The sequence below is a fragment of the Biomphalaria glabrata genome, chromosome 4, assembly GCF_947242115.1.
Source record: "Biomphalaria glabrata chromosome 4, xgBioGlab47.1, whole genome shotgun sequence".
In the NCBI taxonomy this organism is placed as follows: Eukaryota; Metazoa; Mollusca; class Gastropoda; family Planorbidae; genus Biomphalaria; species Biomphalaria glabrata.
In genome coordinates, this window is record NC_074714.1 from 19871666 (window position 1) to 19995652 (window position 123987).

General features: G+C 36.7%; 3 protein-coding genes, 2 long non-coding RNA genes and 1 pseudogene across 17 annotated transcripts in view; 3 read left to right on the forward strand and 3 right to left on the reverse strand.

Moving 5' to 3' along the window:
- The window catches only part of LOC106054094 (S-adenosylmethionine sensor upstream of mTORC1-like), a 94098-nt gene extending 70930 nt beyond the window's left edge, over window positions 1-23168 (forward strand). For 7 of the 10 annotated variants that reach the window (XM_056026780.1, XM_056026781.1, XM_056026784.1 and 4 more), the window contains one exon: window positions 20874-23168. The gene's annotated coding sequence lies outside the window, so the exon portion shown is untranslated. Of the gene's footprint in view, window positions 1-4996; window positions 5175-20873 lie in introns of all 10 variants that reach the window. The other 3 variants (XR_008777517.1, XR_008777518.1, XM_056026782.1) reach the window with 3 other exon arrangements.
- On the reverse strand, window positions 12069-12825 carry LOC106066256 (craniofacial development protein 2-like; annotated as a pseudogene).
- An 11496-nt stretch (window positions 23169-34664) lies between the features above and the next one.
- Window positions 34665-44360, reverse strand: LOC129925632 (uncharacterized). The gene is made up of 2 exons (XM_056025300.1): window positions 44215-44360; window positions 34665-38291 (listed from the first exon to the last, which is right to left on the reverse strand). Exon 2 carries the CDS (start codon window positions 38284-38286, stop codon window positions 37072-37074), a length of 1215 nt encoding a protein of 404 aa, XP_055881275.1. The 5' UTR covers window positions 38287-38291; window positions 44215-44360; the 3' UTR covers window positions 34665-37071.
- A 562-nt stretch (window positions 44361-44922) lies between these two features.
- On the forward strand, window positions 44923-54778 carry LOC129925862 (uncharacterized). Its single transcript, XR_008777597.1, has 4 exons — window positions 44923-45056; window positions 53518-53694; window positions 54238-54280; window positions 54640-54778. It is a non-coding gene; the product is annotated as an uncharacterized LOC129925862 (long non-coding RNA).
- Window positions 49053-112717, reverse strand: LOC106053706 (cadherin-like and PC-esterase domain-containing protein 1). 4 transcript variants are annotated; one of them, XM_056027095.1, is made up of 24 exons: window positions 112202-112717; window positions 102766-102916; window positions 84454-84723; window positions 68641-68782; window positions 64323-64423; window positions 62476-62557; window positions 61147-61300; window positions 60053-60221; window positions 59753-59907; window positions 59121-59196; window positions 58583-58744; window positions 57835-57939; window positions 57311-57477; window positions 57168-57205; window positions 57026-57058; window positions 56744-56933; window positions 56232-56415; window positions 55326-55449; window positions 54582-54721; window positions 54036-54256; window positions 53527-53619; window positions 53225-53312; window positions 52958-53104; window positions 49053-52606 (listed from the first exon to the last, which is right to left on the reverse strand). In XM_056027095.1, the coding sequence occupies exons 2-24, from the start codon at window positions 102904-102906 to the stop codon at window positions 52466-52468; spliced, it is 3123 nt and encodes a 1040-aa protein (XP_055883070.1). In that variant the 5' UTR covers window positions 102907-102916; window positions 112202-112717; the 3' UTR covers window positions 49053-52465. The 4 variants fall into 4 exon arrangements, with proteins under 4 accessions (XP_055883070.1, XP_055883071.1, XP_055883072.1 ...); XM_056027096.1 differs by lacking the exon at window positions 112202-112717 and adding an exon at window positions 110046-110143; XM_056027097.1 differs by lacking the exons at window positions 84454-84723; window positions 102766-102916; window positions 112202-112717 and having other exon boundaries at window positions 68682-68782.
- LOC106075178 (uncharacterized) lies at window positions 81467-87981 on the forward strand. Its single transcript, XR_001219072.2, has 3 exons — window positions 81467-81602; window positions 86063-86177; window positions 87846-87981. It is a non-coding gene; the product is annotated as an uncharacterized LOC106075178 (long non-coding RNA).
- Window positions 112718-123987: the final 11270 nt, after the last annotated feature.

Here is a 123987-nt window from a genome sequence, read left to right on the forward strand (position 1 = left end):
ATATTCTTAGCTGCTAGCCCGTGGGTCGTCTTCTGGCTCTGTCTTAGGACGTCTGCTCGGGATATTCTCTATGCTGTAGGCAAGCTGGCTCTAGGGTGAGGCCGCTGCCTGTTTAGCAGTAGAGAGGGTTGGTGCTGCAGACTAAGTTTGTAGTAGGAACGATCTCTCAGCTGTGGTCTCTAGTTCGTAGAGAGCCGTGCTAACTCACACCAGTTTATCTTCTGCAGCGAAGGTTGCTCTAATCAGTCGGCATTAGGCAATAGCTATTGGGCAGTGAACAGTTTGGGCCAGGTACTGGGCAGATGATACTGGGCAATATTTTAAGTCCAAGGACAGTAGGCAATGCCTTCTTGCTAACAGGTATGTAATTGGGGGGGGGGGTCTGGGGTGGTCGGCTTAGGTTACAGCTTTAAGTGGAGATCTGGTAGTTATAGCAACAGCAAGCAGGTACAGCAATCGTGTGTAGAAACTAGGCCGTTTGTCCCTAATGAAACCTCACAAAATAAACTTCCTAACAGAGGAGACTATGAATTCTAGCCGGCCTAACTTAGAATGCTTTGGTCTCTCTCTATATTTAGATTGGACTTTTCGTTTAACGGGTGGGGAAGAAAGCTAGATGATTTTCTCACATGTATCTATGTACTGGACATGTCAGGCGTCATGTCCGACTTATGGCCTATACCGTGAGAGTAGTAGTAGTAGCAAATATGTATCTGTCCAGCCCGAGTGCAACGCTATTCTTAGAGCGGTGCGTATCCTGTGTGTGTGTGTGTGGGGGGTGAAATTATTAAGCAGCTGTAGGTAGCCCGGGTGCATAGTCTTTTGTCTTGTTGGTCACCCGTCCAGGGCCAATAATTAAAACTTAGCCCTAGTGAGGGTAGTTTATGTTTTAAATCGCGCTACGTCTCGCGAGAAGGGGGAGATAAATCCTTAAAGAAATTAGTTATGGGTGGACAAGAAAATAATTTTAAGGTTAAAAATAAAAGTTTCTCACGGTTAGCTGGGAAAAACTCAAATGAACTTTTGCATGCAAGTTTCGTATCGTCTCAGTAACATGTCTTCAACACTTTCTTATTTATTTAATATCAACTGCCTATATGTCACAGTCTCGGTTGACATTGCCTGTTATATCTTCACCTCGGGTTAAGAGGGTGGAACGACGTGAAACTCCTAATTAGAGATGGGAATCGAACCCAACTTTTTAAGTTCCGGTTCGGTTCAATGACGAGTATAGTTCGGGTTCGGTTCGGTTCAGTCAGGTCTAAAGTTCGGGTTCGGCTCGGTTCGATGTTATGAAATTATGTAATAGTCAAATTAAGTTATAAGGTTTAATGCAATTTATTAGTTAAAACACTTTCATTTGAATTTGTACATAAAACAAATACTTTGCAACATATTAGCTATTGCCACTTCAAACTACAAATTGCTATCGTCCTTGATTGACCAGATTGGATTGAAATTTGTAATAAAATTACATTGGGCCATTGTCAAGGTTTGTGTTAAAGCCTTAGCTCGTTTGCCCGGGCTCCTGACATTCAACAGGCACCTTCGTGCTTACAATAAATAATTGACTCACCGTTAATAATGTAGCTGTTTAATGACATGAATATAAGTAATAATGACAACTGATGGAGTAATGACATTAAATCTAAATTATTCGAATATTGTGGTTATAATAATTAAACAATAGTTCTGCATTTTGCTATCACACAACGTCACACGTTCAACACTGGCCCACAGCCGATAATAAACTCCAATGTAAATCTTGATAATCCCAAAACTAACTCCCTGTAGAGACATAAGAAAAGACAAATTGAAAGTTCTAGTTCCAAAACACTAAGGCAGCGAAACATCTGCGAAATGCAGTAATGCCTTAAATACTCGCCCTAAACAGGGGAACACAAAAGAATTTCAAACACACGTTACAACAGCATAATAGCAAAACCACTCCATAAACTTACAAGTAAGGCAACAAAAAGAAAGTGCGTTTAAAAATAGTGCACTTAATACACATTGGTGCTAGAATGCCATAATCTACGCACCGACAGCCATGAAATAATAAGACTGGCTCAGCAATATGTACTGGAAGTGACATGCTACCACTGTTACTTCAAAAAACTTCCAGATTTCTATCATGATGAAATTAACACTTGGTGGTATCTTTTTTGGACATTGGTTTGTGTTACGCTTGCATGGAGTTATTTTGTGAAGCCTTGGGAATCAAGTCAATGGATTTCATTACCAGCAGAACATTTAATGCTCAAAGTTTATTGAAAAGAAATATTTGAAAGCTGTTAGGATAGTAGAATAATTGTAAGCTGCAAAAAGTTGGAGGATATTGTTCATATTGGACATTTTATGAGCGGCTGATCTACTTATTCATACTTATTCAGGTCTGTCGAAGGATAAAAAAAATAAGACGCTTTTTTAAAAGTAAATGTCTTTATTTATGAATTTTTAAAAAAATGTGTAGCACTCATTTATATCTACAGGCTACATCTAACAAATTTAGCTTTTTTAATTATTCCACTGAAAAATAAAAGTTAAAAAAATAATACTTGATATTTAAATATTTTTTAAAATCAGATGATAGTTTCTTATTTTATTAGTTTTTACATGTAAGCAAAGGGCTTATGTTTTTAATTATATACTTAATTGACACATTTAACAGTTGTAACAAATAAATATTTTGTATTTAATTTTTCTTTTTGCGTTTTCTCGATTGTGTGAATATGCCGGTGTGCTAATGTATGTAATAAGATGACTCTAAAACTACCCAATCAGAATAGGTTCAAACTTTTACCACATCTTCAGGACATATTGATCTCAAATCTCAGAGAAGGAATGTCTTTAAATTTGAAATTAAAAGATATAGGGGAAGACAGGAAAATATTAATAATAATTATTTGTATTTAATTAAAAAAAAAAATAACAAAAAAAAATTCATTTATTACTTAATTTCAATTTCCTTCTTCCACATTATAAAGTAAGCTATCAAGAACATATTTACCAAGTTTGATTGAATTCCAGCAAGTATATCTAGTTTTGACGAAAAAATATTTTAAAACCTTTAACATACTATTTTCGATACTATTTTTAGCATCAAAAGCAAAAAAAAAAATATTTTTTTACACTAATTTGACATTGCATATTACATTTCAATAGTAGATCTATTAAAAATTTAAAAAATGTGAATTAAACAAACTGTAAAGAATTTTGAATTTTGACTGTCGCCCCTTAAACAATCAGGGTTGCATGTTGTACTTGAGAAATGTCAGCATTTGTAATGTTTCTGGGTTAAGCCTGGCCCTTCGATCACTCATGGTCACTCCACAAATTGAAAAAAAAACTCTCTCACTGGCAGTACTTGTAACAGGAATAGCCAACAACTTTTTAGCGATCGATGCCATCGTTGGAAGCTTATGTTCATAATCATTCTCTTTCCAAAAGTCCAATGTGTTGCAGTCAGTCACGGGCAGTGCCAAGTATTTTTCTAGTTCATGTCTCGTGTCATTACTATCAGCATTAGCTAATGGAGTCACTGCTGTCTTAAAGTCTGCCAGTAAATCAAACGATTCAGGGTCAACTTTACTCTTTTTGGTAAGAGGCCGTTGATCCGAATGGCCTCATTCTCCCAAACTGTCTATATATGCACGTCTGAGTGCTTTGATTCCACCTGGTGTGTTGAAGACTTAAACTTGTCGACCATTGTACGCATCGCCGAATAAACAATTTCACGATCTTCTGCATTCACAAAAGTCAAGTATTTATAGGAAGGCACAATAATAGTTGAAAGTTGGTGCAGTGGGTGAATAATATACTTTTCATCCAAGCTGGACAGAAAAGCTGCCTTCAAATCATGCATATTGTCACTGTCTGAACCATTGCTCTTACAGACTGACCGAAGATGAAATAGCATCAGGGGATGTTGGCACATTGTCATGAGACAGTTGCACAGTAGCCTTGTGAAATGGATGCAAAAATTCAACGACGTCACTTAACAATTTTTCATTTACATTGTTTAGTTGCTCAAGTTTGTCAAACTGCCTTGCATCAGCAAGAATGGACTTGACATGATTTAACTGACATGACAACGATTGCAGAAGAAAAAACTGACCATTCCAACGAGTAGGAACATCCTGTTTAAGAGTGTGTTCTAGTTCTTGATTTTTTCCACTGTGCTTAAAGTAGCCCATCAATTGTTTTGATGTTTTAATCATATCGTGAACTACATCAGCACCAGGTGATTTCAGAGCCTTTTCAACACCTAAGTTCAGATTATGACCTGCACAACTAATTCTAACATTGCTACGATAAGCGGACTTCATATTGCTTCCACTATCAGTAACAAATACAAAGTTGTCTTCCTTTAAAGCCTCAGGAAAAATGTTTTTAAGAATTTCAGTTGTCTTTGCTTTTACTGCTACGCCAGTCTTGGACTCAGTAAACTCAAATAATCCAATACATTTGTTTGTAAGACAATAATTATTGTCAATGTAATGGACTGTAAAAGCCTAAAAAGAATGTTTTTGAATAGCATCGGTCCAGTGATCAGTTGTGATAGCGACATGTGCAACCAAAGAAAGTTCGTTTTTTTAGCTTTTGGACATATTCGTTATAAAATCTTGGCAAGAGGGACTTGGACAGCGTTGTTCGATCACATATGATATCGTCCAATGACACCGATCCATACTTTGACCCAATGTCAATCATTGCTTGAGCAAAGTGACAAAAGCCATCACCATGCAGACATGAGAAGGGTTGGATGTCCTTAGCAATCATGTACATAGCTGCACGATGTGCTTTTTCACGAACATGTTTTGGAGCCTGTAAATTATAAATAGTAAATGGTTTGTAGGCTACATAATACAAAATGTTTTAATTTTCGGCTTCTACTACAAACAAATGTGTATCGTTATTAAAATAAGTAAGTTAAAAAGTTATTAGAACTAAACATATGCTAACTAGTTATATTTACTAACCTCTGACTTTTTAGGTAAGACGCTTGTCATTTTGAATTGTCCAGGGTCTACATTGATCACTTTGGTGTGTGATGCATTATGTCTTTGCAGAGTTGTAGTATGACCAATTGGTACTGACAACCATATTTCCCATTGCTTACACACAGCAAACTCTTTGATAATCTTTTGAAAGACATTACACAACATAATCATGTAAGTTAAATAGAATACATTTATTTGTCGATCAAAATGTTATTACTGTCTATTGACTCTATTTTGTATATATATGACATTGTTTGCAATTTACATTGCTAGTGAGACGTCTTTGATAAATGATTAATTAATTATTTATAAAATTAAATTTTGTGAGCAATCAACCTACCTCATTCCCAATTTTAACACAACGGAAGCGTGTCCAACATTCACTCTTTGTCCATGTGGCAGGTACTAACCGAGCTGCTCCGTCTTTGATCAATTCCTCCAAATCCTTTTTGACCCATAACTTATCCAATTTACATTTACTCATTTCTTAATGGAGATATAATTGAAGATGCGCCAGGTTTTCGCTCAAGTCGCCAAGGGGCTTAATTCCGGGAGGCTAATATTGATGTGTTTTATTTCAGAACGCACTTTTCATCCTAATAAAAAAAAGTCGAGGGACATATTAAATCTAATAATAAAGAGGCAGCCCTGGCCAATAGTAGGCCTATTATGCGAGGGACATTCTAGGTAGGCCACACAAATTGCGCACGTACTTCTGTAATGATCTTTTTAAAAAGTATTCTTCGTGTTAAGACGTCTCTGTCGCGGACGTTGTTTTTATTTTATCACAAAAGTCGTCACTATAATAAATTGCAATAAACGGAAGAAATTCGACTATTCTGAGACAAAAAAATCCAGAAGAATCACACTAGCGGAGATTTTTTAAAATATTTTATTCAAAACGTTTTGACCCATACGCGCCTCGCAAAAAGCAGTCTATATTTATATTTATTAAGGTCCTATTAGAAGATACAATAGAATCTCCTACTTAATATATTTTAGATTTTAAACATGTAATTTTACTAGATCTAATATTCAGATAAGTTACACTGAAAATAAAACATTTTTTTCGACTCCCCTCACCTTGTTAGTTGGTCGTTGATTTGTCGCTTACAAACAGCTAGTACAATTGAACCAATAAATGTTTATATTTTTATTTAATGAACTTTAAAAGAAATTTCTTATGTGAACAACTCAATATAGCCTAACTGTTATTACAATATTCATTTATTTAACTTCAGATAGAGATGTAATATTTATGAAATTTACTGATATTTAAACGAATTCTAGCTCACCACAAAACAACGTCTTTACTCTTTCATGTCTCAAGATTGTCTGCGTTTCACATTTGCATTACGCTAATTACATCATCCTCAATGCATAAACACCGATCAATTTCTAACCGCTTCTTACCGCCGCCAGGAAACAACACACACACACTCTATCTATAAAACAGATTCCGTTTTAACTGATTTTATTACGAAAAGAAGATATTTAAAATTTATTATAAACTAGAACACAAATGAACTTATTGTAGATTTATATCTACACTCTATAATCGGCCAAAAATATTTTACTCTCAACTAAAATCCATTTCAAATTAAAGTGACAATATTTTAAAATTGACTTTCTAATTACTAGATCTACTTACAGGGCGGGCTAAAATAAATATTGCAAATAACCCGCGAAAATTCAAGACCAGGGCAGAGTCGGCACATATGGAAAAACCCATGGGAAACTCTCGCGCGATTTTTTTTTTTCTTTTTAAAGTTTTAAACTACCCCCCTCTCATCCCAAGTTTACAAAGGATAATCATAATGGAATAATTAGAATCTAAATAAAATAATTAAGTATTGTATTATTATTAAACCAAAAAATATAAAAAGGAGATGTACAAATTGCAAAATTAGTTCGTTTAAGATAAGGAGGGTTCGTTCGGTTCGGTTCGTACCGAACAGCTTCAAAGTGCGGGTTCGGTTCGGTCATAAGTGAGGTTCGAGTTCGGTTCGTTTCCCATCACTACTCCTAATGTAGAAACAGGAAGTAAGGATGACTAAATTGACTTTAAGTCAGTCAGTAATATCTTTTGGTCCGGTGCGGACAGTAGTGACTTAGAGAGTCGAGTAGTAACTTTGAGTTAGGTAGTATCTTTTGGGCAATCGAAGCCAGTGGTCACTTGAGACTACATATATCGGGTATTTCTAGTAGTTGATTTTCTGAGAGCTGGATATGTATTATTGAAGTATTTGTTACCCTCTGTGATGCGGACATTACTTGAAGTCTATTCTGGAGAATTGAACGTGTTGAATATATTTGATACCGCTGTTATGCGGATGTGATTATGTTTCGTATTGGATTATGTAACTGCCAAGGAGTGCAGTATTATTATTGTCCTCAAATAAACTTTATATTTTGCCTGCTAAAGTGGATTTAAGTCAATTTGTAATATCTATGTTTGTCACGTGTCAAGTGTGACTCCAGGAAGCACGAACCCAGCATTCTACGGCATTCGCGACACATTAATAGTGACCAGTCGTATGTGTAATATTAAAAAAAAAACACATCAACAAACGTAACGTTTACATTCTTCAACATTACACCATTTAACCTTTTACACTATACACCTCTGTTGAAACACTCTCCGTTATTCTGTCTTTTATTATCATGTCCTTTACATCTTCTACTGTTTGTTTCACATCCGCCATCTTCATCCAGTTGTCCTACGCTCTCCTTAAATCAGCCAAATAGCCTCTAAAGTCATTTTCCTTTGGCTTAACCTGATGAAATTTCTTTCGGCATGTTTTCCCATTTATATCCGCTGTCTCATCAGTACAATTTTCACCTCTTCATAATTCTCATTCTTGAATAAATAGTCTTGCAACATAAAATTTTTCAATTTAGTAGTTAATTTGTATGATAGCAAAAAAGCCTAACTTTTCTTGTTTATACAACGTCTTGTTGCCACCGCTTTAAACAAAGTTAAAAATCCGATTAAATCCTCGTCATCTGTCATACCTTGAAAGCATTTGTTTCAACTTATTGATAATATTCTTTTGCTAGTCTTGTGCTTACCCTTCCCCATCTTTCTCAGACTTGACACCTTTCTGCAATTCTTTCTCGACAATTTTCTCCTTGCGCTTTGCTAATTCTACTTCTTCTTGCCTTAGTTTCTACGGCTTCTCTTTGTTTTCACCGTTCATGTTACTCCTTCCTGCCTTCTCCTCCGCTCTCTGCTTCTTCTTAAGCCTTTCAACTCTTGCCTTTCACCAACTGATTTTCTGTCTCTAAGAAGCCTCCAACTCAACTAATGGTCAGTCTTCTACACACAAGACAGGTATGCTCAGGCTCAACAAAACAGGCTCAGGCAGTTAGGCAACGCAAAACAACTTCTTCTGGTACTGGTACGGTTCTCAAAGGTCCTCTCGTCAGGTCTTAATATTCCGGTTCCTATCTTCGATGATGACTTGATGCTGACTTCTGGCTTCAAGGCTGCTTCTAGTAGACGTAATACTGGTGCTGTCTCGAGAGAGAACAAAAACTAAGTCCAACTCTCTCAAATCAAGTTGAAAAATAACGTATAACACGCCAATCACGCAGTGTAGCAGTAGGTTATACTACACTCGTGTATTGTTGGTCAGGAAACACTGGAAAAATATGTTCAGGAACACTGAAACTAGGAACAAAGTTCAATGTGACCCCAACGGTCAACCGGCTACAATGTAGATCTAAAGTCAAGAGGTACAACGAACTTAAAACTGCCGACTTGGTATCATGAGATATCGAGGTACAACTGTGACGGACTGCCCTTCTACTCACTGCAAGATGATGTAAGCAGGAACGATTTAGACAAGAACGTCTAGAACAATTGGATTACACACTAATGAAGTTCACTGGATAAATATGTCTAAGTCCAGAATCACGATTTAGCTGCAGTCTAAAACGTAATCCGCACTCCGACTAGATCCAGCGAAAAAAAGAAATAACGTCTAGATAATAATCCAACAGTCTTTCAGCCAAAAATGATAAAAGGCCTACTCTGACCCACTCTTAATCTTAGCCTCGTTGTCGGGTCGCCAATATGTTGGATGTGGTGTTTTGTTGAAACTGTAGATCTATATATTTTGTGTACTTTCTTGACGTCTTACTAACTGGAGTTCGATTCAAACCACACAACATATTGTTATAAACCTGGTGGTATAATGGGGGTAGTGGTGTGAGTGTAGTCAGCCGACGCAAATCGCCCCAGACCAGCGCAAATCGCCCCAGGCGAGCGGTCAACCGTGACGAGTTACGACGGTCAGCCGAGACGAGTGTCAACATGACGGTTCGGGAAGGATCGGCGTCGTGAACAGAGCTCAGGAGCGTCACGACGGATGTAGTCATGTGACGAAGCTAGAAACGTCGAGCGATGTTCCGTCCGGATCTAGAAGGCCATTAGGGACCCTATATAAGAGCGGAGGTGTCGCAGTCAAGACGGTTCACGACAGGGGCTTAGAACACGGTCGACTACAGCACAGTTCAACGGTGTGGTTCTGTACGGAGCATTACGACGGTTCAGTGCGGAGTACTGTCAAGAACAGTTGAGACGACTGGCGTCTTTATCTTGGTCTGCGATCGAGTCCGACACAACGAGCCTAGTGTTTGAAGTCAGTCCTGAACTGTTGAACCCAGTGCAAGCCCGCAGACGGAGAGGCCAGTGCAAGAGTTGATACGGCGGAACGGTGTTATCGGAGAGATATTTGTACAGTGTACGTGTTGCCAATTGTACAGTATTGGCTGTTATTTATTCAACTATTAAAGTGTTACGTTACTTTGGAGCCCTGAGTTGTCAAGTTCTTTAAGTTGGTGGTGTATGGTGCAGTTTGCAGAGAGCCTGGATAGTAAGATTCGTAACAATATATTAAAGTCTATGAATAACTTGATAAGACTTTATAAACTTGAGAAATATTATTTAATACACAATAATAGGGCACAGTCCTAATGTCACAGTTCTAAAACAAAACTAACATCTTGCTTGCTAAAGAGTGATTATTTTAACTTTCACTGTCATCTTCCCATAATCTTATTTTGTTAAATTTCCATCATGCCCTAGTTCCGTCTAAAATAGTCTATTTATAGTCTCGTCTTTTTTCCGATCACCATTCTAAACCTTGGCTGGCTTGGCCACGTTCGTAGAATACCAGTAGGTCGACTTCCACAGGACATCCTGTATGGCGATCTAATAGAAGGCAGGAGAGCCGCTGGTCGCCCACTTTTACGTTATACGGACGTATGCAAATGCGACGTGAAGCTCTTCAAAATCGACACTGGCTACTGGGAAGAGGTTTCACTGGACAGATCTACATGGAGAGAGAGCATAAAGGAAGGGTCACAGATTGCAGATGTCATACACAACAGAAGCAGAAAGAAGGGTGAAAATGCAACGGCGCCTGGTGATTATATATGCCCAACCTGCGATCGCAGCTGTGTATCAAGGATTGGCCTCTCTAGTCACACAAGAAGTTGCAAAGGGAAAAGATCTTTCGAGACGTAAAATGCCACAGACAGATTCTAAACCTATAACAACTTACTTTCAAATGCTTATTTACAATTTACTGTGTCAATATATTAATGTATTAAGTAAATAATACAATCATAGTTTATTTACAAAATTATCCAATTTTATTCCAATGTCATTCTAGACAACAAGTCAGCTACAATATTCACAGATCCACTAATAGCCTTCATTTCAAATTTATATTCCTGTAATGCTAAAAACTACATACGGGCACGACATGGCCTAAATTGTGCCAAAATCTAAGAATAAAACCCATCTATATGCACGACTGTTCTTAATACTCTTTTGCTGTATAAACTGAATAGGTTTATCATCTGTCAATAATATAAATTTCCTTCCTATTAAGTACTTTTCTAACTTAGTAATTACCCATATAATTGCTAGGGCTTCCCTTTCAATAATGCAATACTTTTTCTCTGCTTCAGATAATTTTCTACTTACATATAGTATTGGATGTAAGTTATCATAATGTTGCGTTAGACATCTACCAATGACAAAAAATTTTGTCTTTGTCTGGTAATCTTAGTATTAACTCATGAGTAAAAATGTCTTTAATTCTGTCAATAGCTTTTATGAATTCCTCATTACAGACTACTTTTTGAGGTTTTCCTTTTTTAAGTAAATCATTTAATGGATTCACTATTTCTGCTAAGTTCTTTATGAACTTTCTGTAATAATTTACTATTCCTAATATGCTTTTAATTTGTCTTTTTGTTGTAGGTATTTCAATGTTAAGTACTTTCTTGATGCTTTCTTCAATAGGGCTAATCATGATATTATTTACTTTATGTCCTAAGAAAATTATTTCTTCCAATCCTATTTCCACTTTTTCTGCCTGAATTGTAAATCCACTTTCTTTTATTATTTTGAACACTTCTTTTACATCTACTAAATGTTCTTCCCAGTTATTGTTAAAAATACGGATGTCATCTATATAGCAAATAACATTTTGTTTATTTCCAACTATCATGTTCATCATTCTATTAATTAAATGTAGTTGGTGCATTTATCAAACCAAAACTCATATAGTTCCATTGAAAAGTACCATAGGGTGTTACAAATGCAGTGTACGGTTTTGCATTTTCTGTTAAAGGTATTTGCCAATAAGCTTTAGTTATATCTAATTTAGTAAAATATTTTGCTCCATTTAATGTATGTAGAATATCATCAATATTTGGTATTGGTTTTTCTTTTTGGCTATCACAATTGGTGAAGCATAAGGTGATGTTGATGGTTCAATTATACCTGATTCTAGTAAATTGTGGTCTATTTCCTTTTTTACTTAGTCTTGCATATGTAAAAGTATTCTATAAGGTTTAAGCTGAATAGGTTTTGAGTCTGTTAATAATATTTGTTTTTCCTGGTATACTGGAAAAAAATTCTTTGTTTTCTTGTATTATTTTAGTTATGTATTTATTTTTTTAAAGTTAAATTATTAAGATTAATGCTTGTCTACATTAAATGGGCGGGGTCGTGTGACTCGTTTTGATTGGCGTTTCAGTCGAAGCTTACATTTGCCACTGGTCTGAGCTAATATTCACTCCTCTGCGGGTCTGCACGTCTAATAGAGTTGACCTCCATTGTTTGGAGATGCAAATGTAATCTATCTCGTTGAAGGTTTCTCCATTTGGTGATCGTCATGTTTTTTTGTGTATTTGTTTGTGCTTAAAATATGTGTTTCCAATCGAAAGGCTGTTGGATGCGCAGAGAGAAATCAAGCGCTCGCCATTATCACTGATGTTTTCTGCAGAGCCATATGGTCCCATTATGTATTCAAAGCCAGTTCGGTTGGGATTGATTTTGGCGTTTAAGTCTACCATCAGTAGAATTAGGTCATGAGTAGGTGTTTCATCAAGTGAGGATTGAAGTTGAATATAGAAATTATCTTTGATGGTATCTTCTGCATCCTCTGTAGGGGCACATGCTTGGATGATAGTGATTTTGATTTGCTTTGTTTGGAGTCGAGCTGTAATGATGCGGTCACTGACTGGCTTCCAAGCAATCAGCGCTGAAGCTGCTTTTTTAGACATGATGATTCCTACACCACCAGTGTGTTCCTTATCGTGTCCTGAATATATTATGGTCTTGCTGTCATTGATTATTTGTCCACTTGATGTCCACCGCATCTCGAAGATTCCAAGGATGTCCAGCCGGTAAGAATCAGACTCTTTTAAAAGCTGGGCCAGTTTACCGCATTGATTTTAGGGTTCTTACATTCCATGTGCCTATAAGAGTCGATTTCTTTTGCGTTGAAGGGCTTGCCATGTATCGGGCATTGGACTTCCAGTTCGGTTTGATCCAACACCGTCATTGGGAGTTGGCCGCCTTCGCCGCATGTATAGTTTTCTTTGTGTCAAGTTTGCTGTTTCTGTAGCAATTGTGGTTTTACAGGGTGGGGTCGCTAGCCCCATGTCACGATCATCAATTATGGATGCTAGATGTCACTTTGAAGATTATCTTGATCTATATCACACCATCTTCTATTTCATTTCTGTTAGAAAAGTTCTTCTTATATACATAGCGTGGTCTAGAGTCTTAAGAGTGGCTTCTGTAACGAGGTCTGTCATTATATCTTTGATTTCTTGTAGATTGCTTGCCATGGTATGGATTGCTGGTGTTGAACTGCTTTCTTCTGCATTCATGAACTTGATGACCTTTCATATGACAATGTGAACATTCAATAATCTTGGTGCGGCATTGAGAAGCAAAATGTCCTATGTTGTTGCATCTGTTGCAAATTATTTTGTCATATTTTGTATTCTGTGAATTTCTTTTGTCTTGCGAAAAACAAAGTTTCATCTGCTGCTGGTTTGACTGGCTTGTTTGGATAAGCAGCTTTATATTGTCTGATGATTTTGGTTAACGTTGGAATATCAGAAGGACTTCTTTCAATTATTTAAGATTGGATGTCTTCTGAATGAGCATGCGTGATATTGTCAATGATGATATGTTGTCTGATAGCTTGATAAGTGTTTTCCACTTTAGCAAGAGATATCCATCTGTCGAACCACATGGTCAAGTTGGAAACGAAAATTTGAGGATCGTCATCTTGTTTTGGTCTTGAGCTATAGAATTTCTTTCTGTAGTTATCTGAAGTTGCACCGTACTGGCGTAATAAAGCTTCCTTGATATCATGATAGTCACTGCGCTCGTTGACTGACAACTGCGAACAAATATCAACTGCTTTTCCTGTCAGTAAACTAAGGAGGGAACTTGACCACTGGTCTTCTGGTAAGCCAGACGTTGTAGCTAATTCCTCGAATCTAATAAGGTATGAGACCATGTTATCTGTAGACTCATTGAATAAATGAATCTTTGACACGAGTTTATATCGATCAAAGACGTTGGAACTTGTTTGAGTGGTGTTGGCTTTCTGTTTTGGATCAGTCTTGAGTTTATTTTCTTCATGTTGCATTTTCAATTTTTCAAATTCCATTTGTGCTCTTTCATGTTCTCTTTGTCTTTCAGCTTCTTGTCTTTGTTTTTCTGCTTCTTGTCTTTGTTTTTCTGCTTCTTGTCTTTGTTTTTCTGCTTCTTGTCTTTGTTTTTCTTCAGCTTCGTCGTCTATATCTGCTTGCTCTTTTGCCCAGGCCATTAGTTCATGTGGCAGTAATTACAATATTTTTCTTTGTCAAGTAATTCTGACATTCTTTGTGTTCTACCTCTAGGCTTTGAATCCATTGTATAATTATGTTGTGTTTATAAATATCTGAACTTGAATATATAGATATAGTACTGTTTTGAATATAATAATGCCGTATCTGGCTAGTAATCTTTAACAGTAGGATTATATCTATTACTGGAGTCGTCGTGGGAAGTAGATTTATTCAACCGTATCAGGTTAATGAAATATTGCTGAGCCGTACAAGGCTATGAATTTTTCTTTCTTGAGATTGTAGATCTAGTTGAACTTGTAGTATTAAAGTCGTCGTTTTGTACGATTGACTTGATATGAAATAGTAGAAAAATGTCTACATGATAAATTATAGTGCCAGGTAATTGATACTGGGCTTATCTATAATAATAATGCCAGTTAAATGATACTGGGCTTATCTACTGTGTCAGTTAAATAATACTGGGCTTATGTTATGCCAGCTAAATATTACTGGGCTTATGTATCGTGCCAGTTAAATGATATTGGTCTTATTGCCAATGCCAATACAAAATAATAATATTAGATTCCGAGAGTTATAGTGAAAACTCGATGGTAGATCTATATCTATGATAAGATAAGATATCGATAACCAAACTGACCTTTGAACACAGTAGAAATATTCTCAAGTTGAAAAAATCGAAGTTTTGTAATTGACGAAGTTTTGAAAATTTTCCCTTAGATCTTGAAAAAAAATTTTTTTTTTTTTGATGATCTTTTTTGATGATCTTTTGATGATCTTTATCGAATGCCGGAGGTGCCAGATGTCACGATCATCAATTATGGATGCTAGATGTCACGTTGAAGATTATCTTGATCTATATCACACCATCAATGATCGTGATTGCAGAGGATCTTGGAATCGTCTTTTAATAAGATGATCGTATAGAAGTAGCTAGATCTAGTTTATAATACGATCATCTAAAATTTGCCAGTTGATAAGAGGATCATATAGAAGTTGCCAATCGCTAAGTCGATCTAAGTATGTTACTATATTCAATGAAGAAACTTCTCTTCGTCTAAAACAAATGCTTTAATTCAAAACTTGGAAAAGCTATTCACAAATAATTACAATGGTTAAATGTACTTGATTAGAACAGAATAAATATAATTCTGCTGAATAAATGATCTACACAATAATGTAAAAATATACATCTGAATCCTAACACGTTCCGCACGACACTGACTAAACAAATCTAGAATCTTTCCGTATAGCGTTGTCACGTGTCTAACATCCCCTCGTTGCAATGCCAACCAATAAATGCAGCTCAATGTATAATAATTAATATTTCAAAACCAATCACATTTATTCTGACACATAGCCCTGCCGCGTGATGGAATTTCCCGAGCTAACAAGTTCTGGCTGGTAACCTTGGGCGGCTAAATATAGATACTGTGTACGTGACACCCCACACCAAACCCTCCTCCTTTCTCACCCGGGCTTCGGACCGGCAGATGGAGGAGTTCGAGGCTCTTGCAGATATACTGACCCTTGAAGAAGAGTGGGCCCGGCCAACTTTAAAGAAACCACTATTGAGTGTGCGGAAGAAGTTATTGAAAGAAGGCAAAGTTCATACAAGGAACGATGGATACAAGACAGAACATGGAAATTGATCGATGAGAGGAAAGAGGCCAAAACGTAGACGAGATCAGAAAAATGTCAGTCTTCATCCGCCCCAAAGCTTGCAATGCAGATTTGGAGTCGGAGCATATGATAAATTTTCTCCTATCTGATGCTTTGACGGCCATAAGTGCAAGCAATATTGCATGTAATTCGGCCGTAAAGATGGAGCAGCCATAGGGGAGTCTACGGGAGATTGTTTTGTTCCGAAAGGAGCAGGCACACGCGACCTTTCCATCCATTTTGGATCCGTCTGTGTAAATGGTGCCACAATCTCCGTAGCTTTGGGAGTCAGTTACACAGATCGGGTCTCAAACAATGAAATCCTTTGCTGAACTGGGAGTTGAACACTTAGTGAGGTGAGGCCAATACGAGGAAAGCGCAAACAGGGATGTCCTCGTATTACTTGGCGCCACACCTTCATGGAGGATCTATGACAGTGGACACCAGGTGGGAGGAGGCTTTGAAATTAGAGGCGTTGTCTGAAAGAAGTTTATTGGGGAACCCAAATTCAAGAAATATACCTCTTAGTGAGCTGCATATATCTTCTGCTTTAATATCTTTAAGAGGGAAGGCTTCTTGCCCATCTGGTGGATATGTCTATTATTCCTAAAATGTATTTGTTTCCTTTGTTGCTGGTATTTAGTGGGCCCATTATGTGAATTGCTATCTTGTCCCACAAGTAATGTGATTTGTCTGATCTCTCTAATGGTGCTTTATTGATGGTTTTTTGTTTAGCACATTCTGTGCAACTTTCAATGTAATTTCTAATTTGTGCTCTCATTTTAGGCCAAAAGAATTTTTCAGCTATTTTGTTATAGGTCTTTCTTGCCAAAATGACCTGCTGTGGGATCATCATGGGTCATTTTATGTATCTTTGACTGTAGTACCTCAGGTATTATGATTGGTAATCTAGTATCATTTCCTTTCCTGTTACACCTTATTGCTAAATCATTAATTACTAAATGATGATTGTTCAAGTTTATTTTATTATAACTTTTGATCAATAATTGTTGTATAGTAGGGTCTGTCTTTTGCATGGTGATCAACTCCTCTCTAGTTATTCCTACCTCATCAAATAAGACTGTTGGGAATTCTATTTCTGGGATCATGTTTTTATGGGATCTTGTTTGTACTGCCAGTGCTTCGTTGTTGTTCTAGTACACAAAATGTCTTTTTATTTTCTACCCAATAGCTGACTTCTTTGAAAGTGAAATCTTGGACTCCATGGAGGTTTCCTATAATGAGATCTGGTGCAGGAGTCTCCATTATAATGACTTCTATTTCACCTGTAATCCAGGGAGATTCTACCCACACTTTTGCTGTCTTAGCCTACAAATGGCAAATTTTTCGACATTAGCATAGGTGACTTTTACAGTATCTTTTAGAAATTGCTCTGGTTTTACTAATTTAGCCCTTGTTATTTAAAGGGAGAGTGATCATTAAAGGATTACGGGCACGACATGGCCTAAATTGTGCCGATGTGCCAAAACTCACAAACTCACTAATTTAGCATGTACAATGGATGCTGTCGCAAATTGTCAGCTTACCTTAAATCATGAATTCTAAGCAGCTGAAGATCCAGTCTCTTGTGCTGATCCGTCATCGAAACTTGCTTTTGAAATTTGGTTTAATTTGATTTTGTAAAAAAAACAACAACATTGAAATACAATGGCATTAATTTATTTTAAAGTCCATGTCACCACCACTGTAAGTGTAAACTATGTCCATAAAGTTTCTATTCACAACATCAGCAGTATCGGCAGCACAATCTGGACTCGAGGCTAGTACGGTAAAGTCAAATCAAAGTCCTAGACCTTACAGTGTAGACTTAGACTATCTATCAGACTATGGCGATGTAGCTTGGACTGCAGTTGATTCGGTCTCAAGTAAAGTCCTAAAACTTACGGTGTAGACTTAGACTTAGAGAATATCAGACTCTGGCGGTGTAGCTTGGACTTCAATCGAATAGTATCAAGTCAGTTACACTTTACTGATTCTACTGGCTTTTGTTAAACGGGTTCTGTCACTGCGACTTCAATTGATGTAATATCAAGTCCGTTTAACTTGACATGGTGATTCTACTAAATTCTGGTACAATCGCTCTGCCCCCAGCGACGATTGAGGCTAAAGTTGCACTAAAAAAATCAGCAACAGTTGCACTACGTACGGCAGTTAGTTTGTCGATCAATCAAGGACGAGCCGTCCACTTTGGTTGTCACAAGAAGCGAGCAGCGTGCTGGCGCCTGTTTCATCTGGTAGTTGTCTAGTGCGATTCTGGAGGCCTGACTGTTGACGCTGGAACTGTTTATTGATCTTTTGGTCAACATTCCATAGCCAGGCCCGTAGTGGACTATTGTTGTTCTGCTACGCACACATGAACGGGTGTGGGCACACAGCGGTTTGTGACAATTACTTCTATTATTTCTATTTCTGTTTTGGTAGTTAGTTGAGTTATGGTTTGTTTGATAATTGTAGTTGTCTCTTCTTGACTGTCTGTTGTTGTTATAGCTGTTGTATTGAAAATTATTGTTTCTAAGCTTTCTTCTCTTCCTTGGACTGGCGCTTTGGTTATACCTATAGTATCTATTATTATAGTTACTGTTGTTCTGGTTATAGTTATTATAGTTTGGATAATTTGTATAACTTCTGTATATAAAGTAATTGCTAGTCCTTGGTGCTCTGCATTGGCTTTTGACATGCCCTTTTTTCCCCACAGTTAAAACAAGTTTTTGTGTTAGAAAATTTAAAGTTGTCTTTGTTATTATTGGGGGTGGTTACTGTTGCTACTAACTGATGGAGTTTCAATCATCACACTATAGATCAATGCAACTTCAAAAATAATCTGAAATACACAACATCCATAACATTAAAGACGATTACCCATCACAAATGGAAGTTCTCAATGTTAACATGCATGACTGAATGCATGACGCGTAGGACGTAATCATCTTTTTTGAAGTAACGTCTGTATTATATAAGAAGATAAGATATCCATAGGATGGCTGTCTTTGAAAATATTTAGGTTAGTAATGAGAACAGTTTCTGATTTGATTTTCTTTTGCTTGAAAAAGGTAAACACCTCATCTGTTACGTTGGTTAAGACATTATCAATCAATATCATGTGTAGTATTTGTGTGGTGTCTTTTAAATCACATTTAGCTTGTTCAAACCATTTCAACATGTTGGCTTTCATGTCGAATATTATTCTGTTAAAATCTCCACCCTTATTTAATTTTATGGTTTTAAAAAGTTTACGGTAGTGATCTTCTGATTTGCCAAAATGTTCCAGTAACCTATTTTTTTACAGCTGCATAGTCTTTCTTTTGATCTGCTGTGAGAGTGCTTATGATATTTAGTGGTTCTCCAGATAAGTTAGCTAAACGATGTTTGGCCATGTCTTCATTGTTTAGGGTGTATGTAGATGCATTGTGTTCAAATTGTACTAAGTAATTTTCTAGAGTTTCATCTTTGATATTGAACTTATGAAATTTAGATATGAATGGTTTGCTAGATTGTTGGTTTGTGTTTAATATGTTGGGATTTATTTTGGCTGCCTCTAATCTAGCAAATTCTTGTTTAGTTTCTGATTCTTTAATATCTTTTAAGGGAAGCTCTTTCAGCAGCTCTTTCATCCCTTTCCCTAATTTCTTTATCTCTAATATATACTTTCTCTTTTTCTCTTTCTATTCTATCTCTTCCTTCTTTTTCTTTCTTTTCAGCCTTTTCTAGTTCTTTTTTTAATAAACTCCTTCTAACTCCATTACTTTTACAAGTTCCAAAATCTTTTCATATGAGGACATGTTTATTGTTGATTTATGGACTTATGCACAATGTCTAATTAATCAGAAGAATTTGATTTTAGTGTATAGATATTTAAATGTTTTTATGTTACAGTAAGTATTATTGGTTCAAAACCACACTAGAAAAATGTGTGAGGTATATTACACTATATTTTTACAATATAAGTCAGTAATAAATTCAATGTACTTCCTTAATAGCTATATAATATAATGAATTCCAATGAGGCAAATTCAATCAATTGTATATATCAAGATCAATTACAAATCACTTAGCTCAAATATAACTCAGTGTATCAACAAGTTGAGCTCAAAATATTTCTCAATACTTCAAGAAATTTAGTTATGCATGGCGATAATTATGCCAGAATATAATTTAAAAAAAATTTAAATTAATAAAAAGAAAAAAAAAATATATATATAATGTATAAAAAAGATAAACACAGAAACAATATGTAGAATAACACAGTCTTCTTTTAAATAAATTAATAAATAGAAGAAATGGAACAGGAGAATTACAATTATGTATATACAGAACTTCAGACAAACGACAACATAAATACATAGAAAATGCTCTGACTAATCACAAACAAGACTAAAACAATAAATAATTTCCAATATGATCTAATACCCCCTTACCAACATGGATGACCTCAAGCGCATTTGGTCTTATTGAGGTAAAAGAACAAATAGGATATTCTCTAATAGAACCTGTATGATGATAGAAATAATATATTTCAAATAAAAAACAATCCCACTCCAACCGCCCTTGAAAAAATTAGAACAATGAAAAGGTTCAAATACTTTATCAATCACTGACCATCATCAATAGTCAACTTCATATATTTTATATAATTATTATTTGTACCACAGAAAAATTCACTATCATTCAATATATAACAAATTCAGATATTTACTTCTTAATAATGACTAATGACTTACAGTCTTCTTGTGGTGTAGCCTAGTGTAGTAGACTCAATCCTCTCAAAGCAAATCTCTCATATACAAGTAATCCAAGAGGTACTCCTATAATAGGCATGAAGTGAAGAATAAGCAATTCTATGACAAGCTCAATAATCCAAGGAGAATTACTTAATTCAGTAAAGAATTAACACGGATGATATGGGCACGACGAATTGATATCACAAATTATTATAATTATAATCCAAAAGTACTTGGGCTTCAACAAGATAATCCGATGCTAAATAATTCACAATAGTATATATACTCCATTCTGCAGACGTGTCCTGCCCATCGCAGCTGGGACTGCATCAGGATTGTGTGGATGCTTTGCAGACACGCTCTTCGAAGGACTTCAGTGTCTGGTATTTTGTCTTGCCATTTGACATTCAGTATTTTTCTCAGACATGTCATGTGGAAGTGGTTCTGTTTCTTTGCATGTTTTCTGTACACTGTCCATGTTTCTGAGGCATAGAGCAATGTAGGGAGGATGACGGCTCTATAGACTCCTAGCTTTGTATTTGTGGTGATACCACGTCTGTTCCAGACATTTTTAGGCAGTCTGCCATAGGATGCACTGTCCTTGGCGATACGCAGGTCAATTTCACTATCGATTTTTCCGTTTCTGGAGAGTGTGCTGCCAAGATATGTGCAGAATGGAAGTCCACCGCATCCCTAAACGACTCTTGTATGGCCAACTAAGCGAAGGAAAGCGCTCGCAAGGTGGTCAAAGAAAGCGCTTCAGGAACCCTCAAAGCTTCTCTGAAGGCGTTCAGCATAGACCCAGGCACCTGGGAGACAGAGGCACATGACAGAGCATCATGGCGTCGCGCTGTGAAAACTGGCGCACAGGTTGCAGAGGAAAAGAGAACAACGCTGGCAGAAGAAAAACGCCAGAGAAGAAAAGCAAGGCTAACGACACTAGCTCCAGCTGGAATAACCTGCCCAGTGTGCGGCCGAACATTCCGGGCCCACATAGGTCTCACGAGGAGGCATAAAACCCCAGTGCAAAGCCTTCAGTCTTCCTGGATGACAAAGTGGTCATCATCGAACCACGATGGACGAACTATCTATATATATATATATCTATATATATATATATATATATACATATATACTCCAATGGGGATGACTTGCTCTAAAATCCAATAATAAAATATAATTATTAATTATATTAAACCCTAGGCTCAGCCTGACAGAAACACATGGTACATAAAGTAACTATGTGGATAATGTTTTAAAATAAAATAATGAATTTAATAAATATATTTAATGAGCAATGATAATGAAACAAATGCTGAATAGACTAATAACTAATACTTAATCCAGTTGTTCTAGTAATAATTACATATACAGACTAGGGCTTATTCAAAGAACATATTACTGTAACTTAGCCAACATCGAGCTCAAAGAAACTGAACCAAAGGAGTATATAAAAACACTAGTTTAATAATAGAACAACAGTAGTTTCGATAACAAATATTCAACTAGAGTACTCAGTAATAACAACACTTCTTTCTTGTTTACATCCTAGATCAAATTATCGGTCATCTTCGGCTTTCTCTATCTTTTTGCGTATCTCTGTCCTGTGTCTTATAGTGCACAGTCTCGCACCTAATGACAGTGCGCAATGCACGGTCATAACAATAGTAAATAGTTTTTGCCTGTTTCGATCACGAATTAAAAATAAAGAACTTTTAAGATCACTTACATATCTTTTTCATCTCATAGAATAGATGCTTATGTTTTTGTGTATAACTTCATACATGTAACTTGTTTTTGTAAACAAGATTTATAAAAGATAATTGATTAAAAAAATACACCGATTGAAAATTAAGAACTTCTAAGATTATATTAGTGTTTTTACCTGAAATGCATAAATGTTTTTGTGTCACTGCCATTTTGTCGAGTTCCTTAGCTGCCAATTATTTCGACTAGTTTCAGCACCGTTGAAATCCCAATTTCATCCTTATTTCAGATTGTTGTATATATTGAAGAAAGCATTCACTTCTGGTCTGTTGATAGCTGTGGGTGTATAGTTAAAAACTCATATATTCCAGATTTTTCTGGATTAAAATTTTGAGAATTTAGAAGATTCATGTATAATTGTATTCATGTATGATTCATAACAATTATGGCTTAACACACCACACAAAAAAAAAACAAAAGCGAATAACTCATAAAAAAAAGTGCATGTACTCATTGCTACAAAACTAACTACGACAGTGCTGATGTCATATTTGTCGTCTGTTAATTTAGCCTCGACTTATGCACACATTCTATTTAGAGTCAATGATGTAATTGGTGTTTATTGCTTGGACAATATTGTTTCTTGGCCAGTGAAATGTAGTGTTGAAAAGTTCTTAAGTACATATTATTATTATTATTATTATTATGCATATAATTTGTTAATTTCCTTACGGACAATAAATATTATTATTATTAATTTGTATATGGATTATATCAATGTATGATTTTATTTTTTGTAGTCATTTTGTACACTGACTTGTGGCATTTGAGTGTTTTTGTGATATTGTTTTATAATTAGTAATTAAAAATTAAATATTGAAATCTGTTTTTAAATTTCAATTAGTTTATGTGTGTGTTGAGAGAGAGATTTATAATATAATAAAACAAACAAAATATTGTTTAAAAAATGTGTACAGATGTTACGTGTGCATTTGATATTTAAATAGAGAAATCAAAATCAGAGCAGCAATAATTTAAAAATGAAATATAGGAAAGTCTCGTAGTTTGACAGAATAAAATTGGTTACAAGACATAATAATAAATGAATGTAAAATATGAAGCGCCAAAAGGGAAAGGGATTTACGATAATGGATCTTTTTTAATCAGGTCAGGAAGATGACACCTAGATAAAATAAACATGTGAACTACTCAAAGATAAAGTTCAGAATAGGCCCGCGGTGGACCAAATGTTTGCTTTAACTTCACAAAGATAAGAGTGTAGCGAGTGTCTTACAATATCTCTACTTTAGTAAAATCTGGACAACTACACACAATGGGCGAAAAATTAATTTTGTCAGTCATTGAAGAAGTTTTAAAAACATTTACAGTTGCCTGCATCTAAGGCCATACAAAGCAACAATATAGTTCAAAGGGTATTTGTGAAATGAGTTACGACATTGAAAGCTGCAACAATTTATTTCTCTATAAATGTGGATAGTTTACCATGCTTGGTAATGAAGCATTATTATTAGAATTGGCATGTTTTCTCCTTATTTTGAATTAAGAAATACTTGAAGAACTATTCTTTGCAAAGAACTTTCATCAATTGCTCCTTCACACTGAAGTACGATTGTTGTCGAAAAGATTAAGTTTAACAGTATATTTTTTCTCTTTTTAACACTGTTTCAGAGTTCTTCAATGCTTAAGATCTAATCATAAAACAATATGGAAATCATAGTCTATTGAACTGTCTTGTTTCATAAATTTAATGAGATTAGCTTGCCGCTACATGATGATAACCTACATACTCAAAAGTCCATAATCTCAGCAATTTTAATTAATGACACAAATCATTGGAAGGGGCTAATCACAGACCTATATATTATATCATATATATGTCCGTGGGGCTAATTTTCCCAATTTCCACATTTAAAACAGGAGTCTGTTTCGACTTAGGCCTATACATAGACTTATATGATATACTAGACTGGAAACCGGAAATAAATTCTTATCCGCGACTGATCGATTCACAGACCTATATGTACGTAAACTCTTTTTTAAGCGCTAAGGGAAGTCGCCCCAATAAATCTTTTCTGTCTTAGAAAAGTAATGATCTTTAGTTTTCAAAGTTTAGAAATAATGCAAAATCATTTCTCGGATATTCAGGCAAATATATGAAACAAAGCCATTTCCTTTTTGTTTCCATTGAGATAATGTTTCAAAAATCCTAGATCGAAATAATTCATGTTGATTTTAATCATCTTATGTACATTTAAATAGATTGATTACCTAGATCTTTCTAGATTATGCATCTAAAAATTGCAAAATAATAATTATGAGACGAGAGTACTCTTATTTTTTATGTTCAATATCTAGATCTAGAAAATAAATTATATGTTACATAGGTTAGGGTTGAAAAAAAAAACTTTACTTCTTTTAACTACTTTACAAAACAACGCCTTGATCCAACTTTCTAAAAAAAAGTTTCACATTTTATTTTAGTGTTAAAAAGTCTCCATGTCCAGTATATATAACTCTATGGGCCTATATTAAAAATGTAAATGCTCTCAATTCTGATTTTCAACTAATGTTTGAGGCTATTCTGAATACGGTAATAGTAATAATAATAAGGCTTGTCTTCGAGTTCGAAGATTACTGAGGAATGCAGTATTTCCCCTGGCTGCGCAGCCCCAGCTGTGACCTACATATTTTGCCACATCCAGGACAAGTATAACCATTGTCCACAGGTGGTCGATTTAGATTTTCTTTTCGCCGTCTGCGTCTGTCCTCGGCAGCGGATTTTCTTTTGGTCTCAAATGTGTATCCCGCGGCCTTTGTGAGTGTCATCCAGATGTCTTGTTCTGATGCCGCATGCAACCAGGTGCTCTCTTCTATGTCAGCTAAGGCAAGTTGGCGCCTAAGCTGGTCTTTGAAGTTTCCGTGGGGCCAGTAGCGCTTTTGGACGTCTTTAGGCGAGAGTTTGGCGGAATAAATCGCTCCGCCTGCCTACAAAAACCAATGTCTACCAGGCTGTGGTTCTCTCAGCCCTTCTAAGACATGGGTACTATACAGAAAGCAACTAAGACTACTTGAGCGCTTTCACCAAAGATTCTTGCACTTCATCATGGACATACGGTGGCAAGACCACAGGTATGGACAGTTTAGAGGGACTTTTTATGCTCCGACAGTTACGCTGGGCAGGGCACGTTTCCATCATGAGAGACTAACGTATACCAAAGGCAGTCTTTTTTTTTTTTTTTGGTGAGCTAAAAGGTGGTCGACGATAATTTATTTGATGATGATATACAAGAGATGGATGTAGCAGCACTAAAAGAACTTGGAATAAATATTAATGAAAATCTTAAAGTAGTATTTTAAAAAAGGATATCAGCTCTTCTCGCTTCAAAAAGATTCTACCTATACTTATCAGATATTACGAAATATCATCAGAAAGTTTTGTTTTGTTTTTGTGATTACATATAAAATGCATCATTCAGCACAAGGGAAAAAAATGAACATATTCTCTGTGGGTACATTTATGTATCTTTTTAAAATAAGTTTCATTTCTAGGAGTCTTATAGACTCTTATACTTTCTCTTTAAACGTCCCCCAAAAACACGGTTTTGAAGCCCCCCCCCCCCCCCCAAAAAAAAATTTGGAAAAAAAATGAGTTTTTAAAAATGTAACTTTCTTTATATTTGAGCTATAGGCATAAATTTGGGTATCCTCGGTCTTAGAATCGCGAGTTCTATCCAAATAAAAAAAAAAGCGACCACTTTGAAAACTCGATTTTGGGTCCCTAATATGATGTGTTTCATTTAGTTTGCTTCGTTACACTAATAAATATATAAGACTTAGAATTCAGTGGCAAAAAAAACATTTGAAGTTGATCAATTTTTTAAAATGCATAATTAGATAATCAGGGGTAGGCTTATACCGAGAACTGGAAAAGCAGACAAAAAAGTTTGGGAACCACTGTGATAGAATGACGTTCTCCACAGCATTACAAACAAACAAAAAATGGATGATCATCTCCCTAAGTTGAGCAAAACACGTAAGTACAATGAGTAATCTAGACCTATGACTTAGTTTAATATATAGACCTACGACTTAGTTTAATTAATATCTAGACCTATGGCTTTTTTTAATATCTAGACCTATGGCCCTATCAGGCCCTATGGCTTATTTTAATATCTAGATCTATGGCTTATTTTAATATCTAGACCTATGGCTTATTTTAATATCTAGACCTATGGCTTATTTTAATATCTAGACCCATCCATCCATCCATCCAAACATATATAGGGCCTATATAGCCTATATTTTTTTTCGGGGGGGGGGGGGTTGGGGGGGGGATTTTTTTTCTTCCCCCCCCCCCGAAAAAAAATATAGGCTATATAGGCCCTATATATGTTTGGATGGATGGATGCATGTGTGTGTCTCTATTACATTCTGACCCTTCATTCTTTTGGAAGACGTTTATTGTGCCCTTGAATAGGTTCTTCCTGGAGTTAGTGGAAATATTGTAGACTCCTCGCCCCCTAACCCTAACCCCGCCGCCAAGCACTATTTCTGGTATTGAAAGCAAACTAAATGCATATTCTGAGGTACCTACAGAGCATTATTTTGCTATTAAAAAGTTTTATTTCAAAAACCTAATCTGTTATTCTTACTGACTTAGACCCTCCCGCGCCGTTCGGCGCATTTGCCGTCAAGCTGTTTCCACAAAACTCTGTCACCCGCTTTGAGGACCTCCATGAAAGTGTGGCGCCAAGTTGTACTAGGATGTCATCGCAACTGTTATTATGCGTAATTCATTTTGTCGGAAAACATGTCCCGCAAACCTCACGCGACTAAGAGGTCGACTCCCACTTCGGCATAGGATTTCCTTGATGTAGACCCGATCTCTATAACTGACTCCTAAAATCCGTCTTAGCCATCTTTGTAGAGACACATTTAGTGCTTTTCAATTTCGGCAGATGACTATTTATTGCACTTTATTAATAGAGCCCAGCCACTGGTAGACATGTGTAACTTCTCTTGACTACGATCTTGAAATTAGGTGACTATTTTGCTTTAGATGTTATATCGAAAAGGGAAGTTTTATCGTCAAAATCATCTGTTGGGAGGTTTTAAACTAAAATATATCTGGAGTTGTGTTTTTTTTTAAATTCAAAATCACATTTAGCTACGGTCATAGAATTTAGTGACTGTAGTTTGCTTAGAAATAATATTGAAGAAAGAGGCTTTCAACCTTAAAACGCTCTGTAGGGGGATTTTAAACTCAAACTATCTTGAGGGGTTTTAAACTTTTAAAAAAGCCATCTGGAGGAGAGGGGTTGAAACTCAAAACCCCCCATTGGCTTGGCTACTCTCAAAGAATTTTAGTGTGTAATTTGCTTTTTTTATATTGAAGAGGTATTTTTTTTACATCAAACCCCTCTGAAGGGAAATTTAAACTCAAAACACCCATTAGGCTTGGCTACGCTCATAGCATCTTGATTGCGAAACTGTTGTTTTTTTATTTTGAAGATTTATTTTTTAGCTTCAAACCCCGCTGGCGGGGGGTTAAACTAAAAACCCCTTTGGCTATGCTCATAGTATTTTGAGTGCGTAATTTGCTTTTTTTTTATATTCAAGAGGTATTTTTAGCTTGAAACCCAGCTGAAGAGGGGTTTAAACTCAAAACCCCTTTGGCTACGCTCATACAATTTTGAGTGTGTAATTTGCTTTTTTATATTGAAGAGGGGTTTATCGTAAATTTTGGAGAGGGGTTTAAAATCAAAATCTTCCTTAGATGTGCTCTTTGAATTTGGGGATTGTCGTTTGCATTTTTTTTTGTTTTATAGAAGAAAGAGATTTAAATGCAAAACCCCCTGGTAAGGGGTTTTAAACTCAAAACACCTTGTTAGTGGGTTTCAAACTCAAAACCCTTTGGTAGGGAGCTTGAAGAGGGGTTTATCGTAAATTTTGGAGAGGGGTTTAAAATCAAAATCTTCTTTAGATGTGCTCTTTGAATTTGGGGATTGCCGTTTGCATTTTTTTTTTGTTTTATAGAAGAAAGAGATTTAAATGCAAAACCCCCTGGTAAGGGGTTTTAAACTCAAAACACCTTGTTAGTGGGTTTCAAACTCAAAACCCTTTGGTAGGGAGCTTGAAGAGGGGTTTATCGTAAATTTTGGAGAGGGGTTTAAAATCAAAATCTTCCTTAGATGTGCTCTTGGAATTTGGGGATTGTCGTTTGCATTTTTTTTTTGTTTTATAGAAGAAAGAGATTTAAATGCAAAACCCCCTGGTAGGGGGTTTTAAACTCAAAACCCCTTGTTAGTGGGTTTCAAACTCAAAACCCCCTAGTAGGGGGTTTCAAACTCAAAACCCTTTGGTAGGGAGCTTTGAACTTAAAACCCCCCTGGTAGGGAGTTTTAAACTTAAAATAGTTTTAAACTTAAAACTCCCTGGTAGGGGTTTTCAAACTCAAAACCTCCTGGTATGGGGTTTCAAATTTAAAACCCCTTGGTTTGGGGTTCAAACTCAAAACCCCCTGGTAGGGGGTTTTAATCTCAAAACCCCCTTGGCTGTGCTAGGTGATGATCTGGTATTAAAATTTCACCTAAAATAAACAAAATTAAAGCAAAAAATCAGTCACTAAAGTCCGTCTCCCCCCCCCCCCCCCCGGGGGTGGGATTTCATTTCGGGGGGGGGAGGTTGAACCCCAAACAAACCCCCCCCCGGCTACGCCCATGTACCTATGGCTTATTTTAATATCTAGACCAATGACTTATTTTAATAACTAGGATTAGACCTATGATTTATGTTAACGTTTTGAAGGCCATCCCCACCCCATTCTTTTGACAGGATTGTATTTCATTATTTCTTTTTTAAATTGTGGCTAAAATGCAATGGTCAAAAAAAGTTTCGCAGTTGTTTAGAGACATCCCTTACCGCAAAATAAGTACCAGTAGTCCAGTACCTTTATAAATAAATAGAAGAAAAGTTGACAGCGCCTTCACCACATTTGCTAACATCTCATACTTTATCTACCCAGCAGTGCTAAAAAAATGATGAAATCTAAAGTCAATAATTACCTCCGAAGTGATAGGCAGATCAGCTAAAACTTGTCCCTCAAAATAATGATTTTTAAATACATATTCTTTCTCCCACTTTACATTCTCGTTTAAGTTGAAACTTAGCACAATTTTGTAGTGTCCCTAACAACAAATAAATCATTCAGATATTAACGAATAATTTCATTATATTATATAACTAATTACTTTTGTTATATATAAATCTTACAGTATTGAGATATGTGGCTGTAAATGTGCAGTTCTTTTCTTTTAATAAGCTTTGTTTTTTTTAAATAAGTATTTTAAAAATATTTTTCTTTTTTTTTTTCCTGGCATGTTGGGAAATGACTGGAAACTGTTTCTGCTACTCTACGGGCATAACGTAGTACTTAGGCAAAAATGTATTGCGTCACAATCACTAACTCCATTCAATATCATATCATATCATTGTAAAAAAAAAGTCGTTATCATAAGATGTACACTGAAACATTCAATAGCCAAATAAAATCTTCTCTCACTCGACACAAGGCATACTGTATAGTTTGAATGCATTATCTTTGAATAATGCAAGTGATAAATTTTTCTCAAAGCTTTTATCTACTCACACTTGGCAGTCTGGCAAAAAGTTTATTTCTCCTACACCCAATCTCGGATTCAGATGAAATTGTGCACGATTGTTGCTTTTAACCCCGACATTGAGCAGGATAGGTGCCTGAATTTCTGCCTGGTCGTGCGGTTTGCGAGCGAATAACAAACATTAAAATAAACAACTGGTGGAATAATATTAATTATCATTTCTGGTACATTCTACACTTATTTACTGAATGTTATACACTCATTCACTGTACATTGTACAATTATTCACTGTACATTCTAAAAGCATTTAAGTATGACATTTGATATTTACCAGAATATCAGTAATGAAAGTAATCAATACTCAGGAAAGTGATTGCCAATAACAGGAGACAAAGCTTTGCCCAGCGCATGATTTAACTCTCGGAAATAATATGGATATACAATGAAAGAACTCAACTCACTTAAATTTTCTAAGCGCCCCTTAACTTTAACTCTCGATTTGGGGGCGGTCCATTTTTGTGTTTGTTTGTAGAAATTACAGTTTGTTAACAGAATTATTTACATATCTATTTATGATCCAAACTCCTTATTGGTATTTGAACGGAGTCCATGCCACTTGATAGCATCTTAGATAACTGCCATGAAATGTAGGCCTACACATTACTTTACGCCTCTCATGCTCCACTGACTGAAGATACAGAGCGCTTGTAAATGTAAAGCATTGCCTTTAACCAGGGCCGGTCCTACAGATTGCGGGGCCCTATGCGAAACGGATTGTGCGGGGCCCAGTCTGGGTAGGGATAAGGATAATAAGTGAAAATTAAGATTTTGTATTAAAAAATAAATTCGTCTTTGCATTTTATTCATACTTTACAAAGTACAAAATCAATGTCAAATTACCTTGACGAGCCATCTACAGTAGATTCAGTAGATAGTAGTTTTCCAACAAAAAACATTCAGATCTGCCTTTTAGATTTACTATCGACTAGCAAAATAGGCCTATCACTTTTGTTTGTTTTTTAATAGGTCGAGAAAGATTTAGATCTATTTTTGTATGCCAGTGACTATTAAAGTAAATTAACTATTTGAACTTTTTGTTTTGGTTAAAATTCGCCACATTATTAAACAATGCCGTTTTTTTTTTAATGAGTAGGATTGGTGTTATCCATAATGAATGACACCCTGAAAAGACAATTTTGTCTGTTTTTAAGGAGATTTGCATCAGTTTTCAGAAGATTTTAATAAGTTGAGATTTTCATGACTTTTTCGTATATTTTGCAATTTCAGGAGAATTTCAGGAACCTTTTAATAATAAGTTAAAATGGTTTATTTTAATACTTTACACTTAGAATTTGCGCGGGGCCTATGAAAGTGCGGGGCCCACTGCGGCCGCATAGGTTGCAGTGGTCTAAGACCGGCCCTGCCTTTAACCTAAGCATTGCTAGAAATGTGGATTCATAATTATCTTTCTAGTCGTTCCTGGCCTTAATTATCTTTGATATTGAAAACAATATGATAGCACAACTCTTTCAAATATTATTATATCATCTGAATTTTTTTTGTACTTACCAGGAGAACAAACAAATCTCTTTCCTCACTTAGTCGTGAAGCTCATGAATATATTAGAAACTAGGAATTAGTTCTATAGTAGTATATGAATTTCGGTGAAGACTGCATTTTTAATTTGGGGATTTTTTGGGCGCCCCTGAGTTCACCCAACTCTAATGGGTACCTGACTATAGTTGGAGAAAGTAAAGGCGGTTGGTCGTTGTGTTGGCCACATGACACCCTGCTCGTTAACCGTTGGCCACAGAACAGATGACTTTAACATCATCTGCCCTATAGGTTATAGTGTCTGGAATGGGAACTTTACTTTTACTTTCATATTAAGTAATACAGATCATGTATGTTTCTGTTATCTCTATACAATTGTACACAAATTGGTTAAACGTCAGAATGGTTAAAATAAGAGTAACGCGTCCCCTGGAAATAATATCTAGACACATTTTTGTGAAACTCTGAATTTCTCTAAATGAATATTCATATACAAATGCTAGCCTTCCATATTCATTCACGATCCAGTCTACAGGTGACCTAACTTTATCAAGCTGTTTTTTTTTTTTAAAGGGAAGTGAATCGAAAATCTTGAATGCTGAAATATATATTATATTACTTCCCTTGTAGAGGAAAACAAACTTAAGTGTTGAAACTCTTCGTGTATGCTCTGTAAGCAGTCGCGCGATATTAGATGTACTTATAGCATGGGCGTAGCCAGGGATTTTTTTCGGGGGGGGGGGGGGAAATATATATGTATTTATATGTGTGTGTGTGTACGTAATCTTTATTACATTCTGACCCTTCATTCTTTCGGAAGACGTTTATTGTGCCCTAGAATAGGTTCTTCCATGAGTTAGTGGAAAAAATGTAGATTACCTGCTATTATTAGAAATGGGGTCGCCCAAAATGCATATTCTGAGGTATATACAGTGCATTTTCCTGCTATTAAAAAGTTCTATTTCAAAAACCTAATGTGCTATTCTTACTGACTTAGATCCTCCCGCGCCTTTACGCGCAATTGCCGTCAAGCTGTTTCCATAAAATTGTAGACTCCCCGACATTACTAGCAAGGGGCTCTTTTGGAGCGCTAGGAGCTCCCCCAGCGCGGGGCGAAGCCCCATCGCCAAGCACTATTTCTGGTATTGAAAGCCAACAAAATGCATATTCTGAGCTATCTACACTGCATTTTCCTGCTATTAAAAAGTTTTATTTCAAAAACCTAATTTGCTATTCTTACTGACTTAGACCCTCCCGCGCCGTTCGGCGCATTTGCCGTCAAGCTGTTTCCATAACAATCTGTCACTGGTATCGTCTGAAGCCTCTTCCCACCTGCCATGAGGACCTCCATGAATGAGTGGCGTCAAGTTGTACTAGGATATCATTGCAACTCTTCTTATGCGTAATTCATTTTGTCGGAGAACATGTCCCGCAAACCTCATGCGTCGACTCCCAGTTTTGCATAGGATTTCCTTGATTTAGACCCTATCTCTATAACTGACTCCTAAAATCTGTCTTAGCCATCTTTGTTGAGCAACATTTAGTGTTTTTCAATTTCGGCAGATGATTATTCACTGCACTTTATTAATGGAGCCCCTCCACTGGTAGAAATGTGTAACCTCTCTTGAATACGCTCTTGGAATTAAGTGACTGTACTTTGCTTTAGATGTTATATCGAAAAGTCAAAATCATCTGTTGGGGGTTTTCCACCTCAAAATGCTCTGTAGGGGGATCTTAAACTCAAAACCATCTGGAGGGGTATTAAACTTTTTAAAAAAGCCATCTGTAGAAGAGGGGTTTAAAGTCAAAACCCCCGATTGGATTGGCTACGCTCAAATAATTTTAGTGTGTAATTTGCTTTTTTTTATATTGAAGAGGTATTTTTTAGCCTCAAACCCCCCTGGCGGGGGGTTTAAACTCAAAACCCCTTTTGGCAACGCTCATAGCATTTTGAGTGCGTAATTTGCTTTTATTTATATTAAAGAGGTACTTTTTAGCTTCAAACTCCACTGGAGGGGAGTTTAAACTCAAAACCCCTTTGACTACACTCATAACATTTTGAGTGTATAATTTGCTTTGTTTTTTATTATTAAAGAGGTATCTTTTACCTTCAAACCCCGCTGAAGTGGGATTTAAACTCAAAACTGAGTCAAAACCCATTTACCAAGCTCATAACATTTTGAGTGCGCAATTAGTTTTTTTTTTATGTTGAAGAGGGGGTTTAGCGTAAATTTTAGAGGGGGTTTTAAAATCAAAATCTTCCTTAACTGTGCTCTTGAAATTAGGGGATTTTCGTTTGCATTTTTTTTTGTTTTGTTTTATAGAAGAGGGGGAGTTAACTGCCAAAACCCCAAGTAGGGGGTTTAAAACTCAAAATCCCTGGTAGGGGTTTTTAAACTCGAACCCCTCTGGTAGGGGTTTTAAACTCGAACCCCCTGGTAGGGGTTTTTAAACTCAAAACCCCTTTGGTTGTGCTGGGGCAAGTGATGGTTTAGTATTAAAATCTCACCTAAAGTAAACAAAATCAAAGCAAAAAACCAGTCACTAAATTCCGATCCGGGGGAGGGGGTATTCATTCCAGGGGGAGGGGGTTTGAACCCCAACCCCCCCCCCGGCTACGCCCATGACTTATAGTATAGATCTGCAAAACGTAAATTATAATGTTTAAGAGAATGACATTTTAATATAGAGTGCTCCAACATTAGCCATTGCCAAATATCGTCTATTGTTTTTTTTTTTTTTTTTTTTACGATTTCTTTGAAAGTTTATTTTAAAACTCATAATAAACACAACATCCACATAACAATTCAACATTTGTAATTATACGAAAAATGCGAAAGTACTTTTCTGAAGGCAATGTGACACGAGCAGTTGCTTTAAAACTTACGATGTAACTGGGTCTCTTGAGTTCAATTGGACATAAATCTTATTACTCTCACATCATCGTGCCTGTTGTGAAACAAAGATCAGAACAACTGTAAATCGTGTCTTGCATATAGGAACACAATGTGATGTATTTCTTTAAACCATAGTTTGAACATGTTTTGAAGTAGTATATCAGTTAAAATACTACGAGTGCTTTCCAGACTATTTTTTTAGTCATTGAAAAGACAATCTGGCAACTTTGTAACAACAACAAAAACACAATTCAGATTTAAATAAAACAAACGTATGATACAGTTTGGCTTTGTTTAATGAAAAACAAGTAATAACAAACTTAAGGCTGCTTTAAAACAAAATTTTGACTGCAACTCATCTGGTGAATATCGTGTGTTTGTTAGTCACAGAAGCAGTGGCGTCACTGGGGGGGTGCGGTCCGCAGCGGGTGACACCCATAAAGGGGGTGACAAAAAATTGAATATTGGCAAAAACTAGAAATTAAAAGCCTGAATGAAAAAATTGAATATCGCAAAAACTAGTAGATTAAAAAATAAATAAATCTCAAGACATATACTCAAATATGTCTAGGCATATCTACTGTAATTATCTAGATCTATATATTTTATTTTAGGTCTTATTGTATATATATATATATTATTTTCTTTGGTAAAAATGTCCAAAACATTACGTGATAACAAAGGGGGGACACAAAGGCATTTTTTTTTGTAAAGAACAAACATTGTTTGTATTTGCATTGTAGTGATTTTATATCTTAGTATTAATAAGGCGATAGAGACTTTATTACTAAATTTTAAGACAAATTAAATTATTAATGAATGTGACATCATTTTATCGTCCAAGTAGCAGCAAGATCAATTGAAAAGGTTCTTTAAAAGAAAACATTTTAATGCCTCTTCAACAACGTAATTCTAGAGTCTCTCCCATTTTTTAGGGCAGTACAAACCAATTTCTAACGTACCATCGTAATATTGACGTTTTTTTTTTGCGTGAACAGAACAGTCCCGCTACAGGACGCCTTTCTAAAAAAAGGAGGATTATCTGAAGACAACAAGACCATTAAAAACTCGCATGAACTACTGCAGTTTTTCTCAAGCTGTGATTGGGGGGAGGGGCGACGCCATGACCGATGGGGAGAGGGTGAAGCAATTCAAATTATTTTACAGGGGTATAATTAAAAAGTTGTCTGTTCATTGTAGTTATCAATCAAATTACGAATATTAACCCAGTGAAATGACATTATCAATGTTTAAAAAGTTAAAATACTGAAAGATAAAGACTTCGTAACTTCTACTAATAAAGATCTTTTAAAATGTTTACCAATTTTGTGTGAGAAGTCTGCAAAAATATCGATTAAAAACTTTTTGAAGAAGATATTTCAAAACTTCTCCACTGACGTGATTTTTTTGGATTGGTCAGAATGGTCAAAATTTGATAGTCAGGATGGTCAAAGTTCACTAGTCAGAATGGTAATCTCTCAAGTGTTTAACATCGTTATGTTGACGACCTTCGTGTGACAAAAACTTAAAAAGTTCGTGGCAAGGCTTCTTACTGAACATGAAGATCATCTTAAGACATACGTGCGCTATATGTACATTGAACATCCCCCGTATGTATTGGCCAATGCTGCCTCCTTCTTGAATAGACGTACATTTTTTACGCAACTTTTTTTAAAACTAGTATAGATAGTGTGCACAGATTCCAAGAAAATATTTCTTTATCGGAACGTCCAACGCCGTTATAATTTAACATTGACGTGGGCTCTTCTTACTACGGGAAGAAAAATACGTTGAAGACGACACATGATGAGAACGAAGGAAAAAGATTGAAGAAGATAACGGCGCTTCAACAGACCACCTTGCTGGATGGCTTGGGAACCTGATGGCTCTCTTAGACTATCTCCAAAAAGGACGTTTTGGGTTATACAAAACAATCTAAAATTATGTACATAGCACTATTTCTGAAAAAAAAAAAGGTTTAGTAAAGGGGGGGGGGGGACACTAGCGGTAAACGCCTCGAATGTCTCTCACACTTCAGGTACGGCCCTCTTCTTAATTGAATTTTATTTGACCTCCAAACTTCTTTCTTGTAGAAATTGTACATGACAGACTTTAGGAAAATTAGTTTCTAAAGCTCAGAAATGCTGAAAAATGCTTAGTGCTTCGCTCCGGGCTTCGATATGTGATCTTTAAACGCTCCCCGAGACTAATAGATGACTAAGGTAGCGGCAAACTTACATTTTCCCCTTTAGATGGTAGTAAAAGTTTGAATAACACAGCAAAATGTTTTATCGTTTCCGTCTAAAAGTCTAACAAAGGAAACATGTTTAGGTGATTTTAATAAATATACAATGTAAAATATGTAAAACTATTGAAAAATGTCATAAACAAAAGGATTTTCAAATAGAATAGACTAATTTTACATTTGTGCAAAAAAATCGATGAAAATAGGCAATCAGCTGACTGTATTGGTTTAACAAAATGAATTTCTATTGGGAAAATTGGATAAAGTTGATAGCGGGAGTAGGGGGGGGGGGGGGAATGACACCCTGAGCTAACCGTACCTGTTGACACCGACCCTAGTGACGCCACTGCACAGCAGAATTCCATTCTTTAAACAATCACTCCTAATCTTTCAAGTTGAAAGGATGCTAGTCATTCAGTGGGGAATCATAATTTTGTTGTTGTTGTTTTATTTTTACATTTCATCAGAGATGGAATCTGGTGGTGACTCGGCCTCAATCTCAACATTTACCAAATCTTCAGTGTCATTGTTGGGGTCGTAGCCGTCCCAGAACTGATCCACGAACTTGGAGCCAGACATATCTCTGTTCTCCTCATCGTTGGAGCACACCATGTCGAGATCAAAGGATGGAATCTCAGCTTCAGTCCCTACGTTGCCGTGCAACTCCTCAATACCGTTTGTGTCTGAAATGATGTGCGATTGGCTGGTTTCTGCTAGAGAACCAACACTTTCAAATGCCCTCGGACTTTGTGTGTTAATAACGCTTTGCGCCTTTGCTGCCGGAACTGAATCCTCGTAAAGAATATCTTTCGGTGATTTGATATGATTTGACTCTGAAATTAAATTATGATTTTCTGAATAGCAGATCAACTGAGGCGAAGATCTGGTGCTGTTTTGTGTATTTTCATGAGACTGATCTTTCGCTATTTGAGAATCTTCGTCAGAAGAAATGTGTCTAGAATCTGAGCCTAGCTTCTCTCGAGAACCCGAGGGAGTATTCTGTCTGTTTTCATCTGCTCTGTCTATCTCAATTTCTTGATTGAGGTACGCCCTGATTCCGTTTCGCATTTGACTCTCGTGACTCGAATCCTCTGGAGATATATCAATTGTAGTGCTAGAGTGATTATCACCAGATCTGCATGCACTGCTACACCTGCTTGAGTTACCGCTGCTGTCTACACTGGAAGAAGAATCGGCGGAAATAACGCTGGTCCTGTCTACGACATCGTTATAGGCGGATACTGTACTAGGATTAGTATTCTGGGGTACTTTTGGGTTCAGTGATGTACTGGACGTGATGATCATGGGAACTGGGGAGATCCGATGACGTCGTCTGGGCAAAGTCTTGGAGTAGCGCACCCTGAAAGAGTCTGTTTCCATCTTAGTAGAAGTCGCGCTGTGGGTGCTGCCGTTTATGGTGAACGCTCCCTGTGGCGCTGTGTTTCTCTGAAACTGTTGCCAGTCTGAGTCTGGGAGTCTATCTTTTGGATTGTGGTCGATGTCGTAGTGAATAGTTTTGTCCGAGGATGGGCTGGAGCACTCCGTCCAACGCAGGACCACCGTGGTGTCGTTCCCATGACCACTGACCCTCCAGGAAGTAGGAGGTCTTACTCCCGCTAATGAGTTCAAGCTGGACTCCAGGGCCGGCGGCAAACCGTACACGGGCATCAGAGCTGTAATGGAAAAACAGTACAAAGCATTTAGAGAAAAATACTTGATGAAAACTTTCACAAATCATTAGGCAATTAGATGACCTAAAGGATTAAAGGATTATCCGCAAATAGTTTAAGGCAAACGTTAAGGGAATGGGGTGCGTATAGGGACTGCGCTAACCCCAAACTATGTATGCATATTTTGTGAATAATACCAAAGACCAGGAAATTCTCTTCATGTCCATAGACTGAGGAGTTCTCTTTATGTTCAAGGTCCCACATAACATCCCCCCTAGAGTCATTTTTCCAAGGAGTATTCATGGAGTCTTAATTAGCTTAAAAATAGTTTTATTAATTCATTTTCTGCAAGTCAGTGTACTGTAGAAAAGAGTTTCTCAAATGTGACTATGGATAGTGTTTGCACAGTCTGGACAGAGACATATTCAGTTCGTCCCTACTCACGCGGTAAGCGACAAATATAAACAGGGGCGGTGTCACGTCCCTAGTGACACCTCATTGTTTACAAAATGAGGACATTGTACCTATCTCAAATCAGGTCAGCGCACTCACGCTTCAATGCCAGAAAGACGCCGATTAAAGCTTAGTTCAAGGCTACAGCAGGGAAACATAATTAACAATCAAAAGGAAAATGTAAACGGGTCAAGGATGGGTATTGAATTGTCACTGTTCTTTATCCTAAAGAAAGATATAAAAGGCGGAGTGTTAGCTTGAGACGAGAGAGAGCTAGAAAGTTAGACTTAGAAGTCGCTAGTTTTTAAAGTAAATATTTACTCATTGATCATTTTCACTGAATCCTGTATCTGTTGTATATATCTTTGTACGTACATTTATTGTTTCAAGTTCAAGTTTTAAATAATTAAAACTAAAGAAAACGTATCAGCACTTTGTTACTTCATTACTTGTTAAAGTGTTTGAACTGTAATCAAGGCACCTCCGAACCCACATATGTCACAAGTTTATAGCATCAAGATCTGTCAGTTAAATAAACGTAATAAACACGTGACAGGCGGAATGGCTATATTTGCATTCGGGCAAATGCCCGGTGGGCCGGTACACAAGTGGACCTGTAGGGCCACCGAAAGGGCTGCATGAATGCCAGTAAATTGTTTCAAGATTTATAATATTCTCTTAAAAGGCAACACTTTGAGCTTTATGATTAAACAAGCCTATTACTAATTTAAAGTATTGTAAATATCCTTCATCCGTATATAGGGCTTCTAGTTGACGTCACTAAACAATAAACAAGAAAATTAAGACATTTATTTCTTATAGAGATCGACGTTAGTGTGAATCCATAAAGGGATCAACAACAATGTTCCAAGTCCTATAGAGGACATGTCCAGTCACATACAAAGTTTTTTTTTGTTTGATGGAGTTGGCCCGCTACGATGTCTTTCATAAATCACAACTATTATCTTGAACAGTGTTGAAATGTGTTGATTGGAATCAAAATGCAAAAGAATCTAAAAAGAAGAAGCAGAAAATAAGTAATAATAACTATTGCTGGAATGCTGCGCAAAATAATATTACAAAGAGAGTTTATGTTATCACAAAAACTCAGAGGCGGCCCCCCCATCGAATTCACCAATGGACCAGGAATATTCAAGCCATAGTCTTGTTTTGATCGTTTGAAGTAATAAATTTTTAAAAATCATTTGACGTTATTTTTCACATAAAAGCAAACAGGACTATACATCGTCTTTGATAAGACACTTCGAACACTTCTGGAATAAGTTAAGTAACGTTATCTGATCACCTAAGAACTTTTTTTTTTAATTTCGGGATCTTTGGGCACCTCTGAGTCCACCCAGGTCTAATGGGATACCTTACATTAGTTGGCGGAAAAGCGGTTGGTCGTTGTGCAGACCATATTACACCCTCGTAAACCGTAGGACACAGAAACAGACGACCTTTACATCATCTGCCCTATAGACCACAAGATCTGAAATGGGAACTTTACTTACTTTACTACAGGGTAATTGTGTACTATGCTTTTCGCATCAGATTCACTTCTTAATGTGATTTACTGTTTACATAATAAATAAATCTGCACCCCCTAAGCAGTAAGAAGATAAGCTATATCTTAATAATTTATAGATGTGAATTTTTTTCCAATTGTTTAATATATTTAAATCTGATCTACGTCTGGCCTCTACTTAGTCTAATTTAGATTGGTATCATTCACCAACTTTATGATGACAACATTTACGAATGAACAGGCTTAACGCCACAAGAAACACTAATGCCAAGACGACAAAGTTATTGACTTAAGTTGAAATACAAAGAGGCTTTACTAGAGCATGAGATTATCTGGACAGCATTTGTTTTACTGAACATAAGGATATTAAAAACAAGTGGATATGTTCTGTTGTGTATGTGTGTAGCCAGCTTTAAGATGCAATCAAACTAGGTTTCCAAGTTATTGAGAAAGCAGTAGGCGATCTATAGGACAGATGATGTTAAGGTCATCTATTTTTTTGCCAATGGTTAACAAGCAGGGTGTCATGTGGCCAGCCCAATGAACAACAGCATTTACTTTGTCAACTAAAGTAGGTACCCGTTAAAGTTGGGTGGACCCAGGGGAGCCCTTAAAATCCCGAAATTCAAAATCCTAGTCTTCACTGAGATGCGCACCCAGGACCACAGGTTCGGAAGCCACCGGCCCCCATGACCTTGTGGGATGGACAGTTAATATAATGGAGGATGAAGAGTGGTATTTGTAAATTGAAGTTCAAATGTCTGAGAAAAATGGCAAGGAGTGAAAGTGAATCCTAAACAATATGTTCGTTAATGGGGGATCTTCAGATGTTTTGAATGTGAATGCTAATGTATATGGTAGCAAGAACTTTTCACATTAAGAGATTCCCCATTCCAAGTTTCAAAATCATCTAATAAATTATTCATGTACTAACTACTATTAAAAAATACACAATGCTTTTGGTGACAGGTATGATTGCATGTCCATGATGTGGCATACAATTTGTGGGCCGGATTGTATAGAAATGCCCGGGCCGGTTTTGACACCCAGTCCGCCCCTGAATAAAGACCATAAAACTAACCTGACACCTGACATCTCCGGTATATATATACACGTGAGAAAATCAAGAAGATTCATTACCCACCTGTTCAACAAAAAGTCCCATCTATATATGAAGTGGATCACATTTTAGTATAGGTCAGATGCAATTCATACAGTCTCCTCCGACTGAGTTTAATTCTTGATATTTCATTAGGGAAAAACGGTTAAGTCTAAATACCTTTACTATACTGGTACTTGTTTTATTTGATAGGAACAACCACGTTCCCCGATATTACATTGTTGCTTTGTTATACATGAGCATTTGGTTATTTTATATCGATGTTATATATTCATTTAGTATTATTAATGCCACTTCCTAGTTATCATTTGTAACCGTGGTTACTTGCCCCTTATTATATTTGATTTGTTATGTTTTACCCATTCCTGGATCTTGGTGATTAATGTCAACGATAAACTTTTCATGAATCTACATGCTATCTAAACTCAAAGAGCGCATGTGAAATGTACTATTCAATGTGTCCGTTGTATCCATTGTAATGTAATCATTTATATTATGCCTCACACCCTAGTGAACTTATGGTTCCTTGGACAGATATGGTTTTGATTAATCATATCACAGTAACTTGATCCCAAGTATTCCTACACTTTAGTGTACTACGCTCATTCCCCCATTTTACTATAACTGATTACTTATTGACAGAATCACATTCAATGGATAAATCTTGACTAGTATCATCCTACATTGTAAGATAATACATTTATTGTGGTTGACTCCCTTGTATTTTGTTTATCATTGAGTTATGTATGCTTTGAGATTTCACGCTAATTGTTTTAAATGCCTTATTGGGATCGATACATAACCTGCATCTGAATGATTGCAAGGCATATGAGAATCCCTGCTCAATGCTTTTAGGAGATTCCTATTTCCTAATAGTCTACATATCGCCAGCCTGGTTGCTGCAATTGGTTGCTGTAACTTGTTGCTGGTAACGCTTTATCAACTTAGACCTGCAGTTACCTACATCTGCGAGATCTCCAAGCAACGCTGTGACCGGAACCGACCACACCAGATATTCTCCCCCCCCCCCCCCCCAATTACATACCTGTCAGCAAAAAGCAATTGCCTACTGTCCCTGGCCATAGAATATTGCCCCAGTGTTCACAGAGCCTACTACCCAATATCATCTGTCCAGTATCCGGCCCAAGCTGTCTACTGCCCAATAGCTACTACCCACTGCCAACTGCTTAGAGCAAACTTCGCTACAGAAAATTAACTGCTGTGAGTTAGCACAGCCATCTACGAGCTATAAACCACAGCTGAGACTTGAGAGATCATTCTACGATAACTACTTCCAACATAGGCTGCAGCACCAACCCTTTCTACTGCTAAACAGGCAGCGGCCTAAGTGACCGGCCTTACCCTAGGGTCAGATTGCCTATAGCATAGAGGACATCCCGAGACGACGTTCTAAGAAAGAGCCGGATGATTCATCCTTCTGAGTGCCAGTCCTATGACCACCAGAAGAAGATTCAGCGGGCTAGCAGCTAAGGAAATAAGTAAACAAGACTTAGGAACACTCTCTCATTCACTCATTAATTAGCAATCTATGATGAGAAATTATTTTATACATTAATGCATCTATTTTGTTTCTCGATTACATTTTTGTTTTCTTTCATCAGTTATTTTGTGTAAATGTATATTCATTAAATTATTTTAATTTATAAATTTAATATACTGGTCTGTTCTTACTGTTAGTTGCGGTATGTCTGTTAAAATATCTTGTATATGTGAGCGGGATAAATAAATCAAATTTCCCCTAGACTTGAGCCAACAAGCCAACAATAATCATTCAAACATCTCGTCACCCCCTCCCTCCCCTCTTTAACCATTTTAACAATGTAATGAAAAGAAACGTAAGGGCTTAGAATTATAACATTTCCATTTTTTTCTTATCAGATATATTGACAATATGTTTCCAATTGAAATGTACGAGATCTAGCCCGGCACCAAACGTCACGAGCTTCACTTCTGTCTTATAGCAAAAGTCCATGTCTAAAAAGGTTGTCTTAAATTACATACAAAGAAAGCTTGCCAATACGCTGGTCAAATTAATTTTTTTTATGTAGATATATATCTTTGGAAAAAAAAATCTAATTGGTCATACAGTGAAAACTCTGGTTTGAACGTTATAATGTTTCAAAATAGAATCATCTATTCAAAAAGGGGGGGGGAGAGTTATTGCTCAAATTTTGTTGTATTCATTCAATAAAGAGTTGAATAAATGAATAGACATACAGGAACACTTTGAGAAGCGTCTTAGGTAGAAATCATGAGCTGGACTGTTAACAGAAGAGATCGATTGTGCACCAATGAAGCATGACAAGAAATAATTCCTAGAATAAGATGATATAGGCCGCCATCAATTTGCTAAAGGAGAGATTTACTTTAAAAAAAAAAACAACTTTTTTTGGTTTCTAGTTTGGATTTTGGTCATTACGCAAGCCACCGAAAGACTTACATAGATCTAGATCTATTGTCTGCATTTTCCAAACGAATTTCTCTTCCTTATTTCAGCCCCCCCCCCCATGTCCTTAACCGAACTAAATAAGGAAACAGAAAGTGGTTTGTTTTTGACGTTCTCCACCATATGGTCATCTCATTTAGTTCTATGTCTAGTCAAGGCAGATCAGCTATAGTGACTTCAAATTGTAGAATCTATTTTTAATTAGAGAAATAAAAAAGAATGAAAAATAGGGGGGGGGGGTGAGCCTACCAAAAAAAAAAAAAAAGTAAAGACGAAGACATATAACAGAAGACAGACGTGTCTCAATCAAACGATTTAATCTATTCTCCCAAAAGTCTATGTTCTCACTTGCACTCACCTGATGTGTTGCTTCAAACTAAATCAGAACACATCCAGATGTTCACGACGACATTGACATCTTGAACTGGATCCAGACTCACACAACACACATCTTCGTACTATCTATACTTGGGTGATACACACACACACACACACGCGCGTAATTATGCCTTACACACATAAAGCGGCACACACACACTAACTGTACATTAGGCCTTACGATCAATAGCATTGTGTTTATTTTTTAAATTTCATTCAACAATATTATTTTTTATAAACATGTGAAATCATCTCTAAAAACAGAAATGTTTAAATGTTCAAGCACAATATAGACATAGATCTATTTGTAAACAAAATAAGAATTAAAAATTTCTGAGGCTTAGGTAGATCTTTTTTTTTTTTTTTTTTGGCCATTCTGTATTTTTTTGTTCATTCCCTTGAAACTGTATTATAATAATTGTTAAGCCAATAAAAGCCACGTGACTTATAGATCACTGAACACAAGAGATTTACCACTCCTTTCCCTCTATATGTTTTTATCAGATCTTCACCGCACAAAGCCCGCATAATTTCGTGTGCCAGGTAAGAGGAGACTGATGCGTCTTTGTGGAACCGAGAAGACATCGATAAGTGTTTACAAAGACATCCTGGCAGATAGATAGCGGTAGCAGACGCGATGGTGACATTGATTTGGGAACGATGTGTTGTGGAGGGGGGGCGTTAAAAATGTCAACATCAAAAAGGGCGAAAGGAGATGGTGGTGTGTGTGTGTGTGACTAAAAATAAACAATAATTTATAGCCATTTCTAACCTAAATATTTTCATAACATGTCGAGTCGGTCAAACTTTGTGGATATATTGGTAAGATTTTTAAAAAATAAAGATGTTCTCTTTTTTTACAAAAAAAATTCTATGTATAGACCGAAGGTAAGCTTATGCTTGCAATGCAATTTTAATTATATGTACAAAATAGGCCTACAATATAGGCTACCATTTGGATGACGCGAGGTGGTTAGAAAAAAATTGATGTAGCAGTGACAATCGTGAACTTTTACAAAAATCGTGCTGCGTACCGGCTTTTTGAGACAGAGAAGCGGCCTATAGGACAGGTATAAACTTTCAGATGGATCGCAGAGAAAGATGATCTATCTTGTGAAACGTTTTGGGAAGCCAGCCATTATTTAAATTATTGTGTGTGTAGGCCTACAGTGTGTGTGTGTGTGTAGGCCTACAGTGTGTGTGTGTGTAGACCTACATTGTGTGTGTAGGCCTACATTGTGTGTGTGTGTATAGGCCTACATTGTATGTGTAGGCCTACAGTGTGTGTGTGTGTGTTTGTGGGCCTACATTATGTGTGAATTGTATGTACATCGTTATGCATTGTAATAACGTCTAAGCTGTTGAAAGCAATAGTGGTCCCCCAAAAATTGAGCCTGTTCCATTTAGGTTCCATGATTGACACATGTCAGGGCCGGCCTTAGCAGTGTGCGGGGCTCTGGATGAGAGTCATGTGTGGGGCCCTTAGTCGTAAGGGTAGACTATATATACCGTACCACATTTCGATAAAGGGCCAAGCCGTCTCTACCAATAACAATACAGTATGTCCGCATATAAGCTGTGGGCCTTATTTTTGCTACAAAACATAGAACATGACGTAGGTACTGTAGGCCTACTATTGGCCGCTTAAGTACATTGTATACTGTATTGTAATTGTTATCCATTAACAAAAGCAAATAAAAAGGAAAACACTCAAGCACTACTAATATTATGTCTCGTCTCTCCCTATGTAAGTTAAAGCCAATGAGACGTTCTGTAAGTTAAAGCCAATGAGACGTTCTGTAAGTTAAAGCCAATGAGACGTTCTGTAAGCTAAAGCCAATGAGACGTTCTGTAAGTTAAAGAAAATGAGACGTTCTGTAAGCTAAAGCCAATGAGACGTTCTGTAAGTTAAAGCCAATGAGACGTTCTGTAAGTTAAAGCCAATGAGACGTTCTGTAAGTTAAAGAAAATGAGACGTTCTGTAAGTTAAAGCCAATGAGACGTTCTGTAAGCTAAAGCCAATGAGACGTTCTGTAAGCTAAAGCCAATGAAACGTTCTGTAAGCTAAAGCCAATGAGACGTTCTGTAAGCTAAAGCCAATGAGACGTTCTGTAAGTTAAAGCCAATGAGACGTTCTGTAAGCTAAAGCCAATGAGACGTTCTGTAAGCTAAAGCCAATGAAACGTTCTGTAAGCTAAAGCCAATGAGACGTTCTGTAAGCTAAAGCCAATGAGACGTTCTGTAAGTTAAAGCCAATGAGACGTTCTGTAAGCTAAAGCCAATGAGACGTTCTGTAAGCTAAAGCCAATGAGACGTTCTGTAAGTTAAAGAAAATGAGACGTTCTGTAAGTTAAAGCCAATGAGACGTTCTGTAAGTTAAAGCCAATGAGACGTTCTGTAAGCTAAAGCCAATGAGACGTTCTGTAAGCTAAAGCCAATGAGACGTTCTGTAAGCTAAAGCCAATGAGACGTTGTATATGAACAAAGTGTGCTATAAGAGCTACAGTGGTCCATACACTTTCACAGACCCGACTTTTGCGAGTTTTCACTAAATTAATTTTAAAAATATACTCCCGCGTTTGTTGTTGTTTTTTTAAACACGGTGATACGGCCTCACAATGTCTATCCCTATTGGGGAAAAAAAACTTAATACGTCATCGCCAAACTTCCTGGAAGCTGATTGGCCGAAATATCTGTACAAGCACATCAGCTGGTTCAATACAGGCTCGGTTACAGTACCAAATAAGGAATCCTTCTCATACACCCTCAACCTTTTTTTTTCCATTGCAGACTAAAGTCACAGTAGCCTATATTTAATCAGGGGCGGACTGGCTATATGAGCATTCGGGCAATAGCCCGGTACCCAAGTGGGCCGGTAGTAGAGTAACGTTAACTGATCACCTAAAACCTTTTTTTTTTTAAATTTCAGGATCTTTGAGCTCCGTTGAGTCCACCCAGCTCTAATGGGATAGTTGACATTAGTTGGGGAAAAGCGGTTTGGTCGTTGTGCTGACCACATTTCACCCTCGTAAACCGTAGGTCACAGAAACAGATGACCTTTACATCATCTGCCATATAGACTACAAAATCTGAAAGGGGAACTTTACTTACTTTACTACTGGGTAATTGTGTAGGCCTACTATGCTTTTCGCATCAGATTCACTTCTTAATGTTTACATAATAAATAAATATGCGACCCCTAAGCAGTAAGAAGATAAGTTTCGTAAGCTATATCTTAATAATTTATAGATGTGAATTTTGTTCAAATTGTTTAATACATTTAAATCTAGATCTACGTCTAGCTTCTATTTAGCTTTAATATAGATTGGTGTCATTCACCACCTTGATAATGACAGCATTTACGAATGAACAGGTTTAACGCCATAAGAAACACTAATGCCAAGACGACAAAGTTATTGACTTAAGTCGAAATACAAAGAGGCTTTGCTAGAACATGAGATTATCTGGACAGCATTTGTTTTACTGAACGTTAGGATATTAAAAACAAAGTGGATATGTTCTGTTGTGTATGTGTGTAGCCAGCTATAAGGTTTCCAAGTTATTGAGAAACCAGTTTATGAGAGTAAAGTTCTCTTTCGGACCTTGCGATCTATACAGCACGATGACCAACAGCCTTTACTTTCTCAACTAAAGTCAGGTACCCGTTAAAGTTGGGTGGACCCAGGGGAGCCCTAAAAATCCCGAAATTCAAAATCCTAGTGTTATGAGTATTATATGCTGTATCGGTTGTCGTTCTTATGTTTACATGTGCTTGTAACTTGTCCGTAAGAATGTGTTCATGAAATGTGTGTTGTGTAGTCAGTCAGTGTATTCAAGCCAGACATGGTTTTCGACTCTGTTATCATTATGTTCATAACACCTAGTCTTCACCGAGATTCGAACCCAGGACCCCAGGTTCGGAAACGCTTAACCACTCAGCCATGGCGCCCCCATGACCTTGTGGGATGGACAGTTAAAATAATGGAGAATGAAGAGTTGTATTTGTAAATTGAAGTTCATAGGCCTGAAGATGGCGAGGAGTGAAAGTGAATCCTAAACAATATGTTCGTTAATGGGGTATCTTCAGATGTTTTGAATGTGAATGTTAATGTATATGGTAGCAAGAACTTTTCACATTAAGAGATTCCCCATTCCAAGTGTTATACTTTTATTCATTTAGTAAGAGCGCTTATCAGATAGTTTCAAAATCATCTAATACATTATTCATATACCAACTACTTTCGATACATTATTAAAATGTAAACTTTGATTTTGAGGTCAGGTAGGATTGGACGCCCATCATGTGGCATACAACTTGTGGGCCGGAATGTACAGAAATGCCAGGGCCGGTTTAGACTCCCAGTCCGCCCCTGTATTTAATGTATACGTAACATTTCTTTTATTGGGCCTACTGTAATGCGACATAGCAGTGCTGTATGACTCTTAAATAAAATTACTGAACATTTAATGAGTTTTTAAAAGGTACACCATGTACAAGTTGATAGCCCAATGAAAAGGGAAATGGTTTATCTAGGGGTTTGAAGTGTTTGGGGATGTCCTGGGATACTGTTTAGATCCGAAAATATTAAACTTTTATGAAATTAAATACCGTGACGGGGGATGGGAGAGGGCAGGGTTTGAACCCGGTACCATCAACAAATCTAAACGAAAGTCCAGCTCGCAAACCGCACGACCAGCCAGCCATTTATAAAACGCATTTACTCACGCACACAATTACACATTTTGTCTGTAATACAATGTCAAAGAACACACACAGAAACATTAGGATCCAAGCCAAAAAAAAAGTGAACAAATGTAAATAGTATAATAATTTATTACATAAAAAATTCCATATATTTTATATCTTGTTCTTTTTAATAGGATCATTTAAAGCATTAACAATATTTCAACAAAACACAGAACTGTCAAAGTAAGCCGATTCCTAAGTTAATAAAGCATTTTAAAAAATACTTGGCTCTTATGTACTAAGGTGTTTTTTTATATTCGCCTTTAACTCTTTCCCTCCGTAATTATATTTCCACGTTTCGAAGTCTTTATTGCTCATAACTATTTCACTACCATGTTATGGTTGGCCTCAATAGCTTTGTTGTTTGTTATCAGAAAATGTATTTAGTATAGAATTAAGGGGGGGGGGAATGCATGCTCTTTTTATATAACACAAAGTCAAGTTTAAAAAAATTAAATATATAATTTAATGTACTGAAGTAAAATCAACGACGGTATCGTCGATTAGGAGTTCAATAAATAGTTTTTATAGTAGCCAATCTACAATTTGTTGTTCAGATCAACTTTAAAGGCCCTACCTATAATTATATATTAAATGAACCTTGTCTGACAATAAGCTTGCTAGCTAAACCATGTAAGCTAATTTGTCAACATTTGTTCCTTGATGTCAAAAAAATAAAGCCTTAACAAGCACTAAGGCAAATAATTTCTATGTGCAGATGAACAATAAAAATACTTATTTTTAAATGTTTAACCTGTAAATATAATTTTTTTTAGAATTTCAGAATGAGAGTAACATAAACTAAGAGCCTAGGCCAAAAGCTTTTAGACAAGATGGTTAAGCAGAATACTGTAGGAAATAATTACTAGTTGAAAATATCAAATAGAATTAAAGCTCTCTCTCTCCAAGGCACACTAATTGTAATATAGCATTCACAGATGCTATACATTAATCCATCCCTAGTCAGAACCATTTGAATTGTTGATAAATTTTGCTTTTAAACTGAAATATGCATGTGATAGTATTAATTCTACATACAATAAAATGTTTATAATACAGCTATTTAATTAATACTACAATGTGGTAATTAAGTTTCAGCTAATGCAACATCTCATAAAAACAAGATCAAATCTGTGCTTCCAAGAATTAAAAACAAAGATATGTAATTGGAAGAAATGATCATTATAAAGGACTGGAAGACTAGAAAGACTTGACCTTGAGAACACAAACTAGAGCTTACCATATAGAGTTTGATTCAGAAAAACATTATTCACTCAGCAATTGATTGCTCTGAGGAATAATGAAACTAAAAATAGTTCAACATTCAAGTTCATTTTGATATGTGAAATTTACTTTCTGATCAAACAGAATATTCATTTGAAAATGAGTGTTTTATCAGAAATATTTGTCACCAACAAAAAGTGAAAAACAATATATTCTATGTATAAAAAAACCTCACAAAAATTCTGAATTTCTTATAATGGACCAAATGGCAAAAACTGAGTGCAATAATGTTAGACTATAGAAAATGTATTTGAGGCTCGTGGAGTTCTTTTGTTCATTTTAGATGACTAGGATTTAAAGACTGTGCACCTTGGATTATACATACATTTCATAGGAAGCATTTTTAACAAACATCTCTTGTCATTGCATTCATATCTCAATTACATTTAACTATCTTGAACAACTTGCCTATAAATTATATTTTGATAACAAGAGTGACAACAAATGAATAGAAAAGCAGTTTATAATAAACAATTATATTGTAGAAAATGAACATACTCCCTGTTTTAACAATCAGCCCTAGGATAATTTGTATGTAACTATTGCTGCTGGATATCCTTGTGTATTTTGCAGCACAAAGTAGACATAACTCCTATACATTTTTTCAATGCTACCAATACCAACCCTCAATGGTCCTTTGCTTTGGATGCCATCAGCTGTAAGGAGAGAATATAACAGCTGGGAGGTAGGTGGTGAGGAAAAACCTCATTTAATACATAGGTTGTATCTCAGGTTGCAGGTTGTATCTTGGATTTAAGTAAAACAAAAAGTCTTTGTACTATTGAAGACATCCAGCGCTACAACTACATTTAAATTTTAAATAAGAACATAAACTCTTTATATGATGACTAGAGCAGAAATACTATAATACTGTAGGGTAAACAGGTAGATTTATGATAAAATGTTATAGATAGACATAATGTATGGTAACAAACTGCTATATAGGTTATAGTAAACAGAGCGTTGCAATAAAAAAAATTGTAGTTACACAATGTATAGTAACAAGATATTTCAAAAATGATAAAATAGTGAATTATAATGAACAAGTGAAATTTTTAATTAAAAAATTTTATAACTTTATTTTCATAAAATCTTGACAAATTTCTAATTTTGACACAAAATGAATGATTTAAAAATTACTATTTAAAACATTAAAATTAGGAAATGAACAGAGTGCGTTTATAAATTGGTCCCTTTAATAAATAAAAAATTACAATATATTCGAAGTGAAACAATCTTCTTACCACCCTTCAATTTGTGTTACAATAATTGCACTTCTTAGTCATAAACAATCCAATATGTACCAGAACACAGCTTATATACATTGTAAAACATGACATGAAATACAAACCTTTGCCATCATCTGTTTATTGTCATTGAGTTTTTTCTAACATTTCATACATTTCTCAGTACCCACTAACCATATTTTTTGCACCAGAAGAATTTTGTTTCTACCTCTAAATGTTTGTAAATGTAAAATGTTTTACATCTTTTGGATGTTCCTTCAGAGTTGAAGATAATTTACTTCCTAGTCCAAATCTTCTGCAAGACAACAGGGGATGGGAGCAGGCAGGGTTAGAACCTGGGACCATAGATAAATCCAAACAATAGGACAGTGCACACACTGCATGACCAGGCAGCCAAATACTCAAGTTAACAATAGGTGACATCACATCACCTGCATCAATCAGTTTGTATGCATGTTTTATGTCTAGGAAAGAAAGTGTATAGCTGAGAGCTAGTAGATCATTCCTTTAAAGTTTGTCAATGTACACTAATACTGTCACTTCTTGCATAATAAATATCAGTCTCCTACTACCAACACAAACAGAAATGGCCAGTAAACTTATATAGAAGGCTTTTTAATCTGAGCATTTAAATATAATATTGAACATGGAAAAGGCAAGAGGTGCTGTTGGCCACCATCATATATAAGTAAATTTTGTAGCCCACCATTTTGTTTTAATTTTTACTTTTCCTCCTTGAAACCAATGGTGTACCTTATGTTGTGGTGGATCTTATGGAACAAAAAATATGGTCATTTACTTTGAGAAGTTGTGAGTTGAAAAAAAGAAATGCTCATTTTTAAATGATCTATAAATAGATTGTAGAACATTAAGTATCACATTGAGTAAGTTGAATAATATTGCACTTGGAAAACAACAAAAGGGTAACAATGCAATCAAGGGTCTGATAATACTTAGCTAAGGAAGCATATTCTGTTTATAATCATCTCAGAATAAAGAGCATTTATCTCCCCTTCAACTGTATACGTAGTTTGAGGATCTTGACTTCCTTGGGAAAACAATTTCTGGACAATTGATTGCTCAGCTGGAACAACCTGTTTGGATAATACAAGATTATATATAGTCATAAATTATCTAATAGTTTTTGGATTATTGGATTTTTAAAATCTCATGCATAATTTACTAGTGATTTAAAGCCCATACTATAATAAATAATACTATAATAAAGAAATCAAAACACTTATCAATGTAGAATTAAAAACAGAAAAAACAATACATTATATGCAGAGCATGTGAAATATTTAGAAGTAAAGACCTAATGTGTACATTTTTTAAGCTGGTAAATCTGTATAAATTTTGTTCACTACATCCATATTTCCAATCTCATTTTTTTTTGTAGTCAAATAAATTAATTATCATTTGGTACACAAGTAATATTAACATACTTTATGGAAGTGGCAGGCACATTTTCCTGGCAAAAATTCTTGGTATCTGGCCATTGTCATTCCGAATGTGTCAACAACAGAAAAACCCTTACTTTTGGCATATGACAAAACTGCCTGATTGTGAACATACAGTCGACGATGATCTTCCTGTAACACAAGGGGAAAAAAATTTTTAGCAAGTATCTTTTATTGCTCTTAATGTCAGGAACTGTAACATGCATACAAAATATATTATTATTTTGTTTTGAACACTCAAAAACAATTTACCAGTGAACGCTGCCGAATTCCTCTGACTGGTTGATGAAATCCAGCTCCAAGACCTTTTATTATTACCTTAGTGTTTGTTAGTCCCATGCTTTATATTAGAAAGAAAATTTGGAAATGCAAAGCATTAATGTTAAAATTGTAGATTGTAGACCAATATAAAATCCATAATGTCTAGCTAGCTTCTCAAGCACATAAATTTTTTTTGTTTGTTGAATTACTGGCATAAACTTATTTGATGACTAAATTGGTTGTTAAGACATAACAAAAAAGTTTTTAAGCAATTTTATTTTTAGTTTACTCACCTTGACAAAAAATCTGCAAGAATATCAAGATGGCGTCGGACAAGCCAATGCACACCACCAAGTACTATCACAGGATCAAATGTTGAAAGTGTTCTAAGGGAAGATTGCAAATAGAACAACAAATTGCAGCATTTCATAATCTATCACATACACTTTTAAAATTGACTGGTATGTTATTCAAATCATTTCTTTAATGAAATCTTTTATGGTTAATATGATAGTACAACAAAAGCACAATGATTTGCTCCTAAACTATTTTAATGAGAGTTGATATCATTCTCTACTCCTCCACCCATTATTAACTTTCCTACCAAACTAATGCCTCTTATCTATTTTGTTCTTTTTACATCTATCATTATTGAGGCTACTCTAGTAAATATACAAAACACATCAAGAAAGAAATGAACAACAAATGAAAACATTGGATTTGTAAAGCCTAATATCTAATAGGAATATTTGTAGCATAAAAGTTTGATATTAAATCATCTTTTCTATGAATGTAATTATACCTTTTAAACAGTTGGAATAATGCTTTGTCTAAGTGTGGCTGCTCTTTGGAGGACAGCCAGAATTGAGGGTAGTAAGCAAATCCAAATATAGTGTGTCCATTATTTAGACCAGTGTACAGACTTATGTTGTGAGTCTTGTCCCACTTGACTAGAGAGCCATTGAGTCTATGTACAATGTAATGTAATATTCCTCTGTTTGTAGAGTCACCAATGAATAAAACCTGGCCAGGTGATCAGAAAGTAAAGTGAGTAGAAATAAAATAAGTAGACTAAAGTAAAAAGTTTTTAGGCCTATTGTTTGTTAGAGTTAATACAATATTGGCACTGTCACATTTTTCAATGTAAAACATTCACTCTCGAAGTATGAAAATTAATTAGCACTTGCTCATGTATACTTGTAGAGTAATACTAACTAGGACATTTATAAATATGAACACAAATCTCTCCATACAAATAAAGAAAAATATTGTGATATAAATATTAATAGAATTTATTGCTATAAAATATAAACTCACAAAAATGTTAATTCCTTTTGTTTTTACATACCTTTTTTTGATGGAGACATTTCTCAAGTTCAGGTCTAAGCAAATATTTTTCTCTACAGTCAGTCTGATGCCAAGTGGCATTTTTCCAATAGCAAGTGTTGCTGTCTCTGCATGTATTGCAAGGAACCATCCAGTGACCAGCTAGTGAACACAGAAAGACAGGTGTAAAAAAAGCTGTATTTTTAAAGACTACATTAAAAAATTAATATTTCCTAATAATGTATAATATATCTAATGTATCTTGTGCAACAAATAGTAACTTGTAATGTTAAAAGTCATTTTAAGTTGATTGAAAACACTTAAAATGTTCTCATTTATTACAAAGCTGTTGAAGAATGCATGTAACAGTACATCCAAGTTTGTAGTTAGGGGACAGACTTTTTGGCACACAATGTTTTGGCATGTCATTTTAAAATGATGTAGGGGCCTACTTACTTTATCAAATTAAACATTTTCTTTTTGTGCTGTTTTATTTTTGTAAATATATGAACTTTAAAAACATAAACTTTTTTTGTTTAAACAAAATGCTTAGTTTTTTTTTAGTTTTATAAAATTTAAATGACCAGAGACCCCAACTTCTCAGAGGTACACAGTAGCCATGAAACTTAAAATTATTTAATAAAATAAAAACTTATACAGAATATTTTTTTTTTCTTCTCAATATGAAATTGTGGGACAGTCAAAAAGATGACATAATATGCATCTTATAAAGTGTCAGCCCTACATTTCACTGATTTATACTTACCTGAAGTACTATCAGATCCACACTGACCCAGTGAAGTTTCATGTTGTACAAACTTTGTCCAGCTACTAAAATGTGTTGTTTGCAATCCACATGGTTCACTTTCACTCATAGGAAGTGTGCAATCCTGGATACAATATCAAGACTAAATTTAACTCACTGCCATGAGGTGACATATTACATATATTAAGGCAGCCCTAGGGACCAAATATTTAATGAGAAAAAATGTTGAATTAAATATAGTGAAATAATGAACAGTCCTGACAAATGAACATACCAAGAACCTTCTTATTTGACAATCTACCTAGCAGAAATCCAGTACTAAGGAAACTAAACACTAGACCATAGAGATTTCTGAAAAAGGATCTTTTTGATCAGTAGTGTTTCACCAGCCCACACTTTTGTCACCCAGAGGTTAACAGTCACATGACCCACTCAGCACTTAGCCTCACATTTGTATTTTATGTTTCAGCTTATTTCCATGAGGCTAGAGAACTTTAAAAAAAAATTATAATAAGAGTATGATCAACTTTAGTCATGTTAAAAAATCCTGAAGATTAAGCAAATTGCAGCATTGTATATAGCTGAGATATATCTGAGAAACAACTAATGTAAAACCAAGAATTATGATGGTACATAGTGTGTCAGTTTAATCAGCTAAATCAGTGTTGTCTAAACTAAGGCCCTCTGGCCATATTGGACCTGTGATGCATTGCTATAGGGCCTCAACTTCTGTCCAGTGCATAATGAAGTCAGAAAGAATCTGTTCCATTGGACTTGACCTTTTACCCTGATTTGGTGACACATGTATAAGAATATATGGCCCCAAGTCAAAAAAGGTTGGGCATCACTGTGATAAATCATTTAAGTCTTTTCTTCTTAAAGAATAATACAAACAAAGTGACTTGCCTGTTTGATGGAGCAAACTTGGTGATCAATGCTGTTGTCAAACTTTCCCATATCATGTCCTGCTACTGGCCTGTGTAGAGTAATTCTGTAAGTATTGAGAGTATAGAGCTCTCCCATTGATGTAGTTCCCATGACTAGAAGGTGGGCAGTGTTTTGTCCAATACCAATACTGAAGTTATTAAATCTGCAAAGAAAAATTTTATTATTGATGGTAATGAACAAGAAAAGTAAAAGCAAAGTGATGAGCCCTTGATTAGTGAGATAAAGGATTTAAGAGTTTTATCCTTGTGAAGAACAGCAGTTCTGAATTTGAGAAGATTTTAAGACCAGATCTAGACAGTACCTGACTTCAATGAACAAATGGCATCTTTCATTAACAAGGTAATAGAAATAGGTGTATTCTACTGACTAACAAAATGGGCAAACAATTTAAAACCATGTTTTTAATTCTGAATTGATATTGGATGATATTTTTTCTATGAAACCCTAAAGAGAGCCACATTCACACCTACACATTGCCTTCCTCTCTATCCTCAAGTCTGACTGTGCTCAAACAGTTCTTGGGAATGCCAACTATCTCAACCAATGTTATGGAGTAATCAACAAAGGCCATGTAATCTGTGGTCAAGGGAGAGAACTCTGGATACAGCTGAATATGAGGATGAGTGTATATGGCATTGAGGTAGGGCTGACTTGCTTCATCTGTAAAAATGTAAACAAAAAAAATTACATGCGATTCTAATTTATCTACCTGTGTATTTTTTTAAAGTGAATTTATTATTTAATCAACTTACCACTATCGCAAAAGATTTTATAAAATTGAAAACCTGAAATTAAAAAACAAAAATTCTCATTGCAAAAATTATAATTATTTATATCATTCCAACAACCTATTGTTCAAACTCATTCTATTAAAGATACAACAGAAAAGCTTACCTGATTCTACAGTTGCTAATTCATTAATGCTATCATTTCTGTACAAATAGAAAACAAAAAATTATCATTTTTTTAAATTCAAAGATGAACAAGTTTGGGCCAAATATAAAACATATTTTAATAATATTAATATAAAAACATACCCTAAGATATTTATGATTGGATCTATTGTAGTCTTAAACTGTTCTGATGTATCTTTGTTTCCCACAAAATATTGTTCCATAAACAAAACCAATGCTTCCAATGAGATATTCACAGAATCAACATTTCCTGTTCCTTGTTCCTTGCTACTGTAAGATGAGGGAGAGAGCTGTAATGAGTTTACAAAAATATTTTAAACTTTTTTTCCCCAAAATTATTTTGTAAATTTGTCTTAAAATTTTATTACATATTATTGGACTAATTACTTAATTACTTTAAAAATGATGATCATGCAAAAATTCTACTCAAATTAGCCACAATGGTTAATAATTATAAAAAAATACAAGATTTTGCAGTTATCTCTATCCATTGTGAAGATAATTACAACCTAGCTCAAACCTTCTGCAGGATAACAGAGGATCACGGCTTGCAGGGCTCAAAACTGGGATCATCAAAGAACAGTTCAGCATGCATACAAAACAACCAGACAGCCATAGAGATAGAGTTTCACACAATATCTACTAACCCTGATCCAGGATTTCACAGTTCTTTGTTCTTTTCTGGTATCTAAAAGAAATATTAAGTCTTCTCTTTGCAAACATAGAGACTCATCTTGATTACAAAGCTGTCCCTGAAAAAAATGTGTATGGTAAATGTAAAACCTGACTGCTATATTGTAACTGCGCTGTTGCTGTCATGAAAAGAAATGTACCCGTACCTATATATGTATATATACATTATATATAAAATAAGTGATCTTAAGTTCTCAGTAGAAAATTTTGGCTATTTCTAGTGTAGGGTAGGTAAAGTTAAAATCATTCAGAGGTCAAAGCTATTTCAACTAATTAAAAATAGATGACAAAAGATCTTAAATGTTGTGCAAACTGTATAGTTGTTAGAGGAAGATATTCCAGCAGAAGATTTTATTAAGAGTGGATGACTCTTTCTTTTGAAGAGTCATTAATAAATTATAATAACAGAGAATGAAAAGACTTTGACAATACATAAACAAACAAAAAAAACTATAATGAAATGTTTTTATTATATCAACTATTCCAAGATAGGAAGAACTGAAATTGGTTTAAAAAATTGAGACAAATAAGTATTTAATGCTTTTTTTTAACAACTTTCATGTGTTGTACACTACAAGTTTGCCAGCAAAATATAAATAGGATGTTTTGTCACATTGGCTTCAGGTAGATACGAGTTTCTACACAGAAGGGTAACTAAAGTAGGTAAGAAAATCCCTAGTATACAATTTAAGCACAACTCACCTGTCTTATGTAACGTATATTGAGAATGCTAAGAACAGTGGCTACCTGTCTTGCAGTTGGTTCTCTAGTGACCAACATGGCAGGTAAGTCTTCTAGAATGCTTTGTTCCATAAGGTAATCATTCAGTGTAATTAGATCACCAGTATAGCTGTAAGGCTTAATCTGAGATTAAAAAAATATATTATAAATATATAGGCTGTTAACCATTGAAACAAACTACTACTATACAATATAATTATTTTTTTTACTAGACATGCATAGTAGTAAACATTTAAAAAGCATGAGACTCTGAACTCTAACTTGTAAATGCACAAGCACAAACTAGTGAAATATTGAGAAAGACATAAAGATAAAGGCTAGGACAATATTGTAAAAATTCTCCTCCTTCCTTGATGCCGTAGGGCAGGTTACCTGCATTGGCTAGGGAAGTGATGTGCATGAATTGTAACAGATGAATTAGCACAGAACATGATTTGTCATTTATAAGATGATACAATAAATAAATAAATAAAAACTAATGTTAAAAACATGAACCAACCTGTAAAATGAATGAGTCAAATGTGGAATTAAAAATGACAAAAACATTGAAAACTTGAAAACACCTCAAACAAGATCTGAAATAAAACATTTTTGTTAAGAATTAGTTTATCTGAAAGACTTGACAATAAGTTAAAAATGTATAATAAAAAAATACTTTAGAAATTAAATTCTAAATTTTGAGTATATCTTAATAACCCAGTGAGTTTTTTCTTACTTAATAGGTTAGTAATCATAATTTTTAAAAAAATGTTTAAAATATTTTTATTTAGAAATGTAAAAAAAAAAGAAATGTTAAAGAAAGAAAAGTATTGGAGGTTTCTGTGCTTTCCTTAGGCCCTCTAGAGATCACAATGCAAATGGTAAATACAAAACAGAAAGCATTATGCCTCTCTAAGGGTTAGCTAAATTGTACAATTCAGTTACAAGCCCCTGTTGTAGGTCTATGGGAATTCGGGGGGAAGAATTTTAGCTCATTTAAATTGTTTTAAGTGACAAAGTACATTGTTTCTACTTTAACGAAAAATCACAATTCATTTTTCTAAGTTGTTTCCCTTTTGTTATTTCCCAAATAGTTATTATTGGTCACAGTGATTATGATACACTGTTATGTATTGCAATGTTTTCAATTACCTTTCATGGCTTTTGTAATTTTCTATTTCTGATAATGAATTAAATGCATCCAAAATTGCAGAATCTAAGTTTCCCATGGCATAATTTGAAACTTTTTCATTGGTCAGTTCAGTAAAAAGTTGTCTCAAGTCCAAAATTGATAACGTTTTTTGATGCTGAAAATGAAATTTTCAATGGCATCACGTTTGATATCAATCTTTTAAAAATAGATTGTATATAAAAATAATATTTCATAAAAATTGAAACTATGAAAGTTTTTTAAAGTGCTGATGAAGAAATCAAGCCAAAAAGTTAATTTACCTTTCTATCAAAAATATTTTCTATATTTTCCCACAATATTCCATTGGGATGCATGTATATTCTTAGCGGAGACAAAGAGGTGACTAGCACTTCAACTTGCCAAATGAAAGAGAAGCCATTTATTTTCAATCTGTCATATGGTAGTTTGATCCAGACTGCCTCATCAGATCTTAAGTTATAATGAAAGCAAAAGGAAACATGGAACCATGAAATTTTAATTAAATTAAAAATAAGTTAATCTTTACAAGTTTGAAGTATATGAAGTCCTTGTCTCTTGTATTTTTGTAAGACAGGTACCTCTTTCAGATCTTGCAGTCTTTGTGACAGAAGATGTAAAGGTCATCTGTTTCTTTGGCCAACAACGATGTCATGTGGCCAGCACAATGACCAACTGGCTTTACTTTCCCCTATATATATAACTTGAATCACAAATCTAATGTTTGAACACAACCAACCATACAAAACATGCATGGTTTTCCTGTCTGATTCAGATATCCCATCCCATGCTCTTACAGCACTAGGGAAGAAGGATTATTTGTACAAATTTGTCCTAGCTTATGGAACAGGAAATGTGCCTTTATCTTTGTGTCTGAGTATTTTATTTTGTTTTGTTTTTGAGGATAATGGTATACAGAGTTTTATGTCTAGTTGCTACTAAACTTTTTAGTCTTCTATCCTCAATGATCTCTAAATTTAATGAGTTAACTAAAGTAATATACCTACACATTGTGTCAATGTAGTAGTACCTACACATTATACCTACACATTATATCCATTTTATACCCGCACATTATGTCAGCTGTTATGTTATGATATTTTCCCCTAATGTCAATGTTATGCTAATTACACATTACATCAATATTTTATGATATGATATCTACACATTATGTCAATGTTATGATATCTACACATTATGTCAATGTTATGATATCTACAAATTATGTCATTGTGATGATATCTACACATTATGTCAATGTTATGATATCTATACATTATGTCAATGTTATGATATCTACACATTATGCCAATGTTATATCTACACATTGTGTCATTGTGATGATATCTACACATTATATCAATGTTATGATACCTACACATTATGCACTTGTGAGTCTCTTGAAGGACATGAGATAAATTGACCATGTATATGCTGCCTGCCTACAAGCCACCAGTCAGAGGTATTGTTGCATGGCGTGAGACCCATTTCTTCTTCTAAGAAACATTCTAACTTACCCTTCAGCCACTGCCCTGGAATACCATAAACAATATTCAGGAAATAAATAAAACATATTGAACTAGACTTGAAGACTGCAGTAGGATAAATGTATGAGACTTGACATTGAGAAAATGTTCACAAATAATCAATTTTGTAATCTGTGTGCAACAAACAGTTCAAAGCAATGTATTCTTGATCTGTTATTAAATTCCCAAGGGACTGGAAATGGTCAATAATCGAGGTCTCTTGTTGATCTCATCTAGTTAGGATTAGAATTGGGGTTAATTAACTATAAGTAAGCTTCAGAAACATTGAAATCTACAAATCTACAAAGCCAAAATTAACATACGAATCAATTTTAGCGCTATTAGTTTTGTGTGTTCTGTCTGTTTATCCGTCCCATTTAGATCTCGTAAACTAGAAAAGATAGTTAAAATCCAACATCTCGATATTTTAGAACATTCAAAGTTCTGATGCAACGGTTACTTTTTTTTTTTCTGAAAGTAAAAAATTTAATTTTTAAAATCAGTTATGCAAGCAGTTTTTCCATAAAAATACACCACTTTTACAACTATTCACTATTAATAGTAACAAAAACGGGAGGCTATTTAGTAAGGGAGATGACCATGTAGGCCTACCATATTTTTAACACATTTATGCTAATGGTTTTAGATTTCTTTGTAAAAAAAATATTTTTTTTTACAATTGTACTGCTAAGTTAAGTAAGTAGTCATACTAACTACAATGTTTTAAAAAAAATATTTTACTTTTTTTTTTTAAAGAAAAAAAAATCTATCTAGTATGCATATAAGTGGAACATAATTTTAAACATTAATTATTAAGTAGTTTTTTTCATATTAACCCATTGCCAGCGCTGCCACCCATGGCCCTCTATAGAATACTTAACTAAAGGAGCTAAAGAATGAGCCTGATGTGAAAAACAATACATTCACTGGCGATTGCTATAGTCAAAGCCTATATCTAGACCTAAGGTATATTGAATTAAGTCAGAAAAGTTTATCCTTTATAAAAATGTCCACTATTAATAAAATTACGATGGAGAAAAGGTCCAACTTTTTTTGTTCCTGGCTTTTCTCTTGTGCACATAGATCGGTATACCCATAGATCTAGCTTTATTAATCTAGCACTTTAAAAAAAAAAGATTACGGAAACATTTTATATTCTCTAGAAATCTTTCGTCAATTACCTGTATTTCCTTCAAGATTCTTGCATGCGCAGAGTTGAAATGGAGACCTCAGCAGGCGGAGCAACTCTGGCATAACATTCACCTGCAGAAGTAAACATTTTGAAAAAGAGCCTATACCCGCCCATTAAGCAACGTAAACATGCACAGTAATATACCGCCACGAGATATAAAGATGCAAAACTGATTTCAATTTACAACAATTAAAGCCTGTTATAATAAAACATAGTCTGAACAGTTCAGAACACATTGTTAGCAGTGGCGTAGCAAAGTATCCGTAGGCCTAGGTTCAAGAAAATCTTGGTGGGCCCTCTTCCGACAAATAGAAGATAAGTGTATGTAACAGAACGATTGAGTAATCTAAATGTATGGGTACATTCACCATAAAACATTCCAATACTTTCTGCTTATGTAGATCTTGCTGCTCGCTTTCCAACATTTGCAATGCAACACTGACTGCGCTAACAATTTTGTGCCCGACAATAAGCTGAACAATGTTAGCGAATAATTCTAATTATCCTCTAAGTGCTGAAGCTTTCAGGCGTTCTTTTTCCTATGCGGAACACAAAGTAATTTGTGTTAACAGCTTTAGGACATCAAACTATCTGAATCTTGTTGTTGTTAGAGCAGTATTTCTTGATGACCAACTTGTGGGCAAAAGTATTTGAGTAGTATAAACTATGCTCTTAGTATTGAATTTAAGACTCGCCCATCTTGAGATGCTGTGAGCAAAACAAACACATAGCAAGTCCTAGAAATCTGCAACGTCTTGAACACAGCTGAAGATAACATTTAGGACCAAGTTGAAGTCGTGGTTAGCATAGTGAAAATGCGCAAGCGGCTTCTTTTGATGGAGCAATACCCGAAGACCTTTGTAGGCCCTTCTACCCACTTATATTGGAAGCACCATCATAGCTTTAGCCTCGCAGTTTATTTAAGGATAAATGGGGACAATTCATTACTTGGAACATTTGTTCAGCCAAGCATGCAGACGTCTGCTCAGACAATGATTCCACGATTAATTTGGACATTTCTCTACCTTCTAAATCTAAACCTGGTCCCAAATTTGGTTTCGCAATTGATTGTAACAGAGCAAACTTATTCACCTTTAACGATACATATGAAACATACAATGGTGTTTGGTTTCCTTGCTAAATATTTAATGTTATTTTTTTCCTTTGATTTCATCTCTTTTTTTTATGTTCTAATGATTACATCAATTTGTGTACACAATACAAAGAAAGAAAAACAATGTGATAAAGATTTCCGAGGATGCCGTCGTCCTAAATGGAGTGTTTTACACTATTTCAAAGTATCTACTTCATTGGCTTGGATACAAAAGTTTTAGAATCACAACTATTTTGACAGTTATTTCAGACTTACTTTAAATAACACATTATGATGTAGCAACCACATAAAAGTGTAGATTAACACATTTTAAATACAGAAAAAAAGGAAACAGATTGAGCTTTGAGAAAATTGAATAATTAGCAGCCGTGTCGAAATTTTTATTCGTGAACATAAGGATTTAAGTAAGTTATCACGTGGGCTCCAACTAGTCAAGAGCCATGGGCCCAAGTGCAATGAACCCCTTTGCGCCTTTTGCTACTCGACAGGCTATGGGCACCTAATGGACGTTTGCCAGGGTTCATTGAACCCCTTCGCACCATGGATGCTACGCCACTGATTGTTAGCCAGATTTAATGTTTTCAAGTACAGTACATACTTTTTGTTTTTAGCAAAATAAACTTGCCTACACAAGGGAATAAAAACAAATCTATACTGTTTTTGAGGAAAAGATTTTTTTTCTCCTTTTTTTATTGACATGTCTTGTATTTCTGCGTGTTTACCTTTTGATATATTTCAAGCGCAGGCTCGAAGCAGTCAGATGTGTTTTCGGGTGTGTTCATACACATAACAATTGACCAGATCTCCGGTTTCATTTCCTTACCTGTTGATAGCCAAAATAAGAACTACACTTGATTAACAGGCCTACAAATATATCTCGGCGAGACCAGGCATCATTTTAACAGTACTCGACGTCACGTTCTGTTGAAATTAAAAACCAGCGGAATGTCAGTTTGAATGTAGATCTAACACCTAGCACCTAATGAAATTTAACAGTAAGAGAATTTACCGTAAGACTAATTGCAGTGCGGAGTCTAGATTTCTGAAAGTTGTTTGATGTTGTGGGAAATGATAAAGTGTGCGGAAACTGAACAGACAAAAGCTGAAACGATTAACAACAAAGTGCTCAAAACCTTTCCAAATAAAAGCAGATGTGGACCTGGTCGTCTGGTGAGTCTGCACTATGGGCGAGGCTCAAACTTTAACGACGTTATCCCTCCCTTGTCGTCTGTTTTTGACAATGACGTAATAATCATTTTTGAAGAAAGGTCTGAAAACGTACAAGTCAACCCCCCCCCCCATTTTACCCATTGTTTTTGTTTAGCTTTTAGCTTTCTCAATGCACTATGTTCCTATCATTTGTTTGTCTGGACCAGATGTGAAAGGGGGAGGGAAGAAGGGGGTATCTTGGTGAATGTTGACATGGTCGTTTTTTAAATGCATCAGAAAAAATGTTCACTCAGGCACATCAAGGGCACTAATTCAACTTATACCACCACATCTGTCAAGTACGATTTTTTCCCTTGTTCAAGATACCAAGAAAAAAAATACCAATAGCTAATTAACTAATTGGGGGAAAGTATTATCTAGCCGATATTTATCGTAAAGTCCTTGCTTCGGAAGAAACTGCGACAACTCGTTGAAGTTTCTTTCGCTCTCGACAACATCAAATCTAATTCACTACTTTGATCCTGATCAAGCAGAATCAGCTCTTTTTATATTATATAACTTACTATGAATTTTAAAAATAAATATTGTCTTTATATAAGTATGGTAAGTTGTTTTGTTGTTTTTTTTTTTTTGCTTTTTTTTTTATTTCATTTACCATTATTTGAAGTAGAACCAACAAAGCAAGATAAAGAAAGTGTATCCCAGAAGTACCGGACAATACGCATTAGTCACAGAACTGAACGAGATGGAAAGGAAGGCTTTGACACTGGACTATGGAGCAAGTAAACTAAGGTATAGTTTGCAAAAGTAAGCTCGAGGAGGCTGAGGGGTAAAGCGCTTGGCTAACGAAATGGGGGTCACGAGCTCGAGCCTGGTGAAGGCTTTGATTTTTTTATTTCGGGATCCAAGTGATCTGAATCCACCTAGCTCAAATGGGTACCTGACATTAGTTGGGGATAAGTAAATGCGGTTGGTCATTGTGCTGGCCACATGACACCCTCATTAATTGAGCCACAGAAACAGATGACCTTTACATCTGCCCTATACGGGAACCAAGCTAGAGATTGTACAAATCTAATAATTTCGAATGACTCAATAATTAATGAGATTTTTCTAACAAAATTGATAAAATGCGTAGTCTGGTAGCTTTAGTTTATGTGGGACATTTCAGCTCGATGGGAGAATGAAAAGTTGTCAAAATAATTGATTCAATTTTAAGACTGACAAAAGTGTGAGCAAATTGCAGGAAGTTAGTTATGTTTCTAGTAACAAATGTCTCTAGTAACAAAAGATTATGTTTAAAAAAGTGTTTAAATCAACTTCAATTTTGTAAATTGTTATATTTGGTTCTTCTGGGTGACGAGTTTGTCGACTACTGGAATAGAGTAGCGAGTTTTGAAAAATAATTTATATTACGAAACAATTTTTTTTAGTGTTTCTCAAATTTGTACTTGAGACTCTCCATACAAAACAATATCGCCCCCCCCTCCTTCTCCCCCCTCCTACCAACACTCTAGATTGTCTTGGGGAGTACTAATGGCACACACCCGTCACCAAGCATGTATCTATCTTGTGAGTACTGAATGCACACACCCATCACCAAGCATGTATCTATCTTGTGAGCTGAATGTATTCATGAGTTGCATGTATTCATGAGTTGCGTGTACTCATGAGCTGCATGTATTCATGAGTTGCTTGTATTCATGAGCTGCATGTATTTATGAGCTGCATGTATTCATGAGCTGCATGTATTTATGAGCTGCATGTATTCATGAGTTGCATGTATTCATGAGTTGCATGTATTCATGAGCTGCATGTATCATGAGTTGCATGTATTTATGAGTTGCATGTATTCCTGAGCTGCATGTATTCATTATTTGGACGTCGTCTGTACACATTTCAGCACAGAAAAGGTCACACAGGGGTCGATACTGATGTGTGAGAAACTTCGAAGCACACATAGATAATGTATATCTTGTAATCTTGTAATAGGCTTTATTCTCGTAAAATCATGTTTTTGCTAATCAAGGCGCCTTGTAGTGGATATGTTTTTGTCACACAAAAGACTTCAACAGAACTATGGCAGGAATAGCAGGAGAAATGTGTCAGTCATGGACAAGATAAGAAGGTTGGCAGAGAAATGTGTGAGTCATGGACAAGATAAGAAGGTTGGCAGAGAAATGTGTCAATCATGGACAAGATAAGAAGGTTGGCAGAGAAATGTGTCAGTCATGGACAAGATAAGAAGGTTGGCAGAGAAATGTGTCAATCATGGACAAGATAAGAAGGTTGGCAGAGAAATGTGTCAATCATGGACAAGATAAGAAGGTTGGAAGAGAAATGTGTCAGTCATGGACAAGATAAGAAGGTTGGCAGAGAAATGTGTATCAGTTTGTGAAGCGACATTGTATTTAGTGCTTCATATTCTAGATGTCAATTTTAGACAATGGTAAAGAAGCTAGAAACAAATCTTATGTTCAGGGAGAATAGAGTTATCTTTAATCGAACATGTTTTTTTTATTGCCTTTAGATTAAACAAGAAGTGTGGCCACATTTACTGCCTTTGACAAAAATATCAAGAGGAAGATATTTGGGAGTCATCTACTCGAACTTTTCAGGACTGGATCGCTGGGCTTACTTAGTGGATCGTAGGGCCTACTTAGAGGCTCGTAGGGCCTACTTAGAGGATCGTAGGGCCTACTTAGAGGATCGTAGGGCCTACTTAGAGGATCGTAGCGCCGACTTAGTGGATTGTAGCGCCGGCTTAGTGGATTGTAGCGCCGACTTAGTGGACTGTAGCGCCGGCTTAGTGGATTGTAGCGCCGACTTAGTGGATTGTAGCGCCGGCTTAGTGGATTGTAGCGCCGGCTTAGTGGATTGTAGCGCCGGCTTAGTGGATTGTAGCGCCGACTTAGTGGATTGTAGCGCCGGCTTAGTGGACTGTAGCGCCGGCTTAGTGGACTGTAGCGCCGACTTAGTGGATTGTAGCGCCGGCTTAGTGGATTGTAGCGCCGACTTAGTGGATTGTAGCGCCGGCTTAGTGGACTGTAGCGCCGGCTTAGTGGACTGTTGCGCCGACTTAGTGGATTGTAGCGCCGGCTTAGTGGATTGTAGCGCCGGCTTAGTGGATTGTAGCGCCGGCTTAGTGCATTGTAGCGCCGGCTTAGTGGACTGTAGCGCCGACTTAGTGGATTGTAGCGCCGGCTTAGTGGACTGTAGCGCCGACTTAGTGGATTGTAGCGCCGGCTTAGTGGATTGTAGCGCCGGCTTAGTGGATTGTAGCGCCGGCTTAGTGGATTGTAGCGCCGGCTTAGTGGATTGTAGCGCCGGCTTAGTGGATTGTAGCGCCGGCTTAGTGGATTGTAGCGCCGACTTAGTGGATTGTAGCGCCGGCTTAGTGGACTGTAGCGCCGGCTTAGTGGATTGTAGCGCCGGCTTAGTGGATTGTAGCGCCGGCTTAGTGGATCGTAAATCGTACTTAGTGGATCTTAGCGCCGACTTAGTTACTTTAACAATTCTAAGAAATTTCCTCAATTTAAAAATTCGATTTTTTTTCGCCTCATTCATGTTACCCACATAGTGACATTTTATTCTTTGTTCGATAAATTAGGAACGGTCTAGGGAAATGTAATACAAGACCTGACTGAGGCGCAGTAGGTGTACACACCGACCCATACAACGGAATCTCGGTTTCAAAGAGTTAATGCGTACAGGAGGAGAGTTTGATGCCCCTTATCACCTGATGACCCATGCGGCTCGCACCAGCTGCACATTGCTGAGCATGGCCTCTGGCAGCCAGCAAATATCAACAGGCATATCAAGTGATTGTAGCGTTAGCATCGTGCTAAGATCTTGACTTAATTAGCTTACCTTGACTGATGCCTTCATCCATAACCACATGCGCCCCGTACCTTTGGAAGGCGGCCTCCGTGAGATAGAGATGATGCTTCAGTGAAGACAGTGGGCATCTGACCAAAACTTCGCTGGTCGGTGGGGTGATGCTAGATTCAATCTGTGCAGAGAAAAGGATTTTGCTAATAGGCCTGCTATCTGCTACGTCTGTTAAATCAAGCTGCGAATTTCTTTCCCTTGTTCGATATACAAAACACAATAATTAATGACCAATAGTTAAGTAACTTAATAAGTTCATTTTTTAATTGATTCTTGCGTTGGCATGTGAAAGAAATAATTATGCAAAATTTTAGCTTGATCCGAGATTGGGTGTGGGAGAAATAACGCGTAGACCTAACTTTTTACCAGATAGAGTGAGTTGATATAAGCTTTGTAAAATAAAAGTGGAGAGAAAAAGTAAGAAAGAAAGGGATAAAGAAAGAAAGGAAAGGAGAAGAAATGAAAGAAAAAAGACAGGAAGAGAGCGTCTACTGGACATTAGGACATGAAGCTAACATGAGCTAACTAATGGCAAAGGACGAGAATCAAGTTAAGGTAAATAACGCATAAAATTAGAGTTAATAGCCCTTGCTTTAATGCTATAGAAACAAAATACACCTAAGGCCTGAAGTTTTATTTATTTTTGTTTTAAACAGAAAATCACACACCATTAGAGAAAATAGTTTTCTTTAAAAATGAGAAGGTTGTATAAACATTGCCAGACGTCAGAAATCCCTCATATTGGCCTATATTTATACACGAGAGAGAGAGAAAGAGAAAGAGAGAGAGAGAGAGGGGGATAGACTGAGATGCTGGGGACAATACTTTCTTATTATTTTAATTGCTACGAAACTAATTACGAGATAAATCGCAAACAAAATTGTAATTATAAAAAAAAAATTTGTAATATTGTGCTAATATGGACAAAGTTCAGGCCTAAAAAAAAAAAAGCGCACACACACATACAAGCATTCATTTTGTCTCCTTAAATAAGGTCCTTTTTATCAGCTCACTCTGTCTGTCTGTCTGGGTGGAATCTTGAACACGTTATTTCTCAATCTTCCCATTTTCGTATCAAGTTGAAATTTTACATAATTATTCATTGTCGATAACAACATATGAATGTATATAAAAAAAATTAACCAAATACCTATTGGTCGTAATTAATTATTTTATTTTATTTTTAAATATAGAAAATGTGCTAAAAGGAGATAAGCATATTTCATATGTACTTGAATAGCTCAGTGGCTAAGACATCGGACTTACACTATCTAGATACAAGACTTCAAGTTCAAACTCAGACTCGAGCAACTTTAAAAAAAAATATCTTTTAAAAAGGCAGCACGGAAACCTACCAGATACTTACCCCTCCCAACTGGCCCACACGAGTGATTGGACTAGAGCGCACTAAAACCAGATACTTACCCCTCCCAACTGGCCCACACGAGTGATTGGACTAGAGCGCACTAAAACCAGATACTTACCCCTCCCAACTGGCCCACACGAGTGATTGAACTAGAGCGCACTAAAACCAGATACTTACCCCTCCCAACTGGCCCACACGAGTGATTGAACTAGAGCGCACTAAAACCAGATACTTACCCCTCCCAACTGGCCCACACGAGTGATTGAACTAGAGCGCACTAAAACCAGATACTTACCCCTCCCAACTGGCCCACACGAGTGATTGAACTAGAGCGCACTAAAACCAGATACTTACCCCTCCCAACTGGCCCACAAGAGTGATTGGACTAGAGCGCACTAAAACCAGATACTTACCCCTCCCAACTGGCCCACAAGAGTGATTGGACTAGAGCGCACCTGAGTATGCTATAAGCATGAAAGTTGCGGGGCCCGCCTAAAGGGAATAGACAAACTAGGCAGCCACCTAGGGCCTTTGATTGGTGGGGGCCTCGCACAGAGAGAAAAAAAAATGTGAAACGTTAATCAAATCTCTAATGACAGTTTATCTGATCATGAATAGTCCTTGAAGTACATTCGTGCTATTGGCGCCTTGGGTTGAGCTAGAAAATCGCGAGGTGGAAGACAATGGACAAGGAAACAGACAAAACGTGCACAAAAAGAGACTCAGCGATGTAATACAAAGAAACATGGAAACTCTGCAGTTTGTTGCAAAACGAAATTGAGCACTTCTAGGCACTGTGTATCTTTTTTGTTTCCTCTAAACAATGGAAAGTTGTGGAGATTGTTGAAATCGTTAGGAAAGTATGAATCATGCCTAGAAGATTATAATAAGTGAAGAAATGTATGATCATTTCTCGGGCAAAACAATTCATAATGAAATGGTGCGCTCATGAATCATTATGATCTTGCTTTGAATTCTGCTTTCCAAAAGTCCCACAATGGCCCTTCGTATAGCATTGACAATTCCGTTCACTGTTAGATTGAGTGAAAGAAATTTTTGCAAATGGAATTTAACATTAAAACAAGATTACAAAGAGAGTTTGTGTTACACAAACTCAGAGGCGGCCCCCGTCGAAGTCGGATCCCTGTCGGATCTGCATATTCGCAAATAATATTCAAGAGGTGATTTAATTTTGATGGTCAAAAGTAATAATGTTTCAAAGATTCATTTGCTGAAAACTTAAATTTAAATTAAATAAAAATTTTTAGATTAGTTTTAGTATATTAAAACATTGCAATATTGATCAAAACGTTTGGAAATGAAAATCTACACTTTTTTTTTTACACTTTAAGTTTAGAAATTGAAATTCTACATCTTAATCTAGTCTATTTTAGTCTAAACTAGATCTAGAAATTCTAGATCTAGACTCTAAAATAATTTTAATTAGAATATAAATCCAGATCTAGATATACTGTAATAAAAATCTAGATCTAGTTTAAAAAATCTAGATTAGATCTAAATCAAGATATTCCTTTTTTAAACGCGAGTTACATAACGAGGCTTAATAAACATTACTATACCGAGTTCTTTTTTCATTTCATTTGAAGAATTAATTCCATATGACGTCAAAGGAAAAAAAAACACAACGTCACACGGCCTAGTTAGACTAAAAATCGCATTCATCATTACGAGCCATTTATCGAGTGTTCATAGACTTTGGTGCACCGAGTGCGTTCTTTAAGCATTTCTTTTAAAGAATTCATTCCATATGACGTCAAAGGAAAAAAAACACTACGTCACACGGCCTAGCTAGACTAAAAATCACCTTCATCATTACGAGCCATTTATCGAGTGTTCATAGACATTGGTGCACCGAGTGCGTTCTTTTAACATTACTTTTAAAGAATTCATTCCATATGACGTCAAAGGAAAAAAACACCACTACGTCACACGGCCTAGCTAGACTAAAAATCACCTTCATCATTACGAGCCATTTATCGAGTGTTCATAGACATTGGTGCACCGAGTGCGTTCTTTTAACATTACATTTAAAGAGTTCATTCATATGACGTCAAAGAAAAAAAAATTCCATTACCTCACAATAGGCTAGTACCGGTACCCTAAAAATGTCTTTATTTACACGAGATATTTGACGAGGGTTCATATACATTGGTGCACTGAGTTCTAATAGAATTTATTTAAAGAGGATCAAAGCCGCATTGTTTTTGCGTTTTGTCTGTCAGTCGGTCTGTCCGTCATCTTGATATAAAAAAAACAACTAAAAGTTATTAAAATTGATTAACCTTTATTTTACGTTTCAAAACATCGCAATAATTTTTAGGTATGAATACAATTGAAAAGTTTATATAATAGATTGTTCCGGATGTTTGTATAAATAGTAAAAGAAAAAGAGAATTTCAGATAAATGTAATACCGTTAATTAAATTTTTTGGATGGTCTCGTATAAAAATTAGATGTACTACAGCCATGTGGAGAGATTTTCATACCTTACTTTGGTGTTTGGATTCTGTTTTCCTTAAAAATCGGAACATAATATTAACGATAATTAGATTTTTTAATGTTTTAGGTAGAAAGTTAAATGTACTGTAAGAGAGTAGTGAGTTAAAATATTTTTCATAAAAATAAAAAAAAACACATTATTTCGTAAATGAGAAGATTATTTGTTTATTAATTAGAAGAGAGGAGTTCAAACAATTATTTGGCGTTAGTAGATTTTTAAATAAATTTGGAAATTTCTGGCGACGATTTATAAGAAACAAAATCCGGAACTTTCTTTATCGATTACAAAACTTCTATGTTATGTTTTAGCAAAAAAATTAAATGTCTAAAAAGTAATTTTCAGTAATCAATTCTAGTAAATTACTTTTTTTTTAAGCCCTGAACAACCTATTGTCGATATTTTTAAAATTTGTTTAAAGATGAAAATACGGAACAATTTGATATTGATGACCAAATTATAGTGACTCATTGTCAAATAATATAAGTATAATATTAGTAAATTATGCGATTTCAAACAATCATTAGGCATAATTCATGTTTTATAAAACAATATCCGGAACATTTTTACACTTAATGAAATATAAGTCAGTATAGAGATTTTGATTTAGCATTAATATACTATTTACATAAAAAACGGAACAACATATTATTGATAATGTGTTTTTGCAACGTTTAAGCATGGAAATTGAATGTAATATAAATTAGAAGAGCAAACAAACATTTGTTGGGGTTGATTAGTTTTGCACAAAAAAATCCGGAACAATCAATTTTTAGATACTTAAAACTATTGAGATGTTACGGGAGGAACATTAAAGTGTAAATCAGATTTTCAATAGCTTTTAGAGTTCTAGTTTTTTTAATCTTTTAATCTACTGCACGAAAATCGCTGCATAAAAAGTCCATTAAAAAAATGTGCGTGATATTTACATACAAAATGCATTATTAGCCTTTATAACAAACAGAAATGTTTTCTTTTAATTTTAGCAGCTAGTTGACCAGAAAAAACATCGTTAACTATTATTTATATTTGTTGTAAACATTTCCTGTACATTTTAAAAATATATTTGACTTAGTGATACTGAAAATACACAAAAATTGTCCATCTTTGTTAGCATATTGTAACATTGCCTCCCTTACATTTACGTAATTGTTTTAGAATTGGTGTATTTTTATGAAAAAATCGCTTGCATAATTAATTTTATAAATTAAACGGTTTGCTTTTAGAAAACCAAAAGTAGCCGTTGCACCTAAACTTTTCAAGCCGCATTTAATAATAAATAATATTTTTCATATCTCTTCTAGTTTTCGAGATCTGAGTGTGACAGACGGACAGACGGACATTTTGCACAAACCTAATAGCGGCTTTTTCCCCTTACGGGGGCCGCTAAAAAAGGAAAAATGAATAGTAGATCTCTCTATTAAACAAATAGATTTAAATGTATTTATTCCAAAAAGCACTTAAATAGAAATTAAAACAAAGGAAGGATAATTAAAAACAGTACACAAGGTAAATAGTATTTGCTTTGCATAAAAAAAAAATTCCCTTGGCTCTAAAAGTTTACCTTTTTTCATTTAATTTGCTGTCTTTTGACCCCCACAACAAATCAACCCATTATGGATATTTTATCCTTTTCCCACACTGGCGGCTGAAGATAAACAAAATCAAGGTGCCAGTTTGGCTGTCTAGCTTCTGGCTATTAAAAAAAAATCCGAATGCAATGTGCATCTGGCCTGTTAGTGAGCTCATGTCGAGGTCACCGGCTGTCGCCGTGAGGAAGCGATTGGTTTCATTGGGATAAGACGCTAAGCGGTAATGAAAGGCGAATGAAGACAGCAATGAGTCATATCACTACTGTGTTGGTGGTCTTTACTTTAGTGTGTGTGTGTGTGGGGGGAGGGAGAATGGAAGAGCCAAAGGTGCATTGACTTAACCACATAATCGATAGGATTTTTATAATTAATTTGAATAGATTTTTTAATCTTTAATAATGATGTAGTGTCATAGACACACTTTTATAGCATAAATTATATATTATTAACAGAGGCGGCCTTAGGGGGCGGCAGGTGGGGCAACCGTCCCAGGCCCCGCGCTGGAGGGGGCCCCCAAAAGCATAAATTATTACCTAGTTTGTTTACTTTTTCATGCAAAATTTCTATGAATCAGTAGTTACGTTGATTAAAGGTAACTTAATATCGAAGGAATGGGGGCAAAATCATGCAAGCAAAATCCTACCTGCTGAACAAGTACATAGTTAAACGGTCAATAGTACAGTACCAAAGGTCAAATGTACAGTACCAAAGGTCAATAGTACAGTAGAAACGGTCAATAGTACAGTAGCAACGGTCAACTGTACAGTACGAACGGTTAAAAGTACAGTACCAAAGGTCAACAGTACAGTACCATCGTAAGGTACTATGTTTTGTATCAATAAGACCGAGTCGGAGGAATCTGTTGGTGTGATGTGGTACTGTCTCAATAATTTAAAGCTTGTAGCTCACGGGCCTGCGTAGTTATACTTACCCGGGGTCCCAAGAACGACACTCCTCCTAGGCCCGCGTACTGCTAATGCCGATTCTGATTATTAATTATTAAAAGCCGCGTGAATATACAAACTACAAAGGCTTATGTATGACGCCATCAGATCACTTTAACCCAGAGGAGGTAAACATGGTGGCTGCCGTCAACATGGCGAACACGTGTTCTCTTGAGTGCACATTTCGACAAATAATCTAAACATGTTCACAATATAAAATTGTACAAACAATGTTGTGATGGAATCAAGTTGGGAAAAATGTGAAAGAAATGAAATTCGAATTTCAGCGTAGACAGTGATTCAACTAACAATATATGAGTTCTAGATTAAAATTATTATTTAAGATTATAAAAAAAACTTTAGAAGCTTTAGATGAGGGTGGCATTACCAGACGCATGGCAATAAAATAGTGCAGACTATTCTGTTCAGTTTTGAAAAAAATTGGTTATCTTCCTATTATATGTATGTGCGTGCGTGTGTGTGTGTTTCCAAGGTGATGAAGAAAGGAAGCATTAATATTGGATCTTGGAGAATGATGAAATCATGATAGTGTCTGTTGTAAGTTACATTAAGAATGGCAGACGACCCAGAGATTGGAAAGAGTAAAGACGTGATGTCTTTTTAGTAATGAGATTTTGTTTAGAATATCATTTCATATTGCTTTAACTAGATGTATATCATTTCAAGTTGAGTCTGTGTATATTGATCATGAAATTTACATTAGGTTGGTTAAAAAAAAAGGGTCTTCAAGTTTATGCTAAGTTACTTTAAGTTCTACAATTACAAATGTAGTAAGCCTACATCGTGTTAGTTGTTCTAGCTGTTTGGACCTACAAACCAACGACCGCCTACATCGGTTTAGGTGTACTAGCTGTTTGGACCTACAAACCAACGACCGCCTACATCGGTTTAGGTGTACTAGCTGTTTGGACCTACAAACCAACGACCGCCTACATCGGTTTAGGTGTACTAGTTGTTTGGACCTACAAACCAACGACCGCCTACATCGGTTTAGGTGTACTAGCTGTTTGGACCTACAAACCAACGACCGCCTACATCGGTTTAGTTGTACTATCCTGATGCAGTTCCAGCTGCGATGGGCAGGACACGTCTGCAGAATGGAAGACCAAAGAAAGTGCTTCAGGGACACCCTCAAAGCTTCTCTGAAGGCGTTCAGCATAGACCCAGCCACCTGGGAGACAGAGGCACATGACAGAGCATCATGGCGTCGCGCTGTGAAAACTGGCGCACAGGTTGCTGAGGAAAAGAGAACAACGCTGGCAGAAGAAAAACGCCAGAGAAGAAAAGCAAGGCCTATGACACTAGCTCCAGCTGGAGTAACCTGCCCAGTGTGCAGCTGAACATTCCGGGCTCACATAGGTCTCACCAACCACATGAGGAGGCATAGAACCCAAGTGCAAAGCCCTCAGCCCCCTGGATGACAAAGTGGTCATCATCGAACCACGATGGACGAACTATCTAGTTGTACTAGATGTTTGGAGCTAGAAACCAACGACCTACATACCCTTCCCCTCCCCCCTTAATTGTTGCAACTTGGATCCAGTCTACCTAAAATTGTTTTTACTTTTGAATACACGTGCGAATTATGGGATGTGTAATGGCGCCCTAGTCAAAAGCACTAGCGGATCCAGGGAGTGGGGGGAAGGCCATTTTTTACTGACATCTACACCTCATTAGTCATCATATTAAAAAAGGGACCTTTCGAATAATGTTTTACTTGAAAAATATCCAATAAGAATTTACAGGCCCACACTACAATGCAAATAAAACCGATTTGTTCCTTGAAAAGATAAAATACCCCCAAATATTTAGATTAAGACTTTGAGGATTGCCGCTGAAAAAAAATTATTCGAAAAATGATATTTTTTTAAAAAGTTCATTTGTAAGTGGTACATTTTGTTCAATCGGCATGTTTGTAACTTTGTTTTGTTACAGAACTATAATTCAAAGCTCTAAACAAAAAATTTCGGAAGTGAGAGGAGAAATTAAAGGAACCAATTAAATTTTTACTTTAATTTTTTTGCATTTTTAGGATTCAAGTTTATAGTGTCAGTTATAGTCCTAATTCTTTTTATACAATAGAAAAATATCAGTATGAGTAAAGGTTGGAAAAGGTGACTAGAAAAATAATATTTGAGGTCAGAACTCATCTCAACAGCTACTCTTATAATGAAAAATGTATCAATTCTACATTTTCCAAAACAAAGTCTTTCTTAAAATAACTAAGATAAATTCGTGTGCAATTACATAAAATCTGTCGCCATATTTGACTATTCAGTTTTAAAACGTCTTGTTTTCGTCTGGAAAGGGGAGAGGGCGGTAGAGTAAAAATGTTAATCCTCGCTCCTTTTTATAATTTCTGCTAATGATTGCACTTTGCATTAACGAGTTCTTCAATATAAGAATTTAATTTATAGTATATGTAAATTATATCAGTGACTTAAAAAAAAATTTTGTAATTTCTTAACTAAAATACAAAAAAAAAAAGGTATTGGTTTGTCCGAGGGATGGAAGGCATGTACCGCCCCTTCCTCCTGGTACAAACCTGTTTCATTTTATATTTACTAATGATAAAATTTGAGATCAGAGTGTGTGTGCAACATAATATACAAATGGGTTAAAACATCAATAAGTAGCTTATATTATATAAATATTCAACTAATTTTGTTCACAAACTATGATTTCTCCATAAAAATAGGACCCCTCACCCACTCAGAGGGCTAGAGTGGTGAGGGCAGTAGACGCAATCGCCCCCCCCCCACCTCACCGATTCGGCCAAGATACCAGAAGTGTAGCGACATAATATCAAATTATATAGTAATAATGATTTCTAAATAAAAGTAGGACCCCCCCCCACACACACACTCTCATAGGGAGTAGGTGGAAAGGGCAGTAGAAGTATTCGCCCCACCCCACCCAATCGGCTAACAGTGGAACGACATAATATAAAGATCAATTATAATATCAAAGTTTTAATTGTATAGATATTTAATTGATTCTGTTAACAAGCTGTGATTTCTACAAATAAATTGGACCACCACCCTCACTCGAAAGTTTATGGTGGGGGGGGGCGAGATTTTGCCATCGCCACCTTCCCATCCCACCAAATTTGCCAACATACTAGAGGGGGGAGGGTGAAATAATCTAGAAATTGGTAGAAATATAAATAATTAGTATATATTATTAACATAAATAAATTCGTATACAGATTGATTTCTTTACTAAAATTCGTCCGGAAGGGGGGGTGTCGGCCAAGGGGGGGGGGGCGAGCGCCCCTAACGTTTCCCCCCCCCCTGGATCCGCCAGTGGTCAAAAGAACGTTATCCTCTCCTATCCCCAAAGTGAAATAGAGGACATTAATCTAAATCTTTTCCTACATTTTTCTTAATTTTTTCTTTATTCTGACATTTGAACACACATTATGAAATGTAGAACTTTGATCAATTTACATCAAAATACTTTTTATTAGAAGTGAACTAAAGTTTGATATAATTCCCCATAGGATTCCCAAAACAAATATAAACACGGAAGTTGTATGTCAAAGGGGCCTAGCCAATAGAATTAAAGTGTGAAAAGCTCAAGAAAAAAATAACGTATTGAGTACAATTTTGATTTCATGCCATATTTTAGAACCGCTGGAGAAACAACCAATGTTGTCGAAAAACAAAAAAGATGTAATCATTTTCAAACATCTATGGAGCCTACAACAATTGTGGCCACCCAGTGTGTTGTGGATTTCCGATTTTGATCCCGAGCCTACTGGTCAAGACACCATGGATGCCAAGTCTGGAAGACTGCTTGAACAAAAAATTTCTTATCTTTTCATAGGGGCGTGGTGGCCAAGTGGTAAATTGCTTAGCTTCCAAACCGAAAAGCTCGTATTCGAATCATCCTGATAATGACAGGTATCTTGCACCACGGGATGTTTAGAACACTTCTAAATCCCCCCCCCCATCCAACTGTAACGGCTAGTCGTTGTACTGGTAAAATAACTTTATTCATTAACTGTAGGCCACAGAAACAGATGAGCTCTACATCTTTCCCCATAGATCGCAAGGTCTGAAAATGGTACGTTGATTTAATTTATATAATTTTATTCGTAGACCATTAGGTAATCCATTATCGCATGTGGTATACTTTGAGAACCACTGGAGATGCGATGCTGGGAAGTACGTGTCGACGTTGAATTCATGCCTGCTTGTAAGTGTATGTAAAGTTTTATCTTTTGGCCGAATTTAACGTATTTAGTTCCAGTTTTAGACGAGACACAAGCACGCGCATTATCTGAAGCAGAGCAAGAATAAAATAAGGCGTTAAAAAAAAATGGACGTGTAACAAGGGAACTGACTCTGTATTCGAGATTCAGTTGCCGTTCTTTAAACAATAAAAAAATGTGCAGGAGACTAGGTTGAACTACAATTATTCAGATTTATTGACTTGTACTTTTCCAGAGAGCATTATTATAAACGATGTTTTTGAAACAATATTTTGTTCAGTGCATGTTTGTCAACTGTTTTATTGCAACCCAGTCTTTAGTTTCCTGCCTTGAACATGTTCTCTATATAAAAGTCTCTCTTTCGTCTCTCTCTTTAGTCTCTTTCTCTCTAGCTCTCTTTCTCTTCGGTCTCTTTCTTCCGTTTCTCTCAATGAAATAGAGCTGGTATTATCAATTAGATATTGTGATTGAGTCAACAGATCATTCAGGAAACAAGCCAAAAAAATATTTTTAAAAGGGGAAAGGTTAATTATTGTGATTTGTCAGAGGGGAGTCATAACGTCCGCTTATCAACAACTCTACATATAAGCACGGATATTGTTTGCTTATAACGAGTGTTTTGTCTAGCTGACCCCCAGTTGTTTGTGTATTCTTGTTGAAATCTTCAAGATAACTTGCCTCATAACCACAGCAAGTCTTAATCAGACACACCCCAACTTTCCTCATTTCGCCAAGTGGCGGCCTTAGCGATATGGGATAGGGCGCGCTAAACCATAAACCAAAATATGCTAAAAGCTTTCATGTTCATTGTTATAGATGCCGGCTTCTTAAATACTGCGTAAAAGCTGTTGCTTTATGTAAAAACTATCCACACCCTCTATGACGGATTGGAACTTTACATTAGAATGTGTCTTAAGAGGCTCCACTGGATGAGATTAAGGCGACAAAGAATCTCACTAGTGCGGGGCCTTGCGCAATCGTTCTATTCTCCCCCTCTCTATATTCTCGTCAGATGACGATGTTTTAAAAAACAATCTGTTTAAATTTCTTATACTACTCGACCCGCGGCGTAGCATACACCGCTATTTTGCATTAGGTAACTGCAACCTATGCGACCGAAGTGGGCACCGCACTTTCATAGGACCCGCGCTAATTCTAGGTGTAAATTATTACTACAGATTTCCCTCGGCCTCCTGATTTACAAGGAGCTCCTGGAAATCTGAAATTGCAAAATATGCGAAAAGTCCTGGAAATCTCCGGAAATTATTAAAGTCTTTTGAAAACTCATAAAAATAACCTGAAATATATAGACAAAAAAATTGTCATTTTGGGGTGTCATTCAATATGGAAAACGCCAATCCAAAGCGCGATATAAAAAAAACGGCATTATGCAATACCCGTAATTGTGGAATCTGGAGAAAGAAGCTTCTCGCGCCTTAAACTAATGAAGAATTACTTGATGTCAACAATTCTCGAAGATAGATTGAAACATTTGGTAATTCTTGCTATTGAGAGTGATCTATGTAGGAAACTGAATTTTTATGACATACTGTATGAATTCGCTACACGCACGACTCGTAAAGTAATTATGTAGGTAGTAAAGAATGAATAAAAGCAAAGACTAATTTATTTTCTAATACAAACTCTTATTTTTCACTTATTATCCGTATCCTTACCCAAACTTGGCCGCGTGAAATTCGTTTCGGATAGGACTGGTCCTACTATTTAGTGAAGGGTGAATACAGAGTAGATTACTTGTTCTCTTCCCCCCCCCCCCTTTTTTATTTCGCCACTAAATTTACGTGGGGTAACTCTAGTCCGACTTGCAGAAATAAAAAGTGATCTTTCCATTACTACCTCTTGTCCACACTGTTGAGCCATGAAGAGAATTATAGATTGATAGATTGTTAACACACAAAGACTTTTCAGCCTATAGAATGGAGATTTGATTAAATATTCGTTTTTAAATATTTTTGTATAATTTTTCCTTCCATTTTAATACATGCAGATGTCTAGCTATTCTAGGCCCGTAGATGTTGACTACACATCGGGAATATCCTTATTGTCGTGACGGACGTTACCAACCGTCGAAAAAACATATGCGGAAATAGCTTAGTGACATAAATAACGAGAGTTGTTCTAGAGACTTGGAGCAGAGAAGACGCATTTTTTCATTGTTATTCTCGGACAAAGTAGATTACAGCGACACGAGTTTCCATTGCGTTTGACATTATTTGCTATGACACGCGTATTGGAAATACATTTGGATTTCAGACCCTAAAAGGTAGGTCTTCAGGTATACTGTCTAGTGTCTACACCCGAGTATACATTATCAGTTGGTAAGTCGGTGTACCTAAGACTAAGCAAGCCACCTTAATGCAATGTTAATGACAACACGGGAGACTGAACAAAACCAATAACGGAAGGACATGATGTACTAAGAGAATTCTAAAATGTTGGATGAGCGACGATCCAGGCCTTGGTTTTCACGTGTCACTCAATGGCTTGTGGACGTTTTTGTTCTGTGAGTCATTTCGAATTTTCATAGACTCAAAATAGAAATAGAAATTTTGATCAATGCCTGTGAAATGGCTAAATGTTTACCAGTGTACGTCATTGTAAGGGGTTTGGAGGTAACCCCAGTTTGGGTCAAAGTTAAATACACAAGTAGATGTACATGAAAAGTACAAACTATGAAAATCTGGATACCATAGGATTTTTGAATAAACACATGGATATACTTTATTAATCTAAAAGCTAGTTGTTCATTCAGGCGAGGCTTCATCTGAAAACAAGTATTGAATAAAAGTGAAGCCAATATGCTGATACCTAACCCCAGATTTTGATTATCTGAAAACATTGAACCCAAATTGTGTCTATCTTAAGCATCAGCATAGTTTTTATTTCTTTCTACGAGTTTTTTTTTTCCTTGTAATCTTAGAAGAGAAGGTTTGAATATTTTTATATGACATGATATGAATAAATAAAAAACACTTAGAAATAACCGCATAAAACTTGGCAAAAAGACATTTGTCTATTTCAAACACGTCTGCATGATGCGCTAGACGCTTTTAGGAAAACTAAATGAAAAATTTAAATGTACTAAAGCAACCCCCTCACACACATCTACACACAAACCCATACACGCAGATGAGAGAGAGGGAGAGAGAGAGAGAGAGAAGGAAACATAAAAAAATGAGAAAAGATAAAGAAAGAAAGGCTAAAAGTGAAATTTGTTTTTGATGTTTTCAAAAAGACCCCCCCCCCCCCAAATAAAAAAGGATAATGACTTGTGGGGTAGATAATGTTTTGCTGAAACAAACGAACAAGCTTGTGGGTTCCTGATCTTGAGCACAATAACGACCTTGTAGACTCAAGGCTAAAGCTAAAGTATGAGAAACAGACCAGAAAATATTCGTTTCTATCAAGGACAACATTAAACACTGCATAAAGTCAGTCTGAGAAAAACATCTAAAAGCTGCTTAAAGTCATAGAGACAAGTTATGATGGCAAAAAAAAAATTAATTCGTCAGCAGATTTAAAAACTAAATACATTTCAAGATTTATAGTCTCTTTCCCGCGCTTTTTTGGTCGGCGTATGCTCATTTCCTTTCTGCTTCAATAACAAAGAACAATAGCGTGCATACAAAAAAATGAACAAACGCTTTCTGTGTTCATTATTTATCTTTGTTTCTAAGTGAAGAAGGTCTCGTGGCCCAAACATACTTTATTTCATTATTGTCTATGTTAATTCAATACAGTCTTATTTTGATATACTGATCAGCATTCGTTTACCTGAGTGTATTAGGACTGAGTTAGGCTTTCAGAAGAATTGTAGTCACCTGTTCTGGAGACATGAGATACATGTACTTCGCGAGTCAATTTGGTGAGGACTTCCCCAACACAGGGGGACAACCTCAGATGTATTTGTCGAGCCAAAGGGACAGAATAACGCACGCCATATGTACTGCGGAAATGGGCAGCACCTGAGCCAGCAACAGAGAATCAAATGTAGCTTATGAATCAAGAACATTCAACCTTGGCGTGGTTCATGTGAACTGTAAATACACTCAACTGGGGGCCAGATCTTTTGGCTTTAAATAGGATATGAAGTTTGAAACTAAGAGGAACAAAGCATGTCCATGGAAAACATAGGACCAGAACGCACCTAGCACTAAAAGAGCATGGGAAATCGCGTTCTACATCAACTATAATAATATTAATAATAATGAATGATAGAAAAAGAATCCATTCTAATTCTTCTGTTCTCATTTTACACGTCGGAGGGTTCAGATCAGTAATCCTATATCTGAGACGAACAACGCAGTGGTATCCAGATCAGGCAGTTCTCCGTAAAGCTCTTCTATAGGTATTGGGGCCAGAGTTTTGTCCGGGCCTCTTGATATAGTAAATCCATTCTAATAAAACGAGGCTTAATAATAATTACAATCAGGACCGGATTTAGGTATGTGGAGGCCCCGGGGCAGAATGTTGATGGAGGCCCCTACACTTTTTCGAAAGCTTTAATAAAAATCCACATATTAATTTTAAAAAATACTTATATCTAAAAGCATGCTATATTACAACAGTAATTTTCCTTCGTTTATAATAAAATTAATATGCATGTTTTAGTAAACAAAAAATACATTTAGGGTTGACGCAGTGTACTTGGTTTATCCGAAGTAAATTTCGAGACTACGAGCACACTAAAATGTGGGCACTTTTCAACCAAGACAGCGTTGTAAACTGTAAGATTTCAAGTGTTGATAAAAACAAACAAAAAAGTTACAAAAAAAACGTAGAGTTTCCGACCCGTCTAAATATTTTTTTTTCTCTTGTGTAGGCCCCTTGATTGTAGCCTCGCCTGTCCTCCCTTAAATCCGGCCCTGATTACAACGATACGCGAACAGCATAGATACTATTTTTAGAAGAGTGCAAGGTGTGCAGCTGTAAAGGGCCTCTGAACTTCCTACCTGCAAAGGTGGGACTCTAATGGGATCTTATCAATTTGTAAATGAGATGACTTCATTGCCTTTTTTGCACAGGACCCCAACACTCCTTCGCTCAAGCATGATACTGGGATGTGAAAGTTATTGTATAAACTAAAGGTCATGACGGTGTAGACTGGGCCCTACCTGTCTCAGTTTATCCAGAAGTTCAGAAGTGTTCAGTACTTTAGCCGACAAGTTCAAAGGTTGAAGGTCAGCATTATCTACTCTATTTGCTTTCTTCTTGATCTGGTCCCCACTTATGCGGTCATTGATGACCACTTGTAGATCCAATCGATGAACGCTGGGCTCTCTTGGAGTTTCATCTTTAAAATGGGATACATTACTCGTGTCCAGTTGGTCAGTTGCGTCCGTTTTTCTGTAGGTCCAACGATGCACTATGACACGGTCGTGGATCTGCGGACAAATCAATGCAACATGTGAATATAGAAATCGTCTTCACGCACAATTGACGACAAACAATTCAATACATAGGCGACACCAATTAAAAAAAAATATCATAAGCTTTGAAAAGAGAGATGGGGCGAGAAAGTGGGGGAAATAAAAAGGAGAGAAAAAAAAGGAGAGAAAAAAAAGGAAAGGGACAGTGAGGGAGAGGGAGATATAGTTAGGGGAGTAAAAGAAGGAAAAGCGAGATGGAGAGAAAGAGAGCAAAGGAGATGTATATTTAGTATCATTGAAATTATAATAACGACATTTATTTCACCTCCATCACTTTTCCCTTTCCCTGTGCTTGTAACTCACAAGGCTAATACATATGAGATAACAAACCATTTCAGATCATTTGACCTATGTATAGATTGTATAGATTAGGACGTAATCATCATCTTTTTTGAAGTAACGTCTGTATAATATAAGATAATCACTAATTGGCTCATCTCAAAGTCTCAGCTTGTGATAGTGATGGTAAAGCGAAGCCTGTCTACCAATAGTGACAGCAAAGTAACGAGCCAAGGTAAACTAAGAATGAAAGTAGACTGTTCCTCCTCCAACAGGAAAGTCCCTTTAATGTTCAGCATACTGACAGTTACAACGCCGTCAGTGTCTCCCTTCATGACATTTGGACGCCTCAGGCATGATGAGTTAGACCTCTGTCATTACGGTGAATCACTGAAATAAGCACTCTCAGCTCTCACCTGATCAGGTGGACGGACTGATTTTCAAAGCGCTGGTTGCATTCAATAGTTGTTTTTTTTTTTTGTTTATTAGTCTCGAAAGTCCGAAGATTGTGTTTTCGGGAAAGGCGGAGAGGGGGGGGGTGGTCATGTTTGTTGTATGGGGAAAGGCGGAGAGGGGGGTGGTCATGTTTGTTGTATCTTTTCAGTAGCAAACATGATTTTGGGTTATTTTATTGTTCAGATTATTTTCCCGATAATAGACGTTTTAATTTAACTTTCATTTAAGAAAAAAATCACGTCTATTTTATTACCTAGAATATAGACAAGAAAGTTAAAAAGTCGTGTGATTTTTTTCTTTCTTTTTAACTTTCTTGTCTATATTCTAGGTAATAAAATAGACGTGTATTTCCTTTGGACCCAACAACTTCATTTATGTACAAAATTAAATTGCCTTATACAGTTCGAGTTAGGTGTACATAATTCTAACCTCCCTTTTCTTTCTTTTGCTAATTTAAAATGTTTTCTTCTTTCGAAATTATTATATTACCAGCTCGTGTTTGAGGAGGTCGCTAGTCAAGACTTAAGTCTAATTTCAGCATAATTTTTGCTCTCCCTAGGGGCGGCCTACATTAAATAGTTTCCTGAAGTTGACCAAGGAGATTTCTAATTGTGAATGATTGCCACGAGTGTGAGTCATTAGACGACTTCTCTATTCAATCCAGTGCTAACAAGGTATCGTGTTGCTCTCCTCAAGCTAATTGATGTATGGCCGCCCTTTTAATTTGCCATTAAATTGCTGTTACAAAGTTATTGAACAAGAAACCAATTAAAATTGAAGTTTTGTTTTTTTAAAAAAAAAAAAATTTTTGAACTTTAAAAAAGAAGAGGATTACAGAAGGGAGACAATGATCCTTATTTTCTGTTATCAATCATGTCAAGACTTTCCCAATCAGTGGAGAGTTTTCTTTTTTGTTATCAATCATGTAAAGACTTTCCCAATCAGTGGAGAGTTTTCTTTTTTGTTATCAATCATGTCAAGACTTTCCCAATCAGTGGAGAGTTTTCTTTTTTTTTTGTATCAACTATGTAAAGACTTTCCCAATCAGTGGAGAGTTTTCTTTTTTTTTTTGTATCAACTATGTAAAGACTTTCCCAATCAGTGGAGAGTATTCTTTTTTTGTTATCAACTATGTAAAGACTTTCCCAATCAGTGGAGAGTTTTCTTTTTTTTTGTATCAACTATGTAAAGACTTTCCCAATCAGTGGAGAGTTTTCTTTTTTTGTTATCAACTATGTAAAGACTTTCCCAATCAGTGGAGAGTTTTCTTTTTTGTTATCATTTATGTAAAGACTTTCCCAATCAGTGGAGAGTTTTCTTTTTTTTTGTATCAACTATGTAAAGACTTTCCCAATCAGTGGAGAGTTTTCTTTTTTTGTTATCAACTATGTAAAGACTTTCCCAATCAGTGGAGAGTTTTCTTTTTTGTTATCATTTATGTAAAGACTTTCCCAATCAGTGGAGAGTTTTCTTTTTTTGTTATCAACTATGTGAAGACTTTCCCAATCAGTGGAGAGTTTTTTTTGTTATCAACTATGTGAAGATTTTCCCAATCAGTGGAGAGTTTTCTTTTTTGTTATCAACTATGTTAAGACTTTCCCAATCAGTGGAGAGTTTTCTTTTTTGTTATCAACTATGTGAAGATTTTCCCAATCAGTGGAGAGTTTTCTTTTTTGTTATCAACTATGTGAAGATTTTCTCACTAAGAGGAGCGATGCTGGGGAAGGAGTACCCAACTACCTACCAATTAACATGTCATTTTGTACTATCAGGCTACGTAGGGAATGTATTCTTTTTCTCTGATCCTTTCTAAAAGCGTTCCAAAGTAAAAAATTAAAACAAACTATTTGTTGACACCCACCTGTAGAAGTGTTTTAATGTCATGTTTCCTATCTAAAACTGAACTCTCGAAACAGAAACAAAGAGTCGAAAAAAAAATTAAATTACAAACAGAAGAGGTTGAGAGTCAAGCAGAAAATCCCTGAAGGAAGTGGTCCAGGAGTTCACAAGAATCTTCTCAATGAGCTTTGAGACTTTTCAGTGACTAAAGTAGTGATGGTAGGAAGATGGGTGAAAAGAAGGTCAAGGTCACTTTTATTTTATTTCCTGCTTCAAAAGGAAAGATTGGGGGGGGGGAGGGGGGGAGGCGCCATTCATATGGAATTTTAATCAAATTGAGAGTGAGGGGTAGTGGGCGGTAGCGGAGTAACATTTCTGAAGTGAAATATATTTATTTTAATGAGTGGCTGTAAAAATCACCCTCACACCCCACCTAGCATATTCGCCCATCATATTTATTGACAATGTTTTTTAAAAAAGCCCCCATCTTTATTCTTTTATAGACCGTAACTTCATGGCCGTTAACCTTGTAGAAGGAAGAGCTATAAAGTTATGGACACCAGTCGAGTCAAGGAATGTGTTCATGATAGAGATTTAAATATTCAAGAGATGAATGAAGCAGCTCATACCTATTTAAAACTCATTTTGTCTCCGAGAGATTTTCATTTAAAAAAAAAAGTTTGGAACTAAGGTAAGCTCGGGATAAAAACATGAATGAGCGAAGTAGCAGGCATTGGAATCTTTCGGCCTTGTGTACACTGCACTGTTTAATAGAAATAGAGAGCCCGTTCGGGACTCAGCCCTGAACTGTTTCTGCCATTTCAAACTTGTATAGTAAATAAAGCAACTATTATTTAACTTAAAAATCTCAAACAGACCTATGCTAGAAAACCTAGATCTAGGTATTGGTGTTTTTTTGTTGTTGTTTTTTGTTTTTTAAAGCGTCTTAAACAAATCTTTATATAAAACGTGAGCTACAGAACAACTTCCTCTTTATCTCAAGAAACCAAAGTGGCAGCATGACATCAAATCATTCAGAGACTTATCTTTGGCGCTTGCCAGGTTTCCTTCGCTTCACATAGCAACTGTTCATCCTTTTTTTTTTTTCTTAGCGTCATTATATTTTTAGCTTCATTTTTTTTTTATCAGAAAAACACTTGCTCCTTTATATTTCAAACTAAAAACAGATGCATTATATTTGGAAACAATTTTCTCTAACTTGCCAATTATTTATCACTTAAGTTTTTTTTAAAATTTCTCTTATTACTGGAAATGTCTTGTTATGTCATGTATTTACTTTTTTTTTGTTAGTTACAATACATTTATTTGTGTAAGCTTTTTTTTTTAATAAAGCAAATGAGCAGAAAGCAAATAAACGATTTTTTTTTCGTTACGAAATGCTTTGAGTTTTAGATGTAAATAGCTATTCACATTTGTAAGCATAGAGAATGAAAACACCAGACCATAGCTGTTTGAGAACTTACACTAGGGTATAATGTTGAAATGGTAATAGAGAGTAGTGGTGTGTTCATTATAGATCTAAGCAAACAGTCGATCACTTACTGGATCTTTCATGTCTGTTTGCTAACGGTTAAATGTAAAGGTTAGAATCGCCTGGGCCACCGCGGCATTCTCGTAAGATCAGTTTGTAGTCATTGTTATGACGCTCAGCAGAGGTTGAAAGGAAAAAAAAATTCATGAGAAATTAAATTAATGCTTTAGCCAATTATGAATCGCGTATACATAAAAGGAATTTCGCGACATGGCCGCACAAGTGAATAGACATGGCGGGGACGTCCTGGCAGAACTTAAGTTTGATGAACAATTCACAAGATCATCAAGACTTGCAAAGACCTTTATGCAAAGAATAGAACCAGCTAATTGGGAGAGAGAGAGAGAGAGAGGAGAGAGAGAGAGAGAGAGGGAGAAAAAGAGGGAGAGAGGAGAGAGAGAGCAGTCACATGAAAAGATGGGGAAACCCAACATCTTGAGGTGAACGAGCCGAACGCTGAATGAAACAAATGGATCCAACTAATCGGTAGATCTGTTTCATGCTCTAACGGTGCCAGCGAAATAATCGGTAGATCTGTTTCATGCTCTAACGGTGCCAGCGACATAATCGGTAGATCTGTTTCATGCTCTAACGGTGCCAGCGACATAATCGGTAGATCTGTTTCATGCTCTAACGGTGCCAGAGATATAATCGGTAGATCTGTTTCATGCTCTAACGGTGCCAGCGACATAATCGGTAGATCTGTTTCATGCTCTAATGGTGCCAGCGACATAATCGGTAGATCTGTTTCATGCTCTAACGGTGCCAGCGACATAATCGGTAGATCTGTTTCATGCTCTAACGGTGCCAGCGACATAATCGGTAGATCTGTTTCATGCTCTAACGGTGCCAGCGACATAATCGGTAGATCTGTTTCATGCTCTAACGGTGCCAGCGACATAATCGGTAGATCTGTTTCATGCTCTAACGGTACCAGCGACATAATCGGTAGATCTGTTTCATGCTCTAATGGTGCCAGCGACATAATCGGTAGATCTGTTTCATGCTCTAACGGTGCCAGCGACATAATCGGTAGATCTGTTTCATGCTCTAACGGTGCCAGCGACATAATCGGTAGATCTGTTTCATGCTCTAACGGTGCCAGCGACATAATCGGTAGATCTGTTTCATGCTCTAACGGTGCCAGCGACATAATCGGTAGATCTGTTTCATGCTCTAACGGTGCCAGCGACATAATCGGTAGATCTGTTTCATGCTCTAACGGTGCCAGCGACATAATCGGTAGATCTGTTTCATGCTCTAACGGTGCCAGCGACATAATCGGTAGATCTGTTTCATGCTCTAATGGTGCCAGCGACATAATAGGTAGATCTGTTTCATGCTCTAACGGTGCCAGCGACATAATAGGTAGATCTGTTTCATGCTCTAATGGTGCCAGCGACATAATCGGTAGATCTGTTTCATGCTCTAACGGTGCCAGCGACATAATCGGTAGATCTGTTTCATGCTCTAACGGTGCCAGCGACATAATAAGGATATTTGAAGGAAGATTTTTTTTTTAAAAGTCCTATGACAGTTAATACCAACTGTAATAATTTTCAATTTTTTAGTTTTACCAAATCAACATCTTTCCCCGGGCTGTCCAAAGCATTTTGTACCGTCGTATTATGTCCCCTAACAATATGCCACACATCTGCTGCAGGTTCCCCATGTCACGTGCTACATCTGTTAGTAAGTGAATGGTTTGAGTTCACAGGTAAACAAAGTACTGGATGAGTGGCAACATACACTATGGTCAGTCGTTCCCTCTCCCCCCCCCTCTACATGGGCGTATATTTATCAAAGACAACTACTTTCAGCTCAGATAACCTGGTAGGCAGGTATGTCGAGATTTGAGGTTGAAATTTATATGGCATTCTAAAGATGTTTTAGATTTCAGAGGCGTGTCCAATCACGCAAGTTATGGTGGGACTGAGGAGACTGACTTTAAATTATGACTAAGGGATGCATTTAGTCTACACATGTTCGATTAGTGAAATCTGGGAGTGGACAAAAATCGGTTGGATCGTTATTCTGTTACTACAATATTCTCCTAAACTTTAATATACATAACATTTCCTTCTTCAATAAAAATGAGAATTCTTCAGTAATATACATTGAACGTGCTATTACAGATTAGATTTGGATTAGTATTGTTTTGTTTCTTTATTTTTAAAAGAAAGATAGACATCCATTACAGACTTGAAAAAAAAAAAAGACAAGATAATTCTTTACACAAGGGAAATAATTCTGTTTTAGAAGGGATTTCTAAAGATCATGGCTCATTAATGAGGGTTATAAAGTAAATGGAACAAAGAAAACATTCACCTCAGGTCTAAGCCTTAAAAACACTTTATAGTTTGTAGGCAAGTAATGTTATGAGATTCTCTCCCTTTATCTGAATTAATCTGAATGTGAACAAGACTTGTTTAAGTTATAAACATTGGATGGTCTCGAGCCCCCCTCAAAGTTCATTAAGAATATCTTCATTTTGTTGAAAAATAGCCTACATTGATTCATTTCCAAAATCACGTGAATAAAGGATTTGTCTGCTAAACGCGACGTAGGACGGAGTCACAAGGTGTGCTGGGAAGTATAATGGCTGCAAGGTGGGAGGGGATACTGACAAAGTGGCATATTTCACAACGTTTTAAAAGTATATAGAAATGATCAAATATTTATAACTAAGTTTGGACCATCCAGACTGGACATGGAGATCTTTTAAAACTACACACAAATGTCGTAAAAATATTTAATAAGTTGAAACGAGGCGTTGTTTTGTAAAGTAGCTATAAGAATTAAAGTTTTTTCAACCCTAACCTATGTAACATATAATTTAATTTTTAGATGTAGATCTAATAACTGAACATCAAATATAAAAGTACTCTTGTCTTCATAATTATTATTTTGCAATTTTGAGATACATAATCTAGAAAGATCTAGGTAATCAATCTATTTAAAATGTACATAAATGATTTAAATCAACAGACATTATTTTGACCTAGGATTTTCGAAACATTATCTCAATGGAAACTATCAGGAAATGGCTTTGTTTCATATATTTGCCTGAATATATAGTTCTGTGATTAATAGTCCATTCTAAAGCTTGAAAAAGAGTTACGTATATAAAAATCTATGTATATGTCTGTGAATCGATCAATCGCTGAAAAAAAATTGTTTCCGATTTCCAGTCTAGATATACTATATACAAGTATATGGTTCGGACATTACAAACTCAAAATGAGGCTCGAGAATACTTCTTCCACAAGATTTTTCGTGCAACCGATTTTAAACCCTGTGTAATTGGTCAAATTTAAATCTAATTGTATAGATTTTCACATGCGTGAACAATTTTGCTTACAGCGCTTTCTAAACACGATTTCAGTCTCAATGACTTTTATTATCATGTAATGAATAGGTCGTGATCTACCTGACGCTTGGGGTGATCGGGTTATCTACACTCGGTGGACAAATATGAAATTATAGATGTTTTACTGCAATTTAAAACAATTTTATTTCTTTGTAAGGCCAAGAGTCTTTCGAAATCTTTTGACTATTGTACGAGTCGCCCATGCTCGATCTTAAAATCATTGCCTTTTTTTTTATTGAAGAACTTTCCCAAACCGTTGCTAAGCCGAGACCAACTTGTAAGAGTAAAAGTGCGAAGTTTTTGTAGTATGGCTTTGTAGTATGTATTTTTGTTTCCTTCCATACATTTCTTCACACGTTTCAGAACATTAAGAAACTGGAACAGACACAAAATAGAGCTTGGAGATTAATTAACAAACGAATATTCACATTTGACTAGAGTAACACCTTTAGTAAAATCACTAAATTTAGAAAGCCTTCAGAAGAGAAAGTAAGTAGCAATTATATAAAACAGTGAACCGTAATCTTCAAATACAAAAAAAAAACAACATAACTTAATAAAAATACTCAAAGACACATTCCTAGTTCCGTAAGCTAGGACTAATTATTACAAATACTCCTTCTTCCCTAGTGCTATTCGAGCATGGAATGGGTTGCCTGAGCCAGCCAGGAAAACAAATGACATGGCAGAATTTGTCATTGATTATCATGCATCACTAGATTTAATTAAGGACACGCGTAAGATGTAATCACCTTCTTTGTATTTCTGTATTTAATAAAAAGATAATAATCTTTTAAATATCCCTTCTTTCCAAACTAGGACATGTTGCGCTCTAAGATTGGATCATTTGAAGATGACATTTCTTAAGAAAGAAATGTAAAGAAACAACTTCCGAGTTGGAAAGTGGCGGACTTCGAGGAACTTAAGTTGTATAGCCACTAACAGACTGGACAGAATAGTATTGGATATACATCTTCCCACACAAGATCGAACAAATAACAATAGACTGTTTCTTGACTTTTAAAAGCATCTGGAAGATAACATTGAATTTTGTTGTAAGCTTCAGAAAAAAAAATGCTATTACGCCCAAACCTCTTGCAAGACAATACATGTTTGTGGTGGTGTGTGGGAGGGGTGTTTGTGGGGTGTGGGTGTTTGTGGGGTGTGTGTGACAGGGCGAGTGTTGTGTTCGATTCCATTGAGATGAGAGTATACATTGCAATACATTGCATAGCGGTTACAAAGTAAAACATACTGTCACACTCACTGCTTCAATTGGATTTGTGTACATTTAATTGTTATAAGTTTGGTACATGTCCAAAATACGTAGGGGTCTTTAAATCTGTTGTTTTTACACAATTTATATTAACTCACTTTATCTGTCTTTGTGGTAAAAAGTTTGATTCTCAGATCAAGTTTAAACTTTGCACAATTATTCATCGAACCTGACATGACATGTGGCTGGGCGTCGCGTGGGGTTTGCGGGACATGTTCTACGTCGGAATGAATTGCGCACACCAGGAGTTGCGATAGCATGGAAGCCAAAACGAGGAAAGCGCAAACAGGGACGTCCTCGTGTTACCTGGCGACACACCTTCATGGAGGACCTCGGAACAGTGGACACCAGATGGGAAGAGGCTTCAGACGTTGCCAGTGACAGATCATTATGGAGACAGCTTGCCGCCCAATGCGCCGAACGGCGCGGGAGGACCTAAGTCTAAGTAAGTAAGACATGACATGAATCAATAAAAAAAATTAGTTAATTGTTGGTGATTATTTTGTTTGATGTCGAAATAAGGGGATTTGTTGTTGATTTGTTGTTGATTTGTTGTTGATTTGAGACACATCGGCACAATTTAGGCCATGTCGTGCCTGCAGTCCCTTAAGGACTACTCTCTCTCTCTAAACAACAAGGGCCAGATTCTATACAGTCATATAATTAAAATCAAGGTCTATTCACAGTTAAAATAGTAAAGGTAGTAAAAATTTAAATATTTGGTAAAAATCTAATGTAAATAGTGCATGTTCACAAATTCAGAAATCAGATCTTCGTAGATAGTCCCACTTCCCGAATAAAGCCCAGTACCTTCCCAGGGTCGACATTATTAAATAGTGTTTTTAGATTAGTGGCTTCTAAAATATTTCGCCCTGACATCCTGGTATCTGGGGCAATCAACGAGGATATGTTCCACGGTGAGGCGAGAGTCACAGTACTCGCAAAGTGGGGGCTCCTCTCTCTTCAGTACAAAAGAGTGCGTGATGTAGGTGTGGCCAATCCTAAGTCTGGACATGGTTGTGCTACCACGCCTTGTCAGACCCTTAGATGTGGGCCGCCACCTGACATCCGCCACAATCTGCCTGAGTTTACTGTGAGTCTCAGCCTCCCATCGGTTCTGCCACTCTCGATAGGTGGCAGAGGCAATACTTTGTCTCAGGTCCGAGTAGGGAATTTGGGTTCCTGACACCGCATGATTTAGGGCTCTCTTTGCTTCTCTGTCTGCGGCTTCGTTTCCCTCAATGCCAACATGGGAGGGGACCCAGATGAAGGTGACATCCCTACGGTCGGCTGTTATTAGGTCCAACAGCTTCAGGCTCTTATGTACCAATGGGATGTCAGTCTTCATCCGCCCCAAAGCTTGCAATGCAGATTTGGAGTCGGAGCAGATTATAAATTTACTCCTTTCTGATGCTTTTACGGCCATAAGTGCAAGCAATATTGCATGCAATTCGGCCGTAAAGATGGAGCAGCCATCGGGGAGTCTACGTGAGATTGTTTTGTTCCGAAAGGAGCAGGCACAAGCGACCTTTCCCTCCATTTTGGATCCGTCTGTGTAGATGGTGCCACAATCTCCGTAGCTCTCCTGCAGTTCCCTAAAGTGGACTTGTAGTATGCTTGGGTCTGTATTTTCTTTTTTGAAATTAAGGAGGGATAAATTTAGTTTAGGTTTATTCATTAGCCAAGGAGGATTCTGAGGGGTTTCTATTTTAGAGATTTGGTCAATGGGTGGGGTTAAATTTTGGATGGGTTCTCTCATTCGAAGGCCCAACGGCTGTATGACGTTAGGCCTTCGATTGTATAATTCTACCTCTGTGGGGTTAAATATGGAGTCAAAAGCAGGGTTCGTGGGGTTGGATTTTAGCTTGACTATATACTGCATTGCAAGCTTTTTCATTCTTATATCCATGGGGAGTTCTCCAGCTTCCACATGGAGACTTGGGATAGGTGATGTACGAAACGCGCCGAGACAGAGACGCAGGGCAGCATTTTGTATTGGTTCCGGTATTTTTAGGTACGACTTCCTTGCTGCTCCATATATTATGGATCCGTAGTCTAGCTTGGATCGAATTAGACTCCGATAGAGCAGCAGCAAGGTATCTCTGTCAGCTCCCCAGTCCGTATGGCTGAGTACTCTTAGTTTGTTGATTTTAGGCACATCGGCACAATTTAGGCCATGTCGTGCTTGCAGTCCCTTAAGGACTACTCTCTCTCTAAACAACAAGGGCCAGATTCTATACAGTCATATAATTAAAATCAAGGTCTATTCACAGTTAAAATAGTAAAGGTAGTAAAAATTTAAATAATTGGTAAAAATCTAATGTAAATAGTGCATGTTCACAAATTCAGAAATCAGATCTTCGTAGATAGCCCCACTTCCCGAATAAAGCCCAGTACCTTCCCAGGGTCGACATTATTAAATAGTGTTTTTAGATTAGTGGCTCTAAAATATTTCGCCCTGACATCCTGGTATCTGGGGCAATCAACGAGGATATGTTCCACGGTGAGGCGAGAGTCACAGTACTCGCAAAGTGGGGGCTCCTCTCTCTTCAGTACAAAAGAGTGCGTGATGTAGGTGTGGCCAATCCTAAGCTGAGTACTCTTAGTATGTTTAATGACTTTTGGCATTTCTTCTTAAGTTCCTTAATGTGGGGGAGAAAATTAAATTTGGAATCTAAGGTGAGGCCTAAAAATTTTGTAGTTTTCACGACAGGGATCTTCTTTTTGTGTATAAATAGTTCAGGGTCTGGGTGGAGTCCCCTTAGATTACAAAAATGCATACTAACTGTTTTGGAGTCTGAGAATTTGAAACCATTATAGTTTGCCCAACCCTGAATTTTGTTTAAACATAACTGTAATTTCCTTTCTAAGGTGTTCATGTTTTTCCCATAAGTAAGAATGACAAAGTCATCAACATACAAAGAGCACTCTATGCCAGGGGACAGCGCATTTATGATGCTATTTATTTTAATGTTGAACAGGGTGACTGACAGAATGCTGCCCTGGGGTACACCCATTTCCTGGTCATGAGTGTCAGAAGCGGAGTTGCCCACTCGGACCTGAAATTTTCGATCTTTCAGGAATTCCTCCACAAAACGGGGGAGGTGTCCCCATAAGCGCCAGGTCACGTAGAATGCCATGTTTCCAGGTTGTGTCATAGGCCTTTTCTATATCGAAGAATACAGCTACTAGATGTTCTCTTCTGAGTAATGCATTTCTAATATAAGCTTCCAGCCTTACCAGGTGGTCAGTTGTTGTCCGCCCCTGCCGGAATCCGCACTGGTAGTTTGAGATCACTTTATTCCTTTCCAGGTACCAGACCAGCCTACTGTTAATCATTCTTTCCATGGTTTTGCAGATGCAGCTTGTTAGTGCTATTGGTCGATAGTTAGCTGGGTCAGAGCCGTCTCTTCCCGGTTTAGGTATCGGTATAACTGTGGCTTTCCTCCAGCTGTTTGGGAAAGCGCCTGTTTGCCACACACAGTTATAGACCCATAGCAGGACTGCCAATGAGGGTTCGGGAAGGTGCTTGAGGAACTGGTAATGGATTTCGTCTTCTCCAGGCGCTGTGTCATGTGACTTGTCCAGCGATTCCCTCAGTTCCTCAAGCGAGAACGGTTTGTTGTAGTCTTCATTGTTCTCTGACCTGAAATCAATGGGGTGTCTTTCCTCCCTGGTTTTGACTTTTTGGAACTCTGGCGTGTAGTGTGCAGTGGATGATTTTTCTGCTATTGAGGATGCAAGGCAGTCAGCTATTTCTCTGGGGGACGTGACAGTTCGTCCTTGGTTTTTCAAATGCCCTATTGCATTTGATTCTTTCCCTTTGATTCGCCTTACTGCCTTCCAAACCGCTCTAGCAGAAGTTTTGGCATCCAGACTGCCGACAAAACTTCTCCAGGAATTCCTTTTGGCTGACCGTATGGTTTGTCTAGCCTTTGCTCTAGCTATCCTGAATAGCTTTAGGTTTTCCTGGGAAGGATTCTTTATAAATGCAGCCAGTCGTTTTTTCCTATCACCAATAGCACTCTTGCAAGCTGTATCAAACCATGGTTTGCTAGGCCGTTTTGGATTTGCAGAGGTTAGGGGTACAACTTTCCTGGCTATACTTAGTAGCTTGCTAGCAAAGGTATCAGCTGGGTTCTGTTCATGGAGGATATTTTCTGTGATATCCTCAGAGCATCTTTTTTGGAATTGTTCCCAATCGGCCTTATTCAGTTTCCACCGCTGAGGTCGTCCCAATGAAGGGAGATTGTTAGTAATGATGATTGGGAAGTGATCACTTCCCCGTAGATCATTGCTAACTGACCATTTAAAATCGTCCAGAAGTCCGGGGACGCATACGGTGAGGTCAATGCATGTGAATGATCCAGTTCCTGGGTGCAAGTAGGTCGGTGATGCATTATTAAGTATGCATAAATCATGTTGGAGGAAGATATCCTCCAGCATACGACCTCTTGTGTCGGTATTGTTGGATCCCCACATGGTGTTATGGGCATTGAAATCCCCAAGGATTAAATAAGGCCGGGGGAGTTGTTTCAATAGGTCCTCCATGTCTGTTCGGTTTAATGGAGCGCCTGGTGGTAGATACAGGCTGCAGCAAGTGATAACCTTGTGAAGGGTTATCCTAGCTGCTACGGCCTGTAGTGTGGTCTGTAGTTCTACCCTCTCATGGGGGATGCTATCCTTCACAAGGATACAGACTCCACCTGATGCTCTCTCTGCATCCTCAACATTCTTGGTGTAAGCACGGTAGCTTCGGAAGCTGATGCAATCTTTCAGAAATGTTTCCTGTAAGCAGACAGCTACAGGAGTCTCAGAGTCCATCAGTAGCTGCATTTTCTCGTAATTGGCCTTGAGGCCTCTACAATTCCACTGTACAATTCTGGAATCCATGGCTTATTCTAGATGACCTACTTGGAGCTATTTGGCCTTGGGAGGCCCCCGGAGGGGTTTCCCTTTATTCCAGTGACCTTGGTATTTTTATTCTTGGGTTTGGATGGAGAGGAGGACAACCCCCTTTTGGGGGAAGTCTTTCTCTCTGGAGAGGGGAGATCCCTCTGGTTAGAGCGGAGGTTATTTCCTCCTCTCTCACCTCGGGCATCCTCTCCGCTTTGATTTCTCCCCTTAGGGAGTTGGTCAACCTCTAACTCGGTAGAGGTTGGGGTGTCTGGCTGGGTTCTCTGAGGAGAACCTGTGTCAGACATGATGTCTCCGGGTTCTCCCGGAGTATTGGTTTTGATATGCTGCTCAGTCTCCATGCTCTCATCAGCGAGCACAGAGAACCTGTTCTTTAGCATGACAACAGGGCTTTCTTGTTTCTTCAGAGGTGTGTTCTTTGGCGGTGTTTTCTTCTGAGTTGGGGGAGGAGGAGGGGGTGGTGGGGTCAATGTGTCCGTCTGTGTGGCTATGGATCTTCCTTTCTTAGCAACAGCCTGGGCGTAGGTCTTTGTCAAGCCGAATTGGCCCTTGGGTAGGGCCAGTACAGCCGATTTCGCCTGGCTAAAGGTACATCCGTTTCTTGCCTTGTACTCCTGCACGGCAACCTCCTGTTTCCACACAGGGCAGTCCTTGGAGTAGGCTGAGTGGCCAGCTTGACAGTTTTGGCATTTGAACTGGGCTGTGCAGCCCTTGTCCTCATGACCCTCTCCAGCACATCTGGCACACACAGTGTTCCTCTTGCAGACTGCCGCGCCGTGTCCATAACCCTGGCACTTGAAGCACCTCATGGGGTTAGGTATGTAGGGCCTCACTGGAACTCGTAGGTATCCTGCCTTCACATACTCTGGCGGTGTCCTAGTTCCGAATGTGAGGATAATAGTGGCGGTTTTGACCTCCTCACCCTCCCTGCGCCTGGTAATGCGCCGGGCATGGGTGACTCCTTCAATGCCCTCCACTATTTCCTTCTCGGAACATTCCAGTAGGTCCCTAGAGCTGATTACACCTCTGCTGGTGTTCAGACTCTTGTGTGGCATGACTTCCACTTGGAGATCACAGAGTCTTCTGCATCTTAAAAGCCCATCAGAGTGTGTCTTGCTGTCTACTTCTACAAGGAGTTCCATTGTTTTGTGTAGCTTAGACACACTCTTGGGCTCTCCCACTACTGACTTGAGTCCCTTATAGATAATAAAAGGGCTCAACTTGGTCAGGCTTTTTCCCTCCTCTGTGCATCTAACCACCAGAAATGATGGCCAGGTGGCACAGCTTTTTGGGACCTCCTCTTTTTTATCGTCAATTCGACGTTTCTTGCCCAGACATAGATCTGGGGCAAGTAGTTTTGTGTGTGTTTTTTAGTCCATATATATTTTGGTTAATTCGGCACCTGTGCTCCCCACCCGCCATCGAGTCCAACAAGGGGACGGGCCACTATTATCTTTAGACGTTTTTTGTAACAAACGTAAGAGCTGTATAACAAATTAGATGCCTCCGATCAGATTTGGAGAACCACTGCACGCTAGTCAGAACAAGTAAATACAAGCCTCCATTGTTTCCATATCGCTTACCTCCCATGTCCCCCTTACAAACGTATCTGTTCAATGTGCACACAAGATGAAGACCCGCTGTTGACCCAAACACTTTGTACAAGATTAACCAAGCGGTGTCTGGTTACTGGTTGGACTTGGCCTTCGACCTTTCACCTTCACTTCTACCCCCACCCCCACCCCCCACCCGCGCCTGTTCTCTCCATCCTCCATCTTCTCTTAGACTTAGAACAACAAGCAGCTAACAAACAATTTCACTACCCACAATGCACCTAGACAAATGTCAACATATGCCCAGGGCATATCAAAAGCAGTCAGCATAAGAGAAATTTGAAACCACAGATTACAGTTACTATCCATCCCCGTGGCGCTCGACAAAATGCCTCGGGAGAAAATTGAAATTTCGTCTGCTAATACTATATACAATTTCATTTAAACTTTTTATGTATTAGAAAAATTGTATAATAATAATAATACTAATAAGGCTTGTCTTCGAGTCCGAGGATTAGTATAAGTATAATAGTATAATATAGTTAGTTGTTTTCCTTCCATTTCCTCTCCTCTTCAATGAAGACAATCAATATATCTACCTTACTAGAAGTATTAGGGTCGTGGTGGTCGAGGGGTAAATTGATTGGCTTCTGAACCGAGAGATCTCAAGTTCGAATCTTGAAATGACTGGGATTTTGCATTTGAAAAAAAAAAATGTTCAGGACACCCCTGAGTCCACCTAACTAATGAGTATGTTGGGAAATAAGGGTCGGTTGGTCGTTGTGCTGGCCACATGACACGATCGTTGTCCGTTGGCCATAGAAACAGATTAGCTTTACTTCATCCACCAGTAGATCGTAAGATCAACAAGAGGTACTAATGTTTTTGACGTGTACTAAATAGAAGTATTTCAACGTCATGGGTAAGAAACAGTCAAGTGAAACAGTCAAGTGAAACAGTCAAGTGAAACAGTCAAGAGAAGCATTTAGAAATAAATTTTCATTCACCTTGGACAGAAATCAAATTCAATTGTATTTAGAACTAAACCACTAGCCATAACATCGTATCCTAAAAAAATTCTTAGGGGAGGTAGTTTTTGTGTTTGAAGAAAAGTTTGGAATCTTGATAAAGATTTGGAACAGAGGCTCGGGTTTGTTCCCTTGTTCAACAAGAGAGGGCATTGTCTTCAATCTTTCAAGGATTTCAAAAGAAAAATCTGCAAAAATTTAACAGACAACGACCCAAGCATTTAGGAAATACAAGACTTTATTAAATACATCTATACCTACTTCTCAAAATGTAAATTTGTGAAATCTTAAATCTAAGACTATTGGGGATATTCGCTATCTATAAATCTCGAAACTATTTGCAGGACACTAGGCCCTGGTATATGGTGGTCCTCGCTAAACAAACGAATGTACAACTCCGCAGAAATTGTTTTTATATTTAATAAGGAAGGAATATCCAATGAAAAATTTATCACAAAAAAATGTAACATTGTTACGCAGAAGTAATGGTTCCTGCTTAGTGAATTCCTTGGGGTATTTTAACTTAGAAATAAAACCTGAAAACATTTGACTAGAGAATGTCAAACTAGTTCAGTTAATGAGATCCAGGTTCAGAAAAAGATGTACATAAATAATAAATGAGATCTAGGTATTCGTGAGTAGGTTACAACAGGTGTAAACTTAGTAAAAAAAAAAAGTCCAGGCTTTAGTAGAAGAGGTCCAGGTATTAGTAACACGATACATTATCCTAGATCTAACAGCAAAAGAAAAACAAGGCTTGCATACATTGACCAGATGATTAACTCGACGTCTGCTAACAGCCTTTAATAAATTTGTGAAGAATGTATTTATAAATCTTTGTTGCCAACTGAATAATACAAATGACCAGAGAAATTTGGGAACTATATTATACTATTATAATTATACTAATCCTCGGACTCGAAGATAAACCTTATTAGTATTATTATACAATTTTTCTAATACATAAATACAAATGAGTTTGTGTGACAAGAGAAAGAGCTTAAAATGTGCTTTTACAGAGCTAAAAGTGGGCAAATATAAAAACAAATTATCGTGCTCTTTTTAAATCAATTTTCCTTTTTTTCTAATATTTCTTTACACCGGAGACACTAAATTGTCAGCTAGTTGTTATCAACCATAGATGAAAATCTAAAAAAAAGTGAATTCTTCAATTAGCTTAGAGAGATGACTTACACAACATGGTATGGACTATATGATGGATGAAGACAGACTCTCAATAAAGTTACGAATCGACGGCTTCGGAGGCGCGGTGGCTGAGTGGTAAAGCACTTGAATTCCGAACCGAAGGGTCCCGGGTTGGAATCCTGGTGAAGACTGGGATTGTTCATTTATGGATCTTTAGGGCGCCTCTGAGTCCACCCAGCTATAACGGGTACATGACATTAGTTGGGAAAAAGTAAAGGCGCTAGGTCGTTGTGCTGGCCACATGACACCCTCGTTTAACCGTGGGCCACAGAAACAGATGACCTTTTACATCATCTGCCCCATAGATCGCAAGGTCTGAAAGGGGTACTATACATCGAGGTTTCACTATGTTGAATTCGCAAATATTAATGCACTTATAAAAAGTAATACCATAAATACAAGAGACTTTAACAAGACACATTACAATGTTTCTTCTAGGCCTGGACGTGTGCCCGATACATGTGATACGCAGACACCCCTGAGTCAAACGTTAAGAAATAAAGACGAAATGGCATGCTGACCTTGCTGTTTCCAACAGGTGACCCGAACCAAGAAAGCTGGACCCCTAGGTGAATGGAGACCAGCATGGATATGGTAGCCACTGCTACAAGTAGCCAGAAAACTTCTTTCAACCTTCGCCATCGTCCTAGGTAGCAGCTCATATTTCATTGCCTGTTCCCAAGAACAAAAATAGAACAAAATGTTAAAAAAAAGCAAAATAAAAAAACACTTTAAAAAACAAAAACAAAACTTATCTAAAACCTTATCCAATGATCAATACCGTCAAATGTATTACCCTTTTAATACAATTTATTAATTACCATTTTGTTAATTGTTTAATTTTTCATATATATTCATTCATGGTTTCTTAGAAACTATGAATACCTGATTGAGAATTGAAAATGGGAGAAAAAAACGTGTTCCAAAATTGTATTAGTCAATAGTGAGTTGATATAAAAGTTGTTAGTTGATATTAGCTTTATAATTAAACATTTTCTTTTTCAAATATCATTAACTTTTATTTCAATCGCATGCCATACATCAAATAGTACATTACGAATTCAAACTGCGCCACGAATAAAAACTGTTGCGTGAAGGTTTTTTTGTTGTTTTCACCTGTGAGAATATGTACGACAGCCTGGACCTCAACTCACCAATGATGGCTGCCTAGTCTTGCGATATGCGCGTCGAACTGTGGTCACGATTGTCCCGTGTTCGAACCCTGCGGGAGGTTTGTGCCAGGACACAATCTTGAGTTCTGATGGAACGGCCGAAACGTAGAAATCAGAACAAGTCTGAACTTTTGCACTCACGTTTTAGCAAAATGCCGATCTAGATGGGAAAAAAAATATGTAACTTGGGAATGCCATTTAGACTTGATGCCAGTGTGCTTTACACATTTGTCAAAGGCAGTTAGCAGACGTCAAGCTGAACATCTGGTCAATGTATGCTTTATTTTTCTTTCGATATTAGATCTACGGTAATGTATCACCCTAATTAATATCTCTTCTAAGTCAAACCTCACTGGTGCCTGCTCCCTGATGCGTGGAGGCTGGATCTCTTGTATTACATTTACATCTAAGCTCAATGCTATCAGCTTTTGGTCGTCTAAATTAAAATCCCCCCCCTCCCAAGTAATTCCCTAGTATGAAACCATCACTAGTGGGTAACAATTTTACAAATTTGTTTTGTGTGATACCTATTTTTGTATGAAATACTTTTTGTTTTAAAAAGGGGAAAATTCTCATTAGATTCCCCATCCGAGACCAATCGTTATAAACCAACAGCTCATCGCCACGCCACAGATCTGTACGACGTGCCTATGAGCTATTGGTCTAAACTGCCCACAGGTTGTGACGTTGCAGGTCAATGTTCAGGCATGCTATCACGATTGGTCTCGCTTCATTGCCAGCCTCGTATCAAATACTTCTCAAATTTACATTCGTTGGTTTAGCGAGGCCCACCACAAATAGGGGCCTCGGGCAAAAAACAAATACGTTAAAGACAGGAAAAGAGACAGATTTATTTTCCTAATTGCCATGTAAATGGTTTTACGGTAAAACTTCTTTATGTCACCTAACATTATGACGACCATTACTTTATTTTTCTCCCTCATTTTATCCGACACTAGTGACTAGCATGTGTCAATCGAATATTTTATCCCACACTAGTAAGTGTCAATCGTATATTTTATCCCACACTAGTATGTGTCAATCTTATATTTTATCCCACACTAGTATGTGTCAATCTTATATTTTATCCTACACTAGTATGTGTCAATCTTATATTTTATCCCACACTAGTATGTGTCAATCTTATATTTTATCCTACACTAGTATGTGTCAATCTTATATTTTATCCCACACTAGTAAGTGTCAATCGAATATTTTATCCCACACTAGTAAGTGTCAATCGTATATTTTATCCCACACTAGTATGTGTCAATCTTATATTTTATCCCACACTAGTATGTGTCAATCTTATATTTTATCCTACACTAGTATGTGTCAATCTTATATTTTATCCCACACTAGTATGTGTCAATCTTATATTTTATCCCACACTAGTAAGTGTCAATCTTATATTTTATCCCACACTAGTAAGTGTCAATCTTATATTTCATCCCACACTAGTAAGTGTCAATCTTATATTTTATCCCACACTAGTATGTGTCAATCTTTTCTTATCTTATGTGATACAGATGTTACTTCAAAAAAGATGATTACGTCCTGCTCGTCATGCATCTAGTCATTACCAATGACCTAAATTCTGCCAAGTCACTGGTTTTCATGGCTAGCTCAGGCAACTCATTCCATGCTCTGATAGCACTAGGGAAGAAGGAGCATTTGTACAAATTTGTCCTATCATATGGAACGAGGAATGTGTCTTTATCTTAGTATCTTTCAGAGTATTTTATTAAATTTTGTTTTTGTATTTGAAGATTAGGGTTGTGTTTTATGTATAATTGCTACTTTACTTTTGAGTCTTCAATCCTGGAGGCTTTCAAAATTTAGTGATTATATAACGTATTATATAATGTAAGCATTTGAATATTTTCAATAACATGAATATAAAAATAATTTAAAATTATAAAATCTAGGTCTTTCTGCTTCTTTTTTTTCCCATGAAAAGGAAAAGGTGTTACTCTATTCAAATGTGAATATTCGTTTGTTATGAATCTCATTGCTCTATTTTGTGTCTGTTCCAGTTTCTTAATGTTTTCTTGAGTTGAGGGGTCCTGACTCATAAACAGAGGATGCATAATCTATTATTGGCCTAACCAAGGTATAGACTTTAATTTTATGTTCTTATTTGATTTATAGAAATTTCTTTTAATAAACCCTAGTGCTTTGTTTGATTTTTTGATAGTTTCATCAATATGGGGATTCCGTGACAGTTTTCGATTTATTATAACACCTAGGTATTTTGCGTTTCTAGTCTGTGTTACTGGTTTACCATGAACCAGATAAGTGGGATTCATTTGTTTTAGTTTTTTTCTTACTCTTAATAACTGACATTAATCTGGGTGGATATACAAGCTTCAATATGATTCCCATTTCTGTAAGTCATCAAATTTTATTTGTAAAATATCTGTGTCTTGTGTTGTTTTTATTGTTCTATATATTATGCAATTGTCTGCAAATAATCTGACTTTTCCTAAACTAATGCAATTTGGTAAATCATTTATGTAAATTAAAAATAGTGCACCTAAGTCAAGACTCTTCCTTGAGGTACACCCGAGTTTACTGTTATTGGTGTTGATTTAGAGCCATTTATTATTACAGTTTGTTCTCTCCCTATCAGAAAATCCTTAATCCACTGATGCAATGGACCATCAATGGCAAAATATTTTATTTTTTAAAGCAAACTATGGTGGTGAACTTTGTCAAAAAGCCTTAGAAAAATCTAGTAAGATAGCATCTATTTGCTTACAATTATCTAAACCTTTTGAAAAATCCTCAATTAGTCCTATTAGTTGTGTTTCACATGATCTATATTTCCTAAAGCCATGTTGGTATGGGGTAAGAACATTATGTTTGTCTAAGTGGTTTATGATGTTGCTTATGTGTTCTAGGATTCTATCATATACTAGTATGTTTCAATCTTACATTTTATCCCCCACTACTAAGGGTCAATCTTTTATTTTTATTTTATTGCACTAAATCGATTTCATCAGTATAAAAGAAAAAGAAACGTCTAAGTTCTGCTTGAATGACTCTGTCACATCTGAGTTCACATGAAGTTTGCGCTGAGTGTTTGGAGAGACTCAGGCATCAATGGCTAGCATCACGGAGAAACTGTTGTCCCCAACTGAATGCCATTGTGATGCATCCTGACCAGACTTAATATGATAAACACAGCTTCATGTCTTCAAAGCGCTTTCCTTGTTAATTATGTATGGAATGGTTCTCGCCAGTAGGAAGAGAGTATTTAAAGAGACATATAGAAACTTTTGGAGAACCTGGATAAGACGTCAATGTTTAATGATAATCATAATAATGAATGTCTTTATTATCCTGAAAGAAATGATTCTTACATTGTGCTTAACAGATAATATGACATTACAAACAGTGGCGTAGCTATAGTGGGAGGATTGGGGGGGGGGAGAATTTGAGAAGCCCCCAAGGCCTCCATTTACGGAAGCCCCCAAATGAGTGTTCAAAATTCTTTTTACATTAAATATTTTGCTGGGCCGGCCTAAGGTGATCGCAGTGGGCTCCGCACTTATGCGACCGCAGTGGGCCCCGCACTTTCATTGGACCCGTGCTAATTCTAGGTGTATAAATTATTAAATTAAACCATTGTATAATTTATAAAAGATTTCCTGCGGCCTCCTGTCAATTTACCAGAAGCTCCTGAAAATCTCCTGAAATTGCAAAATATACGAAAAAGTCCAGGAAATCTTATCTAATCTTATATAATAGAGACGTTATCTTTGTGTCTTTCAGAGTATTTTATTAAATTTTGTTTTTGTATTTGAAGATTATGGTTCAGTGTTTTATGTATAATTGCTACTTTACTTTTGAGTCTTCTGTCCTGAAGGCTTTCTAAATTTAGTGATTTTACTAAAGGTGTTACTCTAGTCAAATGTGAATGTTCGTTTGTTATGAACCTCACTGCTCTATTTTGTGTCTGTTCCAGTTTCTTAATGTTTTCTTGAGTTGAGGGGTCCTAAACGGAGGATGCATATTCTATCAAGGTTAAATAACATTTTAATTTTATGTTCTTATTTGATTTATAGAAATTTCTTTTAATAAATCCTAATGCTTTGTTTGAATTTTTTTTATAGTTTCATCAATATGTGGATTCCATGACAGTTTTTCATTTATTATAACACCTAGGTATTTTGCGTTTCCGAAAAATCCGGATATTAATAAAATCTTTAGAAAACTCATACAAATCTCCTAATATATATATATCTAGACAAAAATTGTCATTTTGAGATGTCATTCAATAAGGAAAATGCCAATCCTACGCGCGATTAAAAAAAAAACGCATTATCCCGTAATTTTGGAATCTGGTGAAAAAAAGCTTCTCGCGCCTTTAATACTTTAGTTCAACAATTCTAGTAGATAGATTGAAACATTTATTAATTATTGCTATTGAGCGTGATCTATGTAGGAAATAGAATTTTTATGATATACTGTATGACTTCGCTACACGCAAGGCACGTTAAGTTCGTGGGAAAATTCTATCCGCAGAAATAAGAGAGTGATCTTTCCTTTACTTCTTCTCGTCCAAACTCTAGAGCGAAGAAGAGAATTATATTTATAGATTGATTATGCCATTACCTCATGTCATGATGTCGAATGTTAAAATGCAGGGGCCCCTAAAGAGGTCAAGCCCTCCGCTCCGGGCCCCCAAATGATGGCAAATTCCTAGCTACGCCACTGATTACAAATCAATATTAGTATATCAAACGAAATGTACGTTGATGCCACAGTTTCATTCAAACATTATGTGTGAAGTTTCAGAAAGTTAAATTTAATTCAACGATTTAAATGCCAGGGGAGACGAAGGGTCATTGTGTCTGTTTTTGTGATAATGTGTTTGGTATATTCTATGTGTCTGTTTTTGTGATAATGTTTTTTGTGTATTCTATGTAATGGGCACTGATGGTAAAATGTAAAAAAAAAAAAATATTACAATAATGTTAGAGTGGGCAGAGAAAGGGGGGGGGAACAATTCTTTTCATATTCTAATAGTGAAAAAGGAGGATTCCATGTTACAAGTAAACCGTTTTAGCTAATCAATGTAGATCCGCATTCTAACCGGTGAACATCCTGTTAAACGTAACTCTGGTCATTTTGAAATAATGTTTCCACGCTACAGCTTGACATTCAGACTTCATGTTCAGAGCTCGCCCATGTGTCCCTATCACCTAAACAATGTCAGATTCTGTCTCCGTCGTGCCACAATGATAACTTACCAGCACAAACAAAAATGACACCTGAGAACCGTGGCACACAAACGAAGTTCTAAATCTTTCAATAAATTATTCCCTAAGTAAAACCCATGAATGAATGAAGCCTTAATTAGCACGAGAAATATACAGAATGAGCTCAAATTGTGCTAAGGTTCTATAACTCTGCCATACATTTGTAATCAACACAGACCTGAACAACATGATGCATATAGTTGAGACCAAACAATGGTTGAATAAATGAAAGATGTCTAGCGAAGAATGACATTAATGTTCCAGGTAGGGAGCCGCAAGACAGCTATGGTGTTGATAGTCGTCGGGTTGTTGCACCAAACAGCTAGTACAACTAGATATATATAGCTGCTCCTTCGTGATCGAAGATAAACACATTTCTCATTTCCTATGGACTCGAAGATGACTGCAAAGTCCAATCCTCGCTTTAAAAAGCCGGCCGCCATGTGGAGCGATTGAGAGCTAGTGCTTCCCAGTCGTGAATGTCGATATCGCATTCATTAAAGGAGCCTGTATTAACCTCCCTGTATTAACCTCCCTGTATTAACCTCCCTGTACTAACCTCCCTATATTAACCTCCCTGGGAGAGCCTTCCTGCACACAACTCCCCGTACAGAAGTCGTTTGGGAAGGCGATTGTCTGGCATGCGGACTACATGTCCCGCCCATCGAAGTTGGGACCTCTTTACTGTCCCATTGATACTGCTCATGTTGGACAGCTTTAAGATTTCTGTGTCTGGTATGTGGTCGGACCAACGCATCTTATGGATACTCAGACAGCGTAGGTGGAAGGAGCTTAACTTTTTTGGTGTGGCAGGAATATAATACAAATAAATAGTTGTCAGCGTATCACTGTCTAGATACCGAAGCTGAATAAAACGTCCACAAACTATTTTAATAAACAAAAATGAACGTCACTTTTATTAACATTCTATATTAATTATTATAAGCGTAAAATGTCACTCACTGAATAACCGATTGATTTATGTAACTATGTATCAAGAGATCTCAGCAACTGCAGTATGGATTCGCATGAAGTTTCGTACACAAGTTCCTTTTACCTCTTAGGTGCTTGCTAAAAAAAGTGTTTTGACAAATTCGCAGACCGAAAAACCGCACGCTTTCTTTTAAACCTTTGTATTTTATTTTCGGTATTTCCCAAAAAGGCCGCATTCTAAGGCATAAATACAAATGTTTAATAACACAGAAAAGACTTCCGTATTTTAAACATTTTTAAGCATATTTTTGTTTTTGTTTTTACACTAAAATAGAAAATTGCTGCGTGAATATGTGTGTGTGTGTGTGTGTGTGTGTACAACGTTTATAAAAACAAAATGAAATAAAAATTCATAGGTGAGTGACTCACCTTTGTGGACACTAAAAATTACTCAGTAAAAGCAAATGAATATTTTCATTTTTTTTCCCTCGAGAACATGCATGTATGTATATATATATATATATATATATATATATATATATATATATATATATATATATATATATATATATATATATATATATATATATATATATATATATATATATATATATATATATATACATATACATATATATATAATTCTGTACAATTCAATAGTAAGAATTAAATCTAGTCCTACATGAATACTATATACATAGTATACAGAACAAAAATACACCGAAGAAACAAGTCCAAAGGGTAGGGGCTTACTTCCCTATTTATAGCCTCATCTACGACATACTTCCTCATTGTTACATCGGAATCTATTCAACCTATGCAACTAAATTAGTATCCTAGTTCTACTCATGTTGACATCAGAAACACACACACACACACATACACACACACACACACCAACATAGCAAGAGGTACTTTAAATAAAACCCAAAAATTGTCTTTGCTTATATCTTTTTAAGTTTAAGGGTTAAAAAGAAACAAAGACATGTTTTTTAATGAACATAATGAATCTAGATGTCATGGATGCACAAAACATTGAAGAATCAAGAACTTCTGAGTGTTCTGATAATTTAATACTGAATAAAAAATTGAGCATAAAACTAGGGCTTCATTTCTTCTCCCATAGGCATTTTACTTGTAAATTTACTTTAGAATTTATTCCATTCAAACCTTTTGCCGACAGAATTAAAAAAAAAAAAAAAAAAGCCAAATCTGAACTGAGGGAGGGAAAAAAAGGAAATTTATCAGGAAAATATTACCACATTATACATAAAGAAGGGGGAGATAATCCGCGTCTTAAAATGTTTCTATCTATCCGCATATCATGGGAGATAACTGGCTGACATTTTTATGTGTACGCACTGTGAAGAGAAAAGGTGAAGTTTGAAAAGTTTGCGTACACTACCTTTGAGTACACACCGTATGTACTATGTACACAGTGACTGAGCGCATCCACTTTAGTGTCACTCGTCAAGGTACCAATTACGACGCTCCCCCCCCCACCTCCCACTAAACATAACGTGTGACAATGTGATGTATCTTGAAAAGCAGACGACGGTCACATGTTAGAACGCTTGCGGTTAGACCTCAATGTTGTACTGCTGGACTTGGACCATTTTATAAAGAAAGGGGATGGGGAAAAAAAGCTTAAAATCATTTTAATAAAATTAAGTTCGGAGAGAGACAGGGAGAGAGATTGCTCAGTACATTAGATCTACAGTTTAAAAAAGGGGTTACATTTGATATTTCCAAATAACTGGTCATTTAGCAAGGTTACATTCTAAGGACTTAATCACATAAAGAGCTTCCACCGTGTTGGTAATAGCATGCACCATGGATGCACAAAACACTTGTACGTAAAAAGAAAAAAAAAGATAATTTAATGTACTTTAATCAGATCCTAGCAATGGAACTGAGATGCTACAGAAGGATACTAGGTATCGCATACAAAGACAAACCAAGAGATTAGAGACAGGGTTACTGCAGCGATCGGACCCCCATGATGACCTGCTAACTATCGTTAAAAAAAAACGCAAGCTAAAAATCTATGGCCATATTACAAGAACTATGGGGCTCGCAAAGATCTTCCTTCAGGGAACAGTACCAGGAAAAAGAAGAAGAGGCAGACAGAGAAAGCGATGGGAGGACAACATAAAAGAATGGACGGGCCTACCACTGAAAGAGGTTCAAAGGCAAAAGATGAGAGGAATGGAGAAAGACGGTGGATGAATCTTGAATGGTGCCCCAATGGTCCAACAGACTAAGGGATAGGTAAAGTTAAAATAGATTTTGCTTGCATCTAGCCTATAACGTTCATGCTGTCGAACCCCAGAGTTATAGGCCCCTACTTCTACGTCTCGAACTTGAATAGAACCAGTTGTCTTTGCCAGCTAAATGTAGGCACCTCAGAATTCAGGGCAGTTCAAGCTTGAAATGTAGGACTACTTGTATAGAACATTAAACACCAAGTATGAGGTACATGTTTTTAACACTTCAACTTTAGTTCTAGGCAACATTGAGCATTACAGAAATTAATCTAGAATTCAACGCATTCAAAGTGCATAGAGTCTCAAATACAATATTACCTGAAAAGATCTCTATGAAGCCGATGTGTCACAAATGAGAAGCAGACTTATTACAGTACAAGTTACAGAATGTGTGTTGTCAAACCTGTGTAACACACGTTTGTAACACACGTCTGTCTCACTAGATAGTAAAATGGCTAGTTCTAAAAAAAAAATAATTAAAAAATCGAGCACTGAGTTTTTTTTATCTAGTTTGACCAAAAATAAATGACCTGTGTGTGTGTTTTTTTAATAAGGTTATTATAAAAAATATTGTTTTCAACTCAATAATTCCATGCACGTGAACATCAGTTGAAGTTACTCCACCATCGGACACCTAAAGTTAGGGCACACACACACACACACTACTGAAAGACACTTCTCTGTTGACTTCTACTCTAGACGAGCACATGACGCTATCCACGTGAAGAAAGCACTGTTGTCTGCTGAAGAGATCGGCCAGTAGTTATTTCCCCTTACTCTCTCGCGCTTCTCTTGTCCACCGCTCTCTCTCTCTCTCTCTCTCTTTTATTTTCTTCTCACCAACGACTTGAAATGCCACCCTTCGTGTCGCCAGCTTCTATAATCTTCTCGTAACGAGGGCGAATGCAAGGTGATCCCGCCCACTGCAAACTAATACCTTAGCATGCATTATACTACGCCCGAATTTTTTTGTCTACGTCCATAGATCTCCCCCCCCCCTGCCCCTTTTTTTTTTTAAGTTCACACAATTTATGTGAAAACAAGTTCAGTGTTGAATGAAATGAAATGATGTAGGCACGAAGAGTTACAACGAAAAGTAACTCAATGATTTGGTCAGGGTTGTTTGCTTACCTAGGGTTTATGCCCTGTCAAGAATTCTGTCCCCCTTTTCACCAAGCATTACGTTTTTACTCAATGGAAATAATGAACACGGTGTTTATAAAATTACATATGAAGAGAATTATTTTCCCTTTCTTGTATTTATTAGTGCCATAGTGATTGGTCCTCTTCGTTCCTTCCTTAACTTGCTTTGTGTATTGTTAAATTATAACGCTTGTTTACGAGTTCGAAGGTTAAAGATGAATGCGATAATTCATTTGATTGACCCAGCAGTGAACTTCATATTTTGTCCCCCCCCCCCTTTTTTTTTCCAACGCTAGATGACAATTAAGACCACATTTGGAAATTCTTCAAGTTTGTTTTGTTCCGTTCTCAAGAGTTAACATTTGTGTCTTCGTCCTAACTAACGAAATTAAAATATTTTGACTTCCAGACATTGGGAAGGGAGCTCATGGGGGAGCCCCATTCACGCCATGCCATCTGAGATTGTGTACTTGAAATTTTGTTTTCATAACTGATTCATTCCTGCAACAATCGTTCTCTAAAACTATCCAAATAATATTTAAAAAGTAACTTTTCTAAACTTTGTACTTTCTGGACAAATGAAACTCCAACCTAGAAGCAAAGATCAATTAAATTAATTCTTGGTCTGACATGATAATTTTACTCTCTAATAGAACGAAGACTTTATTGTATTCTTTTAGATGTTTCTGACTTCTGATTGAATCAAAACTATAAGACCCATTAAGCACTTCACTTTAATAAAATGATATACCAATGGTTAGTAGGTACTTGAAAAGATACGTATCATTCACTTATGTATTTATTCCACTTCAAAAGATAAATGTCAATAATCTCGTTTATGTGGTCCGGAAAATAAATATTAAGATATCTTCCTCGTGAACATTCTTTCCACTTCAAAGAACAAAAGAATTTAAATAATTTTGTATGTGGACCGGCAGTTGTATGTCATGACCCAGGCAAAATTAAATAATATTTTCTAGTCTATTATTCTGGTTTGTTTTTTTAATTACTTACAAACTTTAAAAAAAGAAATGATAGGAAATGAATGTACATGGTAACGAAACTATTTTAGTTCAAAATAATCCAATGGTAGAGTTCAACATGTTTCATTTAAACCAAAAGATATCAACAGAAATGAAACTCACTCAGGACTTTCAGCACATTTAAGCCATAGGGAGAGGATAAAGTTAGGATTTACAACACATGACACATAGAGGATAAAGTTAGGATTTACAACACATGACACATAGAGGATAAAGTTAGGATTTACAACACATGACACATAGAGGATAAAGTTAGGATTTACAACACATGACACATAGAGGATAAAGTTAGGATTTACAACACATGACACATAGAGGATAAAGTTAGGATTTACAACACATGACACATAGAGGATAAAGTTAGGATTTACAACACATGACACATAGAGGATAAAGTTAGGATTTACAACACATGACACATAGAGGATAAAGTTAGGATTTACGAACGTACATGTAGATAATCTTGGAAAATATTTTGGTTGAGTGGAATCCAAACATTTCTAATAATGAACATTTGTTGACAGTGATAAAGCAATCCAATTGTTTTCTTAATCTGATCTCTCTCTCTCTCTCTCTCTCTCTGTCTCTCTCTCTCTCTGTCTCTCTCTCTCTTTCTCTCTTTCTCTCTCTCTCTGATATTCTGATTCGCAGTTTGTATCACTTTTTTTTGGCTATTAATTTCTCCTCCTCTGCCAATATCTGCAGCACCTTTCTTTCGTTTTTTTTCTCCCACTCTCTGTCTCTTCTTCTCTATTTTCCTTCTCCTCTCTATTTTACACTCTCGTGTTTTCCTTCCTCTCTATCTTATTTTCTATCTCTACTTTTGGTCTATTTCTCCCCCAAATCGCCTTTCTCCTTTTGTTCTACCTACTCTCTTGTTTTTCTTGCTGTCTTTTTCCTTCTCTCTCTCTCTCCCTTAAATCCCATTCTCACCCATTTCTTTCTCTTACACTCATTGTTCTCTCCTTTTCATTTTTTATATTTTTCTTGTTTCTCTCTCTTTCTCTCTCTCTCTCTCTCTCTCGCTCTATCTCTCTCTCTCTCTCTCTCTGTCTTTCATGTTCTAGATCTATTACACACACAACCACATTGACGCTGTCTCCCTTGTTTTCATCTTACCATTTTAATGTCTTTTTTTTTGTTCTTATTTCATTAATTACACCCAAACGATGGGAATGTAATTAAGAGAACAAAATCTGATCCTTCTCAAAGATTAAGAGTTGACATTACTGCTTTCAAGTGACCTCACGACCGTGATAAGAGCTGTGAGGCAATAGGAGGTGTAGGCCTACTCTGAGGCAATAGGAGGTGTAGGCCTACTCTGAGGCAATAGGAGGTGTAGGCCTACTCTGGGGCAATAGGAGGTGTAGGCCTACTCTGGGGCAATAGGAGGTGTAGGCCTACTCTGAGGCAATAGGAGGTGTAGGCCTACTCTGGGGCAATAGGAGATGTAGGCCTACTCTGAGGCAATAGGATGTGAAGGCTACTCTGGGGCAATAGGAGGTGTAGGCCAACTCTGGGGCAATAGGAGGTGAAGGCCTACTCTGAGGCAATAGGAGGTGTAGGCCTACTCTGGGGCAATAGGAGGTGTAGGCCTACTCTGGGGCAATAGGAGGTGTAGGCCTACTCTGAGGCAATAGGAGGTGTAGGCCTACTCTGAGGCAATAGGAGGTGTAGGCCTACTCTGAGGCAATAGGAGGTGTAGGCCTACTCTGAGGCAATAGGAGGTGTAGGCCTACTCTGAGGCAATAGGAGGTGTAGGCCTACTCTGAGGCAATAGGAGGTGTAGGCCTACTCTGAGGCAATAGGAGGTGTACTCTAATGTCAGTTTTAAACATTCGTGCTCTGCAGAATAAATATGTTCTCTCCGTCCTACCCCCCCCCTCCCCACTTTTTCTATTTCGGTCATTAGAAGTAGTACACATCTGGCCCAACACATAAACTGTGCCATTGATCTTCGTTTATAACGTCAATGAACATCACCAATGATCACATCTCCTAATATTTTAGCGAAAATGCAAACAAAAACAGACTTGGCTAATTAGAGGGTGATATCTTGAATAAGGAGTTCAGATATCATCAGCAGCTTTAGTTAGGTGTCCTCATTATTTACATTATAGCTGTAATGAGGAACATCTTTGTTTTAACTTTGTATACCTACATTGGTTGATTTTGGCAAGTTTAAATATTAATTAAGGAATTGTTCTATTTGAAGATGGCTAACATAAAGAACGTATTTGTTCAAGTTATTTTTAATTCCCTGCCACACCTGAAGGTTAATGAGAAAGATAGAAGTTATGTGTTTCTGTGGTCAAAGATTGACCAGGGTTTTGAGGGACAAATGCTGTAAATGGACAGACCCTGTGATGGTTGGGCACCTCTTTTAGATGTGAAGATGGGATTCATTTGACATTACTATTCTTCAGGGTAGCGTCAATTCTAGAAACACGCGGATATGATCTTCGGGAAAAAAAAAGCTCAAACATTGCCTCAACACCGAAAAAAAAAATCTTCTAGTCTAGTCCAATGTAACTGAGATTCTGATTTAGTTTTAGTATGCACTGTGTTTAGAGGGACTGGATAGAAACACGTATGGGGCGGATATGACCCGCGTGCCGTAGTTTGGACATCACTGATAACGTAGTCGAGTAGACCAACCTGAGAAAGGGGCGTCTGACCAAGAGGAGTGGTGAACTTTGGTTGCGTTTACCGTCACAGCACCCCTACAACAAAAACATCACTGGCTGTATGATGCTGATGATAAATAATGATGTGGGAGAAGACCAAGCATGGTTAATGTCTACAGATCTATAGCAATTCGGTAAGTTCAAATTTAATAGCCCAATGCTCGGACTATGGAATTTGGGGGCCAGTTCGTCTTCACTAGCTAACTCGTATCCGTGTGACTACAGTAACCACAGCTCCTAATGGTACACTACTGAGATCAAAACGTGAACATCTTATTGGTTTATGTCTTACACAAAATAATTCACCGATACATTTTCTCTTCTTTCATTTCACATCAAATAAAATTTTAAAACCTTTGCACAAACTAACGGAGTCTTAATTGGGTCATAACATATTTCCTGGCAACACGAAACGTGATTCAGCCTTCGATAGACCAAGTTAATTTTTTTCCTAAATTAATCTTGAATTATTTTGTTTATACTAAAGAGCAGGTCCCCACATAGTTCTATGATGACGGCATGTTCTTTTCTGTCTTCACCGTTTACTAAGTAGTCCATTCCTTGCCCCCCCCCCACACACACACACATCTACCACTGGTCGCCCCGTCCAATGGGAAGATTGTGGGATAAAAGCAAAGGTTTTCTCGACACTGAGATAACTCAGCTGGCCCATCACACGATGAAGACCTGTCTTCGCTGATGCCTGGGACACATACAGTACATTACCCGAAAATGTATAGCATACCTTTGAGTACAAAGTGGATCCCAAACTGTGCGACTCGCCCCCCTCCCCAGGGGGTGCGAAGTCCTTACAAGGGAGGCGCGACTTCCTGAGAAGAGTAGGGGAGGGCGAGAGGGACCGAAAAAATGTTGAATTTTCATTGTAAGTCAATTGATGTTTAAATATTAACCAAGTCTATTATCATTACATTGTTTTAAATAGTGTTTCATCTTATAAGTAGGATCTTTCAAATATTTAGCTCGTTAGCGACTTTAAATCTGTCTATTTAACGACTCTTATAGATGTTATATTGTAATCTAAATGTAAAGTTGAGCAATAAGAAAATGTCTATTAAAATATTGGTTAGTTCAATACAATACACGATCACACTTTGTTACCTATATTTTGAAGAAGTTGTATGAACATTTAGCGTAAATCGCATTATTATTTGTAAGAAGTCGAACTTAAGAGTGTAAAGACATTAGTACTTAAAGAAGTCAAACTTTATTACTTTTAAAGGTAGTATTTACATTGGACTGCTTTTTGTAAATATACTAATGCAGTGTTTCTCAAACTTTTTCTTTAATGGAGTACTTTGCACATTCTGAATATTTAACGAAACACTTTGCTTTTGAGAGATCAATTCTCGTGGTGGCCTACTGTTTCGTGAAACACATATTCAGGCCCCTAGGGTTCCGCGGAACACAGATTGGGAAACAGTGTACTAATCAACACAGCATGGCTCGATTAGATTTCTCTCACACTTACAAGAAGGCCGCTGTAGGAGATCTGTTATATCTAAGCAATAATAAAAGCGACATTTAGTTAAAAATTATTAAACGTAGACTGGAGACTTGATAGCATTTTATCCAACACTAAGAAATAGGAATACTCTACAGTTAGCTAAAAAATGGGAGGCAATCTCAATGTAGTCAAAATAAAAGCCAGTGACACCAAATCTACGGCACGCGGGCCAGATTCAGCCCGTGTCTTGGAGCTATCCGGCTCTTCCAAACTTCTGCAAACAGTACATATGTTCGATTAACCTTGACGCGTCTGAAATATATCTGGCCCCCTAAGAAAAAGTTTGAGTACCACTGATAAAAGGTATACATACACCTCCAGGTGTACCTCCAAGTAAAAAGTAAAGGTACAACTTTAAGACGATGATGTAAAGGTAATCTGTTTCTATGGCTTACGGTTAAAGAGGGTGTCATGTGGCCAGCACAAAAAAAAAACGCCTTCACTTTCCCCAACTAATGTCAGGTAACCATTACAGTTCGGTAGAGTCAGGCCAGGGGAGCCCTAAAAATCCCTGTCCTCAACGGGATTCGAACCCTAGACCCAGGGTTTGAAAGTCAAGCGTTTTACTCCTCAACCACCTCCTACTTTATCTCTTTTTTCTTTTATGTCAAAGAATGTGGAATAAAAACAATTCAGACACACAGACAGAAGTGTGAGTTATAGTTTCTAGATGTGAAGAAGTAAAAGACACTATGACTCAGCGATAACAGGCCCTACATAGCAGTTTAAACCAGGCCACACAACAACTCATATGCCCCATAATATGATAGAGTTTTAAATGTAAAACTGGGCCCCAGCTTCGTGTCACAGAAAAAAAAAAACAAAAAAAAAGGAAAACAAGTAATAGTAAACTTGTACACATGGCGCTATGGCTGAGTGGTCAAGCGCTTCTCTTCCGATCCTGGGGAAAAATGGGGTCCTGGGGGGGTCGGCCGAGTGGGGGGGGGGCGATCGCCCCTACCGCCCTCCCCCCCCCCCCTGGATCCGCCAGTGCCTGGGGTCCTGGGTTCAAACATCGGTGAAGATTTAAGATTTTGAATTTCGGGATTTTAGGCGCCCTTGAGTCAAACTCTAATGGGTACCTGACTTAAGTTGGGGTAAGTAAAGGCGGTTGGTCGTTGTGCTGGCCACATGACACCCTGCGTGTTAACCGCTGGCCAAAGAAGCAGATAATCTTATCATCTGAAAGGTCTGAAAGTGGAACTTTTCTTTTCTAAACTTGTGCACATTCTAAATGCCAGCTTTGTTTAACAAGTTTCAGACACTCCCACAGAAATTGAGATTACTAGGTTCGATATGACGGGGGGCAAGGTTCGAACCTGAGACGATAGAACCACAGTTTGAAACGCATACCACTCGAGCATTCTGCCAGTTCATTAAGAATGTCTCCTGTTCTTAAAGGTTTGCTGAAGTCTAGGCTGACCTTTGTATGACACTGTTATAATAGTATTTCAACCAACATTTCATCCTTTTTTTAAATTTATGTTTCAGAAAGATGAATGCTCTCAATCCTCTTCAGACTATCACCACTCAAAATGATGGAAGCTCTTCTTCTCTAAAGTAAACTCATGCCCCCAAGATCTTCAATGTAGGAGAGGTTGGGCATATCTTTGCTACATGTTGGTAAGTTCTGGAAGGGGGGTTCCAACCTCTGTTTCAACTTATTACGTTTTCTACTTTAAAAATTAAAAACATTCGCAGATCCTTTTTATATAAAGGGCTCTAAGTATATTATCAACCTATTCTTAGTAGAGTCATAAGACACACAGAGAGAATGAGAGTCAAAGAGACAGAGAAAGAGGCACACACACACACTTGTAATGTTTCATTTAGCCTAATACAAATGTTTGTATTTTTGTTTGTTTACCTTTGTTACTTTGTTTTGTTTGCTTACTTTTTGTTACTTTGTTTTGCTTCGTACTTTTGTCCATTATTTTCTACGTGTTGTTCCAGAGATAATGGCGTGAAGACTAAAGGCGACCATCAGAGATCAATGTCTACTTGGATCAATAATTAGAACTGGATTGATTTTATCTCAATTTTTTCCTCACCTGTTTTGTCTTGACATTTAGATCGAGTGTTTGGAAGCTGTTTTGATCAGTGCATGTTAGAACTAGCTCGAGGAGAGAGAAACAACAACAACAGAAAAACAAATGCAACTCGCACACTTGAACATGATTCATCCATTGACATTTCTTGTCAGCAATCATCGAGTCTCCGGAGATCGAGGTGGAAATATGGGTGTGAGGCGGGGGTGGTTGCGATGTCAGAAACAAAGAAATAAGTAAACGATTCGAGGCTAAATGTGTTCGATCACAAAATAGTCTCTGCTCTTTTCGATACGCACGTCACACTGGGCAACCATCATTCTCTAAAGTTCTCTGACGCAACTCTTCCAGGACCGACAATGAACTGTTGGTAATACTCACAAGATGAAGTCAATGTCATTAAAGGACGCCCTTTTTCTTTTGTTTTTCCAGTTTAGGGCCACGCAGGATGTGTTCCTGCTCTATGAATCCACCCGATTCGCCTTTTTTCATGAGATTTTCATTCATGAATGGCTAGCTTTTTGGTGTCTCCGTTGTGTAAATGAAGTATTTGAATAAACTAAAAGTGACCATCATAGACGGTGCACATTTCAGAACTAAAGATAAAACAATGCCCAAGCTCTTTCCATTGTATTTTACTTTATGGCAGCAACAGTGAGCGTTCAATAGAGTGTCCTTGAGATTGCTTATATTTCTATTTATTTTGAAGTGTCTCCTTATCGTTTTTCTTGTTTCTCTCTGACTGTATATTTATTGCTTCCAAGGGAACTTACAGACAAAAGTGTAAACGAAATGAACATTATAGTAATTAACTTTGTTGTTGTTGTTTTTTTACGTTGCTCGGCCATTGTGAATAGAAAACTTTTTTTTCAATACTGCTAAAAGTACTCCAGTTCTTGCAATCAGTCTAACTCATGGTAGTTTTGTGAAGTAAATATAACACTGCGAACACCAATAGGACGTAAACCTGCGAAATATGCGTTATTGAGAAGTGTTCTAGATAGCAAATAGGTTCAACGTCTTTTTACAAAGCTTCTATCAAGTCAATCTGTCTGTCTGTCTGGTAAAAAAGTTTGTAAATGTTATTTCTCCTACACCTAATCTCGGTTTACGCTTTATTTTTGCACAATTATTTCTTTCACCTGACAACACAAGACGGATGTGGTAGTATAAGTTAAATTAGTCCCCTTGAAGAATTCTGGAGCCCTGAGTGAACATTTTATTTTTATGTATTTAAAAAACGATCATGTAAACATTCACAAAGATATCCCCCTTCTTCCCCCCTCCCCTTTCCCAACTGGTCCAGACAAGTGATAGGATCATAACGCATTGAGAAAGCTCAAAGCTTAACAGAACCAATAGGTAACAACATTTCTATCGCACAGATTTATGTGTCTAGGACACGTGACTAATCCAAACTAATTGATACAATTACACTGTATATAAGCTTTGTTTTTTAAAAAGTGTCTTTCAAAAAATTACCTTAATTATAACGCTATGGACTAATCTCTTTTGAAAGCCAGTTGAGGGGGCGTGTGTCTGGGTGATGGTATGAGTGCAGCCATTAGCAAACACAACTCAGCTAGAGTCGGGATTCAAACTCGAGCCTTCTTGATAGGCAGCCAAGTCAATTTTGCCACTCGGCCACACATCCCACTCTGCGTGCAGAGAGGGAAACTGGTGACTGACGTAGGCGACAATGATTGCTCCAAATTGGGCAAATTACACTCAGCATATCAATATTAGTCATGGATTTTGTCTCAGACTTTTAAAAATGTAGCACTTAAAGGGTTAATATATTTAGTGTATCGTACGATTGACGTAGCTTTAATTAACCCAATGGCCCCATTGCATTTATTGCTTCCTAATATTCCAATGCATGTTGTATAATTAATGTTAATGTAATGATATAATTTATAGCAGTAGTTGTTATTGCAAAATAGAAGAGGGGCCTCGCAAGTATCCATTCAATTGGGCCCCTGAATTTGTAAGGCCAGTCCTGGTGAGGAGTACAGTTGTCCACGTGGTAACCAATGTAAACATGGAGAGAAAAGAGCAAGGGATGGAGAACCATATGCGCAGGGGCGATGAACTTCCATAGGTCGAAATACGGTGTGTAGTAGAAAACATCGGGTAGTATTTTGTATGTCTAGTGCTTATTAAATGGTTAATACTATGTAGGGTGGCTAAAACTTTTATCGGTGGGTCTAATTTATCTATGTAGACATTAAAGAAATTACTTTACTAATATAGGGAAGAACCAAAGTAACTTTTCTTAAGTTTGTATTATTGTATATGTATAGTTTATTTATAGTCTTCTAGACTTTTAATGATATTAATAGTATGTCTTTTTCATTATACATTCCTAGTTACATCTGAATTGTCACCCTACCCGCTTCTCCTTCTTTGTTTTTCACAGTATACGGCAGTATACGCCATTGTCACAAAATGGCTACAATGTAGACTTAATGATATATACTTGTACTTCAAGGTCTCCTCATTGTTAAGCAGAATATATCTGGAGAGTGTCTTACTTGTATATTTTTTGTACTGCTCTGCGTACAAACTTCTTAATCCTAAGAAAGGTCCATGGTGCATTATTTACACTTGAGATTTCTATTATCTACCAAAGAAAAACACACACACAAGGTCTGTGTAAGAGGCTGTCACAGCAAAGGTCAACTTGAAGAGCTTGACCTCGCTATGTTCTTCTGGGGAAAGCCAAAATAATCTAATTACTTTCATCCAGGGCGCATATGGTCCACATTCAACGTAATAAAGTTGTCTCCCCTTTTTAGTGAGATGACAAAGAAAATAAAGAGTTACTTTCCTTAGCTTGTATAACCTGCACTTCAGTTAATTGTCACACAAGAAAACTTAGAAAGCTGTAAAAGGAAGCGCAACTTCAAGGCCCGTCTGAAATAACGGAATTGTTTGTTTTGACTTCATATTGTAATCATTTGTCAACGAACTGTTATTACAGTGTACTTCATTAGGGGACATGTAAACAAGCTTATGAGATCTTCTTATAATAAAAATACTTAGACAAGTCCCAAGTTCAAATGTTTCTCATTTACATTGTTAACATACTAAGGTTTTTGAGCCAAGTCAACTAGATTTCGTATATCTACTGTGTAACATTTCACTGCCAATAGCTTTGGTGTGTTCAATGTTTACGACCTACTTGTATACCAGCTGTGATAGTGAAAGGAAACCAGACTTCATTCAATTAAAATCAATCTGAACCGGCTGCCTAACCCTCTGATTTTCAGTTTTGACTGTTATCACGGATGGTCACGAGGGTCTCGAGTTTGAACCCTGCCCTCTGCCTGTCGTCCTGCTGGAGGTTTGAATTAAGATGTAATTATTTTAATCTTTAAAAAAAAAATTGTACACCAAAACCATTCCTCCAATCTCCACGAAGCCGATTTGATACCGAAGTCTCGGACTAACACAAAAATATAAGCTTTGTGAGCTTGATGAGGGCTGGGGGCCAGGTCGACGGGTGGGTGCCGTACATGTGTACGCCTGTAAATATAAGTATTGAGACTGGGTTACGTTAAAGCGGGGATAGGAATAAGGATGGACTTGATGGGGGAAATGTAAAAAAAAAAAAAAGGGGGGGGGGGCGATGGGTTATTTTGGTGACTTACCAGCT

Bases quoted from the DNA above. Each gene is read 5' to 3' on its own strand.
- LOC106053706 (XM_056027095.1), bottom strand. From the start codon at position 102,906: ATGAGCTGCTACCTAGGACGATGGCGAAGGTTGAAAGAAGTTTTCTGG. The intron at 57,940-58,582 runs GTGAGTTGTGCT...CATTTTTTTCAG, and splicing joins ATATACGTTACATAAGACAG to GGACAGCTTTGTAATCAAGA. The intron at 52,607-52,957 runs GTATGTTAATAT...TTATCCAAACAG, and splicing joins GTGCCTGCCACTTCCATAAA to GTTGTTCCAGCTGAGCAATC.
- LOC129925632 (XM_056025300.1), bottom strand. From the start codon at position 38,286: ATGCCCGTGTACGGTTTGCCGCCGGCCCTGGAGTCCAGCTTGAACTCA.